Source organism: Daucus carota, chromosome 4 (assembly GCF_001625215.2).
Source record: "Daucus carota subsp. sativus chromosome 4, DH1 v3.0, whole genome shotgun sequence".
Classification (NCBI taxonomy): domain Eukaryota; kingdom Viridiplantae; phylum Streptophyta; class Magnoliopsida; order Apiales; family Apiaceae; genus Daucus; species Daucus carota.
Window position 1 is genome coordinate 29,672,955 of NC_030384.2, and position 119,271 is coordinate 29,792,225.

At 33.9% G+C, this 119,271-nt stretch overlaps 16 protein-coding genes across 32 annotated transcripts; 8 read left to right on the forward strand and 8 right to left on the reverse strand.

Annotated features, from left to right (window-relative positions):
* The first annotated feature begins 5,492 nt into the window (after positions 1–5,492).
* Positions 5,493–6,260, forward strand: LOC108216109 (uncharacterized). The gene has a single exon (XM_017388789.2). It carries the CDS (start codon positions 5,493–5,495, stop codon positions 6,258–6,260), a length of 768 nt encoding a protein of 255 aa, XP_017244278.1.
* Positions 6,261–6,525: 265 nt separating this feature from the next.
* LOC108216107 (phenylcoumaran benzylic ether reductase POP1) lies at positions 6,526–8,143 on the reverse strand. The gene is made up of 5 exons (XM_017388788.2): positions 7,905–8,143; positions 7,594–7,728; positions 7,214–7,451; positions 6,900–7,103; positions 6,526–6,781 (listed from the first exon to the last, which is right to left on the reverse strand). The coding sequence occupies exons 1-5, from the start codon at positions 8,079–8,081 to the stop codon at positions 6,615–6,617; spliced, it is 921 nt and encodes a 306-aa protein (XP_017244277.1). The 5' UTR covers positions 8,082–8,143; the 3' UTR covers positions 6,526–6,614.
* A 1,526-nt stretch (positions 8,144–9,669) lies between these two features.
* LOC108217946 (phenylcoumaran benzylic ether reductase POP1) lies at positions 9,670–12,706 on the reverse strand. The gene is made up of 6 exons (XM_017390858.2): positions 12,507–12,706; positions 12,156–12,290; positions 11,149–11,386; positions 10,828–11,031; positions 10,522–10,708; positions 9,670–9,845 (listed from the first exon to the last, which is right to left on the reverse strand). Exons 1-5 carry the CDS (start codon positions 12,681–12,683, stop codon positions 10,542–10,544), a joined length of 921 nt encoding a protein of 306 aa, XP_017246347.1. The 5' UTR covers positions 12,684–12,706; the 3' UTR covers positions 9,670–9,845; positions 10,522–10,541.
* Positions 12,707–15,616: 2,910 nt separating this feature from the next.
* Positions 15,617–17,264, forward strand: LOC108215780 (UDP-glycosyltransferase 91A1). Its single transcript, XM_017388350.2, has one exon. It carries the CDS (start codon positions 15,673–15,675, stop codon positions 17,074–17,076), a length of 1,404 nt encoding a protein of 467 aa, XP_017243839.2. The 5' UTR covers positions 15,617–15,672; the 3' UTR covers positions 17,077–17,264.
* Positions 17,265–19,546: 2,282 nt separating this feature from the next.
* On the forward strand, positions 19,547–23,937 carry LOC108215969 (mitochondrial import inner membrane translocase subunit TIM14-1). Of its 5 annotated transcripts, XM_064092627.1 has the most exons (6): positions 19,547–19,691; positions 20,658–20,830; positions 21,356–22,610; positions 22,701–22,760; positions 22,873–23,614; positions 23,761–23,937. In XM_064092627.1, the coding sequence occupies exons 1-3, from the start codon at positions 19,587–19,589 to the stop codon at positions 21,510–21,512; spliced, it is 435 nt and encodes a 144-aa protein (XP_063948697.1). In that variant the 5' UTR covers positions 19,547–19,586; the 3' UTR covers positions 21,513–22,610; positions 22,701–22,760; positions 22,873–23,614; positions 23,761–23,937. The 5 variants fall into 5 exon arrangements, with proteins under 5 accessions (XP_063948697.1, XP_063948698.1, XP_063948699.1 ...); XM_064092628.1 differs by lacking the exon at positions 22,701–22,760; XM_064092629.1 differs by lacking the exon at positions 22,701–22,760 and having other exon boundaries at positions 23,142–23,614.
* A 5,246-nt stretch (positions 23,938–29,183) lies between these two features.
* On the reverse strand, positions 29,184–30,840 carry LOC108217748 (LOB domain-containing protein 1). The gene is made up of 2 exons (XM_017390628.2): positions 30,477–30,840; positions 29,184–29,820 (listed from the first exon to the last, which is right to left on the reverse strand). The coding sequence occupies exons 1-2, from the start codon at positions 30,774–30,776 to the stop codon at positions 29,473–29,475; spliced, it is 648 nt and encodes a 215-aa protein (XP_017246117.1). The 5' UTR covers positions 30,777–30,840; the 3' UTR covers positions 29,184–29,472.
* Positions 30,841–35,812: 4,972 nt separating this feature from the next.
* Positions 35,813–47,444, reverse strand: LOC108218869 (pentatricopeptide repeat-containing protein At2g16880). 7 transcript variants are annotated; one of them, XM_017392015.2, is made up of 6 exons: positions 44,788–47,444; positions 43,830–43,943; positions 43,074–43,161; positions 42,881–42,944; positions 41,910–42,117; positions 38,240–38,678 (listed from the first exon to the last, which is right to left on the reverse strand). In XM_017392015.2, exon 1 carries the CDS (start codon positions 47,239–47,241, stop codon positions 44,899–44,901), a length of 2,343 nt encoding a protein of 780 aa, XP_017247504.1. In that variant the 5' UTR covers positions 47,242–47,444; the 3' UTR covers positions 38,240–38,678; positions 41,910–42,117; positions 42,881–42,944; positions 43,074–43,161; positions 43,830–43,943; positions 44,788–44,898. The 7 variants fall into 7 exon arrangements, with proteins under 7 accessions (XP_063947507.1, XP_063947505.1, XP_063947508.1 ...); XM_017392014.2 differs by having other exon boundaries at positions 41,910–42,166; XM_064091437.1 differs by lacking the exon at positions 38,240–38,678 and adding an exon at positions 35,813–36,110 and having other exon boundaries at positions 41,910–42,944.
* Positions 47,445–48,274: 830 nt separating this feature from the next.
* Positions 48,275–52,493, forward strand: LOC108218870 (uncharacterized). Of its 3 annotated transcripts, none has more exons than XR_010291152.1 (4): positions 48,275–48,547; positions 49,673–50,015; positions 50,512–50,719; positions 52,129–52,493. XR_010291152.1 is itself a non-coding variant. In XM_017392018.2 (3 exons), the coding sequence occupies exons 1-3, from the start codon at positions 48,387–48,389 to the stop codon at positions 50,575–50,577; spliced, it is 570 nt and encodes a 189-aa protein (XP_017247507.1). In that variant the 5' UTR covers positions 48,275–48,386; the 3' UTR covers positions 50,578–50,758. The 3 variants fall into 3 exon arrangements, 1 of the variants encoding a protein (XP_017247507.1); XR_010291153.1 differs by having other exon boundaries at positions 52,139–52,493; XM_017392018.2 differs by lacking the exon at positions 52,129–52,493 and having other exon boundaries at positions 50,512–50,758.
* Positions 52,494–53,951: 1,458 nt separating this feature from the next.
* On the reverse strand, positions 53,952–57,754 carry LOC108217973 (U-box domain-containing protein 2). Its single transcript, XM_017390886.2, has 5 exons — positions 57,649–57,754; positions 57,266–57,546; positions 56,905–57,021; positions 54,746–56,392; positions 53,952–54,659 (listed from the first exon to the last, which is right to left on the reverse strand). Exons 1-5 carry the CDS (start codon positions 57,680–57,682, stop codon positions 54,612–54,614), a joined length of 2,127 nt encoding a protein of 708 aa, XP_017246375.1. The 5' UTR covers positions 57,683–57,754; the 3' UTR covers positions 53,952–54,611.
* A 4,850-nt stretch (positions 57,755–62,604) lies between these two features.
* LOC108217980 (11S globulin seed storage protein Ana o 2.0101) lies at positions 62,605–64,684 on the reverse strand. Its single transcript, XM_017390894.2, has 3 exons — positions 64,422–64,684; positions 63,215–63,935; positions 62,605–62,959 (listed from the first exon to the last, which is right to left on the reverse strand). Exons 1-3 carry the CDS (start codon positions 64,621–64,623, stop codon positions 62,806–62,808), a joined length of 1,077 nt encoding a protein of 358 aa, XP_017246383.1. The 5' UTR covers positions 64,624–64,684; the 3' UTR covers positions 62,605–62,805.
* Positions 64,685–67,423: 2,739 nt separating this feature from the next.
* On the forward strand, positions 67,424–70,523 carry LOC108216611 (uncharacterized). 2 transcript variants are annotated; one of them, XM_017389419.2, is made up of 4 exons: positions 67,459–67,580; positions 69,277–69,339; positions 69,445–69,717; positions 70,201–70,523. In XM_017389419.2, exons 3-4 carry the CDS (start codon positions 69,496–69,498, stop codon positions 70,312–70,314), a joined length of 336 nt encoding a protein of 111 aa, XP_017244908.1. In that variant the 5' UTR covers positions 67,459–67,580; positions 69,277–69,339; positions 69,445–69,495; the 3' UTR covers positions 70,315–70,523. The 2 variants fall into 2 exon arrangements, with proteins under 2 accessions (XP_017244909.1, XP_017244908.1); XM_017389420.2 differs by lacking the exon at positions 69,277–69,339 and having other exon boundaries at positions 67,424–67,580.
* Positions 70,524–73,023: 2,500 nt separating this feature from the next.
* On the forward strand, positions 73,024–77,950 carry LOC108216867 (uncharacterized). Of its 2 annotated transcripts, none has more exons than XM_017389721.2 (8): positions 73,024–73,358; positions 74,673–74,867; positions 74,960–75,262; positions 75,532–75,566; positions 75,647–75,739; positions 75,942–76,068; positions 76,177–76,790; positions 76,941–77,950. In XM_017389721.2, the coding sequence occupies exons 1-8, from the start codon at positions 73,220–73,222 to the stop codon at positions 77,673–77,675; spliced, it is 2,241 nt and encodes a 746-aa protein (XP_017245210.1). In that variant the 5' UTR covers positions 73,024–73,219; the 3' UTR covers positions 77,676–77,950. The 2 variants fall into 2 exon arrangements, with proteins under 2 accessions (XP_017245210.1, XP_063947099.1); XM_064091029.1 differs by having other exon boundaries at positions 75,951–76,068.
* A 224-nt stretch (positions 77,951–78,174) lies between these two features.
* LOC108218097 (low temperature-induced protein lt101.2) lies at positions 78,175–79,399 on the reverse strand. Its single transcript, XM_017391021.2, has 2 exons — positions 79,253–79,399; positions 78,175–78,419 (listed from the first exon to the last, which is right to left on the reverse strand). The coding sequence occupies exons 1-2, from the start codon at positions 79,331–79,333 to the stop codon at positions 78,336–78,338; spliced, it is 165 nt and encodes a 54-aa protein (XP_017246510.1). The 5' UTR covers positions 79,334–79,399; the 3' UTR covers positions 78,175–78,335.
* A 5,075-nt stretch (positions 79,400–84,474) lies between these two features.
* Positions 84,475–89,627, forward strand: LOC108218734 (nuclear transcription factor Y subunit B-1). 2 transcript variants are annotated; one of them, XM_017391818.2, is made up of 7 exons: positions 84,475–84,673; positions 84,745–84,964; positions 85,391–85,520; positions 85,781–85,786; positions 85,897–85,974; positions 86,068–86,132; positions 89,256–89,627. In XM_017391818.2, exons 2-6 carry the CDS (start codon positions 84,747–84,749, stop codon positions 86,122–86,124), a joined length of 489 nt encoding a protein of 162 aa, XP_017247307.1. In that variant the 5' UTR covers positions 84,475–84,673; positions 84,745–84,746; the 3' UTR covers positions 86,125–86,132; positions 89,256–89,627. The 2 variants fall into 2 exon arrangements, 1 of the variants encoding a protein (XP_017247307.1); XR_010291458.1 differs by lacking the exon at positions 86,068–86,132 and having other exon boundaries at positions 84,487–84,673; positions 85,391–85,786.
* A 1,580-nt stretch (positions 89,628–91,207) lies between these two features.
* Positions 91,208–94,489, forward strand: LOC108218735 (probable methyltransferase PMT18). The gene is made up of 8 exons (XM_017391820.2): positions 91,208–91,303; positions 91,565–91,594; positions 91,685–91,794; positions 91,900–92,623; positions 92,702–92,912; positions 93,075–93,372; positions 93,469–93,936; positions 94,016–94,489. The coding sequence occupies exons 4-8, from the start codon at positions 91,910–91,912 to the stop codon at positions 94,245–94,247; spliced, it is 1,923 nt and encodes a 640-aa protein (XP_017247309.1). The 5' UTR covers positions 91,208–91,303; positions 91,565–91,594; positions 91,685–91,794; positions 91,900–91,909; the 3' UTR covers positions 94,248–94,489.
* Positions 94,490–95,588: 1,099 nt separating this feature from the next.
* On the reverse strand, positions 95,589–107,112 carry LOC108218736 (protein RETARDED ROOT GROWTH-LIKE). Of its 2 annotated transcripts, none has more exons than XM_064092459.1 (8): positions 106,745–107,112; positions 102,287–102,398; positions 100,903–101,062; positions 98,769–98,917; positions 98,541–98,698; positions 96,577–96,691; positions 96,360–96,479; positions 95,589–96,165 (listed from the first exon to the last, which is right to left on the reverse strand). In XM_064092459.1, exons 1-8 carry the CDS (start codon positions 107,017–107,019, stop codon positions 96,145–96,147), a joined length of 1,110 nt encoding a protein of 369 aa, XP_063948529.1. In that variant the 5' UTR covers positions 107,020–107,112; the 3' UTR covers positions 95,589–96,144. The 2 variants fall into 2 exon arrangements, with proteins under 2 accessions (XP_063948529.1, XP_063948530.1); XM_064092460.1 differs by having other exon boundaries at positions 98,541–98,692; positions 106,745–107,110.
* Between the last annotated feature and the right edge of the window lie 12,159 nt (positions 107,113–119,271).

Here is a 119,271-nt window from a genome sequence, read left to right on the forward strand (position 1 = left end):
CTGCACTGTGATTATTTGGCAGTTTGATAACACTATTTGGAGGGGCCTTTCTAACATCAACAAGATTCTGCAGATATGCTGTCATGTGGTCTGTAGCACCACTATCAATTATCCAGGTCAAGGAACTACACTTAGCAGTTGACAAGCAACAAGTCACCATTCCTGAGAAGGAGTCATCTAATTCTTCATCTGTTTCATTGCCTGTGTTAGGCAAAAGCTTAAGTAACTGTTCTAATTGTTGAGATGTCAAATTGACAGTGTCTGAAGCCTGTGATGAGACACTGGCCTGAGCATTGTTGCTCATTTTCTTATTTCCATTCCATTTAGGAGCAGCTGAACCTTGTGACTTGAAATTAGGCTTAGGTTTATGCTTATCATGCCATTTCGGATAGCCAATTTTAGTCCAACACCTCTCAGCAGTATGACCTTTTTTATGACAAATTACACATTCTAAAATCCTGTTTCCTTGACTAGTGTTCTGACTCAACATTGCTGCACTCTCAAAATCAGTAGCACAGTTTAACACTTCTCTCTGTGATTCCTCTTGCTGTATAGCTGCACAAGCAACTTCAACAGTAGGAAGTGGAATCATCATTAACAACTGGCTACGCTGTGGAGCATATATCTCATTTAATCCATTTAAGAACTGAAAAAGCTTTGCCTCTTCTTTGAATGTTGTAAGAGTACTCATCAATTTGACAATATCAGGATTTACAGTTGCAACCACAGGCAAAACATTCAGTGAATCAATTTCATCCCAAACACAAGTTAGGGCAGTATAATACTCAGCAATTGAAGATTTGTTCTGTTTCAACTCAAACAAATCCTTATTCAACTTATATTTACGAGATCCATTAGTCAACATAAAACGTTTCTCCAACAAACTCCAGATTTCACAAGCAGATTCAACATATAGAATAGAATTGCGAATTGCTTCAGAAACATTGTTGTGGAGCCAAGAAATTACCAGAACATTACACGTATCCCACTGCAAAGCATCAGTTTCATCTGTTGTGCTGCGTAGAATCGTGCCATTAACAAATCCGAGCTTCCTTTTCGAAGCTAATTGGATCTCAATAGAGCGCTTCCATGAACGATAATCAATCGCACCTTGAAGCTTCGGTACAACAACCGATGTAGGTCCATCTGAAGGATGTAAAAATAGTGGATTTTGCAGATCAGCAAACGTAAAACGTGCTCCCGCCATTAAAACTCAACTGTAAGCTTCAAGAAGATTACGCAGAGAAGAGAAAGATGAAATTTGCACTCGATCTGTATATACAAAGCTCTGATACCATGATGACTTTTGTGTTATGTATACACTCACGAAATGCAAAGTAAAGAGCTCTGAATATGAAATGTAAAGTTGTGTCACATTACAGAGAGAACTCAGCTTTATACAAGCTGTTGAAAATGTAACAAACTCCTATACACACAGATACTATATATCTATATTCTGTTATATGTAAAGTACTATTATGCCCTGTGATAATACTCAGTTTAACAATATGTATGTTGGGTTTTACTCCATTAAAAACCTTCTTAGAGTACAAACTACAAACTAAACTAAAATTAAATAATATCTATATTGTATTGAAATATAGTACATATGGTATACTATTTGATCGTTGCGAGATGAAGAAAAATACAGTGAAGTCAGATTTCAAAATATGTTCACCGATTGATGAGAAAATTCAAATTAAAAACAGAGGGAATTTTATGGATCATGTGTCAGAGGATGTGTATTAATTGGTGTGTGATGACTTCTAGGGAGCCATTAATTAAAAATGATGAGGAATCACTAAATATAAACGTTACAATTACTTAGTTTCTAAATTTTCAAACTTTGTTCCCGGTGGAGCCCACAAATATGCAAAAATTTAATGAATGACCATATAGGATGTACTAAGAGCAAGTCCAATGCTAGATGCTATATATCTATTTCTATTGCTATAATATAGCATCAAAAAGTGTTTTTTGGTGCTAAAATAAAACTTGCACTCCAATGCTAAGTTCTATAACTTGTTTCAAATTTAACCAACTCATTAACTTTTACCTAACTTTTATATATAACCAACTCTTTAACTTTAATTACCTAACTCATTAACTCATTAAATAGTTTCCAATTTCTATTTATTGATGATGTGGCAACATGGATGTATCCATCCTTGGTTTCAAATATAGAACCATGGATGCATCCAAATATGGCACCCTTTTGGAGTTGAGTTTTTTTACCTTTGATGCTATAATATAGCAATAGAACCAAGTATAGCATTGCATTGGAGTTGCTCTAATAAGAGATCCATATGTCTTGTAATTAACATGTAATATATAAAAATATTTTATATAGAGTATTAATCGAATAACTATATGTCAAGCAATATATTTTGCATATATGCAAACCCCCCCACCCCACCCCATCCCACCCCACCCCACCCCACCCCACCCCACCCCATACATAATTTTCTTGTCAAGCTACAAAGGATAATTAAAAAGTAAAGATAAATAAGTAGTAATTGAATTTCTTGGTTCTTTTTATATATATATTCAAGATTTTTTTAGATAAACAAATTTTTTTGAATGATAAAAAAGGAATCATTTGAAGTGCAACTAAATAAGAAAACTAACACGTTAGATGTAGCCAAGTGGATCAGTGGATTTAAAAAAAAAAAGTGGATCAGTGGATTGTGAATCCACCACACGCGAGTTCAATTCTCGTCGTTCGCTTAATTCTTTTTTTGTATTAAGATTATTAATTTTTTTAATAAATAATTTACGACAAAAGGATTTTTTTAGTACTCTGAAATAAAGAAAGTAAAATATAAGATTGACACAGAGAAAATAAACTATTACTCCCTCTGTTTGGATATATTAGTCTCTTGGCTTTTTTGCAGGCTATTTTAAGAGTTTTGGCCGCACACCTAAAATTATAATTTTTAAAATTATCTTTTTTTTGAATAAAAATATTAGTGATATACTTTTATTCACAAAAGAAAAAAATTTTAAAATAATAATTTTATGTGTGCGGTCAAATCTCTTAATTGTGCGTGCAAAAAAGTCAAACGACTATTAAATGCAAACAGAGGGAGTATTTGACTATCTTATAAGATAAGGCTTGCGATTATGATTCAAGGATCAATATCTTATATAACGTTCAAGCGCTCAAAGTAATACTTGAAATACGAAACTAGCGATGACAACGGGTCAGATTGGTTCGGATTTCGTATGATCCAAATCCGATCTAATATGTTCGGTTCGGGTTTAGTTTCGGATATCGAAAATGAATATCGATCTATCAACGTTTTTCAGATTTCGGTTCGAATTCGGGTTAAATTCATATCTTTTAAAATAATTAATTAAAATAAACAAATCTATATTATTATAACAATATGATAGATAACAAGTATTTTTTAGTGTTAAGAATACAAAAATTATAGCTAACAAAAGGTTGGTGCAATGATTGAGGTTTTGAGTTTGCTAAATATAGGCCAAGGATGTGATTCACTCTTAGTGTGCACGTGTTTTTAACCAAAAAAAAAATAATGAGTATTCTATATATTTATGTAGTTCAATACTAGCGGCAAATATATTAAATTTAATTATGAGGAATTATCCAACTTATCGGTTCTAACCATTAGATCTAATTATTTGACGTATATAAGTTTATTATTGTTATAAAATTGTGTAAAATATAAATTTATATATAATTCATGATATATATATGTATATGCTATTGGATTTTTTTTGGAGTTTTGGGTTCAGATCTAGTTTGGAACTGATTTCAGTTTGGTATATATATTTAAGATCTGTATCCAGATCCAAACTCTTTCGAGTCTGAAAAAAGATCCAAATTCAAATTTGAAAATCAGATTCAAAAAGTTCAAATGGAAACGAGTCAGCTATCCATCAAGTTGGATAAAATTGTCATTCCTATCTAAGGCATAATTTTTTTCGAATACTACGCACCAACTCTTGATTATACCATATAAATTCATTATATAAAATATCATCACGGTATGAAATTCTATTAATTTTCATAGTTGAGTTGTAATTATGAGACCGTTTGTCTCACCTTATTTTTCAGAATTAAGAATTTATTTCTGAAAAAACACACATAAAATTATTCTTTTTTCTGAAATAAATCCTTACTTTTTTTTTTATCAAATAATGAATATGAAACACCTCCTTAACATTTATATCCAAAAATTATATATATATATATGAGCGCTCAGGTTTGTGCCATATATTCTGCATACAAAGTAATAATTTAACCCGACAAAAGTAACTAGTTTTATAAGTTTGTAACTTGATCATGCGGTCAGTATATATGTTTAGCCTGAGCAGAGTTGGATGGTAGTTTATCCTCTATTGTTTTGAAAAAATATTTGAATATATACTCATTTATAAGAGATATATAAGTCTAAATTATATAAAAACAAAATATATTTGAGTTTGTTAATTTAATTATTCGTCACCACCATTCACTTGGTTTATAACTTTCTTTTTTAATTCTTCTTGGGGTCTTGCACTTATTTAGACATATCCATGAAACGTCGCGAGCTCCGTGGCTCAACTGAGAAATTTTGGTATACTCGTTTGGTATTTTTTTTTTTTAATATTGTAAAATATTCATGCATATTAATGAAACTATTATCTTAACATTAGTTCTTTAACAGAAATAGCCAAGGAAACCTCGAACTCAGACATGATGATATACCGTCCACAATCATTCCTGGCAGTGGATGAAGATCCGGAAGAATCCGGTAAATAACGTCTTGTCCAAATAGTATAATAGCATAACTGAAAAAACAAAAATGGTGTCACAGCAGCTAATGATTAGAATCTTATTTTAGTACAAATTTATTAAATATAAACTAAAATATTTTTGAGGATGGATATGTTTGTGGATCCTCATCATGGACTTAGATGCGGCTTACTAAAGAGACGTATGTCAACTATTGGCTATTGAACTTGTTTGGAATTTTATGAAACCTGTCCAGAGTTTTGATGAGGTTATAGTGTGCCCGAGATGAATTGAGTGGGATCGAGACGTACTCCTAATAGATAATGTCATCTATCTACTGATGAGTGATAATAATATTTAGAGGTGCATGATGTGCCTAGTTTCTGTTTGGTCTGTATTTCCTATTATTTGATCACAAGCCATGATTAAGTGCTTTTCTAAATCTGAACTAAGTATGGACAGGAGTCACAGGACAAATCCAAAAAGAAACTGAGGACATCCAGATTCCCTCAGATACCTACAAAAGCAAACTTCCTGAAGGATACATTTTCAAAAATTAAATTTAATATAACAAGTAGAATATTGAAGCCTGCATGCCCTTGGAGAGTGACCAAAGTATAATTCCCACTCAAACTTTGTCATCTCTGTACTTCATTCCACATTCACTTTTTCCAGCTTTAGTATACTTGATCAGAACGCTCTTCTTACAGATCATATATAAGCATTCAGGCCTCGCATCTAGGCCGATATGACGATGGAAGAAAAGTCCATCACCATGCATCAAACTCACTCAGATGAAGACGACGAAGAAACTGTTTCCCTTTGTGATCTTCCAATATATAGCGAAAGCCCCAAGGCCAAAAACGACAATGATCAGATGTCATCATCCGTGGAACAGCCTGATCAATTCGAGTTCTTTAGTGAGGAATGGAGTGGCCTGGTACCATCTCCAATTGACAATTTTCTCTTTTGTGGAAAGCTCATTGTAAACAAAGGTTACAAGCAATCCGTCGTCTCTGAAACTCCACACAAGCTTAGGGAAAGCACAAAAGAGCGTGCACAAGAAAATCAAAGGGGCCTGCAATGGAACTTAAATGCAAGAACATCAAAATCGCGTGATCAAAAAGGTAAATGCAAGAAGAAAAATGATTCTGGTTATGCTCAAGCACCAAGTTCTAGCTCTGCATCAATGAGTAATGGTATAATAACTCGTAAAAATGATAATTTGGCAAATAGGATTACAATCTTGAAGTCGCCTACTAGGTCGAGGTGGTTCGTGTTCCTTTTTAGATCAAAGAGGGATCTGACAGACATGGAGACCAGAGAAACAATGCAAAGGCACAACAACAAAATTATGTTGCAGCAGTCACAGGTTGTCTCTGGGAAGATTGCGAACAGCAAGAGCAGAGGAATCAGATGGTGGAAGCTAATTCGTTTATTGGGTTGTGATAACCTCCACCGTGCAGACGCTGTGATCAAGTCCTCGTACAGTCGTGCTCCACTAATTCGCGAATGATTGTTTTACGAGCAGTTTCATCAGCAAAATTATTAATAAATACTTTATCATTATTTGTTCCGGGTTTGCAGTTATAATACCTATGTAATATGCAACTACTATGTGTATATAAGATTGTTTTTTTACGACGAAGGGATTTTAGTTAGCCTATACTCTTTCTCTGATATTCTGAAGAGATTTAAAATTTGGTCTCATTCGGTCAATAATACTTTCATGTCACGTTTCTTAGAAATGAGGATATGCAGTGATAGCTAATAAGCAATGGTGGAAGAACAATCTCATAATCATAACTTTTATTGAACAAGAGGACTTATTTTGAAGTGACATTAAACATAGTTACAATAGGGACTTGATTCACACAAATTGGTTGAGATACTCGTCCACAGTTGTGTATTTGACATCCGGGTAAAGTGCTGAAGCCTCCACACCGAATGATGGCTCAATCTCAAAGTTTGTCTGATCTCCATTCACAAATGCAGAATGACCGATGGATAGCAGCACATTGATCGGAACAGGGGACTCTGCAGAGGATAAGAATGTAGGACAATTAAAACATATTACACATCAGCTGTTCCAAGATCAGTTAGATAATGATTAATTTTAATCATGAGATGATAAAAAAAAAACATGTTTCTTCACCTTTGATGTTCTTCAGAACTTGCTCTTCTGGAACATAAATTTTCTCGAGAGTTTTGCCTATCTTCTTCTCCCACAAAGACAGAACGTCGTTGAAGGAAAGTGTGTTGTGGGGTGGCCTAATATAGAGAATTTTGTTCAGGGTTCGCGGGTCATCAACAGCTTTTATAGTGTAGGTTGCGATGTCTTCTTCCTTGTTAAATGCCACTGTGAACTCAAATCAAAACTGGTGTTAATCCTTATGCAAGGAACATTCCATTTATGCAGCAAGTATATCTATTAAGTTCAACAAAATAGCTCAGAAGAGCGAAGATAACCTTTTGGAGTTCCGTCGCCTAATATAATTGCCTTATCTCTTGGAGGAGCTGCGGCTCCTGTCTGGGCCAGATTTGGTAAAAAATAGCCAGCAAAAAAGTTGCAAGCTAAATAGGTGAACGGAACTCCTGAAGCCTCAACAGCTCTGCGGAATTGTGCCTTGAAGGCAAATCCTGACTTTGCTGGTTCAACAGCATTGACTCGATCCACATCTTGCCCAAACTCAGAAGGGAAAAACCTCTGCAACAAGCAAATAACAAAGTTGAGCATGATTGAATAGCCCACGTGGTGGGTTTATCCTCTGTTGTCCCGAGACACCCGGGTTTCACTCTCTCACTCAGTCCGAAAAGTATTAGGACATTATCTAACATACTAAACATACCTTAACGTTACCAGCTTCTACTATAGCAGCAAGAAGCTTGTCCTGATCAGCCAACTGTCCGTTACCTAGTGACGAGATCACCACATCCACTTGCTTTATCGCCTTCACCAAACTCACGTGATCAAACAAATCTCCCTGTCACAATATATCAATATCATCAGAATCAAGCAATAAAAAGTCATTTCCTTAACATAATGTCGAAAGTTTAAGTCTCACTTCACTCGGGTCACATGTATGCCTGAGTATTTAAATTTCCGCAAAAGCTTAAAGCAATATTATTAGTTAAAAACAGGAGTAGGAAAATGGAGTACATGGACAAAAGTGACTCCCAAAGACTTAAAGCTATCAATGAGTTGCGACTTAGAAGGATCAGCTAGAGTCGCTTCTCGAACGAGCACAAACGTGGGATGTCCCAGCTTTGCGCTAGCTTCGACGATGAACTTTCCCATGTATCCGGTGCCTCCGACGATCAGAATCTTGGTTGCCATTTTTTTTCGACAAAAAATATATATCTTATGTAAGTTTATCTCGCTTGAATATGAAAATAAATCGCAACTCCTTTGTATTTATAATGCAAGAGTTGATAAGTTAGCATGATCAACTTGGCCCTTTTTCTACTCATAAAAAAAAAAGACTCGGTCTCTTTGAATATTGTAAGCAACTAAGCATTGACCTTGCAAGCAAGATTAGTCAAGGTATAGAAAAGGCTAGGTAACGTATAAACAGGGGAGATGCGAGAGCTGCATACGTCATGGATGACTTCAAGTCGGTAAACCAGATCGAAAAAATGACAAGTAAATTATTTTTTTCTTGAACTGAGCCGGACCGAAATTAGATTATAGATCGAACCGGAACTGAATAAAAAAATTATTCAAAAAAACCTGTTTTATTGTTATAATCAAACTCATGAATCAAATATTAATCATTTAATCAACAATTCAACATAGTCACAGTCTCACACATAGCAGAGAGTTTAACATAAAGTTCGAACAAAGAAAAAGAAGCAAGGATGCAACTGGTTGGCAGTAGCCATCACTTTAAGCTCCGTAAGCAACTCTAACAATAACAGTATACAAGCTTTTTAGTCATTTTTTGCATGATCCGGAGCTTACATACACTCCAACAAGCTCCTTACCGCTCCTCAAAATCTAAGGAGCTTCATTTGTTTCTTCAATGGTGAGGAGGATATGTTCCATCCGAACTCATTTTATATTCTTTTCTCTCTCTTCAATATACTGATTAGTACAAGTAAATTCGGGATTACCAAATTTTTGTTGATAAAAGTGGTATTCTTGCTAATTCAAATTAGGACAGAATTATCAACAGAAAAAACTGTCACTAATATCCTCATTGGTAAAGTTTTCGCAAGAAAATATGTATTCGATGGTAATGTTACAACCGATTAACAACGGATTGAGAGGTTGTTGACTTTAAAGAGAAATCCAATATCCAACGGATATTCCGTTGTTAACTTGCCAACATACATTAAACTGTTAGTAATGTGCTAACAACAGTTTCCAACCACCATTACACTGGTAAATTTACTAATAGAATGAATCACTACAAGGAATTGATCTTTATGCGACCGCATCCCGTCACTGAAAGTAGTTGTGCAAAAACTGGTCGCTGATGTGCACTGTTGCGACCACTATATATCGACGACCGAAATAGTCGCGACTGCCTTCAGCGACCGAGCTGGTCGCTAATCTGAGTCGGCATCATTTTTTGCCAATCCACATGTCAGCGACCACATCAGCGACAAATTGGCATCGTTAAACTTTGCGACGAATTATAGCGACAAAAATATGCATCATTGTTTTCGGCCACAGACACCTTTTCTTAATTCAATACAAATTATATCTTTTGTTTGCATGTTTATGATTCCTATTCTTAATCGAAAACAAATCATGACTATCAATTTCAATTCTAGAACTATATAAATTTATAGAAAAATATAAATTATATTAGATATCATAATTCTAATATAAAACACATTCATAAATATAATCTAATAGAAGTTAGCGTAACATATATAAAACTCTACCATACAAATAAAGACGTGAAAATACCGTATATAAGTTAATATTACATATAAAACCCTCCCATACAAATACAAATCAACCAAAAAAATTATACATAACGGAATCTTCAAGATTCGTACAACACCAAAATTTTACAAACATAAAACTGCCAAGATCTTGAACATAAACCACTCCACATCAGGCTCAGCTCACCAACTTTTCGTCTCATCTCTAAAAGAATCATTATATAAAATTTTGTTAATATCAAAATATGAATGTGTCTGAATGATCGAACACAAGCGTCCGATTTCATTTAGAATATGTCGAAGATATACAAAAAGATCAACAAAGAACTTACCGTAATAGATAATGTCACGAACAATACAATAATGCTACTAAACAAGCACGAAGCCAAAGGTCAAAAATAAGTTGTGACCAAAGGACTAGATCAGAGTTTAGTACCGCACAGATAGTTTCGACTAAAAAATATAATTTCATTATTTATATTTATTTAATTAAAAATTATGATTTTTTGTTGACAAATAATTTTTCCCATCATTTTAAATATATTAAAAATAAAAATCTATAAAACAATTAAAACGACCTTGTGCATTGCACGAGTTATAAGATAGTATATAATGTATTATTAGATATCATTCTGAGTTGGAGAGTGTTTCTAGAGGAGAATTATTTTTAACCGTTTCCACATTTTCCATTAAACAGAAAACTCACTGCCGAGAATATTTTATGCTATATATTTGATGAAGATAAGTTATTAACCGATGATAAGAAGCTATCAACGGCTAAATCATGAAAGCTATCAACGACTCTTACATTGGCTTATCAATTGCGAAATCAAGCATTATCAGTTGACAACTACAATAGAGTAAAAAAATACGACACTTACATGAGTTAATCAGATAAAGTTTAGACAAAATGGTTGAGATACTCGTCCACTGTTGTATATTTGACATCTGGATAAAGTGTTGAAGCCTCCACGCCGAATGATGGTTCAATCTCAAAGTTGGTCTGATCTCCGTTCACAAATGCAGAATGACCGATTGATAGCATCACACTGATCAGAGGAGGGGACTCTGCAGAGGATAAGAATACAGGACAAATAAAACATATTGAACATCAATTGTTACAAGATCAATAAGATAATGATTAATTCTAAATTTTGCGATGCTAAAAACAAAACATGTTTCATCACCTTTGATGTTCTCCAAAACTTGCTCTTCTGGAACAAAGATCTTCTCGAGAGTTTTGCCTATCTTCTTCTCCCACAAAGACAGAACGTCGTTGAAAGAAAGTGTGTTGTGGGGTGGCATAACATAGAGAATTTTGTTCAGGGTTCGCGGGTCATCTACAGCTTTTATAGTGTAGGTTGCAATGTCTTCTTCGCTGTTAAATACCACTGTGAACTCAAATCGAAAAACGGTGTTAATCCTGAAGCAAGGAACATTCTGGCATTTTTGCAGCAAGTATATCTATTAAGTTGAACAAAATAGTTCATCAGTAGAGTGATGATAACCTTTTTTAGTTCCGTCGCCTAATATAATTGCTTTATCTCTAGGAGGAGCTTTTGCTCCTGTCTGGGCCAGATTCGGGAGAAAAAACCCAGCAAAAAAGTTGCAAGCTATATAAGTGAACGGAACTCCTGCAGCCTCAACAGCTCTGCGGAACTGTGACTTGCAAGCATATCCTGACTTTGCTGGTTCAACAGCATTCAATCGATCCGCATCTTGCCCAAACTCAGAAGGAAAGAACCTCTAAAAAAGGAAAACAATTATGTTAACCACAATCATACAGCATTAATATCACTAAACCAAACATATTCTAATTTTGAATTAAGGACCTGCAAGAGTCTAATTACTGTCAGATGGGATGCTAGATTGCTACTCCCTCCGTCCCAGTCATTTGTATACAAATGGCTGGGACACGGAGACCAAGAAATTGTGGAAGAATGTAGTTGGTGTAATGATGTTTTATATTATAAAAGTTTACTACTTTTGGAATGTATACAATTGATGGGACGTCCTAAAAAGGAAACTGTATACAATTTATTGGGAGGGAGTAGAATGTGAACGCCGCAAATTATTTATGGTGATCACAAAACCACGAAACCCCGTAAACTGCCAGCAGTGCACCGTATTACAAAATGTGATTTTTAAATTTTGTGGTGCTATTACGGATTGAATTTTTCAAAAATCGCACGGTGCGGATTGCCGTTTATCATATTATTAACATATTATTAACACGGTCCAAACCGTACTGCATATAATAATATATATAAATATATTAATAATTTTTTAATAAAATTATATTATATACATATATTTATTTTATTTTATAATTTAATTATGTGTAAATTTATTAGAAATCTTCAAATAATGTAAAAAAATAAAAAATCTAACAAAGTTGGACACGAGTAGATGGTTCAAATATTGAATTTGTTTATCATCTATTATTCCGGGACACCCGGTACTAGACTATCTCACTCTAGAAGTATCAGACATGTATCTAACAAGGTAAACGTACCTTAACGTTACCAGCTTCAACAATAGCAGCAAGAAGCTTGTCCTGATCAGCCAACTGCCCGTGACCTAGTGACGAGATCACCACATCCACTTGCTTTATCGCCTTCACCAAACTCACGTGATCAAACAAATCTCCCTGATCACAATATATCAATATTATCATAATCAAGCAATAAAAGGTCATTTCGTTAACATGTCAATAGTTTAAGTCTCACTTCACTCACATTCACATGCACATATATATATATATACACGAGTATTTAAATTTCTGTAACCTGACTTTTATTACAAAAGCATGAGATCAAGCAATATTACTATTTTAAAAAAAAACATGAGCAGGAAATTGTTGTACATGGACAATAGTGACGCCCAAAGACTTAAAGCTATCAATGAGTTGCAACTTAGAAGGATCAGTGAGAGTAGCTTCTCGAACGAGCACAAACGTGGGATGTCCCAACTTTGCGCTCGTTTCGACGATGAACTTTCCCATGTTTCCGGTGCCTCCGACGATCAGAATCTTGGTTGCCATTTTTTTACGACAAAAAAAATATATCCTATGTGAGTTTATCTACGCTTGAATATGGAACTAAGTCGCAACCCCCGTTGTCTTTATTTATAGTGCAAGAGTTGATGCGTTAGCATGATCAAACTGACAAACTCGGCCTCTTTCTGCTAAAATAAATACTAATGAATATCGAATCCTGGCGCGTCACCATAAAAAAAATAATATATAAATGTCGTCGAGCACGGAAATGAGTGGAGGGGAAAAAGAGTAAATAATAAATTTTGAACCCTGGTAAGCCACCGTAGAAATAAAAAAGTTATAAACTGTCGTCGAGCACAGAAAAGAGAGCCGAGGAAAGATGAGTAATCCACGTCACAAGCTACAACCAATTATAAAATCAGACAGTGAAGATTGCATGTAGGCCTGTAAACGGATCGGATTTGGATCGGATCTAGCTAAATTCATATCCTGATCCATTTAAATTTATCGGATTCGGATCGGATCGGATCAGGAGTCGGATATTTTACAAGTCAATCCATATCCGGTCCACTCGGATCATGGATAATCGGATCGGAGCTCCGATCCACTAAAAATTATGAAATACATTTAGTAAATGTGAACAATGTTTAAACTTCTATACAAAAAAAAAAGTGATATTTTCTAGCTATATTAATTCATAAAATTTATCGTAATAGGTAAAAAAAACTAATAAAGCAGTATTTAATAAAAAGTTTGTTGGTTGTTCCTATAAAAACTTCAACACAGAATTTATCAAGTACATAGAAAAATAATAAATAAGTTGCTTAATACTGTTGGAGGAAGCAAATTATGATTTGCTCCTATATTAATAAGGATTAAAATCGATAAATGTGTCTTAAATACGGAACCAGGTGATTGAGGAGGGTTTTTTTTTTTTTTTTTTTGAAAATGAGAATAAATCTCAACGATAATCGGCAATTCACCGTGATAATTCTTTCATTCAAGAAAGTTTATTATCTAACCGTCGGACATGCAAGATGACCGGGGAAATTTAGACAATAAAACTTTAATGTCCGAAAAGAAAACCGGCCTTCTTCCAAGAATCCTGAAAATAAAACAAAAGAAACAAAAAGAATATAAGTCGATATATTTAACAGATTACATCAAAATATTCCCACAATCATGATAACTCATGATTGAGACAGTTAAGCTCTTAATTAAGGCATAATAATAAAATATTAATATCCTCAAATAAGGTCCAATTAACGCCCTCAAATAAGGTCCAATTAACGCCCTCAATAAACAGGCACAATTTACGCCCTCAATAATTGAGGCACAATTTACGCCCTCAATAAAGAGGCATAATTAACGAGGCACAATTACCGTCCTTAATTAAGGCACAATTAGCGCACTTTCCTTTCTGAAACCGGATCCTGTTCTGAAATCGTCGTCACCGCCACCATCGGCGACCACCGCTATGCTATCGATCAAGTTGCCTCGTCGTATGCGAAGCGAACAACGAAGCGTATCACATGTAACACGAAAAATCGCCAAAAACACCAAAAACCAAACAAAACACATGGATTAAACAAACAAACAAACACACACAAACAAACAAAATTAAAATCAACACCTTTCACAATTCCACTCAAAATCATGAGAAAAAGAAAGAATACTGTAAATAATTGTAATAGAATGGCATACCATATCATATTGTTCATGTAAGAAATATCAAAAATCAAGAAGAGACATACCCATGAACTGATTAGAAGAAGCATGAGCACATTTTGCAGATTTTCCCATGCATATTCCCATTTTCTCTTCACCACCAAACTCTCAGAAGCAAGCCAATTTATGTCAACAAAAACTAGGTGATTGAGGAGGTTTTAAGTGGAAGAGTTAGCTCATGTGTTTATACTCACTCTACATAAAAAAAAGAGTGATTATTAGATTAACCGGATAACAAGAGTGAGAGCCATGTCAACAATTAGGAACGGCTCATCGATTATAAGAAAATATGATTTAGGGTTTTGCCTTGTATCTTTAGAAATTTTTATTTTGTATGTAATATATTAATAAATAATATATTATATTATAATACCATATAATATAAAATATAAGCATGAATCGGATCGGATCGTTAACAGATCGGATTTGACCATATCCATATCCATTCTTTATCGGACCGGATTATTATCGGATCAGATTATTAGTAGATCGGATTTTTTTAATAAAGATCTATATCCATTTATTTAACCACGGATCGGATCGGGTTGGATCGGATATCCGATCCATTTACAGGCCTAATTGCATGTATCAAGAATTCAAGATCGCGCACATGCATCTGAATATTCGAATCTATCGAAAATGGAAAGTATAAATATACATTACCCGTGAAAATAATACTACGCACCTTCTCCTATCTATATTTATGTGCCGTATAAAGAAGGGTCAGAGTACTAGTGAGCAAAAAGTTAGAATAAATCTGAAACCGAATCAAAATTATAAAAAATTGGATTGTATAGAAATGAACCGAAATTGAAACCAAAAACTTAAAAATCAAAACCAAAATGAAAGAAACAGAAACGACCTGAATTTTAAAATATTTTATTTATATAATATCTGCAAGATCTCCTATCTATAAGTTAATGGGGTACTAGAAGTCGAGAACGACAAGTTTTTATTTTTGGTCAGGAGAGAACCACAAGTTAGCAAACCAAATTAGTGTCAAATTTGTTGATTTTTTCAGGAAATGTTTTATCGATAAAATATTTTTAACAAAATAATATGGTTTAGTTTTATTAGAATACTATATCTTTTATTGAATAAATATTTGACATCTACATTTTTATTTTTAAAAAAATTAAAAAATTATATAGACAAATATAAATTTTTACACCTCAAATTTGAAAATTGTCGAAACAAGAATGCCCTAATCTAGTGCATGTGGCCCTGCTCATTTTCCTGCCCTCTTTATATAGTTCATGATATCTTGCCAAGCAGAAAACAAAGCTTTCAGCTTTCACCTTACGACATGGCTTCTGTTGAGAAATTGCACATAGTAATGTTCCCTTGGTTAGCCTTTGGTCACATATCTCCCTACTTGAAGCTAGCCAAGCTCATGGCTGCAAAGGGTCACAAAATCTCTTTCATTTCCACTCCCAAAAATATCGATAGCCTCCCAAAAATCCCTCAGAATCTAGCTCCTCTGATAAACCTTGTCAAAATTCCACTGCCATTAGTTCCCAACTTACCCGAAAATGCAGAGTCCACAACTGAGGTTCCATTCCACAAGGTCAAGTACCTAAAACTCGCGTACGATCTTCTTCAAGAACCTATTACTAATTTCTTGGAATCCAGCACAGCGGATTGGATACTCTGTGATTATGTTTCCTACTGGCTGAGGCCTATTGCTTCGAGACTCCGAATTCGATGGTGTCACTACAGTGTCTACACTGCTTCCTTCATGGGATTTTTAGGCCCTCCATCTAATATGATCAAGGGGGATGATTACCGTGTGAGGCCAGAAGATTTCATGGTTAAACCTGAGTGGGTTCACTTCGACACAAATGTTGCAATGTCTCTGTATCAGATTCTGGCCCTGGCTCCTGAGTTAGAAGCTGATGAGGATACGAAAAATGTGAGTGAGGCCTATCGTGCTGGGAGGAGTCTTGAGTATTGTGATATGGTGGCAATAAGAAGCAGCGTCGAATTTGAAGGGGATTGGTTGAAATTACTACAGGACATGTACGAGAAACCCGTGATTCCAGTGGGCTTGTTGCCTCATGTTGAAGAGAGTACAGAGGCTGATAATCAAGATTGGATTGAGATAAAAGATTGGCTCGACAAACAAGCAAAGGGAAGTGTACTACTTGTAGCTTTCGGGTCCGAGGCGAAACTGACTCAAGCCCAGACCACAGAATTAGCCCTTGGTTTGGAGCTGACCGGGGTACCCTTCTTTTGGGCTATGAAAAAACAGAGAGGCTTGTCTGATACAGAGGCAGTTGAGTTGCCAGAAGGGTTTCAAGACCGAACACGAGGGCGTGGGATGATTTACACCGCTTGGGTGCCTCAGATTAAGATACTAAATCACGAGTCAGTCAGTGCCTTGTTGAATTCATCAGGTTACAGCTCGGTGGTAGAGGCAATGCAGTTTGGAAAGGCGCTTATTTTGTTGCCATGTGTGTATGATCAAGGAATAATTGCTAAGCACCTGGAGGAGAAGAAGCTGGGGTTTCAAATTCCGCGAAATGAGTCAGACGGTGGGTTTACTAGGGAATCAGTGGCGGAGTCAGTTAACTTGGTCATGCTTGATGAAGAAGGCAAGATCTATCGAGACAAAGTGAAGGACATGCAAGCTATCCTGTGTGACATGGATAAGCAAAACGGTTACGTCGATAACCTACTGAATCATCTGCAGAACCACAAATTTATGTAAAATTAAGTCACTCTGTGCAATGTTTTCCTGGGCTCAAGCCAGGGATCACTGTATTTCATTGCTTGTCTTTAAATTCGGTTCACTTGTTTCTTCGTATGTACTCCGTCGGTCCAGTGAGTTGTATACATTTGGCCATTTGGGACTGAGGGCTTGGCATGCATTAATATCATATCTTCGTGTTATTGCAATTTAAGAGTATTATTGCAACCACAGGTAGTAGATGAGAGCCAAATTGTCCGGTTCAGTCACGAGTTTTATAATTGGTGAAGTATGCAGTCACGGATAAAGTGTCTTTAGAGGCAATGTCTTTACCTAATTGAAAGACTGATTGAATCTTTACCTAATTGAAAGACTGATTGAAGTCATTGTTTCCAGGCCCCTCATGTCGATGAAAATAATTTAGAAGACTAGTTGTTATCAATTTGAACAAAATAACTAAAATACGACGTCATATATACTGCTAGATTCTCAAACTAAAAATTAAGGCAAGAGTGTTTTTATATACTATAAACTATGTGGGTGTTTGGGAGCGGGACTTCTGGGCTTAAAAGCTCAGAAGCCCACTTCTTTAAATCTGATGACCGTTTGGCAAAAAATCTGTAGGGCTTAATTGTAGGGAAAAAAGCTCAGAAAAGAAGCTATGATGTGTCGTTTTTTTTTACTCAGCTTCTTTAATCAGCTTCTCTCTAACAGAAAAACATGTATTCACTCCGTCCCACCAGATTTTTTATGTTACTTTTTAGCAAGCATTTTAAGGTTCAAATTTAGATTATTCATGTACAAATGATTTATTTATAAATTAATTTAAAATAATAATTTTCAGACTAACTTATAAATTAAGTTATCCAAACACTTAAAAAACTATAAGTCACGGTATCCAAACACTTGTGATAGCTTAAAAGTCCCGATCAACTTCTCATTTTTAATCAACTTTTTTACTTTAAGCAATAAGTCACTTCTTTTAAACCCCAGCCAAACGGTCCCATAACTCTAAACTACAAGCTATCTTTTTATTAGAAGGCAAGGGTGTTATGACTTATGAGGATTAGAAGGCAAGGGTGTTATGACTTATGAGGATACAACATTTTAACTTCTACAGAGGAGGAAGATAGCGTGCATAAAGCTGGTGTTCACAAAAAGAAAATGAAAATGCCGAGACGATTATAAGGACAAGATGAAACTCCTTCACAAATACTCTCCAATGTTGAATTCCACCCGCTGTGACTCCAAAAAATTGCTGTTGCAGGATGTGCCAGCACTTTTTGTTGGGGAGCCCATTTAACAATATGACCCCTTTCGCTCACAGCCTCTTGGAGCCCAGCTGGAAAGGGATCGAGCAACCCCGAGCCACGAATGACTCCATGTCTAACCAGTAACCACCCACGAGAATTTTTGCTCGCCAGTGCATCTTCAACCATTTCAACTCATATTCCTAACTCAATCTTTTAGATTATAGTTCTTGATTAAATTAAAGAAGTGAGCAGAAGTAAAATATAATTAAGTTAATAAAGTTTTTGAAAAAAAAGTAGAAGCTCTCTCAAGCCCGTACTATCAGTTTCTTCAAAATGTTTTTAATACAAATGGATCAAGAAACCAGACTCCACTTCCGCTGAACAAACGGACCCTATATAATTCTAAAATATGAATATACTTTTAATAAGATATACTAATTAATTAATTGAATTGTCTTTAACAGTTATAAATACTCATTCTAACTCATACTAGTGTCAAAATGATTACTTATAATATTTGATTTCAAACATATAAATATTTCTTTAAATCTTCAAAACATTTTTTTTATATATTTAATTCTAACTATACAAGTATTTTTATTAAATAAAAAATACTTTTTCAAAAATTAATTGATTTAATTGTCCTCGAACGTTACAAACACTCACACCAATTCAAAAATCTAAAATGATTTCTTATAAAATCAAATTCTAAGCATATAAGTATTTAAATAAATTTTTTGATTAAAAAAAAATTATAATAAATTAAATATTATTTGAAATTAATACAAACTTCCCTGCAATTAATATTCCAATTGTAAAATAATTTACTAACATATATAAATATAATATAAAAATATTTTGTTATATCTATTTCAAAATTATTATTAAGATGATATTTTTTATCACGAAAGATAATATCAATATATAAATATACAAAAATTAGGTTAATTAGGCTAATTTTTCCATTTTATCCCGTTTGATTTATGATGATGCGTGCACAAATATCATAAACTACTAGGGCGTGTATTCGATGGATTGTTTTTAGTTCATGGATTTTAATGGATGGTGTATGATTTTGATTTTGTGTGGATTGATAGGATTTAAGTACAATGCTTCAAAATCCGGATTTCAAAAAACTTAAAATACACTGAAAAATGCCACAAAATCCATCATTTTATGAAATGCAAAAAAATCCATTAGCATTTGAATACCATCAGATTTTAATGGATTTTAATGGATTTCAAACCATCCCAATCGAATACCGCTCGGATTTCATGAATGCAAAAAAATGCTTTAAAATCTCAATCCAATACACTCTACGTTTCAGCAGCAGGTGAGCTGGGGAGAAGCTTCTTTCGTTTTCTTCTGATTCTCTTAATAATGGTGAGCTCTCTTTCTAACGCTCTCAGATCTGAAATTATGACACTACTTTTCCATTTATATCTGTTATGTAAATACTCTAATTTTCACTAATTGTCTCTAAAATAGACTACTGAGATTGTGATGTCATGCTTGTTAAATTCCTCAATTATCATCATATAAGCTTAGAAAATTAGCGGATGATATGTTCATCATCTTAATTCATGTTTAGAGAGTAAGCACCTGTTTGTAGTTGCACTTATCACTTTTGAACCCTTGTTTCGAGAAAATTCCTAAATTATACGACAATTTGATTGTAATTTGTATATTGATACATCAAAATATCGAGGTGTTCACTTGGCTTGGCTTGGCTTGTGCTGTATATATCGAGACCGCAACGAAGTTAAGCTGGAATAACTGATATGCCTTGTTTTTCAGCCTGTTGCCGATAAAATAGATTTAAGTTCAATTACGTATAAAATTTGGAGAAGTAGCTATGAGTCATTGTCATGTTGAAAGTGAGGGTAACTTGTAAGGCGCATTTGTGTTATGCCGGAGAATTTGTTCTTACTCGTGTCGGCATATCTGGTATTGGCTATGAGAGCTCATGATTTTACTTTTTTTTTGTGTAACCATTTCGTGGCAAGAAGGCTGTATTAGCTCTGTATTGTTCAGTAGTCTGTTTTGATGATAGTTACTAATTAAGATATAGGCGGTATGATTAAGTGGTGAATATTGATAAACAATAATTGAATTGTAATAAGAGGATGTGAGCTGGAACAAAACGCTGTGTATTTTTGCACAAATGGAAGTTATGATTGTGGTGAAATGGACCATATTACTATTTTTTTACTTTCTAGATATATAAATCAGGCTACACCGTTTCTAGAACAAAGCGGTATATATATTTGCACAAATTGAGGTTATGAATATGATTGTGGTGAAATGAACCATATTTACTAATTTATACTTTCTAGATATATAAATCAGGCTACACCATTTCTTGCTGGTGTTGCAATAGCTGCTGCAGCTCTTGCTGGTAAATATGGAATCCAAGCTTGGCATTCATTCAAAACCCGGCCACCAAGGCCACGGAGATTTTATGATGGTGGTTTTCAGCCAAAAATGACAAGAAGAGAAGCTGCTTTAATTCTTGGTATTAGGTAACGATTAATCCTTCTAGAGCAGTTTTATCAAAGGCCGATTCCATGTCTATTCTCATAGATATTGTGTGGAATTTTGTTAAGAGTGACGAAATTAGATTGTTGGTTGATTAGTGTTCACTGATGTCTTAAACCCTAAATAAGATTCTATATAGGACCTCTCATTTTAATTATCCGTTTCTACTGCTGTTAGTTTGTCATGTGACTTTACTTTGAAAAGACTAGATTGTACGGCATGGTTTTGTAAAATAAACTAAAATGATGCTAACTTTCACAAATTAAAGTTGTGTTTCTCATACACACTCTTGCGAGTTTTAGAAACTTTAAAAGATCCTATGTAATATGGATGGTGGAACCCATGTCGATCTCTACTTCAAAACTTGTAAATGTCTGATAGACTTAAACACCTGCTCTTCAGGGATGCAAACTCTTCTCTTTATGTTTTAATATGCAATAAGGTCATCTGATTAGGAAATATACATACACATGAATATTTGGTAATCATAATGTTATTTTTTTTTACAGAGAGCACGCTACGGCAGAGAAAGTAAAGGAAGCTCATAGAAAGGTAATGGTTGCAAACCACCCTGATGCTGGAGGTAGCCATTATCTTGCATCTAAGATCAATGAAGCTAAAGATGTGATGCTTCGGAAGACGAAGGGCAGCGAATCTGCTTTTTAAATAGTTTGCACCGAATCCTTGCACCGAAATCGAAGTTTCTGAAAAATCCCTAGCAAAAAAAAAACTTTTCCTTTTGTGGTTCTGAATTCAGACCGGGAAGCGAGGAAAACTGTACCTCCTTTTCTTTCTTTGGAAAAAAAACTTTATGGAGTAGTTTAATCCCTGACTTTCTGAATAAGTATGCTGGAATCCTTTGTTTGCTGTAATTAACACATTCAGTTATTAATTAGCTAAAACAATAATAAATAAAAAAAAGCATCCACTTTCCAGTTTGTGAAAATACTCTGTTTGCAGTTATTTGTTCAAGGGTACACTTTACATTGATAATTTGATGTTTTCGTTTAAAATACACTACACAAGGTAGAAGAAAAGGTATGTTGAAAATGTTGAAAAATTTATATACAAAAAATGAAATTGTAGATGTAATATTCATGCAAGGTGCAAGTCTCCATTGACTTGGAGACTGAAAGTTGAAAAGGATGGCAGTCCTTATACCTGCTCTTGACTGCAAGTTATATACCTGCTCAAGAATGGAGTTTAATTTTTCTGGATGCTACTTAACCAAAGTTGTGCACGAATTTAATCAATGAACCTCTTCATACATATTTTTCTACAATAAGTAGGTTTATATGTTGTACCAATGAGTATCTGTTCCAACAAATCTCGGGATGAACGAGAATCGAATACAGAACCAGGGACGACAAGAGATAAGCCTTTACCTCTTCATACATATTTAAATCTAACTAGCTATGTCTATATAGGTCACAAGCAAGTCTATTCCAGATTTCTTAATAATTCAAATTCATCTTCTAGCTATCCGGATGCAGAAACATATAAGCTTCATCGTTCTTATTGCATTACCAGGTGTTCCGTCAAGATTAAAGAATGGTCAAGGGAGCATAGTTGGAGCATACATGAATAGAAGCTGTGTCGAGAGTGAGAAACAAGCTTTGGTACTCCTCAAAGAAAGTCTTGTTGACGACCTGAATTACTTGTCCTCGTGGGTTGGAGATGATTGTTATGCATGGCGTGGAGTTGGCTGCAGCAACAGAACTGGCCACATTATCCAACTTGATTTTCGCAATGGTGATTTGAAAGGTGATCAGATAAATCCTTCTTTGCTTAAATTGAAATATTTGGCCTACTTGGACTTGAGTAACAACAGTTTTCATGGAATCCAAACTCCAGATTTTTTTTGGGTCATTCAAGTATCTAACATATCTCAATCTGTCTGGCTCATCATTAAAGGTCTGGTTCCCCATCATTTAGGAAACCTTTCAAGCTTACGATACCTTGACTTGAATAATCAACATAAACGTAATTTTCAACTACACATTGATAGTTTGGAGTGGGTTTCCAGGCTTCTTTCGCTGGAACACTTGGATCTCACACATGTCAATCTTTCGGGTGCCATCAACTGGTTTCCAGCTATCAACATGCTTCCCCGTTCAGTTTTAGTACTGAAATTGCAAAGTTGTCAGCTACCGGACAATGTTCCTCTCCATCTCCCTTTCATAAATTTGACATCTCTGGTTTTACTTGATCTTAGTCACAAGTCACAACATGATTAATTCTTCTTTTCCTTAATGGGTTTTTAATAACAGTGAACTTGCATATCTTTATCTTCAGTTTAACCATTTCAATGGCCCAGTTCCTAGTTCTATTGGTAATTTGACATCTCTTCTTGAGCTTCAACTCTCCGGAAATAATTTTGATGGATCAATTCCAGAGTCTATTGGAAGTCTGACTTCTCTTAGTGAACTTCATCTTATCGCGGCAACCAACTTCAGACTCTCGTGGATCCCTCAATTTATGGCGGCAACAATCAGCTCTGTGGCCCACCTATTTTGAAGCCCTGCCCTGGTGACACAGCACCACAAAATGGTCACCACAACAATGAAGGTGATTCAGGTTCAGATGATGGGCGTGTGTGGTTTTACGCTGGGTTAGGACCTGGTCTTTTCGTTGGCTTTTTGGGATTCTGCGTTTCTTTGCATTTCTCTAAGACTTTGAGGTATCCTTACTTTCGCATTATAGATCAAGTCTTTGAGAAGGCAGTGGTTTCCATTGCTATATTGTGGAGGAAATTTCAAATCTGACAGGTGAACTCTTTTATCTACCTCCCTATCACACAACACATGCACATAATAAAACTCAGATGGAAATGCCATCTTCGTTTGGTTAAAATTTCTAGTCCTTTAGTTTTCTTAAATGTGTACAAAAACTAGTATTAATGCTGATGTCACAGGTATATTCTTTTGGTGGATTCAGGTTCGTCGTCAATTGTACTGCAGTGACCTTGGAGGAAGAATATGTTGCAGAGTTCTGCAGAATTCTTAGTGTTATAGTATTTCCAGTGGTATTATATTTACTATGTGTCATACATATTTGGTACTTCTATATGCATCTGTTCTGTTTGCACGTATACTTATGACTTATCACATTAAAGACAGTAACAGAAGGGTTATGTAACCTGTTATTAGATGCAAGTTTTATCTGATAATTGACTCGTTTTCTTCTTTTGATATTTATGTTATTATATGTTCCAATCCTTTAATGCGCGCCAACTTAATAAAATTTCTGCAGGTGAAGTCTCATACAGGCTACAGGTATGATGCTTACCTTCCAGTTATGCAATGTAGTTTGACCAATGGTTTTTCATTCTATTTATGTAGATGTATAGGTTAGTACTGAGCAGTGATAAATTCGATAAATATGCTGGCTTTTAAAGGATAGATATTGAGCTAGAGGAATCATCTTACATGCAAGCACAGTGTTTCTGAATCAAGTTTTTTATGAAATGCCTCATAGAAATTTAAGTGATCCTCAATATCCTAGCAATCTTCTTACACGGGCACCTGAGTCGGGGATATGGTCTATGATCTAGCAGACACACTTGTGAATAGGGTAATCCGAATTAAAATGATTCATCAGAGTTGCATACATCCTGCTGCAACATTACTATATGTTTTATCCATTTACATACCTGCAGCTGCATATGCAAGAAATAAGAAGCTACAAAAGATGGACATGACGAAAACCAGATGCAGTAATCGTTTAATTGTTTGTAATTAAGTTTTGTGCAGGCTAGTCATGTTCTTCAATTATTAGAAAAAAGAGCGTAAATTAGGCCATTGGACATACTGTTATCCAACAGAATACTTCAGCTCAGGTGCTCTGGTATCTGCCTAGTAAACTTTCACTGATGAAACTAGCCTAGACTATTTTTTTAGATCTATTTAACTATGACATTCCCTATTGTCGCTGGTGAACATCGACCAATCCACAGAACTGACTGGAAAATGAGCTCCCAATCGACAGAACTGACTGGGAAATTAAAGGTCTCTACTGCTGAGTAAATATCTCAGAAACAGTCTCGACGACGAAAAATTGCCTAGTAGTCATATTATGTGAATGGTGGTGGAAAGCTTTCAGCTAATATTGTATCAAGTGGTGCAACTTGTGGTTACAGAATTCAACCTTCTAACTCCTCTGGCTTTTGGTGTCATAATGCATTCTGTGTTGAAGATGTTTTGTTATTCAAAGTCTTTGTGTTTCTCCATTGTGGCCTGGCACACAAATTCCTTCGGCTTCACATGGTCCTTGATTATGTAATCAGTAATATGCATGTTTTTGTGCAGTCTACTGGGCTCTTTTATTCTTAGAGCATCTCCAGCAGCATCTTAGCCCATTCCTTAAATATAATATAAAATATTGGATCCTAGTGAGTTAAGATAATAATTGCTATTCTCACCTCCAACAATATTCCTTATATTCATTCATTATATACTATTTTATTATTAAAAGTTGCCATTATTGCAATAGGGGAAGAGAGAGAACATGTTTGTATTCAAAATTTATTATAAAATAAGAGTTAGGAGAGGAGAGAGGTTACCTAAAGATAAGGCATGGCTAGTGGAGTGATTTAGGGAATCATTAGATACTGTTGGAGTGGATTATTTTCCCATATTCCTCATATTTTGGTCTAAGACTCCAAATAGGGAAGCTGCTGGAGTTGCTCTTATAACTTAACTCTAGGCCTCTATTTTTCTCAAGCTTCGTGGTGCAAGGGGGCAAAATTATAAGAAGCCACCCAGATTCATAATAGATATCAAAGTTATCACTTATTTCATTTAAATATATTGAATTGATTACTCAATTTTAAATTAATGTAATTTAATCATTAATTTAAAATTTGTATCGAGTAAATTAGTTGACAAAGATTAAATTAGTTCGACATTGGAATTTTTAATAACTAAACTAATTTAAATTTTAAATTATTAGCCAAATTGTGTCATTATTATAATCAGTGACAATATATTTGAATCAAATGATCACTAATTACAAAATTTTATATAAATGTATAGTATTATATTTTAAAAATTCTCGTCAACTACACCACTAATATTGTTGTTTCTGGCTACGTTCCACTTGCAAAATACATATTCCATATGCAAAATTATTTTATCAGAATAATATTCTCAATCACGAGAGATGAAAATTAAAAAATAATTCAAAAATCATCAATACAACATGATCGTAAAAACAAACGAGATCCATTTCTTGTTTGGAAAAAAACACACTCAACATACATGTGTGTTCGAAGAATCTGGATTCGATATGTGTTCGAGAGTATGATGAGCAAGTTGAAACTAAAATGAGTAGGGTTTGGCAAATACGATCAATACCCTATACAAGACTTTGGCACTTGCGAAACCAATATCGTTGACGATAAACATGTATCTAGTTGCAAATTGTACCTAACTATCCTGCCAAGTCTTCAATTAGTTAGTATGTCGACGAATCAGATTTTATATTTCCGTGTGAAGTTAAAATATTTAATTTATTTACATCTTATTATCAAATTATCGACATAGAAATTATATGTCATGCTCAAAGGACTATCGTCTCCACTAGCTACTTGTCTAATCGTTGCATTTTTGGATCAAGTTAACACAAGGGAGGAAAGAGACAATTACCTCTATGATTCAATTTATCGCAGATGGATCAAGGTTCAACAGATTTGCATGCAGGTTATAGTAATTTTCATGTAGAATCGGTGGAACAAGAATTTAGATACTCTGGCTCAAAATATTTAATTGTATAATTGTTTGGTTATAATTAAATATGATTGAAGTGTATTTAAATTTTGCTCTCTTTATCGGCTAAAATTTTAGTCTCATAATATCAGTCATCTATATCTATAATCTATAATAAGATAATAGATATTAACTTTTTAGTGGGCGATAGAAGTAGAATTTTAATTTTCAATCGGTTCTGTACAGGAAAAGGCTTAGAAGTCTGTTTGGAAATGTAGTTGAAAATTACTATTGTATTACAAAAATGTGCTCGTAAAGAAAAATGTTATTATATACAGATCAGATAATTATTTGTTAATTTCTTTGATATTTATATATTTTAAATTTTAATATAAAGAAATAATATATTTGGTAGGTTTTAATGGCAAAATCTGCTTCCACAAACGTTGGAAAGCAACTTTTTCAAAAACATATCAAGATTAATTTTTTTCTAAAAACAAATTTTCAGCAACTACTATTCTGAAAAACTGAAAGATCAAATAATTTTTAACTCATCTTTCAGTAAAATATACTACAAAACTGGCGTTGAAATAATAATATCGAATATGATTAACAGATATATATAATATATGGGGAATCGAAAATACGATATCAATATTGTAAAACGCGGGAATTGGACTTAATCGGTGAAGTTATGAAATAAAGATTAACCGGAGATTAATTGAATTGATCGGATATTAATCAGATTGATCGGTAATTAATCAGATATTTATGTTCGTTGAGTTACGAAAGAATGATAAATCGTGATTAATCATCGATTTTTAGAACAGAGACGTTGATAATGAAGAAATAGAAATAGAAATAGAAAAGGAAGTAAAATGGGAACATGAAGTAGATTGTCCAGTGGTTCGCCGACAGATATGTGAGAGAATAACTCCAAAGGACAAAGGGTGAACGCGGACTACACGTGCATGAAAATTGCAAAGCCAAATTTATGAACAAGCTCGGACACAACTAGCTCACTACGCGGTTTTTGCCTCTTTTTTCTTCCATACTACTCATTACCATCTCAACTCATTCTAACTCTCGATCCTACAAGCCCCCAGCCTCTGTGCATCATCATATGTGTAGCTCCTATCGGCTTATTGCTTTTATTTTAAATATATTATCTTCCGAGTTCGACAAATCTGGTAAAAAAAGTTATCGGATGTCGACCGGCACTTGACATGATTATTTTATTATTTTAGAGAAATTAGCTAGCTGGTTAGAATGTGAATAAACATCCATATATAGGTGTGCAATAATAATTTTTTAATAATTATAACTTTTTTATGTAAAATTCACGGTGAAATTGTGCGGTGTACTCTTGAATGTAGCCATGCATATTATGAGATGAGAAAATTTGAATGCCGGTCTCTTCTTCAAAACTATGTTCAAATTTAATTCAAGTTACCCGCAATAGTTGGTTGAGCTGGTTAAAGAGAGGATTTGTATCCTCTTGATCACAGGAGAGAGGAGAAGTTGTGATTATATCTCCTGGACCAGAGATTATTGCTCATTTGTATATATTACTCATTCCTTTATATATGGATGTCTATGGTACGGTGCTTAAGAAAAATTATATATCGTGGAAAATTAGTGAAAGCTGTAGCTTCGATATGATAAAATTTATTAGTCTTAGAATTTTTTAAAATATAAAAAATTGAAAAAATGTTATTTTATAAATAAAATTTAGAAAAATGAATGAGCACATAATAATTCATTCCTGAGTACCCGTGCGTAGAAGAATATACCTGATCCTCATATAGCATGTGATAATGCTCAATTTGTCATAGGTGGTCTTTCTCCTGGTTTGAATATCAGGCTGGTTATGGTCTAACTGAAGCTTCTATATAATAATCAGAGGCGGAGGCTCCCCGACACCTCTGCTGTAGGAGTAAAAATCAAATGTAAAAGAGTGTAAAAACAATGCACATAAATGATTATATCAATATATATTTGTAAGGGGGTTTAAAAGTAATGAGTTGGATAATGTGACACACTTTCATGAAAGTGGAGTCAGAAGTTTGGCTACCTTTATGAGAATTTGAAATTATCGCTAACATCTTGAAAATCAGTATAACTTTGATCACAATTCTGAGGTTCACTTATATTTCTATTATTTAGACTCTTAGGCAGTATTATCTTCAATTCTATGTAAAAGTATCATTCAAGTGACAAATTCTGGGGATCTTTTATTTATATATTCATACTTAAAATATTTTGACATGACATGTTACAATATTATTTTTATGAATTATGAAAATTGTAAGTCAGTATCAATCTAATCTATTAAACATTTATCAATATATTGGGAAATTAAAATCTAGTGAAGAAATTAAATAAAAACAAAATGATCAATAATTTGAACCATATATCAAATTCCTTTAAAACTTAAAAGACCGTTTATTGCCCCAAAGAAGCTCCTCGTGTTTGTAAAAGAAGAACAAGAAAGCAACCATCAACCACTAAATACACAAAAGACTCATAAAGTAAAACATATATTCCGTCCACTAAGAAAATTAGTTACAAGACAAAGATGACAGTTTGATTGAGTTGGGTAATCTCACAAAATTTAATTAACAAACAATATATCATGTGAAGCCAAATGTTATTCACTGCACGAATTGGTACAAAAACAGTACAAAGTTATGATTATTCTCCTTTTCCCCTTCTTTATGCAACTTAATTCAACACATCATTGCCTATACATGTAATTAGCTTTATTACATTTACTATATCTTTGACTCAAATAATAAGATTCTATGTGAAATCCCACTGAATATTCTTTTAACAATGAGATTAACTTAATTTGGTAATTAATTAAGCTGGTAATGCTCGAAATCTTGAGATTTTCTGAGTTAATATTGATTCCGTGATGATTATGTCCAAAGGGGTTCCAAGACTGAGCTGAGATTGACATCAAGATCCGGGAAGAAGTTGAGGTTCTCATAGGGCTGCTGATTATTATCTGTGATCATGGACTCTTGATCTTGATTATGAGGTTGTGCTGACATGTCCATGCAGATTAGGGTTAGTAAGTTGGCTTGTTGGCATTGCATGTTTACAATCTCAGCTTGAGCCTTGGCCAGTTCTGCTTGTAAATCACTGACTTGCTTTTGGAGGTGGCAGATTGCACCAGCACATCCGTACACGGGGTCTCTCACTCTTGCATTGGCTTCGTAGACCATGCTGCTCACGGCATCTGCTCTTTGAGACTCCGGGAGTTCCTGTAATCCGAAATCATTATATGACGGAATAATATTACGTTAAGACATTCAGGTCCCTGACAAACGATTATATAAATAAACGGTAATAATTAACAATGTCGTCGAGGACCGAGTCATCTAGCGAGGAATGATAAAACTAGTGTTTTGTTATTTGAAATATTTGCTCACAATCTACCTGCTAGAATTGACTAGATCAAGCAAGCCAAGATAGTGGAGGTGTTTGTACGATAGTGCTTCAAGTGTCAACTCTTGTAACGAATATTATTCCCCAAGGTGGTCCAACTATTCATATGCATACCAGAACACAAGGGAACACAAAACAAACCGATGCACTACCATAAAAATTAATTGATATTAAATATATTATTTTAAAAATTCGTGATTAATCTCTTAATTAATGTGTCGTATCTCATCGAACTGGATAAATATTCGATTATATGATTAACCATCTGATTAATTACTAATTAATTTTTGTTCTACATCTTTACCGATTAAGTCGGATTCACTTTTTTTACAACATGTATATTGTGTCCTTGATATGAATTTTTTTTAGAAATTTTGCGTTAAGAAAAAATTAAATACCTACATAATGATTATTAATATTTAAAACACATAAACTCGAGCCAAAACATTTTATGGCATTATAGAAATATTACCTGAAGTAACTTAATGATATTGCTAGCTCCGAACACTCTATGAGCAATAGTGAACTTGAGAGGATCCGTGGGTGGAAAATAAGGTGCCAGCACACATTTCTCCACACATCTCCGACGAAGAATCTTACATGCAGCACAAGGGCTCATCACGGCAGCTGTCGGCGGAACAGGAGTACCACTCGTGGTATCAGAGCTCAGGCCAGAAGGAGAATTATTCGAGAATGTTTGCGAAGGCAAAGAATTCGTCGAATACAACAACGGTTTAGTCACACTAATGTTACTAGCTGAAGTCCCTTCCATCTCTTCAGGCAAGAAAAGAGAAATTAAAATAGTAGCTAGGAAGAGAGTTGAGTAGATCTGAAAAGCCAAGTTAATGTATAAATAGAGGGGGCTGTGGGAATTTTGTGGGATATCATGCTGACGCTAAAACACGTTGTTATGAAAAATTGGTGGTGTATCTGGTGACGTGGCTGCCCCCTAACTTTTTTTTCTTGCGTATTAATTACTTGATTTGGATTAGCATGGGTTGGTCAAGTTTTAATCCAACTTTCTGGAAATTTTTTTCTTCTTTTTCTTTGTGAAAAGTCAAGGTTTTTTTTTCTCTTTTCTCAAGTGAGTTGAGCTGGGAAGCTCAGTTGCTTATGCACTTCATAATATAAAAATGGTTTGATATATACATTTCTCTTATCTTATTTCTAAGAAATAATTCATTTATATCTGAGAAAATACATGAATATGAATTTTTACCTGAAAATAAATAATTTACTTTTGTAAAAAAAATATCAAACACCTCTAAATACATAATTTTAAAAATATATAAATATAAAAAAATCCAAAATAAAATTTTATTTTTTGTGAAAAAAAACTCTGGCACACATGCTTATAATTTGTTAAAAGATTGAGCTTGGCTCATTCTCGTCAAGTCCTTGCGTCTTCTGGTCTTTTTTCAAGACTTTGCTTCTTCGGTCTGGTCCGAACGTGTAATCTCCTTCGATTTTATAACTCCATTCTTATTTACGACACTCACTCTGCTTTTAGCTACTGTACAAGAATTTGGACCAAATAAATCCGATATGACCGAAATAAATATATTTTCGACCCGACATGTACTCAAGGCATGCATATTCGAGATCTTACATTTACCAGTTATACGAACAACGAATGTGAATGACTGAGAAAAGAACGAAACACACCAATAAATATTCTTTTGGTAAGAGTGTTATAGATGTGAAGGCGAATTAATAAAATCAAAAATATACACAAAACAAGAGCAGACATTATATAAAAAGTTGATGCACATAAAGGGTTAAGGGGGCCAAGAAAGTTTAACAAAGCCATGACATTCATTGAATTGGATAATTAGTCTTGTAGGTTTTGTAGTATATACTTTTTCATTCCCTCCTTTTCAATAGTCAATCTTAGATTTCAATATAATATAACTATTAATTTATAAGAGGTTAAATAATAACTGAATAATTATTTATTATAAAACGGGGAGATTAGTATGAAAATATATAGATCTAGAAACACCAATTGACGGCAACTGATAGATACATTTTTGTTTTGTAAATATAAACATACAAACCAATCTATCAGGGAGCTGTTAATTGTTTTCATTTTACTTTATAAAAATATGTAGTTATTTAAATAAATTATTATGCATATTAATTAAAATCTATAATTAAATATTTAAGACATTCCATTTTATATAAATAAATAATTATTTCTGAAAAATAAGATAGATCAGAACCCCGAACACACAAATAAGCTGTTAGTAAATTGAGACTAAATTGTATAATCAAATTCAATTTCATCTGGCATTTCGATAAATGAGTTTTAAATTTGTAATACAATAGCTTGACGTTATAGTAATTAATTTTTAGAGATAAATATTTAAAAAACTCTTAACATTTCTTATTTACATAATTAAAAAGAAAAATAAGATAAGTAAAACCCCTAGACAGAAAACTAAGCCTTTGTTAAATTGAGACTATATTGTATAATCAAATTTAATTTCATCTCCATCAGCGGAGTTCAAAAATTTGTAATTTCCATAGTTCGACATTATTTTTACTTTACACAAAGATGATTAAGGATCAGCTTTTTAGGGAAAGAATAATATTTTTTTTCTCTTCAAAGGTGACCGTTAACCATTTTTTAAAAGAATTCTAGTCATTACATTAAAAAAATATATAATTTTAATCATCAAAATAATAAAACAGATAAAAATCGAGTTGTATATTATATAGTTTACTCTAAAATCAATGGGTAGCTACCAGAGATCATAAGTCGGTAAATATGGACGTACACATCAAGGTTGCGGCAAAGTACTAACCGAAACCGGCCAGTCAAAAAAGGGAGATAGCGTTTATGTCAACTGTATGGATCATATTGTTCCCGTAATCTTCTTCTACCAACTAAATAGACTGCTTTATTAATTACCAAAACAACAAAACAATTAAATTACTAATAGACGAGTAATTCATGTTTCACACAACGGGCTAGATTAACTAATAGACAAGTAAATTTCATGTTTCACGCTAATTGCAGCTAGCTAGTGTCAAGTATATTAACTACATGAGAATTAACAACATTCAAATTGATTAATTTTTTATCAAAGATTATAAGTTACTCTTTTATTATTTTAAAAAACTGAAAATTACATCTTAAAACAGATTAAAAATTATTTCCAGTGACATATTTTTTTAAATTTTTCATTTGATAAAATATTAATAAATTTTAGTCAAAATTTGATCAATTTGACTGGCACAAAATATAACAACTAAAAAGGGACGGGACGGAGGCAGTACTAATCTCCAAATTAGTTGTAGTTGATACAATTCTAGAATCCGAGCTGACTAGCACTATCTCATGCAGCATGCACCAACTGCAAACAATGCCACCTCTACATTTTGTGCCTACCCTCGTCCAAATATACTCTCTGTTTGGTGCCGACTGTTTACCTGAGGATGTATTTCTTTCGGCTCCTTAACAAACCATTGATATTTATTATCATCGAGATAAGTAATGATTATAAAAGTTTTAGGATAAGCCAATTGGGCTGTTTCTGTGATGTGTCAGATCATTCACAATGACAATTTATTTTGTAACCTAAAATCCGATTTATTTGTGGTTACTCGTTTATTCAATAGTTTGGTACGAAACAGCTGAGCTCGTGTGCAGTGAGATTGAGACCATGAGGGTGCTCAATTTGACTTCTTCATTTATCTATCTATTTCAATATCCTTGTAATACGATAACAAATAATCTTGAAATGATCTGATTTTAAGTCATTGTATATTATTTGTATTTAGAGATTATTAATGGGGTGTTTGGAATCTAGATGTTTGGGGTAAAATGAGAGGTTTTGGGTGTTTTAGAGGTTTTGATTATTTCAATCCGCTAACATTAGTATTTGGTAATTAACGGATTGAAATATAAATTTGGGCTCAAAAAGCTAATTTTCCAAAAGGTGGTTTGAGGAGTTTTTTTGGTTAGAAGTTTTGGTAAGTGTCATAAAAAACTAATGAAACAACTATTTACCAAACAGATTTACAAGAGATCGCTATTTTAATCGATTAGTCAAAACATTTATTTTAACCAGCTCGTCAAAACATCTAATTCAATTCGCTAACAATTAACCGCTAACTCCTAAATAAGACCAATATATCTTGCAAAAGAGTTTATTTATTGTGATCCGCGCCGAAGACTATTCACTGAAGTTCATCATGAACAGGAGAACTTTGCTGTTTTGTTGGTATATCTAGAATTTTATTGAAGTACCAGAAAAACATATAATTAGATATTTTTTCTCTTTTTAATATATAATCAACTTATAATTTATGTCATATCGGAGATTTCTAATTTATTAATAAACCTTGTAAAAATGTATTTGAATTAATATACGTTTATTAGGGACGTTAATATAGGTTATTACTTACTTAGTATTTAAGTTTTTATTAGAATATTTAGAAGTATATTGACATGAAATATGTGTTCAAATTATAATTATCGAAAAGGTATTACAAATAAAAATATACTTTGTCCTATCAAAAATATATGTTTGGAGGACAATATTTCCTCATGTGACTTCCACTGTGATATTGGAGACGTTCAGTTCATATACATTTCGTAGCAATCTACAGTAGTAAATGCTGAATATGATTGATAAGTGTTTCTTGTATCTGCTCCTTCTCCGCCCCTGAATTGTATACCCGTATGCATACGTAAGAGCAGACAAGCATTTTAATGCTTCTTCTGCACGCATTTTAATGCTTATTCAAAAGATAGTTTTATATTATTTTCAAAATTTTTTTGAATAAAAATTTAATTATTAAATTTTATTCAATAAAAAGTTGTGAACAACACCGTATACTGCTACAAACAAAATAAAAAAGAAATGATCTATGCTCTTGTACTTCGTAGTAGGGGTGTACACGGTTCGGGTTGGGCAGGTTAGCGGAATTTATTGACTCAACCCAATTAAATCGGGTTTTCAAAATTTCAACCCAACCCGAACCGTATAAATTTGTAACTCAAACCAATTTGTAGTACTTCGGTTTGGATCGGTTCGGATTGGTTTGGTTATAATCGCCGATGTCGAATAGGTCTTCAACACAATCTTGTCAAAAACATAAAATTGAATTCAATTACAAAAAATAAGTAGTGACAAATAATGAACAAATATATTCATGAATTTAATCTTATATTCTCATCCATAAATTTATGCTCATATATATTTAAATAGCAAACAAAAATTAATATATTAAATTTAGACACACAAATACAATAAAACTAATTGGACTAAGCTAATATGTGATGAGATGGATATATTTAATATGTTCCCATATTTTTCAATCGGGTTGGGTTGGGTTGGATCGGTTTATAAAACCTAAAATCCATATCCAATCCAATTAAATCGGGTTAATACTATTTCAATCCAATTACTAACCGAGTTAAAAAATTTCGGATTAGATCGGCCGAAATATGATCGGTTTGGATAGGGTTGGTCGGTTTCGCCAACCCGTGTACACCCGTGCTTACTTGGTAGACACACAAAAGTACACGGCCATAGGCATGGAAGGTTGGATACCACTAAGCTTATCAAACGTGGCGGGTCAATACAACTTGCAGCGGTTATATTTCCACCTTTAAAATATAATAAAGGGAAATTACACTTATGTGAAATGTGAATAGCAATCCAATCACCTTTACCAAATCCATAGTTAAAATCTTATTTAAAATAAGATGTTCTATCTTATTTATCTCATTTAACTATTTAAGATACGGCGACTAAATATATGAACGTGTTTAATTATTAAACACATACATGTAAGTAAAGGAATTATCTCATCAGAAATAAAATAGACGCATATTTAAGTAATGCAAAATATCTTGTTTAAGATAATTTAAAACGTATAAATAAAGACACAAGTTCGTGTACACAACTATATGAGCAAGGTAGTCATTTAGCGTACAAAATTGCGGCAAGAATCAAAGTCTTCACACCATGAAAACCTTGACTAGAAGAGAAAGAGGGTACTCTGATATAACTTCGCTGGTTTATATACGCATATTTGAGTTTTGATTGTTTCCACAAAACCGCAATAATTACTTCAAGCCAGCGTGAGGTACCTGCAATGCTCCGTTATGTTTGGTTTATGAGGTTGAATTGTATTAATATGAAATGGGTTTGTCTAGTGTGTGGACATGGGCATATACTAAGCACTAAATTTTATAAGTTTGATAAATTTTGATTGATGTGGTTGGTGAATTTGCAGGGGTCCACCATTATAAAGAAGTACTCCCTCCGTCCCATTTTAACTGCTTTTGACTTTTTTACACGTATTTTAAGATGTTAAAAAAATTACATCTAAACATGATTATTTTTTATAAAATTTATATCAAATAAAAGTTTAGAGTCTAAACTTTTATTTGATATAAGAATTGAAATTTTTTATTGAGTGTAGATATTGTTTTTTTACACCTCAATATACGTGTTAAAAAGTCAAACATCAGTTAAAATGAGACAGAGGGAGTAATAGTCAATCACAATCACTCAAACTTATGAATTTTAGTACTTAACATGTGCTCACGAGCACACACTAGAAAATGAATTTTAGTACTTAACATGTGCCCACGGGCACACACTAGAAAAACCGATATGAATTTGGAAGATGTATTTATAATTTTGTATTCAACTTTAAATCATACTCCCTCCGTCCCCCTCAATTGTTTATATTGGAGGGGGACACGAAAACCAAGACAATGTATAAAAAATGAGTAAAGTTAGATGAAAAATGGGACCTATCAATATTTAATACAGTAATAGATTTGAGATAGTGGAGGAAAGTAGTGGATGTAATAGTAGTTTTTATTCTTAAATATGAGATAGTAGCAGAAGATAGTGGGTGTAATGATGGGAAAAACTTACTATTTATAGTAACGTAAAGAAATGAGAGGGACATCCCAAAATAGTAACTTTAAAGAAATGAGAGAGACAGAGGAAATAGTTAAATACAACATTAACCTCAGCCGAGAGAAAGCGGGCCACCACCCCCATATTTCTATAATATCAATATTTTGCATCATATATCATTATATGTATTATTTTGTTAAAAATTATATGATTTTAGTAAATGGGTGAAGCGAGACTTGTACTCCCTCCGTCTCGATTTATAGGTCCATTTTGGAGAAAAAAAAAATTTGTCCCAAAATACTTGTCACTCTCTTCTTTTAATACAAATTTATCTACATATTAATTGTGATTTTTTTGGAACTCAACATTATTCTCATTTCTCAATGCACTAAATCCCTATATTTATTGTGATTTTTTTGAAACTCAACTATATTCTCACTTATCAATGCACTTATTTATGATACATAAGATAAGATTCTATCTAACCAACTTTTTTCTTAATATGCGTGTTTATTCCAAAATGGACCTATAAATCGAGACGGAGGGAGTAGTATATTATAATTTCATATTTCGTGTTACGTTATTCTATAATTTTTCGTTCAATTGATATTCAAGTAATATGAGTCGTTGATAACTTTGCAATTTTTCATGCAATTGTTATTCAAGTAATATGGATCGTTGATTACTAGATTGCAGATGTTAATATAAGTGTCGGAGAGTTGATCGTAGTTTAACCTAATTTTGAAACTGTTAATTTTAATTAAAAAAAATTATTTTTAATCTTGTCAATTTTTTAGTTTTGTAGTGATTTTCGCCCCTTATTGAAAAATTCAGTTTTTTTGTTTTGATAGTCTGTATTAACCAAAACAACTAATTCAGTTCTGTAACCAAAACTAATTTGGTCCTCAATTCAGTCATTCGGTTATATTTTTGTGTTTAGTTGATATTTTGGTTATTTCATTACTCGATATGATTTTTATTGAATAATCAGCCAGGGTGGATCACTAGATTTAGTCAGTGTTATTGAAATCGGGAATCGGACCTAATTGGTTGAGCTACCGATTCAAGGATTAATTGGATATCAGGGATTAATTGGAAGGATTAATTGGAGTTAAAATCGGGTTTATTTTAATATTAAAATATTATTTAATATTTAGTTATTATTATATTAGTTATTTAGTAACTAATATATTTACTATATTTATAAACTCTATAATTATTCATATTTAAAGTAATATAGTATTTTAATTTTAATAATTTATCACATATACTTCGATTATGAAATATATATAAGGATTAATCGGATTTCAAAAATCGGATCGATGGCCGACCTTGTAGGAGATTAATCGGGGATTTATCGGTTAAATCGGGGATTTTTAGAACACTAGGTTTAGTCATATAATCACAAATTCCAATATATAAGGTCAATATATAGCAACCAAGGTAGCCTCAGGAGACTACATGCAGCATGAGGCTGAAGAATTTTACAAGACCAACATTTAAAATTATGTTACAAGACTGACAAAACAGAAACCCCACCATATTTCTAATATTTAGACTTTAATAATATTATAGATCAAGGATTTCAAGTACAAACATAGAAATTTTTAAAATTACAGTGCCAAGTGTGAATTTACAAATAAAACTCCGTAGTTTATATCATTCACATGATTTCTGATAAGTTCCTGAGATCCATATCAAACACATTTTTCTCTTAGAAGTATGAATTTGAAAAATTTTAACCTAGAAAAATCCACTGGGTGCAGTATTCTCGTGCTTTTTACCTATCAAATATCAATACAATGTGTTTTGAGTTACATATTATTCAAATAAAAATAAAAATGAATTACATCATCTATAATGCGACACTCGCTAATGCTAAACATAACACAATCATTCAACATCATTAAGGTTTGGCGCCATTAGCACCAGTATAACAGACATTTAGCCGTTGCCTCTGCCCGGCTTAATAATCTGCGAGGTCGTGTGTAAAACTAAATTATTATCTTTTTTTAATGTAAAATTATTCATTTTAAATACATTAACGTGCAACATAAAATAAAGAGTGATGATTTTAATATATAATTTTGTCATAAGATTTAAAAATATTTATTAATTATCCACTAAGAATACTTAGCAAATAGATACAAAGCTCAAAAAATAATTTAGGGGTTAATACTCTGTTTGGTCACCAACTTTCAGTTGGCCTACCGAGTCAAAAAAATTTTCATTTAAATAACAAAGCATCTAAAAACTTACAATAACGTAATTAAGTTTAGAAAACCTTTCAGCGCCGTTAACCAGGCCTTTGAATTTAACGGACGAACGTTACTTTTAACAGAATTACATATTTTGCTCAGATTAGCATGTGAAATTAGGGTTCTTAAGGTTAATTTGGGGCTTTTCAGATTTTCAGACTGAGAAATGACGAGAAAGAGGCGAAAGGTGTGGATTGTGTTATAGTAGGTGGAGTGTTATCGGACTATAGTGTTGTGGTTGAGTTCGTGGCGGCCGGAATTGATGAAAGTGGTGGTGGGTTTGTCTAAGGTGGAAAACGTGTGGTTGGAGCAAGAAGCGTGAGGAGTGAGGTATGGGTGTAGGTATGACTCGCCGGAGTGACTTTGCAAAACGGTAAATAAGAGAATATACGGGGCAAGAAAGGTGGGACATTGTTGGTGGTCGGGGTTTAGTACAGGTGACGCCGGAGTTGAGTAAATAAGAGGACGGAAGATGTGACGTCGGGTTGTGTCTGTATTAGCAACAGCCTTGCTGCCGGCGACATAGGGTTGAAAGAAAAAAAAATCGGTGGGGGTGCTTACGGTGGCAAAGCCACCTAATTGTCAGAGTAGAGGTAGATGATTACGATATGAAAGAGGAGACTGGGTTAGTACTTGTGCTAAGCAGGGGTTGTTGATATTAAGAGATAAATGGGTGTAAATATGATGGCGAGGTCGGAAGGAGGAAATCTCGCCACAACGGCGGTGACCGGCGGTGCAGAAGTGGAATACGAATGGGAAGGAAAGGAGGAAGGGAGTGGGCTGCTTCTGTTAAATTTTTAACAGAAATTGACGGAGTAGCCGATTTGAAAGTTTTAAATGGTACAATTAGTTTACTGAAAGCTTTTTTGATTCGGTAGGCCAACTAAAAGTTTTGATCCAGTACAATGACCAAACAGAGCATTAACCCAATAATTTAGTGGATAATGATTAAAATCAAAATAAAACACTAGTACAAGAATATAGTAATTACATATGGTGATAATATTAATTACATGGCCAAATGCAAAGAAAGAAATATAAGTTAGGGATTTTTATCAACATACAATATAAAGTAAGGAACATATGTGTGTGTGTGTGTGTGTGTGTGTGTGTAGGCTAATGATCAAATAGAAACCACTCTTAAAATAAAAACTAGAAACCAATATAAGTTAGTTATATTCTCAATACAATTTAGTGATATTCTCTTTAGGATTTAGTAATCTGTGTTGCACGAATTAGTGAAAACTTGCAAAAACTGCCCAGAATCTCCAGATATGTTCCAGAAACTGCTCAGAAACTCCAGATCTGTTCACGTTTTCGATTCAGATGGTGGTGACGGTGGTGGAGATGGTGGAGGTGAAGGTGTAGATGGAAGAAGGGTGATTGTAGCGGAGGTCTAGGCGGCTTGAAGTAGGGGGTTGGAGCGTTGCCGGAATTGTGGCTATGTGGTCAAGTACAGAATTTGTGCTTAGTTTTTAGAAATTTCTGAACTTACTCTATATAATATACCGTAAGTTCAGAATCAAAATTGATGAACTATCAACATAGAATACGACCATCTCTTAAGCCAACAACTTTCAAATTACTAATAAACTTGACCACATAAATCTGCAATCGAGTTCATAATGAATTAATTAAAAAAAGGGGTTTGTTCATACAACTGAATCAAGCTCTATAACATACAAATCAAACTCCATATACTCAATCACATATAGATACATATGTACACAATAATACATACATATACACACACAAGCTTTAAACTCCAAGCTTCAAACTTCAAGTTGTAAACAATAATTGATTTATGTATGACAAAGATTTGTGTATGGTGTTGTGTTTGAGATTGATTTATGTTGGATAAAGATTTATTGAGTGTACTGGGTTTGTAAACTCTGAATATGATGTGCAGAATTTGGTAGTCTTGTTTTGAGCTTGATTGGGAATTGTGTTATGGGAGATATATGATATAGCGTAAGCGTTCTTGATGGAGACACTTACTCTCTGTTATATAGCGTATACGCTATATAATACAGAGTAAGCGTAATTATTTTTTTAATTCCTAGCCGTTGATTACTATTTTGAACAGTTAAAGATGAGTTGGTTGGATAAGCCAACATATCCAACTGTGGTTGTAGAACAGGCTCAAGGATTTTAATATATATATATATATATATATATATATATATATATATATATATATAGGGCATTGCTCAAAAAAGAACACTCTTAAAAGAAGAACAACACAGAACACTTTAGAATCAAATATAGAATCTCATCTAAAGCTTAAAATACTTTCAAATTTTAAGTTGATTGACTTTTTATTATGAATTATAATAGAATCCGTCATGTTTAACAGTAAATTTAGGTTAAAAATAACATGATTCTATGTAAAATTATTCGTGCAAAATATATATATATGATTCTATTCTGGATTCTATTTTGGATTCTGTTCTGGATTCTATAATTTTTCATAGTAATAATGTGGATGAATTTGGATGTTAGATTTCATATATTAAGTTTAAATGGTGTTTAACTATACAATTATAATCTGAACAAATCATTCTTTGTGAAAAATAAAGTGTTATGATAGTGTTCTGTGATGTTCTTTTTTTAAAGTGTTCTTTTTGGAGTGCAACCCTATATATATATATATATATATATATATATATATATATATATATATATATATATATTAGCGATTTTAATCTAACATACAATAAAAAAAAACTAAAGTAGTTGCATATGTATAAATGTTACCGGCTTAAAAATTGGGGGCCCTCCGAATTTTGAGGCCATGTGTTGTGGGGTTGTTTGCACATGTTATTCACCAACACACAGTTGCTGATATTTGCACCAGCCGCTGCAACATTCTCATGCCTCCCCCGACTCCAGCAAGACCACCATGGTTAGCAGCAACTTCCTCATTCCTCCCCCAGCCTCCAGCACGACCATCATAGTTGGTGAGCTGTGGTTGAAGTCTCCGGAATTCACATTTTATAAGGGAAATGAGTCAACTGAAGAAGGGCTAGGGTGAGAAGTTTTTTGTATAAGAGCAATATTTAATTTGTTACTTGAAAGTTGTTATTTTTGGATATATTTATTAGTAATTTATAACTTATCATCTATTAAAAAACTAACAATATAACAATAAATTACTAAGAATAACTATCTTTTGAAAACATCATGTACATTATATGGAGTCAAATTCCAAAAACAAAATAAGTGACGGAAATAATTACATATTTTTCACTTTTCACAATTCGGAATATAAACCACTTCTACAAATTACTTATTACACAAATTGGCTGATTTTAAATATGTCACAAGTTGTCACATAGAAAATGTGCCTACATACAGATCTCTAGCATCATAACCTAGTATGCTCTACGTGCCTCTCTAGTCTCTTTTGTTGAAAAAGAGGGTTAAAGTTTAAGTGGAGGCATGTGTTTGTGTATTTAAACTTACGCATCTGACAATATTTAATGTAAACAAAATTTATAGTTCTTTTAGGATTAAACAGATTGACACTGGACACTGGCCAAACCATTTGTAAACATCTCACTATAGTAACACCATAAGAAAATGTGCTAAGCACTGTAAACATCGGTAACAGAAATAATCCGTTAATGAGAAGTGAATGCAGATGGACACAATTGTGAATAAAACAAGATAAGTAGCCTCAGGGGTCATTACATACACAGACAAGAGATGGATTAGAATATATGCACCTTGCTTGGTTTATTTTCCTAATCAATCTGTCACAGTACCATTAGTTTGCTTCAATATTTTGACCTGCAAAATAATTATCTTAGGTTGGAGTGAAACAAGGAAATACTCCAAAGACAGAGATATGAAACTTGCAGAGTTTTGACAGGACATATAATAAAATTTTGAGGTCGGATAGCAAAACTCATATATTACCATTAGTCATAACTGCCTCGTGGCATAAAAAAAACACAGCCCGTGCTTCCACAGGATCATTTTTCCAGTCCAGCATACATAGTCGAACCTGGTGATTTTAACAGCACTGCAATTATTAGAACATTTAAAGTACAAACTTTTAACAATTTTAAGCTCCATTAGGTTTAGATTCAAAATCAGTGGACACTTTGTAATCCGCTACTTGCTTGACGTAGAGGTGAGAATGGAATGAGAATTGTACGTGGAAGAGAAGGATAGAAGAGGAAAAAGATGAAGGAATGAACAGTGCTGATAGATGGTAGGACTTTGCTCTAGTTTAGAGCTAAGGATTAGAACTAAGGGATGAAACAAATAATGAACAACGATGCTTAAATGCCCCAGAAATATGTTCAAATTCTAGTATATATGTTTCCCTACCTTCAAAGAAAAAAGAGCACAACGATGGGGTATATTTGCCTCTTCCATATTTCCATTCACCATGATATAAATTAACATCCAAAAATTATAATAAATCATGAAACTATATACTTACAGGGAAAACATATTATACAATAATCACAAAGTATTAATAAATTTCAAAAACAGGTCTGATATTGTACTTGGATTAAAATGGCAACCGAAATGGTATTTTAGCTGCTATAAAAACACATGAACTCAGTGACCCTTGATCGAATCATGGAGATATCCCACAACTTAGTTCGATATGGCTAATTGGCTATGTAAAAAAATAAAAACAATTAACTGCCAAAAGAGTACATTAAGGCCCCAGCCTCTGACGAATAGAGTTGAATTCCTACAGGTGCTCCTGGAGACGCCAAATTAGAGCTGCTGAATTTCTAATACGGTCAGTAGGCTTAACGGTTAGCACACCTGCGGATAGGGGTTCAGAGTTAGAGATATAGGGGCTCCGGGGCTAGAGGATGTCCATATTGTATTCAAACTGTATATTTAAACTAATTTTTATCATTGTATTGCATGCTTAATATTTGTTATTTGTTACTTGTTTCGATGCTGCCTAGTATTCACTTATTTGCCTCGTATATCGAGCTCTTATGCATATGTTTCATTTTCTACTATTGCATTGTCAAAGCCTAGGATTTGGTTTAGGTTCATCCTACATATACAAAAAATCTCACAAGTTAGATTTGGTTATTAGAGAAGAAAAAAATACAAAAAAATTCTTGTAATGCTAGATTTTTATCTAATTATGCTAGCACCGGCTGAATCCAACTAAGGTTATATATGCATTAACCTTCTTAAATGGGAAATTGACCAAATTCAGCAAGTGCAACAGCCAATAATGTTAAGAAAATATTATAGGAAAAAAACTCTCTGTTTTATGTTCTCCCAGTAATTTTTCATTAAGCGCCAGAGTATTCATATCTTACATATTCCTTTTAATATATTTATCGTTATCTCTCTCCTAATTATCTCATTTATGCTCATATTGTGCCTTGAAGATCAAGCATTAGTATATATATGCCCATCAGCCCACGTATAAATAATTTATTATTACTTCTTCAATAGGCAAATTTAATTTCAGATATCTAACCAAAAATTTGACCTAGTATATAAACAAGAATAAATATAGATAATATTGGCTTTAGCAATCAATCAGTATGAAGATAATCAACAAATGATGTAAAAGTATTTCAAGCAATCGTGTGAGTGTCAGTCTGTCTTGAGGACACAGAGTGTAGGGAAATGAAATTACCTAAAGTTCCAAATTGGTTGATTTTCTGGCAAGGTTTTGAAGCACTGACGACGAGCACAGCTAGCCAAGCTTAATTGGCAAAGAGTGCATGAAAAAAAAAAGGGCCGAGTCTTACCAGCCAGCCTTTACCTTTGTAATTTTCCTCTTAAAGAGTTCACCAATCAAATCAGTGTATGTGGATGTGTCCAAAGTAATACCTTTCTTTGACAATTCTTCAACAGTTCGCATTGCTTCCTCATAATTTCCATTTCTGCATAGGTCCCTAATACGTTCTGAATGACCATCAGAACCTGATTTTGATTCATCTGAAGTTCCACAAGTACCAGCAACTTTTTCTTTATCTAGTTGCGAGAACTTATTTATTTCTACCACTTTTGAAATTATATTTTCAGCTTCTTTCATCCTGCCTGCACCAGTAAGTGCAGAGATACTAGCTTTATATGTGTGCTTGTCTGGACCAAGCTTCTTCACATCCATTTCAGTGATTAGGCATACAGCATCCTCGAGTCTCCCTGCTTTGCATAGGGCTGTTACCAATATATTGTATGTCACTGAATCCAATTTCTTTCCTTCAGAGATCCAAGAATTAAAGAGGTCAATAGCTTTTTCAAGCATCCCTACTTTACAGAGACCATTGAGTAGAATATTATATGTATACAGATCAGGCTTAAAATTATTTTCACTTATCTGGTTTTGGAACCGAAATGCTTTTTCAACACTGCCCTCGCAGCAATACCCATGTATAATTGTATTGTATGTTCTTGTCTCAGGAAACAACCCACTTTCTAAGAGTTCATTCAACTTAACAATTGCTTGTTCAGTTTTCCCTGATTTACACAGTCCTGTAATGATAGAGTTATATGTGATAATACTTGGTATAATCTGCTTGTTCTTCATCTCATCCCAAAGATTCATAGCCATATCAACGTTTCCGTCCCTAAAATATCCCACAATTAGAGTGCCATAGCTTACTTCATCAACAATGTAACCTTGCCTTTCAGCAGTGACCAACAATTCATAGGCCTCGACAAGTTTCCGATCTTTGCAGAGGGCATGAAGAACAATATTTGTGATATAATTATCTACCTTGATACCTTTTTCACCCATTTTCTTCATAATCTTCAATGCGTCTCCCAGATTCCCGGCTTTACAATATCCATTAATCAAAGTGTTGTAGGTAACATGATCTGGTTGATATCCATTCACTTCCATTTCCCGAATAACATCAGTAGCTGCATCCATCATTCCTTCCTTACAATGCCACTTAATCATTATATTGTAAGTAATCTCACTTTTTTGAATTCCCTTTTCACTCAATTCATCCATCAACTTGTAGGCCTCAGATTTACGCCTCCAGTGAAAGCATCCATCAATCAAAGTATTATAAGTAGCCAGATCAGGCACCAAGTTTAGGGCTTTCATCTCAACTCGAAGCCTTAAACCCTCATCAATCTTCCCCTCCCTACACAACCCATTAATCAAAGTACCGTAAGTCCAAGCATCAGGCAAACAATCATACAAAGCCATCACCTCCATAACCTTAGTAGCCTCCTTTAACCAACCCATTCTACAATACCCACGAACCAATATATTATACGTGTTCCTACTTGGACTCACCCCTTTACTGTTCATATCCGACAACAACTCTCTAGCTTCTTTCAACCGCCCCCCTCTACACAACCCATCCAATATAGTATTATAACTCACACTATCCGGGAAACAGTTATATTCCCCCATACCATTCAACAATTCCAAAGCATCATCAAACTTGTTTGTCAAACAATACCCTTTAATCAATATATTAAAACTCGCCGTATTCAACTCAACGCTGAGCTTAATGGCGTCATCAACAACATTACGACAAAATGACACAGAATTCCCAAATGGCCTATTAACCAAACAACATAGAAGGGTATTACAAGTAAGTACATTCGGTTTAAAATTCAGCCTCGACATTCTACCGAACACCTGGAGGGCAAGATGGGCATGACCCAATTGCACATAAGCACCAACCGCAGTATCAAGAAGCGCCTTCGTGGGGCGAGGCAACGACGGCTGAGGACACATTATAAGCCAGTGTAGGTAGTGATCAGGGTCATTGGCAATGTGTTTGACAAGAAGCGCTTTCGCATCGAAAAACTTGTTGTGGGAAAACAAAGTGGGGAGGAGAGTAAGAAGATAATGAGCCGGGGTTTTCCCATCTGCAGCTGGAAGAGTGTGCGAGTGATTCCGGGTCCATTTAAAGAAGAAGAGGAGCTTGTCAGGGCGAGAGAGGAGGGGTTTAGAGGAGAGGATTGAGAGGATGATTAGAGGGGTTAAGTGGGGGAGGAATTGAGTGAGGGATTTGTGGGGGTTTTGGGTTGTTGGGGAGGTTAGGATTTGGGTGATTGTTTGGGTGAGTTTGTTAGGCGGTTGTGATGGTGGTGCTTGGTTTTCTGGTGGAGGTTGTTGCATTCTCAGCGGGAGACTTGTATTTTCATCAGTGGGAATTGAACCCGGTGATATACAGCCAAATGGGATCTCAGATTCTTTGTCAAAAATTGATCGAATCTGTCATGAAATTAAAGAGGTTTTCGAGTATGCAGTAGCCGGTATGCACACACGTAGCATAAGTTGAGTCCTAGCATTTGTAGTTAGAACTTGCAAACAACATGTACAATCATTTTGGGTCTTTAAGTATTTCTCTTCAAAATTACCCAATTTTTTGGATTGTTTGTTCCGTTCCCTCATGCTTTAATATGAAATTGTAATTTAATATATAATTCATGACTCATTTTTAAAATTTTTATATATAGTATTGAATTTTTATTTTAAAATTTTAAATTAATTTCTATAATTATATTTATAAACATTTTAAAATACGTCCAAGAGAACAATTTTGGACAGGATAGTATTACAATAGTGTTGGTTAGGGGTGAACATAAACCCGTTCAACCCGCTAACCCAACCCAAACCAACCCTTTTTTAGGCCGATTAACCCGACCCGTTCAAAACCGGAAAATAAATGGGTTAATTTTTAAAAAACCCGATAAACTCTTTTTGAAAATCCGACCCAACCCGAATTAATTGGGTTGGGTAAAGTTGGGTTATATAATTTTTTTTCAGTTAATAGGTTAAGTTTTTATTAACCCGCACTAATTGGGTTGGGTCGTTTTTTTTCTAAAAACCCGTCCAACCCAATCCAACCCATGTTCACCTCTAATGTTGGTATTAGAAGAGTGTTGGTCGTGAAGAAAATGATCCTAAATATTAGTGTTGAAGAATGATCAACAACTAAGTTTATAAGAGTTTACAAACTAAATTTTTTCTTTTTTGATGTTATATGATATAACATTTTGAAAACCTAAATATAAGTTTATGAAATATTTTATTCTTAAAATGCAAGATCATCTTTTTTTTTTATAAATTTTTTTTGCATCAAATGTAACGTTATCTAAATTTTTAGTTGAATATCAAAATACTAGATTATTCCGCTTATTAAAAAAAATAAGAGGGCAATAAAAATAAGCACCAATAAAGCATCAGCGACAATCTTATCGCAACTAGCAATCAAGTGATACTATTCCGCACACCTCCCTAATCTTTGATACTCACCGGAAATGGAAAGCGCCGGGAAGACATTGAAAGAAGTAAAAGTAGAGGTGATAGAAGCAACGGACGAGAGTTTCAAAGAGTACGGCCAAGTTATTGGTCCCTCTCCGGACGGCGAAGAATTCGGCCCGCAAGATGCTCAGCTTGATCTCTCCCGTGGCACCCCTAGGTGGCTTCCTCCATCTTTACTGCGTACACAGTTTAAGCATTTTGTTTTTTGATTGCAATTTGTTGTATAGAATAGACTATAATGTGTTGATGAATATAAGTTATAATGAATATAATGTTGCTAGTGAGATAGCTAGTTAAATTAGTGCTTTCGAGTCGAAACCACTAATTTATAGCTCATTTGAAGGTGTTCTGTACTTGTGCTGTTTTTATGTGATTCCTTCGCCTTCTTTGGTTGGTTACGTGGCTTTGAGTAGCTTATTAACAAATTGACTAATTATGTCAAATTAGGTTAATTGTACCTAGTCTAAGACTCTAGGAAAGTTTGGGTCCGTGGCAGAAGCCTCTGCCTACCTAGTGCAGAATTGGGGACGGAACTTAATGAATTATTGTTGCTTTATGTGGGTGCAATGTGTGGCACTCCAGCTCCCATGGGAGAAGGGCCTAAGAAAGCCCTCTTCTCTTATAGGAATCGGCCAAATTTGTTTACGTGTGACTAGGAAGGACGGCAGTAAAGGTTTACATCTGTAGGATTCAGTAGAGCCATGTACCACATGTGAAGCTTTACATGACAAGCACATAGGGATATTCTCGAGGCTGGAACCTATTGTTCGATATGTCACAGTTTGGCCCTCGTGAAACTGATATGGAATCTACAAGAGTTCTTCCTTTGTCTCTAGCTAGCTTAATGAGGTTTTCTTACACTCCTCCCCTATCCTAGCATTCAGTTGTTTCCATTCAATCAATCTATATCTTCTTTCAAGACTACAGTCAGCAATAAACTTAGTTCATGTCTGGCTTACCTTATTTTTCAGTATCAAGTCACTTATTTCTGCATATAAGGAATGTTAAGAGCCCTATAAATATTTATTTCTAAGAATTAGCATGTAAATATGAAATTTGTTTGTCGAAATAAGTCCTTATTTTTTGCAAAATAACTGCACAAAAAGCCCCCTTAATCTGAGTAGGGTATGTCTCCTTGCATAGTTATGAAAGATAGCAGGTTTCTTCATTATCACTGACATAGTGACATATATATGAGACCCAACTTTATATAAAAGATGTCAGACCTTTTAGAAAAATATATAACATGAGGTTTTGATGACGCTTTTATGCATGTTATCAGGCTTTACATAATGAATCTCAGCGGCCGTTCACTTAAATTTGGCTCCATAACACATCATGCTAGTGTGACTCAGTGCCTTGGTTCAATTGGTGGCAATACTTGGTATCTAGGAGTTGCCAAGTCCTCCATACTGGATCCTAACCAAGTTGAGGGTGACAAGGGACCAAATGTTGTGCAAGCACATGCCGGTCATTTCTATGTACCGCCTGCAATTGAAGATGTCCGTGTTTTTCGATTTTCAGGTCCTAAGTTTGTGAAGTTGAATGTGGGTACTTGGCATGCTGGGCCACTATTTAAGCCCCAAGAGATGGCATTTTACAACCTTGAACTGAGCAACACCAATGTGAGTTTTCTATCTCTACATAGTTCCAGCTAATCTTAATACATTCTTTAAGTTTCAACTATATCACCAAGTCCACTCCCTCAGTTCTTGATATTCTTTTGCATATGAGATATAAATTGTGCACGCACAACATGTGAAGATATTAAGTTTTGTATCAATAAGTTTTTCAAGATTTCTGGTCTACCGTATAATGAAGTGTCAATTGTTTGAGAGAGTTCTCACTTACAATATGAACAGAGGACTATTTATGGATTGCATGATGCTTGCGGCATATATGTCGGGAGGCTGAAGTGCAATTAAAGTTTGAGAAGCAATATTTTGAATATATTTGAAAATATCCAAGCTCTATCCTGCATCATGTGATACTGTGACTTGACTCTTAGGCTCATTACAATCTTATTGCTTAGCGATGTGCCATGGTATATTTATGAGTATTTGGTTATCATGACTATGTTCATACACCTAAATTAGTGTACATTTTACTGTTTGTTTGCAGGTAGTAGACCACACTACACATTATTTCAAGAATGTTGATAATGCGATGTTCACATTTGACGAGTAGCCTATCAAGCCTCCCCCACCTAGCTCGCCCTTCTGTAGTTGACTGTTGGCTAATGGTCTTTAGATGTTACTATAACACTTGATAGTGTAACACCTTTGTTCAACCAGAAATTACCATGTACTTCATACATGCCATGTTAAAGGTTTGTGAAATTGGTAATTAAATATTTTAAAAATTCTAATTGCTGCTTGAGATGACACCACATAATATATTTATGCTAGTAAATTGTACATCTTCTCGTAGAAAATGAGTAAATGGAGCTATCTACAAATGATCATGTTCTGCTAACTGCTCATATGAATTAGATGCAAGTACTCTTTGCATGATGGCACTGGTCATTATATATACTTGGATGATAATGATCTCTTAATACTAGTTTGTTGTACTTAGCTTAAAAATTTTATATACTTGTTATATAAGTGTTTTATATACTCTATGCAAGTGTGTAACATTGAAATATCGGTAGAAATTAATATAATTGTTTATAACATTTAGGTAGCTTTTTTTAAACTCAACAGCTGCCGAAAGAGATAATTTAGTATTAGTACTTTACAATAGTTTTTGTAATAAAAAGGTACACCAGGTAAGGTTTACAGCAAAATGTAACAATACGGGCAAACTAACAAGGCACAAGGCAAGGTGCACGGTCTCCGGCAAAATGCAATAATACACATAGACTTATCAAAACTTAATTGAAATAATGAGTGCTTCCCAATTATAATAAATTCAAATGCTAGTTAGGCTTTTCGGATTGGAAAAAAACAAATTATAATAAATTCAAATACTCAGTCAGGATTAGTAATTGAAACAAAAAGAGAATTTGTTTTTGGACAAAGGTGGCACAATTTCAACCTTGAACTTGTTTTATCTGTAATTGCTGCCTGCTTAAGTTTTCCGCGTTCATTCTACGCAGTGTTCGGTGGAATTGAAAGAATATGTATTTTTTTTTTCGGAAACTGCATTGTATCTGTATGACTAAGATAAATCAGCCAACAATTTTGACTCTACTTCAATAGAAATAGACTTTCTATCGAACCCTAAACCTGAGAAGAAACATGTCTCTCTCGCTAAGCAGTGAGCAGTTATGTTGACAGATCGTTTAACAAAAAACAATTCAATGTTTAGTTCAACAAGCAACCTATGACACTCCGAAACTATGCTATCAAATGGAGATAGCATATTAACCTTACTACGGATGGCTTGAAAGATTATGTACTTAATATATAAACAGCTGATTCAAAACTTTAACTTCTAAATATGTTTATACAGGTTTGAAGAGCCGCCTTCTATTCTTTGTCTTTGTTCTTTTCCAAACTAGTCGAGGGACTTTCACTGGTTTTCTATGGTGGAAAACCCCAACCCCTTTGTTTTCTTTCATTTTCATTGATTTTGTTTTAATAAAATCTAGTTTTTTGAGTGTTCGTGTGTCTCTCTTTTTAGAGTATTTGTTTTATCTCTTTTTTTTGAGTGTTTCATTATGTTTTCGTTTAGTTATGTAATTATGTTTAGATTTATTCAATGTTGATAATGATTTTATTGATATTTTTGGAGATATGGAAAGCCCGCGCCAAATCTGAGCCAGTGATAATTATGGTAAGAGCTCACATTTCACGATCAAAGATTGTTCATCCAGTGGGGATTTACACTTTCGGCATTGTATAGCTCATATCCGCATGTAGATAGCTGGCGTGCAGCTCTTCCAATTTCAGTATATGCTATTAGGAACACCGGTCTGATAATGACTTTTATGTGATAAGGTCAATTGTGATGCTATTGCTTTTTGGGATGTTGATTAATTTGGATCACTTGGAATATCTCTAATTACATTTTTAGTATTAAGAATTTCTAAATTTTATGTGTTAAATGATCAGAAAACAAATCAGCTAATTATTTTTAGTATATTATTTGTTTTTCAACTTGGTTGTATTGGCGGTTGGGGGTTTGTCGGTTACTTTTGTGGAAAAAAAACAATAATTCCAAATAGAGGACTTCTAACAAATAAGGTGATTGTACTAAATTTTCAGCTTCAATGTGATTCAATAGCAGGCTAGCGGCTCATGTTGATAGTTGATACCTCTGGTTTCTGACAGTTGAAAATTTCATTCACACAATAGCTGGACTCTATGACCTTTAATTGAATAAGAGAAAGGGCAACCTAATGAAAAGAAAACGACTCACAATACGTTAGTTACTTGACCCCAAAACTTACAGATATGGATCATTTCTTTTAAGTCACAATATGTTGTTATGTGACGTTTAATTGAAAAGGCCAGGTAAATAATTTTTAAGTTTCATGTAAATCTCAAGTACCAACCCCCACTGACTCAGACATGAATATGTCGGATTAATTTGGCACCTTTTTGATGATTTTAGGCATTTAGCTAACATGTTTCCAGTAATGAGGGGAGAGTTGTGTTTTCAGGTTCAAACAGATATGAAATGTACTACCTCCGTCCCTCTGAAATGTATATATATGGATTCAACACAGAGACTTAAAGTAGTGGGACTCATCAATATATAATTGATAGATTTAAAAAAGTAGTTGAAAGTAGTGGGTGGGTAGGGTTTTTATATTATAAAATCTTACTATTTTTGAAAAGTGTATAGAATTAAATGGGACGGAGGGAATAGTATATCTAGAAATGTACTCAATCATCCTGCAGAACAATCCTGTCAACTAATGCCACAAATGCTTAAAATATCACATATATCAGCTTATGCATATATTTTAATACATCCTAACTTACCGGCAGGAATGAATGACAAACTACAGATTATTTACATGATGTATAAGGGTCATTAGTAAAATAGTAAGCGACACAATTAGCATGATATTACAAAGTTAAAATTTTAGATATTTTCTATATAATAGAAGACATCAAGGTTATGTCGATGTTAAAAGAATGTACTTCTGAGCGAGGATGAGGATAAAATATTCGAAGAAATTAATAAAATCTGAATGAGGGATGAAGATGAAATATTGGAAGAAATTAATAAAAAATTGAGTACATTTGTATATATATAATAGTTTATCAAATATTTAAATAAAATACATGCAATACGTCAACACGATTATTTTTTGAACCATGTCACAATTCTATTAAGCATCTGGTGAAATTGCATTTGAAACAACAATAAATTGTTCATTTAATCTCTATCGGTTCCATTTTCATGTGGAATTTGTGATAATTGTTAGTTTTTGTTTTCGGAGAACCGTTCATTGCCTTTAAACAATGGTTATCATCCGGTGTTTTAATTGTTATCAAACAAATTAGAATTATACAAAGTTTGTTGCTTCCAAACTGGTTCCGTTAACAATACAAGTTTAGTAATTGGAAAGGAGCTATGATGTTCATCTTATCTGCAAAAAGCAGACTGGTTTTGTAGATGGAACCACACCAATCTCTAATGCTACATCAAGAAGGCATGGAAAAGTTGTAGATTGTGCTAAATGTGTCCTACAAATAGGAAACCAGAGAGAAAATGAGAGGGGTTTATGGGGTGGTATAGTGGAGGTGATTGCGTTTTTTGGTCCATTTGAACGAGGGGAGTGTTGGGGCGAGAGGTGAGAGAGATTTGGTGAAGAAAAATGGAAACATGAAGTGTGAATGAATTGGGATAGTGGTCTTTGTGTATTTGAGTAATCGGAGGATGGAAATGGGTGATTGTTTGAAAACTTTGGTTGTGTTTCTGGTAAATAGGGTGGAGAGGTTGCTGCATTTTGGGCGCTAATTTTGTAAATTTATCAGTGAAGCATACCTGTTGATAGTTATAGAGGAGTCGATTACTAGTATTCTAAATAATTATATCAGTGAAGCATAACTGTTGAAAGTTACAGAGGAGTCGATTACTAGTATTCTGAATAATTATATAATATATCATATGATTGTCAAAATGCCTTCAGATATGAAATCAAAAAACTACAACATGCGTGTGCAGTGTTTGTAAAATCAATCTACATCGTGTAACCCAAGCTTACCTTGAACATTGGACATCAGAGGACGAATAATTTTCGCAATGATTCTCTTTCATCTTTACCTTGTTAGTAGTTGATCTCGGAAGCAGGTAAGAAGAGCTTGTGCCTGCAAGCATCCAAAATAATTCTACTCAGGTCATAATTATTAAAAGATTTCAGATAAGCGAATAATTTATACAGAAAGCATAGTACCTTTTCCTTTGCTCTTGTCGTGCCAGATTGGGACAACGACACTAATGGCGGGACTGCTCCTTCCTGGAGTATCATTTTGCAAATTTTACTACTGTCAGTGCAGAGCTGTAAAAGGGCAGCAGCTGCATTCTCTTTCCCTCTAGCGGATCCCAGTTCAACAACTTCAACCAGGACAGGGATGCCCCCTTCGTCGACAATTGCACTCCTTCCTTCTGGAATAGTAGCAAGATTTGACAAAAGAACAACGGCTTTATCAACCAGTCCTGCTGCAGGGTCCATTAGTTCAACAAGGTACTTCACAGCACCGGCCTGAACAATTTTGACCATGTTTTTATGAAACATAGACAAATTATACAAAGCTGTGGCTGCATCAGTTTTTCCCCTCAGAGTTCCATTCCCTAACAAATTAACCAAAGGTTGAATTACTCTAGATTTCCCAATCATGACTCTGTTCTCCTTGTTCACTGACAAACTAAAAAATGTGGCAGCAGAGTTTTCTTTAGCTTCATCGGTCCCTGACTCAAGGACATGAATCAATGGTTCAATGGCATCAGCGCCTACTATAGCAGCCTTGCTGTCATCATTAATTGATAGGTTAAGAAGTGCAGTGACAGCATTTTCCTGTGTTTTCATGTCTTCTGATAGGAGTAAATTGACCAACAAAGGAATGCCCCCGCAGTTTGTAATTATAATACGATTGTCCATGTTATATTTTGCAAGTAAACGAAGTTCAGCTGTTGCATCTCTTTTCACTTCCATTGATGTGCACTTCAAGTCTTCGACCATCTTCTTAATATGGGTTTCAACATCAGAAATGATAGTCCTCGTCTCACTAGCAGGAGAGGACAAGCTATCCATGCCCAAAACACGCCCATTTACAGTTTCTCCAGAGGAGGAATCCTCGGGAGATGAACGTGGATGTGATGTGGAAACTATCTCCCCATTATTAGTGAAACACTCTTCCAGACAACCAAGTGTTTGTGTAGAATCGGATAATGTGAACTGATTATTCCTTAACTGAGCCATATGTGGGTCGAAGGCTGCACCAGAAGTTGCATGATCAAGAAGTGAAGAATGCCAGTTTAATTTTACAGACTTCACTGATTCAGGCAGATCCACACCATTAGATTCGCACCAATTTGTGATAAGTGCCTTTGCAATGTAATTAGGAATAAGATTGGTATGTGCTAAAGTTTGACGCGTCTTTGGACAAACAGTAAGTCCAAGTTTAAACCATCTTTGGATGAAGGCTCGCTCATAAGTCTGTCCTGAAGCCACGATTACTGGGTCTGTCATGACTTCAAGTGACAGAGGGCAACAGACATTGGCAGGTATGTGAACAGTCTCATAGCTCTCAGACAGTTTCAGCAGAACAAACTGCTCGTGCATGCAAGTAACAAGAGCTAATAGTTGATGGAGATAGTTAGCTTCACCCTTCCTGTCAGATTTGTCAACATTTCCCTTCAAATTTTCAAGGGCCACAGCCTCAATAAGAAGCTCCTGATTGGACTTTAAACTCAACGAATCTGTAATTTTCACCAGACATTCTAAATCAGGATCTGAGTTATCCCCCATGTTCCTCACTTCTCTTTTAATAAGGGCTGATGTTTGATCAAATCCCCAATGCTTAATTTTTTGCAGGCAATGCTGTATAAATTGGATGTATATAACATCAGTATTAGTATCTTGCAGTGAGGTGTGCGCTCGCAAACATTTATGTCCTATGCTTATAGTCATCTAAGAAAATAGACAATGATATTACATATGCTTAACATTTGTGTACTACCTAGTGCTCATAGGACCTCTAAGATCGAATAAAAATTAACAGGAATCAGGTAATTGGTAGAGAACTGATACATACAATGATGCTTTAAATCTTTTTATTTCTTTATTTACTTTTTGTTAAGGTCAATTAAAGACATATAAACACTCGGCACACACGTGACTCTACTGTGACTTGAACCCTCTACCTCAATTGGCCAGCCAAGCAAAAACTTGAAAATTAAAGCTATCGACTTGTCGGACAGTAATGTTTTAAAGTTGGTTCTTCCAAACTGGTGCTGCAATCAATCTAGTTGTGCAGTCCCAACAAAACTGTACTTTTAATAAGAAAAGCTAACAGAATCAGATGATCTGCAACTAACAAAATAAAAAGATACCTCAAGAGTTGCTGTGCTCAATTTGTCATGGAGATATTGATCTGAACCTTTCAGAAACTCAAACATATCAGAGCTAGATGAGTGGACCTTTGTCATCAGGGATTCTACTTGAAGGACCTAGTACAGAGAAGGGCATTAAATTACAGACTATAACAACCAAAAGAATTACTATGCATAAGGGAGAGTGGGAGAGAGAGAGGGAGAGAGAGAGGGAGAGGGAGAGGGAGAGGGAGAGGGAGAGGGAGAGGGAGAGGGAGAGGGAGAGGGAGAGAGAGAGAGAGAGGGAGGGAGGGAGAGAGAGAGAGAGAGAGAGAGAGGGGGGGAGGGAGGGGGAGGGAGAGAGGGAGAGGGAGAGACGTACAAAGTAGGTTTTACTCATCAACGGATGACAGGTCTCAAATACCTCTCTTAATTCATTTACCAAGCCACTGAAGCTTGCAAATTCTTCTTGAAGTGATTCATCAAATGCTACCTGAGCATCATGAACAGCATCAAGCACTAGTTTTATCACCATTAGTATCTCTTCAACCTTCTGATAATACCTTTTAACTGGTTCAAAACTAACGTTTTCACAAGATGATAAACCAAGTAAACACGAAATATCATGCAGAAGAGCTTTCAAATTTGATATCCCCATCACACCTGATACAAAAGCGAATAACTATTTTTTCAGTATATCAAATTACAACAAAAGCTTAAATTCAACTTCAAATTACATAATCATACCCAACATATCTAAAATACCTTCATCACTCTTCAAAACAGTTTGAAACCGCATTTCTAACGCCCTGATATTTACTTTTATATATCAGTTTAAAAATAATAAGAAATGGATCAAATTAACTCAAATTCAAATAGTTAATGTAAACCGTGAACAAGTCTTTGTTCCTTTTTATACTCTGCTTCCACAGCTATAATATTTGGTAAATACTTGGTAATTTCGTGTACAAAATACACATTACTCTACAGTTTCTGTACCGTGTGGAAAAAATGAAGCTGGGTGTACCTTTTGATTTGAATATACGGATGCCGAAGTAACATGGCTTTTCCCGGTGACAATGCAGAAGTCGCGTAGTATTTTTTTATACACTTTTTATATTGTTTTAGAGAATTATGTTTTGTCGATGAATAAAATAAAGAGGTTAAAATGAAATAAAAAAAATATGTAAAAGTTCAAATTAAAGAAGAGACGCGGCTTAACATATTCTCAAATCCTTTAACAATTTCTTCCAAATTTACATGTAATTCTGTCATAAATTAAAACAGGAAAAATTTATCTTATCTATGTACTCTGTACTTGGAAATTTATATCACTAACAACGTAATGTTGCATTACAAATTTGATAATATAATTTACATAATCTAATGTTAAAGATGTCGGTAATAAGTAAATTTCTGTTGATATTTTATTTGGTGATGACAATTGTTCGCACAAAATCACACAAGTGTACGTGGTCACAAGTAATATAGAATATAATTCAAGTTCGTTCCCACAGAGACTGGTGTATTCAGAAATATGCACTTATGCACCAATGTATGATTATTATTCAATACTTAGATAAGTATCAAATTGGGTTTTGGTTTTCTACTTAACTAATTCGATTCGAATTATGAAACTAAGAATTATCAACTAAGAGAATAACAATTTACTAATGAGAATAAAACATGGGATTCTAGCTTCATTAACAACTTCATTCAGAGTCTTACCTTTATTCGATTGTAATGGTTGATAACTAATCAAATAACACGAGACTGATACACGCTAACTGTCGTTATACGTGCACCATACTGCTACACATCCACAATTAAGATAGAAGGTAAACAGACACCAATTATGCTTAGACCCTATATGTCTATAGAATTTGAAAACATAATGATTGAAGAGCAAGTTATCTATCAAGATTACATAAGGCGATGCAAGATGGGTAAAATCACATCACAATTAAGTCATGTTATCGAACACGAAACCTATGCTCGCATGGCAAGTTCTAAATCAATATATTCACTGTCGCTTCAATAAAGATTAACAAGCAATCCTAGATGTTAGCTACGCATCCAAGACGAATAAGCACAACCAATACGAGGAAATCAAACCATCACATATGAACAAGGCAAATTAACTACTGAAATTCATCGATAAATCCGCTAAAATCCCATGACAATGATTAGTTCATAATCGAACTTCTCATCATCATGGGAATAAGAGTAAACATGGTACTGAATAGTCTAAACAATATCAAAAGAGTAAAACAAGAGTTTCGAAACAAATCCGAATGAGCATCCAAAGGTATCGCCTAATTGGAAGAAGACAAAAGAAAACTATGAATCCAGATCTTCTCCGTAGCCGTCACGTGCTCCTTAGAATGTTTCTAGGTTGTGTTTTAAGTCCCCCAAGCCTTCCTTTAAGTTTCCCAGCGAACGGGCCTTCAAACGGATAAAAACGGGCAAAACGGGCCAAAATTCCCGCTCAGGTCGTGGGGCGGCCGCGCCAAAGTGGCAGCTCCCCCGTCCAGGAGTTGGGGCGGCCGCGCCAGAGTTGGGGCGGCCGCGCCAACGGGGCGGCCGCGCCAAAGTGGCAGCCCTGACATCCAACCTTTACGCGTCCGTATCAGTCTCCTCGAGCATCCGATTGCTTCACCGTTTTTTTTCAATGAAAGCTATGATTCTCCTCTTCGTTCTCCTTCCAAAAAACCTACACAACACAACACTAAAACATATCAAAAACATCAAAAGCTTGAGGCCATTCCATCAATTTAAGTCAAAACGCAGGCTTCCAAGTGGATATAAAATCCACTTATCAACAATCCAGCCCCTGCAAATTATCTTCTGAAGCTAAACTTCGAGTCTCAGTCTCGACGTGCATTTGTTGAACCCCTTCCAGGCTTTAACTGTCTTTAGGATCGGAAAAGCCTTCTTTCGGGAGAATTTTCACTTGCCTGCGGTAAATTATATATTTGTTATGTAACTTGAAACATAAACATAATATAGCAATAATCTAACAACTATATATTGAGTGAAAAATTGAGTTGTTTAATTTAAAATGATATTTTGACTGAATGAAATCGTACCTGAAATTAATATTAGCGGATAACAGAGGATCGGTTTTAAATTCTACATTCGACATCTCAGCAAAAATATCAATTAGCTGCAAGGACAGAGAATTGTTGTTATCTCTGATGCACCTCCAAACCAACAACTTATAACCAATGACAATAATTCAATAAAAAGATCGTAACAAGCAAGAAAATTGAAAAAAAATAAAAATACGCCAACATCTTATATGTAGCTCTGCTTAGTGAAAAACAACAATTTTCAAAGAGATTAACATTATATAAAAAGGTTAAGAGTCTTATATATAATAACAGTAATAATACTGACATTTTTATTAATATTTATTATATTTAAAACAGCAACAACAACACATATTATAACATTATAAGCAAATATTGTATAAATGTCATAAACATAAAAATATATTACCTTGGAGTTATATGTCAGATAGGGATATCGATGAAGCGAAGCTCAATCTTTATGGAGCATATTCTTCATTGTTTGCTGCAATTATTATAAAGATTTATCCGCAAATAATGAATATATACATATATTGATAAAGTTGGATATATTAAAAAAAACATCGATGCATTCATTTTTCGAGAAACTCAAGACTTTTTGTGTGACAATAAAACTAATTCTCACAAAATGTTATGTGTGTGTGTAAGAGATGAGGGTGGCTCGTCTATAATGAGTAGGTTATATCGTATACGAGGTCAGATTTTGTATATACTCGATCAACACATATCTCAAATATATACCAAATTTTTACGGGTTAATATCTTGTCAATCCGACTCAAAATTTAAAATTAAGGACCGATTCCTCTGTGACATTTTGCCACCTCTATTTGCATCTGTATGTACATGCATTTATATGTATTCACTAAAAAATAAATTCATATGACTTACATATACGAGGATGATGAAATTTTTACAACAATAAATGAGGACATTGTGCAAATCAGGGAAACATAGAAAAACATCTGTATAATTACAATCAATATAGCCCTTTTGTATGAGATTATACTATTTTTATTGTGAAAATATTTTCAGAGCTTTAATAAAAATAGAGGTGTGTAATTGTAGGTGAATTTGATATTCTAAGAGGTACACTGATTATCGATTTTGCTATATTGTAAAGAAGAGGTGTGAGTTTAATAGATGGAGATACATATTGATGGAAAGAAAGAGGAAGGGGAAGAAGATGGAAAAGGGAAAAGAGAGCGAAAAAAAAGATGTTTTTATGTAGTTATCGGGTAAAGAAAGAATGAAAGATAAAAGATATTAATAATAGACTTGGAAGAATCTAGAATAGACGAGAAGCTTTGTCAGCTTATAACCGTTACAAATCAGTGTATAAAATATATCAAATATCTATAGGTGGGCTAACTCGATTATAGTGAAAGTGCCTCGGACGAACTTCTACGCTAGTTATACATTATAATATACTAGCCTTTAACCCGTGCGAAGCACGGGCGGATATAAAATTCATAATTTATTAATTATAATTTAAATTTTAATATCATTTTAATAGTATTTAGAATTGATGAATTGGATTTTAACCCGATTATATTTACCAACTGATTATATTTTTTGGATGACTACAAATTATACCAATGTCGGTTTATTATAATATAGTATATAAATTATATTTAAAAGAATAATAGTGGTGTTTTTATCCTCTACTACATCTCAAGTGTTTGTAATTTAAATGGTATAAAATTCTTTAATGTTGTAATAGCAAGAGAAGTTTACATGTGATAGACTTGTAGTTACAACGGAGATGACCAAACCAAAATTTTGTACGACTACAAATTAAACCTATGTTGGCTTATTATAGTATAGTATAGATTGCAATTTATATACATTATTTAACATTCATAAAATAATTTTAACTTAATAATCCAAGATATGATATATTGGATAAAGAATATGATATATTTACTCAGAAAAAAGAATATGCTATATTGAATAAATAAAATGATATATCATAAAATATTATAAGTTTATCAATTACAACGATTACAATTTAGCTGAAAATAAGCGAGACAATGAAAAACAATTAATACAAGATCATGAGATGTGTGTAATTCATTTTTTGAAATAATTATTAATTGATATATTTTGAGTATCAAATTATCAATTATCATTAGTCTATTTGAAGGAATATTATTGAATATTAATAAGTTCAATTTTTTTATGATTTGATTTTGAGTTCGGATTTTGATTCCGAGTATAAAAAATCTGGTTTCGGATGATATCCGTTTGATTGGATTTGAATTTTTAATTTCAAACATTTTTCAGATCAAGTAAAAGTTTTGAATTTGAATCTGGATTCAATTGTTAGTTATATCTTGATGTTTTTTTTTTTGACAGAAGTTATATCTTGATGTTGATCATTGCAGCTTTCTATTTCACTCCCCGCAAGCAAAACAAAAAAAATCATTCCCCCGATTTATGTCGGCTTTAAGATAGAAATAGAAATAGAATCTGATATAATAAAAGATAATTCTCAAAATCATCCTAAAAAGTTTATTTTTTGAATGAAATTATACTAGCCAGTCTTTTTATTAGTTTATTGAAGCCCCCTGCTCAATGAATCGGCCCCATAATCCCATATGTTAACACACATGCACGTAACAAAATTAAGACGTAAACAGCAAAATCCTAATATATTTAACAATAATACTCAAAACCAGGAAAAACATACTTTGTTCAGCCAACATCCATGCCAAACATTATTTTAGAAACAAAGAAACCTAAAGTCCTAAACTACTTGCATGTTTGACAAGATTGATAGCTTAATTATAGAGCTCTGAATGACCAAATTAAGCTATGAGCAGCAAGTCTTCACTTGGAGGGAGGGAAGAAGATGGCATCTGAGGTCCTTTTAGAGCGGAACTGCTTCTCCACATCCGAACCCACGTTGAAAGATGCCTGGAGAACTTGCGGAGACAAGGCCTTCCATGCACCAATGCTTCCAGCCAAATGAGTGAATACCGGACTGCAATAAGACCACAAGAATTGTAACAAGGCATTAAGAACAAGGACTGATAGTTAAGAGTTAATATCATAGAGTGAAAGAGCACGATTGGATAGTATAAGTGGTGGGTTTATCCTTTGTTGTCCCCCTAGCACCCGGGTTGCTCATCCAGAGAAGTATAAGAACAGATACTCCTTTGCAAAGCATATAAATCAAAATTGTCAAAAAATATCATAGAGTGAAAAGCCTATAAGGTACTATTTAAATGGTGCTTACTTTGGTGTTGATATGATAGAAAACCATTCCAGGCCTTCTGGATTACCAATCTTTGAAACCACGAAAAACCTAGGCACAATGAACAGATTGCCAGTCTCGACTGTTGTTTCCAGAACACGTTTTCCATCCATGCCAACAACCTGAGCACGCCCACTGCCTCGGACAATGTAAGTCACCTGATAAGCCGAATCACATGAAAAACCCGGAGAACACATTGCACTTCCATCTAGCCTAACAAGATCAGCTCCCAGTCCAACCTCACCAACCAAAGGCAAATTCTTCGTGTTCAAAACCACGACTCTTCCACCATTTTTGATATCAACATCTAAGGGGGCTTCGAGACAGTTCAACACTAAGCCGTTTCTGTGTTTCTCACTAGGCTCAGTCATCTTAAAACCTGCATCGAGCTTGACAATTCCATTACCTGATTGATTCCCAATAAGGGTCTTCACGACCTTATCGTCCAAGTCCCATGCCCTGCCTACAAACTCTGTTGAAAAGCCTGTGAAGATTCCGTTAGAGCCCGTTAGAAAAAAGTTGGTAAATGAACCAGTTTTGTGGGCTTTCGAAGTATCTCCCAAAAACAGAAGCACAAGCTCAGTATCCTCCTTATTATACCACCATGTCACCACACCAAATGGAAGAGCAATGGAATCCCCTGTTTTGATAGGCAGAACCTTCTCTTCTTTCTCCGGAAGAACAATTCCAGCAACTCCACTCCCTAATTATGATCAAACAAACTATGTAATCACATAACATATACTTCATATCGAAATTGAAATCTCTTCATCTTAAAAGGGCAAAACCATAATACATTTAAATTTCAAACATATCAATGAGTTTTAGTTCTTACATCTCCAAGTTAGTAGCTGAAATATGAAAATGTTAAAGCACCCAAATTTATTTATAAAAAAAAAAAAAATCAAGTGTCACGTGACATGATTTAATTTATAATCCTATTAAATATAACCGACCTCCTACATACACAATAATCACACTAATTAAAATATTTTAAACTGACACATTATCAACATTACGCCATTTGGGAAGAATTTTGGGCATCAGATTTGGGTTCTCTAGGATCATTTTATGTCAATATTAATGTTAAAATAGACCATACACCTCATAAATTTCACATATGATGATCACACACGAACAACAAATAAAAAGCTCAAATATTGATCTCCACATTTTATTGATGAGATACCTTGAAGAACATAAGCGACCTTAGCAGAATCAGAGTAACTCGGGAGTGCAAAACCATTCTTCGTAAGAGCAAGTTTCGCCGCACCAATGTTGCCTTGTTTCAGCATTGGTAGATCATTGGGGCACCATGCATGGTAGCTTCCACCATCACCTCCGTACACTTTCTTGGCCACTTTGGGTGTCAAATCGATGTCCATTTTCATACTGTCTTGAGCTTAAATAAATATATTATAGTTGTAAAAGAATAAGAAGGGTGATTGTGGATGTTTGTAACTGGCAATATATGTAGGCTTATATAGCCAGTAGGTCTCTGGTTTGATCATGATTCCAGTCAGCAGAAGTTATCCAGATTGCAACGATAAATACTTAAAACAGGGAGTGGGGATGATTTTATTTATCCATGCAATGTAAATGCAACAAGATAAAGCATGATAGTCGGGTGGACTATAACTTGATTACCTAAAAAGGGTGGATATACAGGTAGTTGTTATAATCTGAATTAGTCGCGATAACTTTCGACAAATGTTAAGAAGTAGAATACAATTTGAAGTGAGTTTAGTGACTTAAATTAAATAAGGGTCAATTATATAACATAACACTCACTTCACAGAGGCGGATCTAGACCCACAATGTTGGGGGGCACCAAACAAATTTTCGGAAAACATCTATATATTTTCAAATCTTGGGGGGTACTTCTATAATTTTGTAAAATTTAGAATGGTGAAAAACTATAAAAAAAAAATTTATGGGGGGGCACGTGTCCCCCCTGCCTCTTTAGATCCGCCCCTGCTTCACACCAATATATCATCCGGGTCACTCTCAAATTTTCGGTCTAATTTGAAATACCGATTTCAGAAATTGTATCAGTCGTTAAAATTTTAAAAATAAAACGTTAAATTCAAAATAAATCACAATTTGAGAAATGTAACTCATGGGACTTTAACACAGTAGACTGTAGAGATTATATGTAGGTATGATTGACTAAATTTCTACATCCAAGAAATGAGTATATATGGATTATTAGGATTCTTCATAACTCATCTCTTGCACCATCAATTTACACATTTTTCGGATGAGAAAATTCAATTAATCGTAAATACATAATCTCTAAACCTAGTGTGTTAACACCCAATGAGTTACACTTCTCAAACTGTCGATTTGTTTTCGAATTTAATTTTTTACTTTTAGAATCTTAACCGATTGATACAATTTATGAAAACAGTCTTTAAAATGAAATCGAAAATTCAAGGGTGACCTGAATGATATATTGGTGCGAGGTAAATGTCCTATTAGATAATTAACCCGATTAAATAATAAGATAACAACTGATTTAATGTTCAATTTATTTTAATAAGAATGACTATAATCATTATTTATATCCGAAATATATATTTATTTTAAATTATTATAAATATATTAAAGATACATAAAAAAGGCCGAGAGTAAAGTTAGTATAAATAAAATAATCAAAAATTTCCCAAAAAAAAAAGTCCAGAAAATTAACTAAATGTTCTCTTTATGAAATAAGATTAATATCATAAATATGAAGAACGAAAATGAAAGGTTAAGCGATGAAACGCATTAACATTTAATTAATAAATGGAAGAATTAATAAATTGAGAAAAAAGTGTTACAATCAAATTTCGAACAATCCAACATATATTAATTGTGAAAATAATATCATCACAATTGAACTTTTTAGATTTAAGAATTTAAATATCATATGTGTTAAGCGATCAGAAAACAAAGTGACTATATGTTTAGCTTATTTTTTGTTTCTTTATCAGGTTGTAATTAACAATTCAAGGGTTTGTCTCGGCTAGGTTTCAGTTATGTATTAAAATTTTCACTTTTCATCGAAAAAAACATATTTTTTAAAATTTTTTATTTATTTACTCTCTTTTTTCCAGAAAATTACTCCCCTCTGATATCACTGTGTCCATTTTTTAGATTTCAAAAATAATATATGTTTAACTTTTTTTTTTGTCAAGAGATAATTTCTTGTATAACGAATTGTATCAGAATACAAAAGCCGCTGCAAAGAGTTCTTTTCGTTCAAGAAAGTTTAATAAAATTTTAATGTTCGATAAGAAAACACCCATAAAGGTCCCGCTACCATTCTTTCTTCCACTCGAGTCCCTGAAAAAATACAATACAAATAAAACATAATAAGTTCATACATACAACATAATAATAAAACTATCTAAAATATGGAGGAAAAGAGTTAACAAACTCATAAATAAAAATATGAATATAGTATAATTTTTAAAGAATAAGGAAAGTAAAATCAAAAACTTATATAAAACAAATCATTAAAAAATACATGTTTAACTTTTTTTTTTTTTTTGACAAAATGCAAATTCATTCAATTAAATTAAAACAAGTCTAGTCGGGACAAATCCCCAACTAACAATGCAATCAGGTTGATAAACAATAAAACGAACTAAACAAATAGCCGCATTGTTTCCAGACCGCTTAACAAACTGAATCCAAGGATTCTTGAAATTGAAAATGAATACAAAGGTTTCTCGAGTAATCCAGCCTACATCAATCCCGAAAATGGTAGCTTCACAATTGACCTTCACAACAGTTCCATGGCTGTTGCGGTGTTCAGACGACTCAGTTGTAAAAACTAAGCAATGAGGAACAAGGGTCCTCGAATAATGAACAACTATAATTTGTGAAAGGTGAGCACATGCGATCGCCACCGTTCCCAGCATACCCCAGCTATCTACATGCCGAGAGCCAGCTATAGACATGCCGAAAGTATTAATCATGCGATAAGTTAGATCTCCCAAAACTCCATCACAATCATTCTCATTGATAACACAGAAAGACATAACAACGCAGAATCACCCAAGAATGGGGTACTAAATCAACACACGCCAAAAGACGAGACGGGAAAACACAATCGGACCTTTGATTTCAAAAGATCTGATTTATTCAGAAAACAATCAAGCCCAAACTCAAATTCGAAACAGATCCGAGAATAAAACTCGATTGGAATCTTCGAGGTTCAACACTCGATTTTATTGAAAAACAAAAAACTGGTAAATAGTGGAGAAGATGGAAGAGCGAAAATGATCTTAACTTTTTTAACATGAGAGCTTTTTAGTCCAGTGCGCCATCCACAGAAACATCAAAACATTCTTGAGTCGAGGTATATATCAATCTTCTCTAATTTTATTCTCCAATTAATTCATACGCGAACACACATGCACCCACCCACTTGTATATACCTGATTCATGTGTGGATACTGTGATTATATCGCTGTGTTTATGCTGAAATGCGCATTGCTCATAACCTGTTCGCTAAAATGCTTCCTAGAGTAAATGGACTTCATAAATTCGACTTTCCTGTTCTCTTTTGTAATTCACAATCAATATGATAAGATAAGGACCAGCCTTATAATTTCTACTTTAGGCCAAAATGCATTGTTCTTGTGAGTTTTCGAGGTTTACAATTGTATGGAATAATTGCTCTGTAAAATTACTAGGATGAGTCTTGCAGCTTACTTTCGACGCCCTTGAACTGCTAACCAAAATTGTGTGACAACTGACGACTGTACTCGGGTTTGCTGTGCTAAAGCTGTGCTTAAATCTTAATACTGTTCCAGTTTGGTTGTACACAGTTCCTTGTTCCTTGCTTAGTTATTGGCATATTAAATTATCTTTCATCTAAAAATAGACTTAGAAAAAAAAGAGACAGTAGCATTTAAGTTAGGAATCGGGCCTTACATGAATGTATCGCACCTTGGAGGGAGATTTCGTTACTCACCGGGGACTAAACAAGCAGCTGTACAATTAAAAGAATCTTTTGTTTTGCTTATTAGTTATTACTAAGTTAGACTGCCTCTATATCTCTGTATATACTTTATCCCCTGTTATTCAAATCCTACACGTTCAGTTTCTTTGATGATGATGCCAGGTTGTTCTGCTCTTTCATAGTGTTTTCATTGAGATTTACTTTGTCTTTAAATCTCTCTGTAACTATAAAGTATTATTTTATGAATTTTGTTGTTTTTCAGAAAAAAAAAAACAGATGTTTTACTGTATGGCTGCCTTCTAGTTTTGACTAGAAATTTTTTTGAAAATGGTTGTAATGTCTTTGATGTGCAAGTACAAGTCTTTTTTGGATGGCAAAGAAAAAGAGTTTAACTAATAAGTACGAGACTATTTGTATTAAGTGATTTCCGACTTTTAAATTTGAAAACGTTTGTTCATGTAATAAGTCAGAATGTAACTTTAATTAAAGAATATAACTTAAAGTCAGAAGTTTGTAGCAGGTATTTTCCAAACAACCTATTTTACTTTTGCTATTTTATATGATAGCAGTTAATATCATCATTCAAATAGTCAAATATCAAATTTATTTTTATTTTTAAACTTTTAATAGCTCATAAGTTACCTATAATATAAAATTACTCAAACAGATGCCAACTTCAAAAAAATTCCACTTATTATGTTAAGTGACCTTAAGTCGGATGTTGGTGATTCAAGCAGTAGTTGTCCCATTAGTTACCTTGTCTATTAGAAGTTTGAGTTTTGAAAAATATACAAGCATATACTTATTAAAAAAAAAACAGAGAAATACATGTATGAGAGACCACAAAAAGGGGATAGAAATATATAAGCATATACTTATTTAAAAAAGAGAGAGAAATACATGTATGAGAGACCTTAATATAAGTTGCATGATTCCTTTTTAAAATTGTATGCTCTTGCTTTACTTGCAGTATGAGAGACCTTAACGAGAAGTATGTTTTTAAAGATTAACAACAAGTAAATTGTGAAATTTAGAACTTAATAAAGAATACTGTGAATATGTAATAGATATTCTTTTAATTGTAAACTAGGTATTAGTTCTGAAGGGGAATTACCAGCTAATTGCCAACCTAGCTCAACACTTAATGTAACAGGTGTGTGTGTGTGTGTGTGTGTGTATTTATTTTATTTATCAAGTACACAAGCTATTTTTCTGTGAAGTTCTTGAGTTAAAATATTTATAACTCTATATCTTTTAGCATATTGTAAACCAGCAATCACAAAGTCGACATAACTTGAGTTTAAGAAACATGGCTTCTTCAGAAGCATTACAAGTAGCTAAGCTGTATCGCCACCTTCTCAAATCTGTAAAGAAACACATTGGGACTGAGGAGCACAAAGTTCATTTCACTGACTTTATTAAGCAGGAGTTTCAAAAGAGTTGTCAACAGATTGACCCATCGTTGATTCAACACAAAGTGAAGCTTGCTCGTGACTACACCATACTTCTTAACAGTGTTCACCATCACAAGGTATTGTTGTGTGTGTAAGTCTGTCTGTGCATGTATGTATTTGTTCTTTTGTATAATGACATGTGGTACATTCTTAATTAACTTCCTGCTGAGGCATAAGGCATTAGTAATTTGGCTTGTGTCATGCTTATTTTATTATGTGTGTCCTCTTGTAATATGAATGATTTGATGGGACATGTTAAAATAGCCTTTTATTGCTACGATCAAGTCAAAGACCTTAAATTACCTAATCGGAGGAAAATACTTTTTGTGAACATATGTCTAATTTCTTGTTTTTGGGAAGATTGGCCTTTTTTTTGAACTCTGTATTGCATTTGTTGTGTATGTCATGATTTCTGTCATTACTTGCTGATCCATTCTGAGGGCTAAACTCTAAAATTTCAATTTGAACAGAGACATCTAGTAATATATATACAAATGTAAACTTCGTAATATTGTCATGATGATTTTGGTCCTGAGTTTTGTTTGCTTGTGGTTTTGTAGGATTTGCTTTTCTCCTACAATATTGCTGTAGATCGTACAGATGAAATGAAGAAAGTGCTTGGGAAATCTGCAGCAAGTGTGGGTCTACAACTCCCCGAAGTTTACCAACCCTAGATCATTTGCAGGTTTAGCTCCTTTGCAGCCAATATATTTGGTGAAAGATTTAGAAAAATAATACAAGACGATTTTGCAGCTACACTGTTTTTACAGCAGAGAGGTTTTTGCATGGTTTAGCTTCTAAGCAAGCTTGTTGTAATCAAAGATTTGTAAACTAATTTAGTTTATATTTTTGCTTAATGAGATATTTAATAATTCGTTTTGTCCAGAGACTCCTATCTGGCTCTTATATATAATATAAAATATATGGCTGCAAGGAAGTTTGCACACGTTTAAGAGTGTCAACTCCTACAATGTTCTTATACTCTTTTATTTTATATTTTATTAATTTATGAACTTAAAAAGATGGAAAAGTGATGAATGAGGAGAGAATAAATATTTTATTATTAAAAATAAATTAGTTATGGAGAGACTCCTAAAAGAATAAACTTTTCAATTCCTAGGATTTCTGAGGACAAATTCTTAACTAACCTTTAAAAGTCTCATCCAATTTTTAAGGTATCGTTTGGTTCGGACTTTTCTGATATCAGGTATGAGTATTGTTAATTTCAAATTCATACATGATGTTTGGTTGAAATTTTTTTTATTTTTTTTACAATACTCATTCCTCAAATCCACAAGATATGATATTTTCATATCTATGAGGGGAGATGGGTACTCAAGAATCAATTTTTTTTCTTTAATTTTCATTTTTATTTTATCATAACATGTAAATTATTAACACAAAATGAAATTAATGATTCAAAAATATAATAAGTATTAATTTAAATAATATTTTAAATTAATTATAATTAATAATACATAAATATTTTAATTCAACCATATTCATTGCACCATCCAACCAAACACATTATATCAAAAATGATGCCTCAACCTGTACCATCCCTAAAAATCACACCCAGAACCTGACATAGTAGAGGATAACCTTTTAACCGACCTCTAAAAGTCTCTTGAAATTCTGATAACTAAAATTCTTTAGCTTATATTTAAGAGCTCATACAGAGAGAGTCTCTTAGAGAGGTTGTAATAGCATTTTTAACGATACCCTTAAATCATTTATTAAAAAATAATATAATATATGGTTCATTGGTCCCTAACAAGTTAATGCATTAAATACCGTGACAACTCTCACCCTACTCTTTATACTTACTCTTTAATCAAATTTCTTTATTATTTGAGAGAGAAATCGGAGGGAGAATGAGAGTGAAGCGAAAAGAAATAGTAGAAAGTGAATATTATATTCAATGATAATGAGTCAGAGCATCTTCAATGTTCAATAGTCTCTTCAAACAAGGTCTTAACTCTAAATTTAAAGAGGATGCGAAAAATTAAAGTTTTAATGAGCTCTTAGTGGTTCTTTTAAAACTTTAAGACTCCCTCGTCTAGTTTAAAGTTTATTCGGTGTGATACATAACCACTACAAGAAATCCCGCTTAAAAGTTTATTTAGTGTGATGTATTCTGTTTATTTTACAAAAAAGGGTTTTGAAACTCACTGAAAAATGTTCAGTACCTATTGAAGGTTCTGATGAACCTCGAGGATGAAGACCAATTGTTCCTTGAGGCTGCTGGCGGACTAGACAAGAAAAACGGAGTGTATGGGTGCATTGTAAAATTTTAGGATGAAGACCAGTTGTTCCAGGCTGCTGGCGGACTAGACAAGAAAAACGAAATGTATGGGTGCATTGTAAAATGTTATTTATGGACCAGAAATCAAGGACAGTATTACTAATTCTCGTTATAGGGGCTCCAAGCCTCCAACTTCAACATGAAGGATATCCAGCAAATGCAAGTTGAGCTAGATAACATGAAGAATTAATTGAAGCAATTACAAGAGATGAGAAATTAGGAATTAAAAGAAATTAGAAATCAGATGGATGGAAGAGATGAAGAGCCAACTTGTTAAGGTGTTTCATAATCAAAATGAAAATTAAACATTGGTTTACAAGACAGGTTAGTCTTTTATATGGTATTATGTATGAAGTTTGTATGATTTATGAATTATAACTTGAATGCTTGGATGTTGCTTTTGCTATTTATTTATGTCTTTTTTATTTTATTAACCTGTTTATTTTATTAAGTGTATAGTATACGGATGTTAAAAGATTTAAATGTATCAATAAAAATACAAAAAAAATTATATTTTACAATTTGCCAACCATTTTAATTAACAAAACTGAATTATAAATCTTTTAAACTTTAAACGTTATTCACAACTTCACAATATGAAGGTGAAACAAAACTTATATGTTGGTTGGCACTTGTTGTTTCCTTGATAACAACGGTTTAAATCTGCTAGCAAGTTAACAATGAAATTTTTTATGGAATATTGAATTTGTTTTTAAGTCAACGATCTCATAATTTATTGGTAAAACATAATAATTTTATAATCATTCTTTTGACAAATATCACAGATAATAACAACTAATATTTATTATTTTCCCTTTTTTTTCATGATTACCGTACATCTAAAAAGATACTTACAAAATGCTAAAACATAAAGGCAGAGTCAAATCGAATATTCATCAATTTTCTGAATAAATTATTCTTTTTTAATGAAAAAAGAAAAAAGAAAAAGATCCCACGCTGTTGTGTATATATGTTAAATATCAGCCGTTTTCCTGATTTAAAATGATTCCAGATTTCATTAATTTTCTTTATTATCAATGCAAGAAATATATGATACTCAATCTGCAGTATTATTAACAGTATATTTATTCCATTCTTAATTAGTCAATCAAATTGTCCTTTTCATTTTCCCCGATTATCCCAAATTCAAAATTTGGCTCTAGACATTACTCCATATTATATTGCAAACGTTCACTCGACCATATATACACAGAGACAGAGAGACATACGCAGAGAGAGGAGAGAGAGATAGAGAGCGAGAGAGGTTGAGAGAGATGATGGAGAGAAACAGTGAAGGGGAAAAGGAGAATCACAATGAAGTGGAGAAAATTCAGTTGATTGATTTCTCATCAGAGGATGATATTCTGGTGGATTATCCTTTTCGTGATTCTCTCGAGGACCTTCGGCTCTCAGGTTCTTCTTCATTTGCTAATTGTTTGTGTAATCTTGTTGCTATCGTTTATGTGTATAATTCAGAATTCTGTGTGTATATAATTTAACTGCTTCTTTCTTGTCTACTTTTTGTTTGTCTTGGTGTTGTTCATAACTTATTTCTGTGATTACAACCAGTGGCGTATGCAGGATTTAAGTCCAGAGGGGGCTGGATTTTAGTCCCACCGGGAAAAAAATTTTTGGGTACATAATATATAATTAAATTTGACATATTATTGTTACAACTTACAAATTCACAATAACACTCTCCTAGGTGCCATATTTTGAAACCTCACTATAATGTCTTCAACATCAATTTATATTAAAGTATAAAATATTAGTCTATTACAAATGTAATATTAAAGTATAAATGTAATATTAAAGTATAATTAAATTTAACTATTAGTCTATTACAAATGTAATATTAAAGTATAAAATAAAATATAAAACTAAAATGTTATTAAAAAAGTTTGATAAAAATATTTTTTATGTATTCATTTGACTTTTTGAAAATAATTTTCATTTTTTAAAAATAAATTAGTATGTACTAAAATATTTAGAGGGGTCTAATTTTTTTTTTTTAATCTTGTACACCAAAAAAAAAAAAAAATAATTTTTTTTCAGAATCCAGGGGGGGCTATAGACCACCCTCGTCCCGTGCTAACTCCGCCACTGATTACAACTGAATCATGTATTTCCGTTTTTTTTAGAATTTTATTTGTAAATATTGATTGCTTTAGGCCTTGGATGATTTTCGAGTGTTTATGTAACTAAATTGTTTTGTTATTTGTGTTGAGCAGTGAGTTTGATTACGATAAGGTCAATTTTTTCGCGATTTCTAACATGACAGTGTGACTAACTAGGGTCATTTCATCACATACTGTGCGTCAAAATGTGGTGAATGACATAATTTACTGATGAAAATTTGAAAGAATTTGGGAAATGTGTGTCTTGGATTGTTTTTAAACTCGAAGCTCCACACATATTGTACATTTCTAGCTGTTTAATCAGATGCAAGGTATGTAGAATGATTTCAGTTATGAGATTCCTACATGTGTACCATAGAAATTTAACTTATTCGTAAATTAGGATAAATTCATATGTAGCTTTTTGAAATTTATTTGGTAGTTACTGTTTTTTTGCAAAATATGTTGTCATTTTGCTACTTGTGTGTGAGTGTGACAATCATTTCTATGGGTTAGAAAAGACAAAAAAAATTTGTAGACACACTTCCTCTTATAATATTCATACCCATATGTGTTTCTATTAAAACTCTTCCTTTGATACGTTTTGTAGTTACATTCAAAGATTTAAGTGAGCACAACATTTCAGAGTCGTTAAAGATGGCCAACCAAAGGGAGGTTGAAAATGCAGGAAATAGTTTACATCAGAGGGAAGAGATGCTATCAACACCAGAATTCCTTGAACCAAGAAGACCAAGTTATTTGCGGAAAAGTATTGCCTGGGATAATGCTTTTTTCTCTAGTGATGGTATATATGCAGTTGCCTGTCCTTAGATGAGAATGCCTTATTTCAAATTTTTAGCTAATACTTTGCTTAAGGCTTGCTATGCACGTTTTCAGGAGTTTTGGATCCTGAGGAATTGTCTGCTATGAATAATGGTTTTAAGGGGTTGGAAACCTCTTTTTTTCCCGGCATACCAGAGGATCTGAAAATGCGTAGGTCTGTTGACTCAGATTTAACATTTGAGTCACTTGAAAGTGATGCTTTCTCTCTGGAAAGTGATGCGTTCTCTCTGGAAAGCTTTGACGGTAATTTATTTGAAGATGTAAGAGCGTCAATTCACAGATCATGTGGCCCGCTGAAGCTCACAAGTGCTAGTTGTGACTCAATTATTGGGAAAGCAGCATCATCAGATGTCCCTGGTGAGTATATTGCAAATAAACATTGGCTTTTAAAAAATAATCACACAGTATGCCTACAACAAGAGGGGGAGTAATCTATGGATAAAAAGGCCATGGAATGTGAAATATAGTAAGCAACAGAGACTTTAACTAGTACAATTCCTTAAATGATAGTGGACCTAGGGAAAAAATTCTTTAATAATCTGCTGGTATCTAGTTTATGTAATTATGTGTCTATTCATTGCAATCAGGGATATATTGAGTATTGACATAGTTTTTGTCTTTTTCAGACTCCAAGAAGTTTCATGTCTCCACTCAGAACAAGGTATGTAGTTTACCTCATGCGTTTAGTTTGTTTTCAGTAAACATTCAGTAGCAAAATGCCTAATTTTTCCTTGCGTACAGGGAAGATTAAGTGCAACTTTAGGAAAGCAAACCACCAAATTTCAAAAATCAAAGAGGATGACAGAGTTTTCTCTCCCTTCACCAAATTTGCAGGTATAAATTACTTGCAGCGATTGTATTCATACATTGATGAACTTGATTAAAAATTGGTTAGTGACATTGATTAAGTCGGTTGTCGTTGATGAGTGCTATTAGCTAGTTTTGCAAGATGCACCAGTACATGTGTCACAGGCAGCTAATGTCATTTAACAGTAAGATATTACGTATAAACTAACCAAGTGTCTGTTTCCATTAGACATTAAAGCACAAAGGAGAGTATAACTTAACGCCAAAGATATCAGGGGCACAGACCACAATAACAAGACAACCCAAAAGGGTTTCACTGGGCTATGGATGTACGGGGAACAAGAGAACTGGTAACGGTAAGAAAACTGAGTACAAAATACTGGATTCATGTATAAACTAATTTTTTTTCATCTACTTGTTACCTTGTAACAAAGTTTTGAGTAAAAGAATTTTATTTGTTACAGGACAAGGTTTGATGGTGCACAAAAAATCCGGTTCACTGGACTCACCTAATTCAATCAATTTCTCAACGCCGCTCACCAAGTCATCTTCCACAGTTTCTCTCAGTACAACAAAAAGCTCATCAGTTGCTGGTTCTTCATGTAATGAATTATCAAGTGCTACATCTTCTAAATCTATTCTAAGCTCTGGAACAAGAAATATAGGCTCCAGCAGCAGTAAGATAGGGTCATCTGGTTCAATCTCTAAGCCTCCTCTAAGATATTCAGGCAGAAGCAGAAGTAGATTAAGCAAAGAAACATCCTCAATCCATTTATTGTCTGTGTCTCACAATTCTAATAAATCGCCTGCCAGTTCCATTGATGGATGGTCCTCGGAGTCATCTTCATCAACTTGTAGCGGTACTGCAAAGCGAAGATCCAGTATGTTAGAGGACAAGTTAAGAAGAGATACCGATCAGGCATCAGCATTGAATCAATTAACTCGTAGAAGAATGTCTGCAGATCAACATATGAAAGGAGCACTAAAAGAAACTGCCTCAGTTCCGATAGAACCACCAAACAGTTTAAAGTCGTCTGGCCTCCGTATGCCATCACCCAGAATTGGGTTTTTCGATGTGGTTAGTCACTTCTTCTTACTTATTTGGAAAACCCTAATCACTAACGATTGTAAATCATTGATCATTTATTTCATCCTGGTCTACATGAATGGTATCTTTTGCATGTGTTTCTTGAGTTTTAATAGTTTCTAACATATCTTTGACATTCAGGATAAGTCTGGGACGATAGAAACTATGCATTTCCGATTCAGATCAGAGAATACTTCGTCTGATCTCAATGTTGATGCTGTCAAAAAGAGACCTAGTAAATTTCAGCCAGTAAGATGTGTACCTGGGCGGGAAAATAATATCAGCACTCTCGCTCCAGGTCGTACCATGCATTCTAAACATCCAGATAATGCTTTGTCAAAATCCACCATCATGAAAAACAGCTTGGGACTAGCTTTGAAACTTCGGGCTGTTACAACCTTTGAAGTTGGTAATGCATATTGCTCGAAAACTAGGAAGGTTGGTAAAGGGGAAGATGAAAGGCAAAAGATCATGCTGACCTCTTCTTTAAAGACAGAAGAAAAAAGAAACAAGGGGATTCTGAAGAACAAAATGGGCAAGGAGAGGAAAGATCAAAAAGCTAGAAACAGCATTCTACCGGAACCCAGGGAGCCGGTAAAGAAAGATCACGATGCTGCCCCTGCCCGGAAACTTGATTCACCTTGTGAAAGCAAAGAAAACTTTGAAGAACAAGTTAATGGCTTAAGCAGGTGTTTAGAGGCCATTGATCTTGGAGGAAATGCAGTAAAGCTTGAAAGAATCGAATCCGCGGATGGACAACGCTTCCCCGGTGGCCAGCAGCAGGAGTCACCAGGCGTCGCCCGGATCCCGCTTGCTGATAAAATAATTGCTAGTCATCGACCTTCCCCTCTACAAATTTCCGAGGAGAGTAACTGAACCTGCCAAGGTATTAATCTTGTCTGGACATTTTAATAGCACAGAACATATTTTCTGTAGTTTATTTAGGATATACAGGAGCTTGGAACCTTGTTTTTTAGGGAGATGAGAGCTGGTTGATTTTCATTTGAACGATTTAGTTATACCAAAATGAACAAAAAGCTTAGTTAAATGTAAAAAGATTAAAGGAGTTGATCAGTTCAGACAGAGTGCTGTTTTGTTCCCTGGAATTGTAGAACACCTGGAATCAATTGAAATTGAACATTATTTGCTCATCTCGATTTGAAATTTCTTACAAATCCTCCGTTATGTCTCGCTGCTTATAGTCACAATCTTGATTCGTAGCAATTGATTTGTTTCTACACACATTTCGATTTGACCATATGGTAAAAATTGTTACTTTTACTTGATTAATCGGATAATAAAACTATTTTTTTATTAATATTTTTTGCGAACTAAAATCTCAATTATATATAAAAAAAATATTAAAGATAATGTGTTTTACTACTCAGCAAGTCAAAATATCAAATAAAAAGAAGAAATGTTAAAACGTCAAAAACAGAAGGAATACATGACACACGATGAATCCCAATCATACATGGAAATGAGGAAAATATAGCACAATTCATCAACAAGCGTGAAGTATAGACTGATATACTACTATCCAACCAGCACATAAATGGCGTATATAATTCCAGGAATATATCCCAATAGCGTTAGCAGCAAACAGATCCAGAACTCAACCTGCATCCATCCAGTTGATCAACAATTACGTCAAAACATTAATCATCAAATTTCAACCAAATCTATATCAACAAAACTTCACTTGCACGTACATATATAATCTTATTCCACTGCAAACTATTTTAGCCAAATAGTAGAAGCTCCCACTACCCAGTACCCACCCCTAGATTGATAAATGCCCATAATCCACTATATATCCATAGTATGCAATTAACAATTACCTACGTCCCGTTATACAAGTCATAAATCGCAGTCGATAAAAAAACAGTTTTTAGTGTGAAAAAAACTATTTAGAAAAAAAATTCTAAAACAATTATTTTAGAGTCCATAAGTATTAACATTTATATAATATATATTAATAATTGCTTATTAGTGAATTTTGCGTTGGAATTAGCTATTTGCTCATTAAATAAAAGTTACTCCCTCTGTTTCTTTAAACTTTGCCCGTTTGAAATGTCGGTACTGTTCATGACATGAGACAAATGATTAATTTACGTCAAATCTATAAGACCAAATATAGTCATGAGTGATCTTGTTGGATTCGTATTTACGAGTATTTTAATACAATAAAGATTTTATATTTAATATTAATATGAAATAAAAGATATTAATGATAAAAAGTAGGCATTGGCAAACGTGTCCAAGGCAAATGAGAAAAGTAATAAGAGACGGAGGGAGTATTAATTTCGATAAAATTTAAACATGACTAACATCGGAGGGATGAGATTAAAAAAAAAAATTGGAATCCTAATTGAGTTTACGAGATGAAAGAACCATTATTTGAAGACATGCGTATAGTTGCAAGCTTGAATAGAAATGGAGCGAGTACTTACACCACAGCCGTAGCGTAGAAAGACACCAACCGGGGGCAATAGTATCGCCAAGATGACTTCTAAAAAGGTTTCAGATCCCATCGTCGATATTTAATTTGATATCGAGTCGAATGATTAAAAGAGATAAATGATGAGAGTTTATAAAGATGGTTTTTAATATGGTGAAAAGTTGGTGCATAACTGCCACGTCTAAGATATAAAAAAGATACGTGGCCTCTTCCTACATCTAGGGCTGTACGTGGCCGACTCTTGTGAATTCAACCCTTGACTCGCCCTTCCTCACGCCGACTTTTATTACTTCTAAAACATCCTCACTTAAATATGATCAGCCCAAACTTGTTTATTTTCCATATTAATAAAATGTATTATTTACATTAATTGTCATACTTTATTGTGAGGAATAATGCATATTTAAAAAAACAATCGTTATGCTCCTTGATTTTTTTTTTTTTGACAAAATGCAAATTCACTCTATTAAATTAAAACAAGTCTAGTCGGGACAGATCCCCAACTGACAATGCAATCAGGTTAATAAACAATAAAACGAGCTAAACAAATAGCCGCATTGTTTCCAGACTGCTTAACACAATGAATCCAATGATTCTTGAAATTGAAAATGAATACAAAGGCTTCTCGAGTAATCCAGCCTACATCAATCCCGAAAATGGTAGCTTCACAATTGACCTTCACAATAGCTCCATGGCTGTTGCGGTGTTCAGACAACTCAATTGTAAAAACTAAGCAATGAGGAACAAGAATCCTCGAATAATGAACAACTATAATTTGTGAAATGTGAGCACATGCGATCACCACCGTTCCAAGCATACCCCAGCTATCTACATGCCGGGAGCCAGCTATAGACATGCCGAAAGTATTAATGATGCGATAAACCAGATCTCCCAAAACTCCATCCCAATCATTCTCATTGATAATGCAGGAAGACATAACAACCACAAATATAACACCCAGAAATTGGGTACTAAATCAACACACGCCAAAAAGCGAGACGGAAAAACACAATCGGACCTTTGATTTCAAAAGATCTGATTTATTCAGAAAACAATCAAGTCCAAGCTCAAATCCGAAACAGATCTGAAAATAAAACTCGATTGGAATCTTCGAGGTTTAAGCAACACTCGATTTTATTGAAAAACAAAAAATAGGTAAATAGTGGAGAAGATGGGAGAGCGAAAATGATTTGGTGGATGTAGAGGATGAAGGTGAAGAATGGAGAAGTGACGGCTAATTTTGGGAGTCGACTCTCAAAACCCTAATTTGAGAGAGAATAATAACAATAGAGCTGAAAAACGGAGCGCTTTTTCATTATGCTCCTTGATTTAAGTATCATAGCACCAGAAAACAATACTCCCTCCGTTTTAAAATATAGGTCGCTTAACATTTAAGCACACATTTATAAGATCTTTGACCGCATAGCTAAAATCATTGTTTTCAAAATTTTCTTTTTTTGAATTAAAGTATTAATCATATATTTTTATTTTAAAAAAATCCAAAAATAATGATTTTAACTATGTTGTCAAAATACTTAGAAGTGTGTCAAAAAGTCAAAGGACTTATATTTCAAAACAGAGGGAGTAATTGTTATGCATGTTGATTTACGTTTGTAGAAGAATATGATCTTTAACTTGTCGGATATTTAAAATATTATAAAAACAAAAAAAACAAATTGAAACTATTAGATTATATTTTATTCAATTTTAAAGAATGAGTATCCCAAGACTCCACCGAAATGAGGACTCCAAGAAACTTTTGTCACACACATCTATACTATTATACTATAATAAGCCAACATGGGTATAATTTGTAGTCCAATGTTTTGGTTATATTTTTTGGTTTGGTACTCTCCTTTTGGTACTATAAGTCTACAAATGTGGAGTCTATTATTTTTTGGTTTGGTACCTCTCTTTTTGGTACTACAAGTCTACAAATGTAGAGTCTAGTATCATATTGTTAAACAGTTTGAAATACTAAAAGCACTCATAACAATTCATTGTCATATAATATTTCATTAAAAAAAATTATAATGATGTTATAAATGAAATTATAAATATACAATTTTGAATATCTTTTTTTAACAAGAACCTTCATATAACTCTTTTTAACTTTAACGTGTTCTATTTCAATATAAAAACGAACCATTACATAACCCTTTCTAACTCTAATCTTAAAAGTTATTGTTGTAAAAAAAAAACCAAGATTACAAAATTACGTTGAAATTCGATTGATTAGATTATTGAATCTTTCAAAGGTATTACACGATCGGCTATGTTTGGAAAAGATTTGAATTTTCTGATTTTTTTTCTTATTTTTAAATCTACGTATACTAAATTCGGATTAAATGTACTAAAATCCTGACACACACACACGTATATATATTAGGGTTTGTCCATTTTCAAATCGAGAGAAAATATAATCAATTGAATAATATAATTTAATTAAAATTCAATCCATTAATACTAAAATACTAATCAAATGATGTTAAAATTTAAATTATAAATAATAAATTACGAACTATATACCCGTCCGTGCGAAGCACGAGTTAATGGCTAATATATATTAAATGACAAATTGTATGAACTAGGGATTTGCAATATTATAGTGTTCATTCCTCAAATGATAAACATTTAATTTGACACCGGCACTAGCTTTGGGGTATCCTTCCTTCCGACAAGTTGAACAAGTGATAGATCTCTTTATAACCAAGCCGATGTATTGCTCTCCTGCTAATTTTTTTCATCTTGAGTATATTATGTGAGGAAACATGGTTCTCTTTATCACGTCCGTGCAGTTCTTTTCAGGATGTGCGACCCAATTAGTGTCGGATTCAACTCCACTGGAAAAACAGCAATCGCTATTGATACCTTATTAAACCATATTATGGGCGTACATAATATTTATAACGGTGATTAGTCGGTTTATGTTAACTCGTTGAATCGGTTATGTTAAAATCAACTTTAAAATCATTTTTATATAATAATTTTTTCACTTAAATCAGTCCATTTTTTGAAATTCGATCTTCATTTATCCAATTTTTTTGTATACAATAGTCTTTGGCTAATTCCATTAAATACTACGTCCAAATTATCTTTTTCAAAATTTAAACCCTTCACTAATAAACAAGTCATGTCCATCTTTATTTGAATTAATACCAAAATGATAACACATAAAATAAAATTTTAATATTTAGACCATGTAATTATTTACCCTTTCACAACATTATCTGTAATACTAGTAGTTTGATATTTTTCCTAAACATCCAATACTATTCTTTACTAAAAAAATTAGTACAAAACTAGTTATATATACTCTTATTTCACTCCAAAAAAAGTGACAGAATGTTCATTATTGTGAGTCTTTGATGTTTATCTTATCCAAAATAACTGCAAATCGGGGAATCATGTTCTATATGATGGTGCTGAGAAAGGCACCATTGAACATGATATAGAAATAGAATTATTGGATTTTGTATTATGTTATGAGTTCCTTATTTGCTTTCCGTCCCTTTTGCATTTCCAGTCTAATCTGGAGTTACATGGGCCAGTCATTCTCTGATAAGAACATAATCATTTTTGCTGCAGTTTTTTTGAAGAAAAAAAAAGGTCGGTTCCCATGTAACCGAACTGAAAAAATCAAAATATTTCGATTCGGTTCGGTTTTTAAAAATATAAAATTTTGGTTTTCAGTTGGGTTTGGTTTTTGACCGAACCAACCGTTTGCTTAGCCCTACGACTCTCAATACGAGCTAGGTTAAAATTATTGCTTGTTATGCAATCAAGTTTAAAACTGTTTGAACAAGGATCACTTAATTTTTGTTAGATCACTTTCTTTTCATGTTTCGATTAAGTACTACCACCATAACAGTTATGGGTTGAGAAAGAGAGAATTCCAAGCGTTTTTAGATATTATTGACCAGTAACAAGTTTTACTTAGTCCCTTCTCAATTTTACACCATGATTTTTTTTATTCGAATAAATCTGATATTGATGGTCAAGATTAATACACCTATTAACATAGTCAATCTCGTCAAAACACCTTATGTCAGGGGTTGATTGGTTCACGATAATCTGAAACCAAGTATAATTTTTGTTCATTACAAATCTATGCCTGGTGATTGGTTGCAAAAAAAATAAATTCAAACCATACGTAAAATCTTCAAGATGCGGGGTTTTGATAACCAAAGGGAGAGGTGAGTATAAAATGGAGGTAATCAATTTTATTTTATTTTATTTGTATTTATTTAACTAATTAAATATTAATGTTTAATACGAATATAATCAATGATACAAAAATATATGATAATAATTCTATTAATGTAATCTAACAACTTATTTTTTTTAAATTGAATATATTGATTCCATTAACCAAACATATCATATGTGATATGATATCTAGGCCAACATTCCAGAGAGGGACTCCTTATATGAAGTTACATAGTGCGCCACTATAAATCATCAATTTTATTATAAATTCTGTTATAGAATACATATAAAGCGTGATTTTAATATATAATACTATAAAATATATCTATTTTAAGTAATTTAACACTTAAAATTTGATTAAAAAAAGTATATTTTCGAAACTGATTCTACAACAGTATAATTCTGGATGATTATTATTCTGTTATAGAATCATGTTGAGATATTGCATAATTTTAGATGATCTTTGGAATAAAAAAATTGTATAACTTCGTTTTCGGTTTAATAATCACAATTTGCAATTATATTTCATAAAAAATATAATAAAATATATATTATATATTTATTTATAATGGTGTGCTACGTAACTCCATATAAGAGAGTATGCTATGGAGTGCTACCCATGATATCTATATCATCTTAACCTCATTCTCCATTCCAACTTCATACCACTTCGCGAACCAAACGATTTAAAGATTTTGACAAATTCTATGTATAATTTAACCAACCATTTGTAACCGAAAGATGTTTTTTTATCTCCTTATAATTTTGTAATATTTGATTTTAATTTCTCATATTATATATTCACTTTAAATTAAAATTTTATTTTCAATATAAAAGAAAAATCTACAACTTCACGACAAAAAGAGGAACACACACATTTGCACATCAAGGAGTACCAGATTCTCGTCACAAGTGTCAGTCATCAAACAGCACACAGTTTCTGCACCTATACAAACTCTTCATCCACCCCATCAGAAAAACGCACACACTAACATATTGAAAAAAAACAAAAATAAAAACCCAAAAGAGTTCTTTAATTATCTCTCCTACTCATCATCATCATCAAATAAAAAAATATTAATAAAAATAAAAACCATCTACTAGTACTACTCTCTTGTTTCTCATTTCTCCAGCGTCCGATCTTGTCTCTCAATCAATCAAATCTCTCCCCGCCAAATACAAATTTCTGTCCAACCCTTTTCAGGTTACTCTCTCTTCTCAACTGGGTCGCTTTTACTTTTCTCAATTTTTGATTTTTGATGGTTTTTTGTGCAGAAATGGCAGATGGGTCAGCCAGTCCTGCAGGTGGGAGTCATGAGAGTGGGGGTGATCAGAGTCCAAGGTCGAATGTGAGGGAGCAAGATAGGTACCTTCCAATTGCAAATATAAGCAGGATCATGAAGAAAGCGTTGCCTGCTAATGGAAAGATTGCTAAGGATGCTAAGGATACTGTGCAAGAATGTGTTTCTGAGTTCATAAGTTTCATTACTAGCGAGTGAGCTGTCTAAATTTTTATCTTGTTTATGGTGTATAGTTTGTGTGTTTGTGGTTTTGCTTGTGCCCTTGTGAAAATGTTGAATTTGGTCTTCGTTTTGTGTCAATTGTGTTTGATTTGTGAAATAACCTTGTAAAAATCTTGCATTTTGTGGGTTTTTTGTGATTTGTGAACCCTTGTTAAAAAACTCTTATTTAGTGTGTGTTTGTGTGTGATTTTTTTTAAAAAAAGCCATGTCGAAATCTTGAATTTGGTGTGTGTGTGTGTGTGTGTGTGAGTTTTGTAATACCCTTGTAAAAATTTGAGACAGTGTGTATGAGATTTCAGAAAGAGCAATCTGGAAATTTAGGTATATGCTTTGTTGTATGTATAAAGTTGAAAGCTTTGGCTGTAAACGGAAGTGATCTGAGGTGTTACACTATGTAGGGCAAGCGACAAGTGCCAAAAAGAGAAGAGGAAGACAATCAATGGTGATGATCTGCTCTGGGCAATGGCCACTCTAGGTTTCGAAGATTACATTGATCCCCTGAAGGCGTACTTAGCTAGGTACAGGGAGGTAAGTGGTTACCCTTTTTGTTATTATCAAATTTTGAATTATTTGTTTACAATATTACTTGTAACGGTTCTATCATTTATGTATATGCATTTTTGCAATTGCACAAATAAACTCTCTCTCCAATCGTTTATTTATCTATACCAGTAATAGCTAGATATTAAGTGGTAAGTGTATTTACTATTTACAGTCATGAATTAAGCTAACATCATTTCTTTTCTTCCTATGTTTGGCTGATGGTGCGCGAAATCACTATCGGACAGTTAGAGGTATGTATTGATATATGTTATTTTGTCTCTTCACCTTATATATGCAGCAAGCATCTATTTTTACTAGTTGGTTTAGGATTCTGTCTGATGTACTGATATACATCTCTTAGGGTGATACTAAGGGATCTGCTAGGGGAGAGGGATCTGCTAAGAAGGATCAGGTTGGAGCTCAGATTTCAAATCAACAGGTTCAGTTCAAGTGATTGTTTTTGTAGCTTTTCTACTAATTATATATTTATATTGGCATATCAACACTTAATTATTAAATATCAAAATTGCAGTATGCTCATCAAGGATCGTACTCACAAGGCATGAGCTATGTAAACTCACACATTTGAATCTTTATGTAAGCATCTTACCCTCTGTGTGTCTGTTGTATATAAAATATGTATATATTTTAATCTTTCTGTTTCTGTACACAGAGTTTAATCAAGCTAAATGCATATTATCTTGGTGCAATATTGTCATGTTTTTCACATGCATCTTTGATGTAATCATAGAAATGTGAGATATATATATTATAAGAAGTGATAATTTGTAGTCGATACTTTTGAAGATATTATTTGATAGTAACAGACATTGTTGACTTTTCATGCCCATAGCTATCTACTTAAATTGGATAATAAAGCAAGTATCTACCTGTGTGGCAACTTTTTTCAAGAAATTACATACATTTGAACTGGGTACTCTTCTTAGGATACATTTGTATTCTTCCTGTAGTCAACCCAGAATAACCTATATTGCTAATGCCCGTAGCTTGTTCTCGCATCTTCTAGTAAATCAGTGTGGGTGATGCTAAAAAAAACATAATACTTTTAAGAGTATTTTAGTGGAATTTTAGGTTGTAGAGTGTGTGGAGGTCTTCAATCAAGTATTATATATCCTGTTCATTACTTTTGCAACTTAGTGAAGCTTTCTTTGTGCAAACAGAATCCCTGGACCAGGATGGTGCCTCCTCATCTTAGGGTAAAAATTTTGCAATGTGTTATAGCAGTTTCGTGTGTTTGAATTTTAGTTGAAACATTGGATAAACAGCCGTAGTCTCAAAGCTTTAATGCCCTAGATCGCAATTATGGGGACAATTGGAACTTTAACTACTAAAGAAGAAAATTATATTAACTTTGAATGCATGTTACCCTCTTGTTTCTTAAAGTACATCATTTATATCTATCTGTTTTGAGAGGAAGTGACTCTTGAGTTGGTGTCTTGTGAGTTGCCCCCTTGTACTCTTCCATTTTACTTCTATGCTTTATTATTCCATCTCGTTTTTAATCTATAAATATTAAAATAGTTGACCACACTCTTTCTAACTAGGCTATAAGCCCTAAACATGGAAACCTAGGAAGCATGAGTGCGGGTGCGCGGTACGTGGATACGGGAATTCGTCAAATTCCAAAATATGGGGATACGGGTGCGTGGGGATACGGAAAATATGAAAATATTAAATATATATATATATATATATATATATATATATATATATATATATATATATATATATATATAATTCATAAGATGCATTTAAGTAGAACAAAATAGTGGAATAACTAAATTAATTATCCTCAAGTCTTGACAATTAAAATACATAAATAACTATTGCAATTTAAGTGATTCAATCGAGCATAATCATGGCTTCCATGATTTTGGCCAACTAATTTTAAGTTTTTTTATAAAAAAAAAAATTGTAAAAAATTATGATTTGTGCCACTCCCGCACCCCCATCCCCGCACCCCCGCGTATCCCCATCACTGCCTCCACCGATACGCCACGTGCCGCACCCCGCCGCACCCCCGCACCCCCAAGTATCCCCTACGCAGTTCTTCACCCAGATGAAGTATCCCTGCTTTCTAGATGGAAACAGATATGTGCCTACATTACTAATAGAGTAAGAGACAAATGTAAATGATGGAGCAATAAAAGAAGAATACTACTTTAGCAGCCGCAATCTTTGACGGCGCAGCAATCTTATTTTATCCTGGGACCCTTTCTCTTTCCTTGAAAACAATCTTTGACGGCACAACACTCTCATCTTAGCCTGTCAGCCTATTTTACTTCCCTTCTTAAAAATCCCTAGTTGGTAACTTCTCTCATGTCTTCCTCATTTATTATAGAGAACACCTTAATAGGCCGAAGATACCATGCCACCTTGCCGCTGCTGGGCACCTCTGGTGCACTGTCCTAAAAAGGTTCTTGGAAAAAATGCAAGCCCTTCTACCCTGCTTCACAAGGAATATATGGAAAGAAAGCCCTTGAAATTTTTGTCTACTTATTTTTAATAATAATATAAACCAAATAAATCTACATGACATATCATTTTGTCCACATTGGTTGCAGTATATTGTTGACAACCTATATGTATGGCTCTTAAAACTATGAAGCATATCTTAACAACAAGCCTACTATATCAATGTTTGATGTCTTTGAATTTTGATGCTCAGTTGAAAGAGTGGATATACATGCAGCTGCATTCAAAAATAGTGTCTAAATCAATATCACAAAATGGCATGGTTGAAGACAAATAAGGTCATAGATAGAGAAATGAGTATAGGTTTTTGAAATTTAGTCCTGATTATATATATTGGGTGAAGAAAAAAGGTCATAAATAAATGAAAAAGTATAGGTTTGTATGAATTTAAGCCCTGAATATAAAGTTTTAGTTATCTGAATTGAGGATTATGTAATGAAGCTTTATAGAGTTGGCTTTTCGGAAGTAGCAGGGAAGGCTTTGTAAGATTTTTTACGTGCTGATCCCTAGTCCTAGCTTAGAGTTAACAACTCACTTTGACCAGGCTAGAGTAGAACGGTTTGAAGCCTTTACTACTATACACATTGTTCTTTGGCTTATAAGCCAATAAGCAATGCATGTTTTGTTCCAGCTGTCCTAACTGTTGAAACCAAACTTAGGAGGCAATCTTAATTCTAAGATTAGATGGCTTGTTGCTTATCTTATCTTCTATGAATCATGAGTTGTGGCACTCGTTTCTGTCATAGTCCAAATTACCATTGCCATGCTGTTGTAAATTTCATTTCTCGATATTGCAGTTAATAGGATTCCAAAAATAAATTATAAATATATTTCTCCGAAGCTTTTGCAGAATCTTATAAAATTTATTAATAATTTTTAATATGTAAGGGAGCTAAAGTTTACTTATATTCTACTTAATGGGGATAAGGGAGAAATGGAAAAAATGATAAAATTGATTGCCCACATTGAGAATTAAGGAAGGTCAACTCACTCCTCTGGCGATGTTTATTACACTTTTAGTGAGATATGTAACTTTAATACTTACTGTGTACCTAATGTCACATTTATGTAAGCAGTGATTCTATTATCATCATAGCACTAACTTCCCCGAAGTGTCTAGATTCAGTAAAAATACTAGATAATATTTCCAAGGTTTTTTTTAAGATGAGAACAATCATCTCTCTTCCTTTCTCTTTTTATTGATTTTATCCTTTGATCTTGAAGGTTGGAGCTGTAGCGATACCTCTGGATTTAAATTATGTTGCTGTCTTGGATCGTATGAACTGAGGACATCATCTAGTTAATAGCCATGCGAAGACGTTTACCAGTTTGTTTCTATGGATTTCACTATTTGCTATTATGCATCCTGTAGATATTGTATTATGTCTATAGTACCTTCAAATTCTAATAGCGTTTACTATCAGATGAAAAGTACTTTAATATCCTTTCTCTGGAAGTTCCTATTCTCAAATTATTCAAGGGAAGGAAACATGTTTAAGGCTACAAAGGTCTCTACAATTAGCTTATCCTGTGGGAATTCATATGTTATGTACATTTGGTGTTTCACATAATATATATAGAAATGAAATTTCCAGACGTATTTTTTTAGTAGATTCAATGCATATCAATGATACTCGTGCCAATGGTCTGAGCGCTGCTACATCTATGCTATTGGAAGCAGTTTCAAGTTCTGTTGGTTGACCTTCCTTGAATAAGACCAGACTTGCCTGATCCTGATTTCCAGACACCAAATGATTTGGATTGTCGTCCCCTGTTGTTGCTTTATTCAGGTGTTTGCTTGTGAAACCAAAGGAATAACATACTTGCGTGTCTGGTGGCAAGGGGATGGGAATAATATACTTGTGCAAATACTGTTTAGCGAATCATTGAAGTGTTGAAGAGTAATATATAGTGCAGAAATTAATTGGATACAGTTTTTCTCATAATATATATACACACTTTTTTGGGATATACAGTGTGTAGTATTTGTCGGATGCTTCCAAACATTAGGAGCATACACGGTCTGCGCGTTACTCTCAGCAATGAGTAACGGTGCCTTTTCTTTAAGGAAGCGATCTAGATGCAACGTGATCAGATGATGAAGTTCATTCCATTGAATTTCTCAGGTTTATCAGCGTGTAATACATACATAGTTGACAAAACATGTTTAACAGGTGTCGCATGTTCGTTCAGAAGAACGAATGTTAGCGTCTTTCTGAATGGCATACTAAATTGTCCAACAACAGTGTGTTCCATAGGTACATGCTCCGAAGACGCATGTCCAATAGACACATGTCTAATAGGTGTATGATCCCCATCAGGTACTATGATTTGTGCATTGTTCGTTCAGAAGAACGAATGGCATTACTAAACTGTCCACAACAATAGTGTGTTCCGTAGGCCCATGCTCCGAAGGCGCATGTCGAATAGACACATGTTTAATAGGTGTATGATCTCCATCAGGTACCACGATTTGTGCATTAGGGTTAGATGACTCGGGTGACCCCATCAAGTATTATGACCTACGCATTGGGATCGGCTGTTGCATTCATCGTGTTGTTCACAGTTTGATTATCCATAAGTCTGTCACGACAAGCAAATAAACACGTAAGTATCAAACACATATGTAAATATATTATACGCTTTAAGATTGTTGTCTAATCTGTATTAAAACCAAGCAAGAAAACTATCATGTTTGTGTGTATAATGCAAAACAATGAGCGAAATAAATCAAAAGATGAGGAGACAAGAACGAGTATAACAAAACCGAGTCAAGCGAGCTGAGACTATCACCGGAAAAGACCGATAATAAGATAGAGCGGCTAGGGTTAATAAAACTATGATGAATATATAGAAATAGTAAAGCGTGTGAGCTACTCAATTAATTAGATTAATTAGAGGTTTTTTTTTTTTGGAAAAATAAATTAGAGCACTGTTAATAGACGGTTGATAAAGAGACAATGCATTAAAGCCTACTTTAAAAAGTATCTAATTCTAACAAAGTAACAAATTTTGTCAAATGTATGATCCAAAGACTCAGTCGTCCACTGATCTAAAATAGAACTAGTAGCAATAAAATGATTATTTACAAAGACAAAAATCAAGTCACACCCACCCTTTTCTCACGCCTTGTCTTTCTACTCATTTGCATGGTTCCTTTTCATCTCCCTCCTCTGTTTGATCCACTTTCTTTTACCTCATTCTCTTCTCTCCTTATCTCTCACTCCTCTCTACAAGCCTAGCCATCTTCAACAACCTCAATGTTTCTAAAGGTATTTAAATATCTACCTTTCATTTCAATGCAGGCATGCATGCATGAATACTGTCAATGTACAACATGTGTAACAATCTCTGACATCTCCCAGTTCCGAGGGACGGGACAGATGTACGGGTCGGGTGGGGGCTCGTGGCCCCACCACCCCCAGCACATTGTAGTATGATACTTATGAGATTTATGAGATCGATGAGATTGATATTCAAATATTTCTTCTTTAGCAATTGATTTTTAGAATGTTATTTCTTTTCTTTGGCAGGTCTGTACATAACATATGCCTACGCATAAGGTATGTTATCCATAACATCACATAGGTCTTTTCTTTTATTTACCTTTTTTTTGGTTACGTTCTGTTCTAATACTTCCCGAGCTGAATCAGAGTTCCTTCAGTGACATAGCAAGTCTACAACAGCATCAAGGAGGATCTCCAAGTCCCAAGTGAAATATTTCTTCAAAATCAAATCGAAGAAGAAAGGCCTTACCGGCCTGGTATGATTCAATACAGACCTTCCTGAAGAAATGCTGCATCTTTTACTTGTTTCTGTAAATCAGCTTTGAATCTACATTATTTATGCACGATCACCTTTCTTGTAGATCTGATTAAATGGCGAAAGACTATGCTGGTTCGCCAAAGCCTCATCACCTAGAATCAAATAGGAAGCGTCTCACTTGGATACTAGCTGTCAGTGCATTATGCATTTTCTCTTACGTTTTGGGAGCTTGGCAGATCACTTCAAAACCAATATACCGATCTGAGATGTACAAGAAGGCTGATTGTGATCATGCCGAGTCATCTGAGGCAGAATCTGAAGTTGCTAAATCTGGTTCCAGCTCCCTTTCATCGTCAGAAACAACCCTGGACTTTGAAAGCCATCATCAATTAGTAGTAAACAATTCTGACACGACAGACGTTCAAAATTTCCCACCATGTGACATGTCTTTTAGCGAGTACACTCCATGCCAGGACCGGCCTAGAGGAAGGAAATTTAGCAGGGAGATGCATAAGTACAGAGAGCGACATTGCCCCACCAAGGAAGAGATGCTTCGTTGTTTGATACCTGCTCCACCTAACTACAAGGCGCCTTTCAAGTGGCCTGAAAGCAGAGACTATGCGTGGTTTGATAACATTCCCCACAAAGAGCTCAGTGTTGAAAAGGCTATTCAAAACTGGATACGAGTTGAGGGTGATCGTTTTAGGTTCCCTGGTGGAGGAACCATGTTCATGAATGGAGCCGACGCTTATATTGATGACATTAATGGAATCATCCCTAATTTTACTAATGGAAGCATAAGAACAGCAATTGATACAGGCTGTGGAGTAAGTACATATCTAGCTTCATGTAATTTAATTGTTGACATGAATTTTGTTTCTGATTTAAACTTTGTATATGTTAAGGTTGCTAGCTGGGGAGCTTTTCTTTTGAAAAGAGACATGCTAGCAATGTCGTTTGCTCCAAGAGATACACATGAAGCACAAGTCTGGTTTGCTCTGGAACGCGGTGTTCCTGCTATTCTTGGTATCATGGGCTCGCAGAGACTTCCATATCCAGCAAGAGCGTTTGATATGGCACATTGTTCCCGTTGCTTGATTCCCTGGTCTCAGTATGGTTAGTTAATCTTTGCTTTTACTATACACACTGACTGATATCAATTATAAGTACTAGCATCTATGGTCATGTGATGTGATGCTTCATAAATTCCAAGCAGAACAAAAATTTTTTGATATCTAATAGGTATAAATGCAATAATTAGAACATTTTGTTCTGCAGATGGACTGTATATGATCGAAGTGGACAGAATTCTGAGGCCAGGTGGCTATTGGATACTATCCGGCCCTCCAATCCGATGGAAAAGGTACTGGAAAGGCTGGGAAAGAACTCAAGAAGATTTGAAACAAGAGCAAGACACGATTGAGGATATTGCCAATCGCATGTGCTGGAAGAAAGTGGCTGAAAGGGGTGACATTGCAGTGTGGCAAAAGCCTCTCAACCACATTGAGTGTGTGAAGAACAGAAAAATCTTCAAAAAACCCCATCTGTGCAAATCAGATAATGCTGATGCAGCCTGGTATGTGCAATTTTACATCATTTTTTAGAGCTATTTAGCAAGTAACCTTCTTGTTTGCGACGTACTTATATGTGCACATATGCTAAAACAAATAAGGTATAAAGACCTTGAACCTTGCATCACTCCCCTGCCAGAGGCGAAAAACAGAGATGAGGTTGCAGGTGGTGCAGTCGCGAAATGGCCAGAGCGTGCTTTTGCAGTTCCTCCAAGAATCAGCAGGGGCCTAATACCTGGTATCACCGAACAAAAATTCAAAGAAGATAATAAAGCATGGAAAGACCGCATGGTACTTTATGAACGCGTCCTACATCCCTTACGCCAAGGGAAGTACAGAAACATAATGGACATGAATGCTTACCTAGGCGGCTTTTCAGCAGCTTTGCTGAAGTATCCAGTGTGGGTGATGAATGTGGTTCCTGCAGATTCAGACATCAACACTTTGGGTGTGATATACGAAAGAGGCTTCATTGGTACTTATCAAGATTGGTGTGAAGCCTTCTCAACATATCCAAGAACATACGATCTCATCCATGCAGGCGGCGTTTTTAGCATATATCAGGACAGGTAAGTACTTGATCAAGACATACAACTACATGGCACATCAATTTGTTCCAAACTGAATTTATATTTTCTCTTTGTGAAGATGTGACATTACGGACATTCTGATCGAGATGGACAGAATCCTGAGACCAGAAGGGACTGTTGTCTTCAGAGATGGCGTCGAAGTCCTGTTGAAGATCAAGAGCATAGCAGATAGAATGAGCTGGACGAGCCGCATACTAGACCATGAAAGTGGCCCTTATAATCCAGAAAAGATTTTGCTTAGCGTGAAATCTTACTGGACTGGTGACAGAAATACTAAACAGAAGCAATAAAATCTGCAGTGGACTACAATAAAATCTGTGATTCACATTTCCTTCTTTCTCTGTGGTTACTTAGATACTTACTGGGACTAATAAGCCATCGTCGAACCTTGTAAATCTGCAGCAACACGAAGGAAATAAATCCGGTTTAGAGAATCGATAGTGAGATGCAATGTTTAGGGTCTTAAACAGTGATTTAGAGAATTAGGTATTGTTGTAATAGATACTGTTTGTTATATGGTTAGTTGTACTTATTGTTTGTGTTCCGTACTTTCAGTGTAATCTAAGCTTCATATAGTAGCCAATAAATGTGTTCATAAAACTTGTAAGCTTAGGGTCCGATTCAGATTTATGATCCTAGCAGTTGCTTTAAGAACTATCGCGTTTTATGCAAGGCTTAGTCTAGCAGATACCACTCTCGTCTTGGTAATAAGAGGTCGAGGCTCCTATCAGTATAAGTTTGTGTGAGTGGGTATTTAAATTTATATCGTTGACCTATACAAGATAAAACAGAATGAACTATGTTTGTTTGTCTTAGACGAGGCTTAGCCTAGCGGATATCACTCTTCTCTTGTTAATAAGAGGTAGAGGGCTTCTATCAGTGTAGGCTTGTGTCTGTGAGGATTGAACTTTCTGGTAATTGATTGTACCAAATAAACCAATATGCACTGTGTTTGTTGTCCTTTTAATTTTAATCAGATAAGAGAATATTTTTTACAAATAATATTAATATAAGAGGCATGTAATTTTTGTAAGCAGAGCAGATAATTTTGTCAGCAACTAGTATCATAGTCTAAAGGAAACACACCTAGAGATGGGGAAGCTAACAATAACTCTGATCCTTTCATAGGAGAGCTGACTGTGCTGGCAATCTGGCATTTTGAGCACCGACGAAAGTCCTTGAGTGAAAAACTGGGTGCAAGAACTGGGAACATCTACTTCTACTTTCATAATATAAAAAAATATTTCCCTAACACCTTCAGATTTTAGGGGAACTTGTTGTAGACTCGAACGAGACGTCGAGATCACTCCCTAGTCCCTACTGGCTCGAGATCACTTCCTACTGTTGTGTAAAATGGTATAGACCTATAGTTGAATATTATTAGGAACATACATATATGTCAACATGCAGTATTCATCATTGTACAAGATAGTGGCAACACCTAACCATTAAAAACTAATGCAGCTTTAAAGATTACAAGCATCAAGAGCCTCTTAGTGATTTGGCTTGGACTCGTAAGGCTATTTCATGCCAACACTAAAATTTATACAGATAAATTAGTCAAATGTGGATACAAATATATATAGCACAAATCATGTCTATTTTCAAACCCACTGTTTGAAAATGAAATATTGAAAGAAACTACGAGATTGTATAATCCAAAATCTTGCAAACAAGGGTGTCAGTCTTCAACTAGTATTTATCAGCATGTCTATAACAGTCAATGATTCTAGGTGATACCTGACAAAAAAAAAAAGAAAAAAGATTCTAGGTGATAAAACAATTACAACCATTCCGGACTACATAGTAAGTATATTAAAGAATATATTAGAAAATCTGATTCAAATAATACACCATCAAAATGCTGTATGGGTAAATTATCCCAAAATTTCCGTAAAGCATGAATCGACATGTACACAGCTACACACATACAACTGAGAGCGCACAAGCACCTGGAATCATCGGGTAGTCGACCTGGAGATCACCAGTGAGGGAGTCAGGGCTAAGAAGACAGAACACGCAAATTCCTAGCTTCGCATCATGGAACATTAATTCACGATACAAAGGAACAAAAAGATTCCAACTAGTGGTTCCACAAACCGTTCTCCTGGAATATATGCACTCTAATTCTGCATATCACATACGACTTAAGGTTGTTTGCCATTGCAGAATTATCCGTGTCTACAGTTATAAAGAGAGGACTAGGGACTTGTGGGCAGGGGCGGATCTAGGAAGAGGCACGGGGGGACACGTGTCCCTCCTAAAATTTCATTTTACATTTTTTCACCATTCTAAATTTTACAAAATTATAGAAGTGCCCTCACAAAATTTAAAAATATATAGGTATTTTCTGAAAATTTGCTTAGTGCCCCCCTACAGTTTGAATCCTAGATCCGCCCCTGCTTGTGGGTAAGGTCATAAACAGATATGAGAATTTCAGCCCCTATCAATATAATAATGACCCATTCCAGAAAATCAGATTTCCTATTTTGAAGAATCTCTTGAAGGAAGCGGATATTATGCTGCAAATAAGAAGAAACAACAAATGTAATTACGACAATTTAACTGCAGCTATTGCAAGTATGATATCAAATGAACCTGGCAATGGAGATACTTTACCTCCACAAATTTCAATTTAAAATCAAGACTTGCAAATCTCTGAGTCAATTCAAATTCATCTCTTAGATATTCCCAAATTTGAGCATATTTAGCATCTTTCCATGCAATGTCTGACCTGAATAAGACAGACAACTTCCCATCAACTATATACTTTAAAAGTTTACTAAAACTAGAGTCGTATTACAGCTATTTCATGGTATTTTAGAGTAGGACCATCTATTGACCATCTATTCAGACAGATAGAAACAAGATTACATGTGATTTTCTGCCTTTTAATTCAATAACCAACACATCATAAATAGACCTGCAAACTGTGCAAGACAATGCAATTCCAAACTTTTCATGAATCTTAGAATTGTATCAATGAATATTAATTGTTAACTTCCATTTCAATAACTCGGACATTCATTTAGCTTGAGCAGATCAATATAGTTTAGTAAACATTTACTTTGGGCAGTTGTACTTTAAGCTCCTTTCCATTTATTCGACTATTGAACTCCTTCGCAGTTAACCAGTTTTGGCAATTGTGTAATGGCCTTTCAGTATTCAAGCTGAAGACAAAAAGACTTCAAAATTTTAAGATGGAAACTCCAGTTGACATATAGGGAATTGCACATATGATTCTTGATTACATGTACCCATCACATAGTTTTGTGGTGACTTCCGTATATTTTCAATATAGTTTAATAATAGATGAAGCTAGAACATGAGGTAAAAACGACAACTTCGTATACATTATCGCAGAGGACGCTGCAGATATTGTCACACTTCAAAAACTACATTATAGTTGAGGCAAATAAGTAAAAACAAGAGGTGATAATATACAATAGACGGAGTGCACCTGTCCCCCTAAAATTTAGACACTGCTCAATTATATTCAGTTCTGAGTCAGAAAGCACGGACACGGCAAAAAGGCTGCCGTATGTGTGTCGGACACGGCTGACACGGGGACACGGCACCGACACGGCTGAGTACGTATCCGATACGCCATGTGGCGTGTCGGAACGCAAATGCAGCCGACATGCAACCAATACCTCTGCCCGACTTTAAAAAATGCCTAGTAATGTTTATAACCACATATCAGTTGTCTTTTATATGTATACAGATTCTATATGTATATAAATGTTTAGCTATCTCCTTCTGTTTTTCATCTCTCAATCTGATATATATACAGAAAAGCCTATATATACATACATTCTATATATCTATTTGCTAAAGATCGCTTGATTATATAAATATACGAGTGGGATAATGAGTTCAAGTGCGAAATTGTTTAATATTCAACATATATAAATTATAAATTTTATATTACTATTTTTTTTTGCCGTGTCCCGTATCCAGGACTCTTCGGTAATTGGCGAATCCTCGTATCCCGTGTCCCGTGTCGCCGTACCCGAGTCGGTGCTTCCTAAATTTAAGATATAGCAGGGTCTATTTGCGGGGTTGTAATAGTGTAAGACTGCTTCTTGTGATTATTGATATCCCTATACTTAAAAAGTTGCAAAATTTTGTTTCTTTGAATTTTTTCGGTGACCATTGATTGCAGTTAGCATCATTTACTTTCTGAGCAGGCAGCAAGTCATTTGCCCTATGTCAGAAGTGACTTCTGACAAAATTTTGCAAAATTTTAAGTATAGGGATATCATTAATCACAAGAAGCAGTCTTACACTATTACAACCCCGCAAATAGACCCTGCTATATCTTAAATTCCACTTGCTCACAAGTCACAACCTTGCTACAACTTGTTACTCGTATATTATAGTAACAAAATATATAAAATGCATGGCATCTTTTGATTTGCATGTTAACTTTCCTATTACTGCCCTTTTAGTAAACTAATGCATAGGTTTTATGAGCACATTTTCATCTACAGAACATGTTACATCAGCCAAGTAAAAGGGAAAGAGCTAAAACATCTTTAATGACAGGAATTCTGCTGGAAGCTTAGGAAGATATAACGTACTTTTCAAAAAGTCCAAGCTTAATAATGACATCAGCAAGGTTTGAATTTGCTTTTCCTACTAACTGGAACAATTTTTTCCTTTCCATTGTGAAAGTTCCAGTCTTTTCCATCACACGATTAATATCAGTGAATTCCGCAACTATTCCATCAACCTGATACTGGCAACTCATAAGTCTAAATTCTCGCTCCAACAGAAGCTTGATTTAATATATATTACATAATACTTACCTGGCGAACATAGTAATCAAGAGCAATACTCTGGCCAAGAACACTGCCAATAGTACGGATACCATCTATGTTTAGGTACTGCAACATTATATAATCTAACCCACCTTGCATCCATGTAACTAAGTTTGGTTCCTCTTTCACCTCATACTCTGATATCCGCAATTGAAAATTTAATTAGAGCAATAAACAAACATTAAATGAGAATAAGTAACTAGAAACACTGGCTAAATTGGGTACTTGGGTTCGTAAGATAAGTCATAACGACAAAATGGGTGTAGCAGAGATGTGCAAGCTTCATGAATGGGTTTCCCCACTAGAAGAGAGTGAAAAACAAAGACATTATTGCTAAAGTGAGGGTAGCTTTAACAGAAGAAAATATACAAGAGCATCATATACAGTGGTTGTCATGTGTGGCATAGACAGATAAGTGCACTCAACAGGTAAGGATTTGATAATCTGTGCATGTCCAAAAGAGAAAATTTGTATAAAAAGAGAGATTAAATAATTAAGAGACAGAGAGACCTAATTGATCCATATTACTGTATCAGAAAATATGATTACAATTGCAGGGTAAGTGTGCTTTAACTTCTCTAGTTGACCTTTATCAATAAAAAGTAGTTACTAGTCGTAGGTAGCTACTGGTGCTTAGGAAGATAGGTCTATTTAACGTAACCTGACTCCTTTTTTCGGCGCACCTAAGCAGAAAACGTGGCTTTTTAGTTACACCCGTCATTAAGTTACAAATGTCATGACCAGTGGTTTTCAAAAGATCCAAAACATCACAATTTCCAAAAACCAATAACATCAACTCAACAATGGCTTTCTGAATAGTATTAACTAAGTGGCTTTAAAGCGACCAACTCCCACATCATGGCTCAATAAGTATGCCCTCAAATGAATGGGTTTTCGATTTGCTTCTAATTTTTTTATAATAAGAAGAATCAGTACTACTTGATTTGTAAGTTAAAACCAAATATAGGTTTACTTGAAGTTCACCTCGCTATCATACACAATACAGACAATATACACGCAATTGAGTTACATTTTACAACAACGAACTTATTGTATTATTCTGCACGTTGCTAAAATGTACTATAAATGACATATCAAAGACTAACTTCTAGAATCTACTGTAAAATTATGATGTTTGAGGTTTGCTAATAAAGTAGGCTTACATAACAATCAATACTGCTAGTACATGCTTTCATTTGATGGTTGCTAACTATGGAGACAATATTCTCTCTAGACCTCTGTTATCCTTTACATTTTTAATTGATTAATTGACTAATACTATCGTCTAACGCACCTAAAGCATGGTCTAGTTGTATAACTTATAAGTCTAATCACGAGCAACTTCTAAGTACATACATGTCTCTCGTAAGATCATGGACTCCCAATTTTTAAGCATGTTTGAAAGTCGGGATAAACAAATTTAAACACTTTTTAACATAAAAGAGAACTTTCCAGGATTAAAGGATCCGTCTAGGGATGGTAATGTCTCGCACCATCACACATCATGATTACAAGAAAACCTGCCTGACACGACATAAATATTGATCGGAAATGACTACTTTACTTAAATTTTATATACTTACGTTTATATTTGCATTTTATCAGCTTAAAAATCCAGTTCTATTAAATTTCTTTAACTTCCGGAATGACACGAAGTTGACACGTAAACATAAATAAGACCCGGAACCGAAATTGACACTCTCAGATAGTCTAGCTACCTTCCATCAATCAAATTATAAGTCAATGTAATTACTAGAAAGAGGATCCATATGCCTTAATTAAAATTGCTTGATCTTCCACACCAATTATTTTCTTTTCATTTATTATCTATTTAACCAGCTGCCAGGAAAATAACAAAAGTGTCACAGCTCGATATTCTTATGATGTGTCACTAAAACACAAGCAAATATTGATACTGCATTTGACACTCAAACTGCTTTACCACAAAATGATTATATGATGTAAATCAGGAGGTATATATGTTTGCATGTGTGCGTGTATAAGTGCACGAGAATTAAGAGAATCTTTTTTGCCAAACTAGAGTACATACATCATTAGTGAACAGTTAAAACTTCCACTTCATAGCACAGAGATATTGTAGATATGTGATTTAAGACCTTACCATCCTTTCTCGTTTCAGGTAGCAACCCTGAAGCATGTTTTTTAACGAGTTTCAGGTACCCATCAATTTCATGATCACGAACATTAAACAAGACTACTGAACCATATTGAAAAACTACCATAAAACAGCATTCATCTCCGCGTAAACTGGAATACAAACCCTGGAAAATCAAACAAGACACAATTTCAGCAGACAAAAAATTATTTATTAAAGTCTGTTTTTCTTATGTAGAAACATCATAGCACAAACGATAGAGGACACCGGAAGAATAGAAGAAAATCGGAAGGAAGATTAGAGATAAAAATGGCGAAGAATACCAGTGAAGTAAAGAGATTTTAGCAGTAAATTACAAAATTTGAGTAAAGATTTATAATTTAAAACATTAAACGAAACAGACATGAATTACGTAGTACAGGTCATTTATAATCAATTTGATATATGATTGCAAAAACGATTAAAAACATCACACCAGACCATATCAATGGCTAACTCGATAAGAACAGCAGATGAATAATATAAATAACAACAGATTAGAATACAAAATACTTTGTGCTATAAATCACGGACTTTACTATTATCTCCAAGTTAGAGAGGGTGTTAAAGGTTCCATTTTGACCTCCTATATGAGGTGCCTATAAAGGTATTTATCTTTCCTCTTATTCGAGGTACAAAATGGCAAACCAACAAATGTTTTTTAGAGTGTCTGTATTCACATATCCAAGTTCTTAAAGGTGTCTCATATCATCCTCCTTAAAAGACAACAGCCAAGAAGATAAGACTTCGTTATATTGCTTTTAGCCCATTACCCTGCAAGTCCACTGCAGATCTTGTTATCAGCTTCACATAAACTATTTCGGTTGCAGGGGATCTTATACCAAGGCAGGAAGTTACCTACACTTACATACAATTTGAGATGTTTTAACCAATGGCTTCTTTAGTTAGCTTTAGCTTAATTTATGCCTCTGAATTAGTGCAAGGAATCAATTCAATGATTTTTATTGAGAAATTGTTCATGTGAACAGTCAATAAAATATAAAAATAAATAACTTATCAAGTGATGCATTACGTGAAAGATAAAGCTAAAATTGTATGAGAACATTCATTACTGTCACTTGTTTCTAGACAAGTTGATCCCGACACACACCCACGCACACAACACAACAAGATATTAAACATAATAGACAGCTAAGACTCAAAAATAAAAGAAAAACTAATTTCCTTTTCCCCTAACAGAGTTTAACAGTTTCTTCCCTGTTCAACACAATTGTCATGTCCACTATGATAATTGTCGGCTAAACAATAGCATTTATATACTTACTGGAACACTATCAGACATGTAAAACAGGACAAACTAATATTCAAATAAATATCAATGAAAACATACATTGAGCTCAGTCCTAAGGTTTCCGAACCTCAAAACAACGTAATTAGTCATTCGTGAAGCAGGTGGAATAAAATTGGGCTTGTTTTGCTCCACCAAACCTTTCAAATCCACACTGCAATACAAATCATAATAAATCAGAAAACAAAATGCAAATTCAAGAATACTACAGTGAGAGTAATCACAGTTCTAACTATTCAATTAATCACAAACACATACTAAGAAATTCATGTCTTATAGCACGAAATCAAACTTGTGGAGCAGTGTAGAGCGATTTGTGAGCTACTAGAGCTCCTTAAATACTGTTCAAACAAAATCGAGCTAAATTCTTACTGTTTAAATTTTATTTCATAAAAAATTAAGCACGTCACAGTTTATAATACAAAATCGAACTTGTGTAAGAGCATAAAGCAATGCTGTCAGTTATCAGAGCTCATAAAATACTACTAAGACAATAATTGAGCTGAGCTTGATCTGTTTTACTGTCTAATTCATTATCAAGCCAAGCTCAAGCTTCAAATTAGATCGTATCTGTTATTTATAAATTGATTATATTATTCATTAGTTATAGTTACACTCTTATATGATTAAAACAAATAAGTGCAAATATTTATGTAAATGCATGGAGTCATTTATGTAACTAGGGAATTATGCCCGCGCTACGCGAGCTCCCATAAAAAAAATTCAAATTTTGATAACTAAGATTATTAGGATGTTTATCAATAAAAAAGATATATAAAAATTACAAAAATTATCATTAATTTCTATGACTAAGCACGTACTCCCTCCCTCCCACTCTCTCCATCCCTCCTTCATCCCATAAAAAGAATGAAAAGAAAAGTGGGTGAAGTGAATACTCATTAATTTTAATGTATGATTTCTAAAGTATAAAATGAAACCCCCTCCGTCTCTGCCATTTGTTTACATATGATTTGGGCACGAAATTTAAGAAATCTATATATAAAGTAATGGAAAAAGGAAAAAAATGGGTAAAGAGATGGGACCCGCTGATTTTTAAACGTATGATTTCTACTCCCTCCATCTCTTATTACCGAGACTGTTTATAACATGAGACAAAATACTAATTTATGTTTAATTTATAAGATTAAAAATAGGCTGTTAGCGGTTGCCGGTTAGCTGTCAGTGGATCGCATTAGCTGTTTTGACTAGATGATTGAGTTGTTTTGACTAGCAGATTGAATTAGTTGTTTCTCTCGTAAAACTGTTTGGTAAATAGCTGATTGATTAGCTTTTTCTGACACAAACCAAAACCACTAATCCAAAAAGCTCCTCAAAGTAGCTTTTTCAGAATTACTCCCTCCGTCTCAATTTATAGGTCCAGTTTGGAAAAAAAAAATTGTCCCAAAATACTTGTCCCTCTCTTCTTTCAATACAAATTTATCTACATATTAATTGTGATTTTTTTGAAACTCAACATTATTCTCATTTTTCAATGCACTAAATCCCTATATTTATTGTGATTTTTTTGAAACTCCACAATATTCTCACTTATCAAAGCACTAATTAATGATACATGAGATAAGATTCTATCTAACCACCTTTTTTCTTAATATGTGTGTTTATTCCAAAATGGACCTATAAATTGAGACGGAGGGAGTAGCTTTTTGGATCCAAACCTCTATTTCAATCCGCTAACTACCAAACATTGATATTAGCTTATTTTAGTGGTCAATCCTCTAAAACACCTCGACCTCTAATTTTGCCCCAAACCTCTAATTTCCAAACATGGTCATTGTCGTTAGTGATTTTGTTGGATTCATATTCACAAGTACTTTAATCTGGTGAAGTTTTTATATTTAATACTAATATCAGTTCCTTCTTTGTGCACTCTGTTATGCCTTCGAGTATCAATTCTGCTGCTTTAGCTTTGGTCCCTAAGTCTGCGAGTGCATCGTCGATTGCTCACTATCGCCCTATTTCTTGCTGCAATGTGATGTATAAAGCTGTCACGAAGATTCTGACTAATCGAATGTCTGCAGTGATGCCAAGTCTGGTTTCTTCTAGCCAAACTGCTTTCGTCAAAGGTAGGAAATTGGGTGACCATATCCTTCTTGCTCAGGCCCTTTGTAAAGACTACCACTTGAACTATGGTGCCCCGAAAATTGCCTTTAAATTAGATATCTCAAAGGCTTTTGATAGTTTAAGTTGGGATTTTCTATTTCACTTGCTTCATATTCAGGGATTCCATCCTATATTTATTCGCTGGTTGAAGGCTTGTGTCACTAGTTCTATGCTTTCTGTTAAGATAAATGGCGCGCTTGAGGGGTACTTTCGTTGCAAATCAGGTCTCAAACAAGGGGACCCCCTCTCCCCTTACTTGTTTGTTTTAGCAATGGAGGTATTGACTGCTTGTATTAATGTTGAAACCCAATCTTCGTCCTTTAAATTCCACAGTAAAGCAAAGGAAGCTGCCATTTCTCATTTGATTTTTGCTGACGATGTCATGCTATTTTGTCATGGGGATAATGATTCTGTTTCCTCTATGCTTGCTGCTCTTCATAAGTTCTCGGGAATGTCTGGCCTCACCTTTAACCCGGCGAAGTGTCTTGTTTTCTTTGGTAATGTGCCCTCGGCTGTTTGTGACTTTACCATTGCGACTTCCAGATTTAATAGGGGTGTATTGCCTGTTGTTTACTTGGGTCTCCCTCTTATTTCTGGCAAGCTTAATTCTCGTGATTGTCAGCCTCTTGTTACAAGAATTTGTCGGCAGTTTGAGAACTGGAATAGTAAGTTTATTAGTCAGGGTGGTCGAAGTCAGCTCATTAAGTCTGTAATTTATGGGATGATTGGTCATTGGTCCTCTTACCTTTTTCTGCCTAAGATGATCCTCAAGAAAATTCAAAGTCACATGGGTACGTTTTTATGGTCAGGAAAGGTTACGGGTAAGTGTATGCACAAAGTTTCTTGGCTTACTTGTTGTCTCCGCAAAGATGAGGGGGGTCTGGGTTTTAAGGAGTTGCTCAGTTGGAATCGTAGTGCCATACTCCTGCAGCTGTGGCGGATTATTTGTAATAATGATGATTCCTTATGGTTGACTTGGGTGCATAAATTTTTTCTACGCCGACATGCGTTCTGGACTCGGGGTATCCCTGCTAGTTGCCCTTGGGGACTTCGAAAAATTCTGAACAGTCGTGAGGAAGCAAGGCGGTTCATTAGTTATAAGGTGGGGACTAACTCTTCTCTCCTTTTATGGCATGACCTTTGGGCTGGGAATCGCCCTTTACTTGAGCAGCTGGGTCGTACAGCGATTTCTTCGCTTGAATCTACCAATTTCGCTGATGTGGCCTCGATTATTCATGAGGGAAGTTGGAGTATTGGTCCCTCAAATGATGATTCTATGATCCAACTCCGCTCTCTTTGTGCAAGTATTACTATCCATGATCGTGATGAGCCCCTTTGGGATGGTGTTGCCTGCAAAAATCTCAAGTTGTCTACCATTTGGAGCAGCCTACGGCCTTCTGGAGTGATTCCTTCTTGGTTTAATTTTGTTTGGAGCAAGCTTCGTGTTCCGAAATTTGCTTTCAATGCATGGCTGATAATCCAGGAGCGGCTTCTAACGAGAGATAGGATGATTCTTTTTAATATGCGGACAATGGTGCAGTGTGTTTTATGCTCTCTGGCTGATGAATCTCATGCCCATTTGTTTTCAGAGTGTGCATACACACGCAGGATCTATTATGCTTGGCCAATTCCTATTTCTTCTACCTGGGCGGATTTACAAGCTGGAAACATCCTCAGTTCTTCTTCTGCTGACTTAATGAAACGGGAAATGACCTACCTCTATGTTTCTGCGGCTTGGCATGCTATTTGGCGAGAAAGGAATTTGCGAATTTATTCTGATGATGGCCCGCGCACTGTGGACAGTTTGATCATTGGTATTAAAAGAGATGTTCGTGACAAGCTGGCGTCTTCGGCTAACTTTGGGAAATGGCTTCAACGTGACCCACTTCTAGCCATGTTTCTATATTAAGCTGTTAGGGGTAGTTTGATTTGTAATGGTTTGTTCCGAGTTATTTAGCTTCTAGTCTGTGTTGTCTAGTATTTGAGGTGGCTGCTGCACCTTAGCTGCTTCTTGTTGTTTTCGCGGGGTATGCCCCTAGATTTGTATCTTTCTCTTTCTAATATTTTTAACTTAGCAAAAAAAAAAAAACTAACCATATTAACGATCAAAAGTTTGTGTTGGCAAACATGATAAAGATAATCAGTAAAAGTATAAGGAGACTGGGAGTAATATATAAAAGGGAAACTTCCTCCGTTCAAGCCATTTGTTTACATTGGGCACGGAGATTAATAAACATGTATAAACCAGTGGAAAGGTTTACATTGGGCACGGAGATTAATAAATATGTATGTAGCTATTGAGTATTGACTACCTTCGGTAAATTTTGAGACGTTAAAAATTAGATGAAAAACCTCAGACTCGAGTTTAAAAATGATGACCTTGTGGAGAAGAGAAAAGCGCGGACAGGAATAGAAGGCGTGAGGTCTTGGTGAACGGAGGCCTCTTCATGTTTCAAATCCAGTGACGAGTTACATATTGCGAGTCTCGGAGCGAGTCTGGAACGAGTCGAGTGAGAATAGCAGCGGTAAGTGAGAGATGAATCGGTGGAGTGGAGTGATGGAGTGAGCGAGAAAGTAGGGGCTGGGAAAGTTATAATTGCGGCAAGAGAGAGGATAGAATTGGAATTAGTGCGGAGTGGTCGAATTGCCACCATTTTTTCGGGGAATCGTGGGATATTACGGGTAATTTTGCCCTCCGTAGCGCTGATATGGTAGTTGGTACGGTCTTTTTTTCCGCCGGCTAATTTGACCCGTAACACGCTAATATTAAACCAAACCAAATGAAACGACAAAACAAAATATATGGGTTTTGTTTTTGATACACGAATACGAACTTATATGATAGATTTTATATCGAATATAAATTTTTATTTTTGGTACACGAAATATTTGTACATCATTTTTATTATATATATGTTATAATCTATTAAATATATAATTATGTAAAATATATATATAGGTCATTGCTCAAAACAAACGCTTTTAAAAGAAGAACAACACACAATATTTTAGAATCAAATATAAAATCTCATATAAAACTTGAATTATTTTCAAAGTTTAAGATGATTAACTTTTTATTATGATAATAATAATATCCGTCGTGTTTAAAAATAAATTTCATAGTAATAATTTTTATTATGAATGATTCTATTCAAGATTATGTTCTAGATTTTATAATATTTCATAGTAATAATGTGGATGAATTTCGATGTTGGATTTCATATATTATGCTTCAATAGTATGTATACGAAAAGTACATGAAGCTTTCAGATCAGATTCAGGTTTCAAATTACACGAAATTAATAATGGGCGGATACGGGTTTCACCTTCAAATACACGAAACAAAAGAATACAAAACGAAAAGGTTGCCACCTCTTGTCTTTTTGTCCTCTCTTATTATTACTTTTCTTTTTCATGTATTTTCAAAGAGTTTGACAATATATTTACGATTTTACGATTCTATATTAAAATCTCTTTTAAAAAATTATGACTCTAATATTTCTATTCACAAAAAAAAAAAAAAAAAATTAAGTGTTCGATCAAACTCCTTCAAACTACATGAAACCAATATATTTAAATAGAGAGAATCATTTTTAACAATAAATTATGTTTCGAAAAGGAGAATCATCATCATTTAAAGACCACAACATCAATGGCATCGTCAAAAATGCGATTAAAGCTACGAATCAGTTTTCTCGCGAGCATTCGACCAATGGTGTGGAGTAGTGTTTGTTCCCCGTCAGTCACCTCGGTGTGAAGAGGAATACGAGGAAAGAGAATGTTTCAGGAAGGCATTTAGTGCATTTGTGTATGTAGATTGTTGATATGCTTCTTGTGGATGTTCCCCCTCGACCACTTCTTCAAAATTTATTTCTCTGATGAAGTTACCAATTCTCAATCTGACACAGTCTCGAACATTTCTGCTCTCATATTCTCGAGAAAATGTTCCCCTGAACGCCCTTTCACTTTTAATCTGATCCTTCCTTCCCATTATTGTGAACCGTCTTTGATAGAGATTTATGAAAGATACAACCTCGAGACATAATTCCCAGATATGAGAAAAAGTAATAATAAGATAGGACAAAAAGACATTGATGTTGTGGCCTTCCTTCTGTGGCTAGAAAAAGATAAGTTGAGTGTCAATGCAGTTTATAAGGTTCTAACAGAGTGGCCAAATCATTTGGGAGGCATGCTTGCAGTGCCAGTTCTTGCTCTCCTGGAGTGGTTGAAAAACAATGCACTTGTCTGGGAAAGGCGTGGTGATATTTCTAGAAAGATACAACCTCGAGACATAATTCCCAGATCTGAGAAATATCACCACGCCTTTCCCAGACAAGTGCATTGTTTTTCAACCACTCCAGGAGAGCAAGAACTGGCACCGCAAGCATGCCTCCCAAATGATTTGGCCACTCTGTTAGAACCTTATAAACTGCATTGACACTTAACTTATCTTTTTCTAGCCACAGAAGGAAGGCCACAACATCAATGGCATCGTTAAAAGTGCGATTAAGGCTACGAATCAGTTTTCTCACGAGCATTCGATCAATGGTGTGGAATAGTGTTTGTCCCCATCAGTCACCTCGGTGTGAAGAGGAATACGAGGAAAGAGAGTGTTTGAGAAAGGCATTACTACATTTGTGTGTGTAGATTGTTGATATGCTTATTGTGGTGTGGGTTTGTGGAGTGCCTTGCATTGGTTTATATAGCATCCTTGATAGATTATGAAAATCCTTAAGATATTTATATTTATTAAAAATTTATTACCATTTGAAGGATAAATATGATATCTTCGTTTGAATAGATTATAATCTGATTAGTGCCTTAAATTTCTTTTTCAGATTTTGTTGAAAAATGTAATTAAAAGATTTGATTTGAATTTATCACAACATAAGATTTGATTTGAAGATACGGGTTTGTCAGGATATAGTTTTTAAGATTTTATTGCAAATGTGCATTTGAAAGATGTTGCATGGGCCTCGGTAGGCCCACATCTGAATATCAACCATCAATGTGGGATTGTCCAGCTAATTTGATGAAGACTACAAGTACAAAGACCTTCTAAGAATATAACATAAGTGCTTTGGGCTTATAGCTATGTTGGGCTATTCTACACAATTAGGCCTCTAGTCCTAGAAAGATGATTCAAACCCTCTTAGAGGAGGGGACAATATAGACAAAGAACTGCCCCCGGTGTCGCTAGCCTCGGGATCGCTAACCATGGGACCACCATTGGATTCATTTTCCAGTAGGGCACATGGGCTCGTTTCCCTATGTCAAGATAAAAGGTCACCAACTTTATACACTAAGTCCTTTCTGGGCTCCCTCTAAGGCTACTGTCTCTATCTCGAGTTTCAAACCCCTCAAGAGGATGGACAAGGCATGAAGGCTCCGACTCAGGCAGCACGAGTATATCTCTCGAGGTCCCTACCTTTGCTCTCTTGAGGTCACAACCTCCGTCCTCCGCTCTCTCGAGATCTCTACCTCCGTTCACTGGATCGTTATCCATTCTCCGACCCGCTCCATGTCAGCCTAGCTAGCCACATGGGCCATGCGAATTACAGGCTTTTTAATGGTGGCTTACACGGTCCAGTGGAGTTGGGCCCTAATGGACCGGATAAAACTAACCCATCTAGCTTGTTTATTTTGAATGACCTACGTGGTAGCTTGAACTCCTATAAACAGGATACGTAGGTCTCTTGCATCACTTCTACAACTCTTGCTGAAACACTTGAAAACTCTTCCACTTATTTTTTCAAGGATCAAATACAAGATCGGCAACACTTTTCAGCACTCTTTATCATGTGTTCTTTATGATATTCTTCCTACGATCAAGCAAGTTATTATATTTGTTGTTAAACACTTTCTATCGTTAACATTTGAAATTATGCGTGTGTATTTAAAAGATGTGTTGAAACTACCAGTAGGTGGTATATGTAATCTTTTATGTATCTTTTTTCAGATTGGATTTTAATAAATAGAGTAAAGTGCACTTTGTGTACTCCTACTTTACTCAAGACACCATTTGTAATACTGTTGTTCAAAATCGAGCACTTGCAATATCAATCTTTGTATTTTATTACACTTTGTTGTATTCCGTTAATTTGGATTAACTCCGTTAGTAATTTAAGGAGTAAAATGCACTTTGTGTACTAGCACTTTGCTCAAACATTACTTGCAATACTCTAGTTAAAAATTTACAGTAAAATGTGAGTACACAAAATGCACTAAAAGTAACGTGCGAGTACACAAAATGCACTTTACTCTCTAAATTATTAACGGAGTTAACTCAAATTAACGGAATGCAACAAAATGTAATGAAATAAAAAAAATGCACTTTAATAAATATGTACAAATAAAAAAATTTCTTTAAAAACATTAATTTAAATTATTATTAATATTTATATATTAAAAATATGATAAACAAGCTCCACTTTTACCACTTAAACTCCATTTTTAGCATGTAAACTACATATTTATCCATGTATCAGTAAGGTGATAAAATTGCATAAATCTTTTATAATATGGTTGTCAAACTTTTTAAATTTTAATGAATTTTTTTACACTTAACTTGACCGTTCCTGCTTAAAGTAGCATGAGTTAATTATTCATTAAATGAAATGTTTGAGGCATACCTTTGATATGAAATAATAACTTTAACTAATGTCACATATTAGTCGATTTAGTATATTTAAATTAGGATGATACTGATGTAAAGGGAAAAAATTATTACATTTTCATTAATTTATAATCAAATAAACAAATATACATGATATGACATTAGATCCATTTGACAATCAATTTTGTTAGTCTAACATTCTTTTATTATTGACATGCTCAATTTTTTAAATAATAAATTATATTTGAAATCAGAGATACAAAACAAAAATTATTAAATTATATTAATTTCGTTATTATAATTATATCATAACCTGTTTTGTTAGTGTTATGAACACTATATTTACATGGTAAAACAACACAATCAATTAGATTTATAATCATTCTTGAATTGTTTATAATATTTTATATGAAAATGACGGTATGAATCATCAAAATATTATATTTTTCTTGAACATATTTCAAAATTCACATATTTTATAATAAAATATTAATTGTACACTTTATGAAGATAATATAATTTACTAGTGAATGTGTTTTATATGTTTTCAATAAAATATAATATTTTTCTAGCATAATATCAAATAATATGACGTATAATGGACACTCTTGAATACCTAGCATGTCATGCAAACGTGTAAGTTATTTTGGACCTATGATTCTAAAAATAATGATGTTGTAATACTCAATAACTTTTATTTGAGTCGCTTATAATTCAGATACACTAGTGTATTTTCTCTAAAACCGTTTTATAGCATATGGTACTTGAAATGATGAGAATATACTCATTTTTACTAGTGATTTTGATGTGAAAATTAGTAAGACGAATATCCTTAAAGTTTAGAAGATTCATTGTTGACTTGCAAGTGTATATAGTTTTCTGAATGGGAATCCTCATATCATTTGACAAAATAAAACTAACCTTCACAAATCGTCTATTATATTATTTGTGTCTGAAATAATCATACAATAATTGAAGGAACCAAAAAAAGAAATAGAAATAGCAAAAAATATGAAAACTGAAGATCATTAGTTGTGAAAATTTATGTTATTGTGTAAATATGATTGCTTGGATGTTAAAAGATTACAATTGCACAAATCACATTAATAAAAGACAAATTTTCTTTTAGCCATTTTTACCTTTAAGGATTTCATCTAGAAGATCCTCTGACCTTATTATAAAAATAGACCTTTATATTAAGCAAATTTTTTTGATATTGACACCACACACTCCTCATCCAAAATTCAATTTCTACAACAATTTTCAGAAATAGATCGCTTAAACAACTTGCAAACCAAGAATCACATACTTTAACGGGGCTTGGTAACATTTTAATACCTTAATTAAGAGGTTTAAAATTGGGATTATATAAGACTAAATTCTTAAATGTCACGAAAACTCTTAACATTGGAATCTTTATAATTATATAAAGTTAAAACTACAATAGTTGAACCAAGTAACATATGTCGTAGAATTAAACTACCCTTACATTATAAATAATATCAGCATTGTACCTTCTTTAGGCCTTTGACTATTCTTCTTCTGAGTGTATAATAAGAAGTCAAAACTGTCTCTACCATTTCCTTAGATTTGACGAAAATCAAAATTTGAACCAAAACAACGGTAAGAAGGAAAAATGTATGGATAGAAGAGAAGCTATACCTGAGTTATTCATTGATTCATGGATTACAAAGACATTTAAATTCCTTCTGTTGATACGAAGCAAAGCCGGAAAGATTCCTTTTGTTGATACGAAGCAAAGCCGGAAAGAATCGTAGGAAACTAAATGGGAAAGAAAAAAGACAGTTATTGTTGTCCATGATTGTGGGGGAAAAATTGATGAATTCAAATTCAAAAAGTTAGTATGATAGGGAAAAAGTATGTTGATATATATATATATATATATATATATATATATATATATATATATCGGGTCTTACTCCAATAGAAACTACTAGAATAGAAACTGCTAGAATGGAAACTAAATGGAAACCAATGCGATTAAGTAGAATGATGCGGGTTTTTATTGTATAGTTTCATTTAGGTACAGTTTCTCTTGGTTTCCATTTTCGTTTTTATTTTAGTAGTTTCTATTTGAGCAATTGCCTATGTGTGTGTGTGTGTGAGACAAGTGGTCAATATGGTTCTGTTTTAGCGGAACCGAACTTGAACCGAATAGTGTTTTTTATAACCAAACTCGAACCGAATCGAAACCCGAAGTTCAAAAACCAATCCTAAAGCACCGTTTTTTGGTTCGGTTCAGTTTGAACCGACACCCGAAAATTATATAAAAAACACTAAAAAATATATCTAAACTATAGGTTCATAAATAAGTCTTTTATTCAAAAATTAACATATCTCAAATTATTATAAGCATATAAAAATATGCACGACTAAACTAGCAATTACAATAATCCATAATTGAAAAAGAAGCTCCATTATTTTTTTGAAGTAATAGTCAATTGTTATTGATTCAGCTTTTTAAAAACCTTTTATTAATTTAGCTTATTAAAAATAAATGTAGGTTAATTGTTACACACATAGAGCATTATGTTTTAAAATAAAATTGTATGAATTTATGTTATTTATTTAGTTAAATAATTTTTTTTGATAATATCTTTTCTTTTTAGAAATATTATTTAATACTAGATTATGTCTTATTTTATAATAAAAAGATAAGTATTTAGTATTTATACACAAATTTATATTATATTCAATATTTGAATACATGATGAAAAATGATTAAAAAAAGATAACAATACAGTTATTTTCTTGACACATATCATGTCATCTTGTGATAATGAACATTTTTATATTAAATATTATACTAGCTTATAGCCCGTGCAAGGCACGAGAATTTTTTAATTATTTATAAACTTTTTAAATATATTGTAAGTGGTGTGAAAGAATTTAATTTATAAATAATAAATTAAAATTTTCATTTAAATAAATTTTGAAATTATGATTTGTTTGTAAGTCAGAACTATTGTAAAAATATATAGGTTCTACTTGTTTCTGTAAAAAAAACTGCTTACATATGTTGGATCATCCGACGATGCGGTATAAAATACACCGTCACACTCATTAATGGCTTCAAGTAAACTATTGTAATCAAGCCATTACTTTTCTGTTCTGTATCATGCCAAAGTATTACTCCCTTCGTCCCTATTTATCTGTCCACTTTGGAAGTAAAATTTTGTCCCTATTTATCTGTCCATTTATACTTTCAAAACTAATTTAATGATAGTTTTTCAAATATATCTCCATAATATCAATTTTCAAGGCTTGACTCATTTAAAACTTGGTTGAATTCATGTTTTCAAGATATAAAGTAGGGGTATTCCACCATTTTCAAAATATTAATTAGAAGTATTTAATGAAAAAGTTCATACAATCAATTATTTCTTGGTATGCGTTTTTTTCTTCCAAAATGGACAGATAAAAAGGGACGGAGGGAGTATATTTTTTCTATAAAATTTTAATATATTGTGAGAAGAATATGTGACATCAACTTCCATTAGATTTTATTTATAAATGTATTTTATATAAGAATTATTATAATATGATTTAAATTTGGCTTACTAATTTTAAAATATATTTGATAGAAATAATTTTGTGACAGTGCGATTTATATGATTCTACAATTAAAACTGGTAGAAAATATTTATTTTGAATTAAAATATTTGACTTATTAATTTTAAAATATATTAGATAAACATAATTTTGTGACGGTGCAATTTATATGATTCTACAATTAAAGCTGATAGGAAATATTTATGTTGGATTAAAAAAAATCATAAACATGTGAAAGACAGAATTTGTTTTGGATTCAGAAAAAGAATTATAAACATGCATATCAGTTGCCTTATAGAATTAGAAGTTAATTTTGTTCTAATCTAACGGTACTTATTTGTTCAATATACGATCCAACGGATGATAAGCTTTTGGACCATGTGACCATGCGACCAAATTATCTCCCTTACGCTTCAATATATATATATAAAGGAGGATGCGGGCGTCCCCAAAATCGCTCGATTCAGTCTTATGATTTTTCTTAAATTTCGGAGAAAAAATATAGTTATAATTCAAAAAATCAGGTTCAAGAATTCTAAAGGTGATACAATTCTTTTCTCATTGAATTCTAAATAAATATGATACAATTCTTTTCTTATTTAGTATTTCTTATTGAATTCTAAAGATGATACAATAGTATTTCTTATTGAATTCTAAAGATGATACCATTCTTTTTATAGTAATCTTAAAAGAAATAAGATTATATTTATTTAAACTAATAATAATAGATAAAATACAATTTATAATTACTATTTGTTAAGTAATATATACAATTCTTATTTTCGATACGATATATTGAAAATGTAGTTGAATTTTATATTATAAAATTTTATTTTCGATAAGATATATAGAAAAATAATCTAAATATGTTCGAATCATAAAGTTGGCGTTTGTAGAATTGTACGATTCAGTTTATAATTTTCTTAAATTTCGGATAGAAAATAAAATTATAATCTAAAAACCAGATTCAAATATTTTATAGATAAAAGGATTGCAAAGATAGTACAATTCTTTTACTTATTTAGAAATCATAAAAGAGTAGGATTCTATTTATTCAAAATAACAATTATAGAACAAATATAATTAAAAAAAATACAATTCTTATTTTCAAAAGTTATAAAAATTTTCTTTCAAAAAAAAAGTTGTAAAATTTATAATCTTATTTTATTAATTTTTTCAAATTATATATTTAAAAAAACAAAAATCAACATCTTCCAAAATCTCACATTGTCTAAACAGGTTCGTAGCACTAAACTCTACGTCTTTCATAATGATCAACAAGAAAATAACATAAAACATCTTTGACATCTTCGCACGCAACCTCATTCAATAGTATGCATGAACTTACGAATCTCGATAATAGTTCGATTCAGTCTTATAATTTTCTTGAATTTTGAATAGAAAATAAAATTATAATTCAAAAAATCAAATTCAAGGATCTTCTTATTTAAGAATCCTAAAAAAAATAAGATTTTATTTTTTTAAACTAACAATCATAGATAAAATATAATTTATATTTAAAATTTATAAAGTAATACGTACAATATTTATTTCCGATTTAAGTCTTATAATTTTCTTAAATTTCGAGTAGAAAATTAAGGATTATAAAGATAATAATCATTAAAAAAAACTAATAGCACAAAAATCAGAATAATAAAAGAATAATATTTTTTAACTAATAAATAGGAATCATTAAATAATAATAATAATAAATAAATAGGATATATAAAATAGGATTCATATATTGATTTTATGATAATCAAAATGATTCTTGATTAGTATTATGTTTGACGGGCACGAGAGGCGGCCCAAACTAATTTTTATCTAAATAATAATAATTTTTCTATTACTATTGTATTTGACAGGCACGGGAGGCGGCCCAAACTAATTTTTATCTAAATAATAATAATTTTTCTATTAGTATTAAGTTTAACGGGGAATTGGCTAAAATAATTTTTTTATCTATGTTATAATATATTTTTTTGTTAAAACAGGACCACGGTTCAAAATAATTTTTATCCAATTATAATCTTTAATATTACAAGTTTCAATGGCGACTGTAAGGAGACGAAGGGTCGGAGAAGGAAAATGGCGACGGAAGAGAGTTGATAGCTCAGAACATAGCGTGCAGGACTCAGGGTTCGAGTTAGCTTGGAGGGAAGTACACTCTCTAAATGATGAAGAGAAACAGAAGCTTAAAATCTCAGTTCTGAGATATTGGTTTTTGTTGGACTACGAGTTGAAAGAAGCTATAGAAAAGGACAACATCAGCCTAGCTAGAGTAGCTATAGAGAGAATTAAGTTCTTGCGGAAGTTTGTGGACGCTGAGTTATTAGACGGTGCTCTCAAGGGAGACGAACAGTCTCTAGAAGATATCCAGAGCTCTCTATTGCACCAGGGGCTTTGTGAGAAGGCCGACAAGCTGAAAATTTCTGAAGTCTTGGATCCGATTGCAAGCGAAAAGTCAGAGTCAGAAAAGAAAGATCTTACAGATTTTATCTGGTTCCATAGAGATTTGGTGCATTCATACGTTTTAAATCAACTGAGTTCTAAAGATGATGAGAGCATCAATCTGGCTTTAAGACACATTCACTATGGATCACTGCAAAGATCTAGAGAGGAAAAGAAAAAGCATAATGAGGCACAAGATATGGAAGCGGAAAAGTCAAAACTGGACTTCAAGAAGGTTCTTTTACAACCTGCTTTCCCCAAACCCTCCAAGCCCGTCAATGGTGGTACGCCTTCTAGCAGTAAAGGATTAATCCCAAGTAAGTCAGTCTTCGTTTACAATCTTCCGATAGAGGCTAAAGTGCAAGAACTATGGAAAGTTTTAAAGGCTTGGGGTAAGATTTTAGACATTACTCTTCCAATCAAGAAGGACAAATTTGGTCGCCGGTTTGGTTTTGTTTTGCTGAAATCTACAGACGAGGCAGAAAATTTTATCAGGAACTCGAATGGAAAAGTGATAAAAGGTAATCAGATTAAAACTCAGTTTGCCAGAAACATGCGCACAAGGGACAAAAAGATCTCTTCCCCTACTAAGGTAGAGTCAAATGGACATACAGGGGAAAGTAAGCTAGGTAGAGGTACAGGAAGTCTAAACATTTTAATTCCAGAAGGGTTTGAGCTGGAGGCAAGATCAGATGTGAGCCAAGAAATAGAGAAAAGTATGGTGATTGAATTATGGAAACCTGGCACGGTATTGGAAGTGATCAATACTCTTGAAGTACTAGGTTTTGTTAATATTGTAGTAAGGGGTATCTCTAGCTTCAAATATTTGCTAACCTGGGAGTCAGTAGAAAAACTAAAAGAGGTTGACATGGAAATGTTGAGCTTAGGTTTTTTAAACTGCAAACAGGCAACTTGGAGAGATATAGTTCCATGTAGAAAAGCCACTCTGGAATGTGTCGGGCTACCTTGGGTTTGTTGGAATCTTAAAAATCTTTCGAGGATGCTTCAAGAATGGGGTAATATTTGTGCTATTTCGAGTCCTTTCGACAATGAGATGACTTTTTCCAACCCTATAGTTACTATTGATACTTTGAGACCAAGAGATCTTTCCAAATGCATCACTGTCAAATTTCAAGGTGAAACTCTAAAGGTGCATTTCAACGAAATCCATGATGTGTCGGTGGAAGATGTGTATGATCAATATCTGTTTACTGAATCGGAGGATCAATCTGATAAGAACTCTACTACCAGCGCGGGTGATATATCTTCTTCTATGGAGGGTACTGAAAGTGCAGTATCGAAAAGGAATGTAGTGGTTAGCAAGTCCAGAGATGCCACTGAAGATAATATTGTTTCTCACTATCATCTTGCAGATGATAGCCCGTTAGAAGGAAATAACACTCCTTTTCAAGAAAACAATGCAACCAACGAAGTGGACAAAGGAGCGAGTTTGATAGATGACAAAGTGGTGGGTTTGTCAGTAGAGGTGTTGGGCACGCCGACAGTAGGGGAGGCTGGTGAAGTAGTAAATGAGCCCCTGCAGGAGCCTTGTTTGAAGAAAAGTGATACGGGGAAAGATAGTAATGTTAAGTGGCTGATGAGAGAAGATAAATCATCTTCTTTTCTTCTTTCTTCCAAATCCTCTTTGCTAAAAGGATCATCTGTAAGGAACTCTCAGAATGAAGACAGAATTTCTATGTCTTCAATTGTGAACAATGTGAATAAGCTCAAGCTAGGTAGGAAACGAGGCAGGCCAACAAAGAAATCAGGTAGAAAATCAGTCAAGAGCTTTGCGATCAAATTCAAAGGGAAAAATGACATTTGTCAGGAGTTACCGGCAAATATAGAAAAAGAGAGTGCCAAAGTTTTGGAGTCTTGTTTACTCATGGGATTGGGCTTGGAGATGTGCAACACGGACGCTTTGGCATGCATAAAGGAACGCTTAACTCAGTAAGCATCCCGTCACATTGTTTATCATTGCATTCTTATAGTTTGTTTAATGGAATCTTTGGCTATAATAAGTTGGAATGTTAGAGGTTTGGGTTGTGATGTCAAGAGAGATAATTTGAAAAGGATGGTGCAAAAATACTCTCCAGTAATAGTATGTATTCAAGAATCAAAAATTAAGATGGATAACTTTCTTCTTAGAAGATCAGTAGGTGCATATGATCCTTGCTGCTGGTCGGAAGTCTTCCCCTCAGGTCTCTCGGGGGGACTGATTACATTCTGGGATCCAAATCTAATCCAGATAGATAAGGTCAAGGGT

Coding starts and splice junctions, on each gene's coding strand:
- LOC108216867 (XM_017389721.2), top strand. CDS start 73,220: ATGATGGAGAGAAACAGTGAAGGGGAAAAGGAGAATCACAATGAAGTG. Junction 75,567..75,646: donor ATGTCTCCACTCAGAACAAG/GTATGTAGTTTA, acceptor CCTTGCGTACAG/GGAAGATTAAGTGCAACTTT. Junction 76,069..76,176: donor GAACAAGAGAACTGGTAACG/GTAAGAAAACTG, acceptor TATTTGTTACAG/GACAAGGTTTGATGGTGCAC.
- LOC108218734 (XM_017391818.2), top strand. CDS start 84,747: ATGGCAGATGGGTCAGCCAGTCCTGCAGGTGGGAGTCATGAGAGTGGG. Junction 84,965..85,390: donor ATAAGTTTCATTACTAGCGA/GTGAGCTGTCTA, acceptor TACACTATGTAG/GGCAAGCGACAAGTGCCAAA. Junction 85,975..86,067: donor CTCAGATTTCAAATCAACAG/GTTCAGTTCAAG, acceptor TCAAAATTGCAG/TATGCTCATCAAGGATCGTA.
- LOC108216109 (XM_017388789.2), top strand. CDS start 5,493: ATGACGATGGAAGAAAAGTCCATCACCATGCATCAAACTCACTCAGAT.
- LOC108218736 (XM_064092459.1), bottom strand. CDS start 107,019: ATGGTGGCAATTCGACCACTCCGCACTAATTCCAATTCTATCCTCTCT. Junction 102,399..106,744: donor GCTTTTCTCTTCTCCACAAG/GTCATCATTTTT, acceptor TTTGTATTGCAG/TGTGGATTTGAAAGGTTTGG. Junction 101,063..102,286: donor ACCTTAGGACTGAGCTCAAT/GTATGTTTTCAT, acceptor TTGATTTTCCAG/GGTTTGTATTCCAGTTTACG.
- LOC108218869 (XM_064091437.1), bottom strand. CDS start 47,241: ATGCAACAACCTCCACCAGAAAACCAAGCACCACCATCACAACCGCCT.
- LOC108218097 (XM_017391021.2), bottom strand. CDS start 79,333: ATGGGATCTGAAACCTTTTTAGAAGTCATCTTGGCGATACTATTGCCC. Junction 78,420..79,252: donor TTCTACGCTACGGCTGTGGT/GTAAGTACTCGC, acceptor GGATGGATGCAG/GTTGAGTTCTGGATCTGTTT.
- LOC108215780 (XM_017388350.2), top strand. CDS start 15,673: ATGGCTTCTGTTGAGAAATTGCACATAGTAATGTTCCCTTGGTTAGCC.
- LOC108217748 (XM_017390628.2), bottom strand. CDS start 30,776: ATGGAAGGGACTTCAGCTAGTAACATTAGTGTGACTAAACCGTTGTTG. Junction 29,821..30,476: donor ATATCATTAAGTTACTTCAG/GTAATATTTCTA, acceptor TTCGGATTACAG/GAACTCCCGGAGTCTCAAAG.
- LOC108218735 (XM_017391820.2), top strand. CDS start 91,910: ATGGCGAAAGACTATGCTGGTTCGCCAAAGCCTCATCACCTAGAATCA. Junction 92,913..93,074: donor GATTCCCTGGTCTCAGTATG/GTTAGTTAATCT, acceptor TTTGTTCTGCAG/ATGGACTGTATATGATCGAA. Junction 93,937..94,015: donor TTTAGCATATATCAGGACAG/GTAAGTACTTGA, acceptor CTCTTTGTGAAG/ATGTGACATTACGGACATTC.
- LOC108215969 (XM_017388612.2), top strand. CDS start 19,587: ATGCAAAAAAATGCTTTAAAATCTCAATCCAATACACTCTACGTTTCA. Junction 19,692..20,657: donor TTCTGATTCTCTTAATAATG/GTGAGCTCTCTT, acceptor TATATAAATCAG/GCTACACCATTTCTTGCTGG. Junction 20,831..21,355: donor GCTTTAATTCTTGGTATTAG/GTAACGATTAAT, acceptor TTTTTTTTACAG/AGAGCACGCTACGGCAGAGA.
- LOC108216107 (XM_017388788.2), bottom strand. CDS start 8,081: ATGGCAACCAAGATTCTGATCGTCGGAGGCACCGGATACATGGGAAAG. Junction 7,729..7,904: donor TGGGAGTCACTTTTGTCCAT/GTACTCCATTTT, acceptor ATATTGTGACAG/GGAGATTTGTTTGATCACGT. Junction 7,104..7,213: donor AGGCGACGGAACTCCAAAAG/GTTATCTTCGCT, acceptor TTGAGTTCACAG/TGGCATTTAACAAGGAAGAA.
- LOC108217973 (XM_017390886.2), bottom strand. CDS start 57,682: ATGCGGTTTCAAACTGTTTTGAAGAGTGATGAAG. Junction 56,393..56,904: donor TGAGCACAGCAACTCTTGAG/GTATCTTTTTAT, acceptor CAATTTATACAG/CATTGCCTGCAAAAAATTAA. Junction 54,660..54,745: donor CGACAAGAGCAAAGGAAAAG/GTACTATGCTTT, acceptor GGATGCTTGCAG/GCACAAGCTCTTCTTACCTG.
- LOC108217980 (XM_017390894.2), bottom strand. CDS start 64,623: ATGAAAATGGACATCGATTTGACACCCAAAGTGGCCAAGAAAGTGTAC. Junction 63,936..64,421: donor GGTCGCTTATGTTCTTCAAG/GTATCTCATCAA, acceptor GATCATAATTAG/GGAGTGGAGTTGCTGGAATT. Junction 62,960..63,214: donor TCTATCATATCAACACCAAA/GTAAGCACCATT, acceptor GTCTTATTGCAG/TCCGGTATTCACTCATTTGG.
- LOC108216611 (XM_017389420.2), top strand. CDS start 69,496: ATGGCTTCTTCAGAAGCATTACAAGTAGCTAAGCTGTATCGCCACCTT. Junction 69,718..70,200: donor ACAGTGTTCACCATCACAAG/GTATTGTTGTGT, acceptor GTGGTTTTGTAG/GATTTGCTTTTCTCCTACAA.
- LOC108217946 (XM_017390858.2), bottom strand. CDS start 12,683: ATGGCAACCAAGATTCTGATCGTCGGAGGCACCGGAAACATGGGAAAG. Junction 11,387..12,155: donor TTGAAGCTGGTAACGTTAAG/GTACGTTTACCT, acceptor TTCCTTTTTTAG/AGGTTCTTTCCTTCTGAGTT. Junction 10,709..10,827: donor AGTTTTGGAGAACATCAAAG/GTGATGAAACAT, acceptor TATCCTCTGCAG/AGTCCCCTCCTCTGATCAGT.
- LOC108218870 (XM_017392018.2), top strand. CDS start 48,387: ATGGAAAGCGCCGGGAAGACATTGAAAGAAGTAAAAGTAGAGGTGATA. Junction 48,548..49,672: donor CTCTCCCGTGGCACCCCTAG/GTGGCTTCCTCC, acceptor GCATGTTATCAG/GCTTTACATAATGAATCTCA. Junction 50,016..50,511: donor TTGAACTGAGCAACACCAAT/GTGAGTTTTCTA, acceptor GTTTGTTTGCAG/GTAGTAGACCACACTACACA.